This window comes from Chlorocebus sabaeus, chromosome 9 (assembly GCF_047675955.1).
Source record: "Chlorocebus sabaeus isolate Y175 chromosome 9, mChlSab1.0.hap1, whole genome shotgun sequence".
NCBI classification, from domain to species: domain Eukaryota; kingdom Metazoa; phylum Chordata; class Mammalia; order Primates; family Cercopithecidae; genus Chlorocebus; species Chlorocebus sabaeus.
This window is the reverse complement of record NC_132912.1, coordinates 78,829,732-78,968,884: the sequence shown is the minus strand read 5'-3', so window position 1 is coordinate 78,968,884 and position 139,153 is coordinate 78,829,732. Positions and strand designations below refer to the sequence as shown.

The following is a 139,153-nucleotide window of genomic DNA, read 5'->3' as shown; positions in this document are numbered from 1 at the left end:
ACAGTTAGCATGTTGTACAATAGAGCTCTTGAGTTATTTTTCTTCTAACTGAAAGTTGGTATCCTTTGACCAATGTCTCCCCAATTTCCCACCACCCACCACCATTCTATTCATTGTTTCTATGAGTTTAATTTTTTAGATTTTATATATAAGTGAGATCATGTGATATTTATCTTTCCATGCCTGGCTTATTTCAGTTAATATAATGTCCTCCAGGTTTATCCATGTTTCACAAATGACTGAATTTCACGGTTTGAAAGGACAAATAGTATTCCACTATGTATATATACCACATTTTCTTTATCCATTCATTCATTGGTGGACACTGAGGTTGACTCCATATCTTGACTATTGTGAATGCTGCTGCAATGAACACAGGAGTGCAGGTATCTTTTTGAGATATTGATTTCATTTTCTTTGGATATGTATCCAGTAGAGGGACTGCTGGATCATATGATAGTCCTATCTTTAATTTTTTGAGCAACCTTCATGGTGTTTTCCATAATGTCTGTACTACATTCCCCCCAACAGTGTGCAAGGGGCGTCTTTTCTCCACATCCTCACCAACACTGGTTATCTTTCGTCATTCTGATAAAAGCCATTCTAACAGGTATGAGTTGATATCTCACTGTGGTTTTAATTAGACTAAAACCCTGATGATTAGTCATGTTGAGCATTTGAAGTGAACAATACTTAACTTCCCTTTCAGCTCTTAGTGTCTAGTAAGCCTTGTCGGAGGAAGATTTCACAGCAACACTATGTGAGGTTACAGGTGTAGTCTTTGAATAGGAGACTAAAATCATCTACTGTATAATTAAGTAGATATTCCTTTTATGACCTGATTTAATTCCTTTGATGACCTGATTTAATGTTTTCAATCATAATAATACTCAATTTTCTTTAGACAGCCACCAGGTGGTATATAAACAAGCAAATGCATTCTGTTTACACCTTCTACTTCCCATAGCTCTAGACCCCACTGGCAGCACCCCTCAAAATTACTAATGGAATGTTATTCCACAGAACCTCTTTAGAGGAACACAAACTTTCAGAAGGAAAAGAAAATAAGGAATATTTTGCAACATTGCACAAAATAACCAAATCTGACAAACTGATATATAGATACCAATAAAATATTGCCATTAAGCAATAAATAAGCACATTAAGTCTGTGGGTGACTGGAAGCCACAAGAACAATGTCAGGTATCTTGGGTCACTTATAATTAACAGGAAAAGTTTTTTATTAATTGAACCTCTGGCCATGTAAAATCTGATGAGTGGCTTTGAGGAGTAAGTTACATTCTGGGAAAGGTGGGGCTAATTGAGCCCTTTTAGTCCTATTCTTATGAGCATAATGAACTTAGTGGAATTTTAAAATGACTTAAGACCTGTGAAGTATCTGGTAATTAATAAGCATAATATAATTCCTTCCTAAATTTGCCCCACAGAGTACCATATAACTCAATAATTTCTTGAGATACTTATAGTAAAAAATGCACTGACATTAATCACATTCAAATATTTAACAAAATTACATCCAGGAAGTCAGTAACACTTTCTATTGTAGGTAGCATCCATTATTAATACATCAAGTGTATTAACTGGCATTTGTTAATTATTCACATAGCAAATGATAGAGTCCCACAAAACCTGAAAGAGTTAATGCAATTGCTTAATTTATGTAAAGGTAAGACTGGCCACAATGACAGCCTAGTGACTGAGCATTCACTCACTGGCAAAAGAGCCAAGTGTCATGATTTCTAAAGAACAAAATACATTAATCCTTATTTATTTCACTTTCCAGGAACGTATTTATTGAATACGTGAGCATTAGGTACTACTTTTGTGCTGACTTGCATTACCCGCCCATAAGAATTTTCTTTCTTAACCAGATTGTTCCTCTCTGACTACTGAAAACATTTTACCGTATTAAATCATTTACCATATTTACATACTATTCCCTCCCCCAGAACTGTATCCTCAACCTTGTCACATTTAAAGGACCCAACCTTTAAACCTAGCTCCAATATTGCCACTATTCCCCTCCCAAACAAGGGGTGTCTGTTTGCCTTTTAACCTCGGGAGTCATTGTCTTCATGATCCTCGCTGACCTCAGTTTCAAATGTGCCTCCATATGCACTAAGGAGCCTGTTTCACTTGACTCCATGATGTACATTGCCTGGACCGCCCACCTGACACTCCTTTTCATTCTCAATTTTCTTGCTATGTATGGGGTCGTCTCTGCAAGCAGTTCATAAGCAGCTTGGAGACAGACACCATGCCTTGCCTCTCTTGGCATCCCCCACAGTATGTAAGGCAATGACTAACCATCCAGGCTCCCAATGTAAATACTGGGAGGATGACTTAGAGAGGCAGCATCTTCTTTATCCTCATTCACACTCAATTTGCAATTGATCACTAAATGCTGCACAGACCGCTTTGTATCTTTATATTCACTCTGCCATATCACTGGTTATTTTCGAATTATACGGGAGTTGGGAGGTGACATCAAGTAGTCAGCTCTTTTGAGAAGTTTGGCTAGGAAGGAATGAATAAACCTAAGTTAATTGCTTAAAGAGAAGGCTGGATCAAGAAGGATTTTATGAGCAGGGCTTAGAGGGAAACGTGAGAGTGTTTATAATAAGATGCAGGAAAGAGGACGATGGAGCAAGAGAGATGGATAGGACATGAGTTAGGATTCTGATGGATAAAGTGTAGGAAGAAGAGAGAACGGAATCAGGTGGAAAAGTGTATAAGCTTTTAAAAAAATACACATTCGTGTGCTGGGAAAAAATGGAGCACATCCAAATTTTCGAACAAAGCAGTTAGGTGGATGCCCACTTGAAACCTAATACGCACTGTGAACACAGTGGATCGCCAGCATCATTGCGGTATATTTAGCATGTGTTGAGCGCTCACCATCTCTCAGGCACTGTACCGGTGTGATCTTACATACATTTTCTCATTCAATTACCACTCTGGCAATTTAGCATGCTAACACCATGAAGTATTAAATGCAGTATAAAAAAACCTCCACTAGGAAAGCTTATCAAAAGGGTTATTTTGCTTTTTAACTCGGTTGTAGCAGAATGTCTTGGTGCCATTTTACAGGAATTGAAGAGATGTATTTACATAGTGACTGCAACCAGAATAACTCCCTCCAAAAAGTTCCCACGAGGCGGTTACGGTGCTCTTCTGGAGTTGTAATAAAGCACATGATTCAGTAAGTTCAGTCCTTCCATTGTGTGATTAACAAAGACACAGAACATTACACAGATCACCAAACTGCAGCGTGCTCACAGCAAAGCACCACAGCCCGAGCCTGACAGCCCAGAGACCGACAGATACCGCTGTCCCGGGAAAACAAAAACAAAAACAAAAACAAAAACAAAACAGCCTTTCAGGTAAAAAAAAAAAAAAAAAAAAAAAAACCTGCTTACAGCAGAGTCCAGAAACAAGGTGTTGTTGCTTTTTTGTTTTGCTTTGTTTTGTTTACTATTTTGTACTTTATTGTACAGGTAAACCAAGCACCATTTTCCAGCATTTTCTTTTTCTTAAGCAACATGCACATTTCTCAGATAACCCATTATATTTTTCAATAATATCATTGAGAAATACTCTTCACAAATATATGAACGACCTGGATACCTTTCAGTCGTGAGTCTCAGCCATCATATTTGTATTGTGAATTCACAAATCAGAAAATATTTAATAATCATTGGGATGAATTTATATGTGGAGATGCAACAAAGAACAGGATTTTTAAAAAATCTATGGAATATTTCAGAGCATATGTACAGAAGGAAGTAGAAATAAAGGAAATTTAATTTTAAAAGACAGTCTAAAAGCAAGAAACCAGGCCTAGGATGCATAGTTGCTCCATCAAAATCGCTGCATACCTCTACATGAATGTCCATGCAAATGCCCTTTATTCTCACAGAGTTATAAAGAGTAAACCCAAAACTCAAGAGAACAGTCTCACCTCACACCTCAGACTACACTAATCCGTGCACCAGTAGTCCTGAAACATAATGAAATTGACCGAGCAAGACAAAACACAGAGAATGAAATATTAGTTTCAACAATAACTATAGCTTTCCAAAATCCCAAAGAAAAAAAATTACACTGTGATAGGACTGACAAAAAAAGAATATACATATATTTATTTATTGCTTTAACTCATACAGTAGGAAGATTAAATTACATCTGGATTTTTATTATTCTATGCAACACACATGGATTATTGAGGTACTCTACCTACCTCCTATCAATAAATAATATTAAATGAAGGAGGACTGATTCATGACTGGCATCAATTTTTTCAGTATTACTACTTGCCATGGACATTGCTGCTTTAGTGTTCTCTCTCTGATACCAACACACACACACTACAATCATAACCATAAACTAAATGACTACATACTCCGAATAGATGGCTGCTAGAAAATACTCACACTAATTGATAATGACATCATGCTGGTATGCACATTACAATGTAAATGAGGCTTCCAGACTCATTTATGGCTCTTTTATTCAATGTTTAGTACTTATTGCTTTTCTTTCCATGGTTAAGAAGGTTCTTCTTAAGGCTGTGGGATTACTTATTCCTGCTGATTTTGCCCCTTGGAATTGGACCAAGAGTACCAATTTTTAACTGTATTTTAAAACAGATGCTTACCAGCAATGAAGCAGAATTGAAATGTATAATGGAAACCACATTACTGGAAGAAAACAAGTAAAGAGAAAACTGATTAACAAATGTATGCAGGCAGCCATTCACTTTATTAAAAATTGAGTTATTCTTTGCATCAAAATACAATATCACTGTTTCCATGCATTCGTCTGAGTGTGTACGAAGAGAAAGCATCCAAATGAATATCTTTTATTACAGATCGATTTTGAAAGGTGGCTTAAAATCCATCTCCCCCACATCTGTAAGCTTAAGTGACTTATCAGGGTCATATGAAAGATCTAGGAATAAAATGCAGAACTCTGAACTTCCCCTGAAGTGTTTGTAAAACTCGGCCAGATTTAGAAAAACCTGGAAAGAAAACAATGCTTGATATCATGCCCAACTTTTCTTTGGCTCATATCTGTAATGATTCACAGCAAGACCACATGGTTTCCCTATGTCTCAACTCCTTCCTTTTCTAAGAATTCATGTTTCGAGAAGCCTCCATTATTCTCTTCAACATTATAGAGTATGGAGGAAAATTAGAGAAATGAAAAGTCAGGATCTTGATGGAGATGTAGGAATCTTTTTTTTTTCTTTGTGAGTAAACTTGAACAAAGCTAATCAGTCACATCATTTGGTAGTAAATACTTAAGTACAAGAAGGCTTATGTTCGCTGCATTTAATCCACTTACAAGAACATTCCTCTATGTTTAAAATAATTGCACATTACCAGTATAAATCATAACAAGTAACTCATTAGCTAGACATTGTTCACTTATTACATTGCTCATGATGGAGGGAGGAAACTGCATGTATTTTCATTCTCAAATAGCTGAATAAGTTTTTTTTTAATGTAGTATATGCTCTCCCAAAGTGAAGGAGGAGAAAACACTTCATTACTGAAAATAAATTACTGAGATGTAAAATTGGGATCGGAAATGATGGAAACATTAAGAGAAGTAGACTGTGATGATCTCACCAAGTGATATCACTGTAGTCATTTTTCAGTGCAGTAGTAATTTGGCAGAGGAATGGTCTGACAGTAGCTCTACATTTTGCTTAGCTGAGAGCTTCCCTTGTAGCATAATACATCATGGAATTGAAAGCATTCAGCTTTGTTTTGCAATTCACAATTCAGCCCAGGTGGGCCACTATTACACAATAACCGTGCAGCTGTTAGTATCATTGCCTAAATTGCCCTTCCTTTTTAAAATTTACAGTATAATCTGCTCAACCAATAGATACTAATGTCCAAAAACTCAGCTCTTATTTACCATTTACTCCCTGTAAAGGTCCAAAATAACTAACAAATCATTCTCAAAGGAATTCCAATTATGCTGCTTGTTCCCTTAAAGAGTATAAAGGAGTAAAATGTCAGCATTGTGTGTAAGAAATAAAGTGCTCACAACACCTGCTAACAATACATACTGTATAAAGCACTTAGCCTGTAATGCGTTTCTGGAAATCATTTCAGAAATTTACAAACATAATTTTTGGCCTATCTTCCCACCATTGTAAAGACCCTACCACATGCTACAATTTTCATCTGAATTGCCTGATTCTTTATTCTTGATGTTAATATGGTGGGGGAGCCTAGATACATAGATTTTTGTCAGAGTTAATGCTCATAAAAATTAATAGCTTCTGTTGAAACTTTCTGATCCCAATGAAATTGTTCATCTATTTCACTGATAGTGTTTGTCTTCCTCCAAAAGCTGTTGAGCACATCCAAAGAGCTTTGTTCAGTCTGACAAATGATAAGTAGAACATGTGTTTACTCATTTGTTTTCAAGGCTTTGAAAACATTTTTTTTCTTTTTTGTTCTAAGGGCTTTCAAAGAGAAAAATAAATTAAACAAATAAGTGGGCTGAGAACAGAAAGGTCAAACCTAGGTGTAATCTATGATTTGTCAATAGATAGTAACTAAAATAACACAGAATGACATCTTTATATTTTACAGATGAGACTGACTACATGCTAAAGAGGCCCTTACCCAATATATTCACTCCTAACCAGTTCTTTTGGCAACTTTTATAGGATTTTTTTTTTAATCAGGGAAGCATTGTACTCATCAAATATCTGCCATATCATGTTTAAAATGAGTTCAGAAACAAGCAAATTTACTCATCCTATTGCCCCATGTAAGCATCTCTCTTTGTTGTTCACAGTCTATGTGAGCTGAAGACCAATTTTGTGACTGAAACGATGTTTCCCTCTGACATGGATATTTCTACATGACAATATTTGACTAACAAGTATATGAATATACCTGACACAGCTTTAGGATTCCAATCTCTATGAACAGTTTCTCAGTATGTGTTATTAAAAAGTGATCTGATCCTGATTCTGTTGTTTTCTGCTTCTCTGAAATAGCTCTCATTCATTCATTATTTATTTGATTTATATAAAATGTGTTCACTGCCCAAGGACTTCTGGACTTTTGCATAAAATTTAAACTAAATCCGGCAGCTAAAATCCCTCTTAAACTGTAATGAAATTACCAAGTTAATGGAGCAGTGTAATCAAACCAAAGTTAATATATATGGTGTGGCCTTAATAGATGCCATAAGAACAAATGTCAATGGATATTGACAATTTGCCATGTGAATGCAGGACATGTATTATGTTTATACTTATATTGTCATGCATTTATTATTTTTATGGTCCAGTTATACCCAGTGTATTGGAACCACAGCATCGGGCCTTGTGGAAATTAAAGAAATAAACAATATCCACTTTCCAAAAGTAAGTTATCCAGGATTTTTTAAAATAGCACACATTGAAGTTCACCAGAGGGGTTAGTCCATCAAAATCCACACACTCCCACTAACACACAGTGTGAAAAATGTGCCTTTAAAGCTCGGTAGAAACACAGGAATCTAGAGGTGAGGTTTTTAGTTGGAAATACACTAAATGGTGGTTGTTGCACTTCTTTGTGTCTTTTATGCTTCAATGGGGAAAATACTTAAACTCACAGGAGTCTTTTTTTTTTTTTTTGGCATGTAGGCACCTAATCCTTTGGAGCACCCTTGATTCTTACCTTCTTCTAGAAGCTCCTTATAAACATCTGCTTGCACAACACAGACTATACTTCAAATTCTGAACTCAAGAATCAAAGTGCCCCCAAAACTGATTGCAGAGCAGAGAGACAGCCCTGTTACTGAAATGTGTTTTACCAAGTTCTGCCCTGATCCCTAAACTAGATGAAAAGAGATGACACACACACACACGGCTGGCTACATCACCTTTTAGATCTTACTGTTCTTACGTTTCTTGTTTATGTGTTCAAAGAAATAGTAATAAACTGCCAGAAAACCTATGTGTTTTTTACTGGAATAAAAAAATAAGAAATCACATTATTGATTTACTTTTTTCATTAGCAACACTGAAATGCTTTTAGCTTTCTCATACAAACATTGTTGGTGAGTAGGCCGAATCTTTGAAAACCAGGACTTTGGCAGTGGAAACATGACGTTTTTCAAGGGAAAATATAACAAATTCTTTATAAAGAATTACAATTAATAAGTTGCTCCAGGAGGTTTGAGCACAATGGTTTCTGAGTAATTGTACTTTTAAAAAATATTTTCATTTCTCCTTTTAAAGAAGTGTAGTAGATAATTGTTGAAATGGGAGGAATAGCTACACAGAAGTTCATTATACTGCTCTCTCTATTCTTGTGTAAGTTTGTAAATTTCTATTAAGAAGTAAAAATAATGTTGCATATATATTGCAGAAAACTTGCAAAGTACAAATAAGAAAAAATCACCAAAAGACATTTAATATTTTAGACAACATTCCTCTAGTTCTTCCATTAAATAAACATATATTATAATAATTATACAGATAGATACACAAATGAGCATCATGTTGTATATATCTTACTTGGCAATGTATTCGCTTAATTTATCATTAACAACTTCTCAAATATGATACTTTGTAACCATCTAAAATTTCATTTTATGAGTCTGACTTGATTTACTTTATCATTAACCCATTACTGGACATTACCTTATTTCTCCCTTCTCCCCTACAATTATAAACAATGTTAGACTAAAAATTATAGGTGTATTTGCAGACATTTATGATTATGTCCTTAAGACACATTTCTAGAAATATAATTTCCAAGTCAAGGAGTATGCAAAAATTTTTATGCATATTGTCATACGAACATCCAGAAATACTGCTAATGCACATGCCCACGAAAAGTGCATGAGACTGTCCTGCCCCCATGTTTGCTAATGTTGATGGGCAAGAGGAGCTATGATTGTTTTAGCTTGCATTTCTTTCAACATTCATGAAGTTGAACACTTTTCATGTCTTTCTTTTCATTATCTTTTCTTTTGAGATACACTCACTTACATTCTTATTTTTCTATAGGGGTAGGAGATTTGTCTTTTTCTTATTACCTCATACTTATTTCAATAATTCCACTAATGTAATACAAAAATTGGTTAAATTTTTATGCCTTAATTGCCCCATAACAAGACATGATTTCCAGAATGGTTCAGTGGCTTATGCCTATAATCCCAGCACTTTGGGAAGCCAAAGAAGGAGGATCACTTGAGGCCAGAAGTTCGAGACCAGCATGGTCAACATAGCAAGACCCTGTTTCCACAAAATACTTAAAAATTAGCCAGGTGTGGTGGCATGTGCCTGTAGTCTCTGCTACTTGGGATGCTGCGGCAGGAGGATCACTTGAGCCCGGGTGTTCAAGGCTTCAGTGAGTCATGATCATGCCACTGTCCTTCAGCCTGAGCAACACAGCAAGACCTTGTCTCAATTAAAAAAATAAAAAGACATGATTTCCATACAAGTGAAACCATCCTCAATATATTAATTGGCCACTGAAGACAATTCTGTCTAGTGGTCAAAGTAATAATTATGGAAATAATATTATGAATGCTCACCCCTTGTATCACTGACAAAAAACAACCACATTCCACCTATGTAAGTAAGTGGACTTTTTACAATTTTTAATTTGTATGGGTACATGGCAGGGTTACATGAGATATCTTGATACAGGCATACAATGTGTAATAATCACATCTAGGTAAATGGACTATCCACAACCTCAAGCATTTATGGTTTCTTTGTGCGAAAAACATTCCAATTGCATTCCTTTATTCTAAAATGTACTGTATGTTATTGTTGACTGTAATCACCTTATTGTGCTATTAAATACTGTATCTTATTTAATCTATTTAACTATATTTTTGCACCCAATTACAATCCTCACTTTCCCCCTCCCCCTTATTCCCTACCCTTTCCAGCCTCTGGTAATTATCATTCCACTCTCTATCTCCATGAGTTCAATTGTTTTAATTTTTAAACTCCCACAGATGAGTGAGAACATGCAAAGTCTGTCTTTCTGTGCCTGGCTTATTTCATTTAACATAATAACCTCCAGTTCCATCCATGTTGTTACAAATGACAGAATTCCATTCTTTTTATGGCACAACAATGTTCCATTACGTGTATATACCACACCTTCTTTATCCATTCATCTGTTAATAGACACTTAGGTTACTTCCAATCTTGATTCTTGTGAACAATGCTGCAATAAACATGGGCATGCAGATATCTCTTTGATATATTAATTTCCTTTCTTTTTAGGTATATACCTAACAATGGGATTGCTGGATCATCTGGTAGTTCTATTTTTAGTTTTATGAGGAGCCTATGTACTGTTCTCCATAGTGGTTATACTAATTTACATTCCTACCAACAGCGTAAAGCGTTCTTTTTCTTGACATTCTTACTAGCATTTGTTATTGTCTGTCTTTTGGATAAAAGCCTTTCTAACTAGAATATGATGATCTCATTTTAGTTTTGATTTGCATTTCTCTGCCAATCAATGATGTTGAGCATTTTTTATATACCTTTTTGCCATTTGTCTGTCTTCTTTTGAGAAATGTCTACTCAGAACTTTTGTCTTTTTTTTTTTTTTTTTTTTTCCGAGACAGAGTCTCGCTCTGTTGCCCAGGCTGGAGTGCAGTGGCATGATCTCGGCTCACTGGAAGCTCTGCCTCCGGGGTTCACACCATTCTCCTGCCTGAGCCTCCCGAGTAGCTGGGACTACAGGCACTTGCCACCACATCTGGCTAATTTTTTCTTTTTTTTTTTTTTTTTGTATTTTTAGTAGAGACATGTTTCACCATGTTAGGCAGGATGGTCTCGATCTCCTGACCTTGTGATCTGCCCATCTTGACCTCCCAAAGTGCTGGGATTACAGGCGTGAGCCACCATGCCTGGCTGGACTTTTGTCCATTTTTAAATTGGATTATTACTTTTTTTTTTCCTCTTAAGTTGTTTGAGCATCTTATATATCCTGGTTATTAAACCCTTGTCAGATGGACAATTTGCAAATATTTTTCCCATTCTGTGGGTTGAGTCTTCACTTTGTTGATTGTTTCCTTTGCTTGCAGAAGCTTTTTAACTTGACATGATCCCATTTGTCTACTTTGGATGTCTATGCTTGTAGGGTATTACTCAAGAAATCTTTGCCCAGACCAATGTCCTGCAGTTTCCCTAATGTTTTCTTTTAGTAGTTTCATAGTTTGAGGTCTTAGACTTAAGTATTTAATCCATTTTGATTTGACTTTTGTATATGGTGAGAGATAGAGGTCTAGTTTCAGTCTTCTGCAAATGGATACTCAGTTTTCTCCAACACCATTTCTTGAAGAGACTATCCTTTCCCCGTGTGTTCTTGGCACCTTTGTTGAAATGAGTTCACTGTAGATGTATGGATTTATTTCTGGGTACTCTATTCTGTTCCATTTGTCTATGTGTCTATTTTTATGTCGGTAGCATGCTGTTTTGGTTACTATACCTCTGTATTTGAAGTCAGGTAATGTGATTCCTTCAGTTTTGTTCCTTTTGTTCAGGATGGTTGTGGCTATTCTGGGTCTTTTGCGATTTCATATACATTTTAGAATTATTATTTCTATTTCTGTGAAGAATGTGATTTGTGTTTTGACACGGATTGCATTGAATCTGTAGATTGCTTTGGGTAGTATGGACATTCTAACAATATTGATTCCTTGAATCTATGAACATGGAATATCTTTTCCTTTGTGTCCTTTTCAATTTCTTGCATCAATGTTTTATAGCTTTCGTTATAGAAAACTTTCATTTCTTTGGTTAAGTTTATGCCTAGGCATCTTGTTTTATTTGTACCTATCGCAAACGGGATAACTTTCTTGATTGCTTTTTCAGATTGTTCCCTGTTGGCATATAGAAATGCCACTGATTTTTCTATGTTGATTTTGTATCCTGCAACTTTACTGGATTTTTTTTTTTATCAGCTCTAATACTCTTTTGGTGGAAACTTTGTCTTTCCAAATATAAGATTGTATCGTGCAAACAAGGATAATTTGACTTCTTCCTTTCCAACTTGTATGCCCTGTATTTCTTTCTCTTGTTGCTGTAGTTAGGATTCACATTCTATGTTGAATAACAGTAGTGAAAATGGGCATCTTTTTCTCGTTCCAGATCTTAGAGAAAATGCTCTCAGTTTTCCTCAGTTTTCAGTATGATGCTAGCTGTGAGTCTGTCATATATGGCTTTCATTGTCTGGTGGTATGTTTCTTTTATACACAGTTTTTTTGGGGGGTTTTATCATGAAGGGATGTTGAATTTTATCCCATCCTTTTTCATATGATCAATTGAAATGACCATGTGGTTTCTGTCCTTCATTCTTTTGATATGATGTATCTTACTGATTTGTATATGTTGAACCATCTTTGCATCCCTGAGATAAATCCAACTTGGTCATAATTAATTATCTTTTTAATATGTTGTTGAATTTGGTTTGCTAGTATTTCTTTGAGGATTTTTGCATCAATGTTCATCAGAGATGTTGGCCTGTAGTTTTCTTTTTTGATATGTCATTGTCTGGCTTTGGTATCAGGGTAATACTGGCCTCATAGAATGAGTCTGGAAGTGTTCCCTCCTCCTCTGGTTTTTGGAGTAGTTTCCTTAGGATCTGTATTAGTTCTTTGAATGTTTGGTCATATTCAGCAGTTAAGTCATTGGGTCTCATGCCTTTTTTGCGGGTAGACTTTTTATTACAGTTTCAATCTAATTGCTTGTTATTCGTCTTCAGGTTTTGAGTTTCTTCATGGTTTAATCTTGATAGATTGCATGTGTCTAGGAATTTATTCATTTCTTCTAGGTTTTCCAACTTATTGGCATATACTGGCTCACAGTAGCCTCTAAAGATCCTTGAATTTCTGTGGTATCAATTGTAATGTCTCCTTTGTCATCTCTGGTTTTATTTATGTGGGTCTTCCCTGTTTTTTCTCAGTCTGGCTAAAGATTTGTCCATTTTATCTATTCAGAAAACAACTTTTGTTTGTTCATTATTTTTATTGCTTTCTTTGTTTCAATTTCATTTATTTCTGCTCTAATATTTGCCATTTCTTTTCTTCTGGTAATTTTAGTGTGGTTTGCTCTTGCTTTTCTAGTTCTTTAAGATGCATCACGGGTTGCTTATTTGAAGTTCTACTTTTTTGATGTAGGTGCTTACTGCTATAACTTTCCTTTTAGTACTGCTTTTCCTATATTGCATAAGTTTTGGTATGTTGTGTTTTCATTTTCATTTGTTTCAAGAAATGATTACATTTTCTTCTTAATTTCTTCATTGGCCCACTAGTTATTAGGAAGCATATTGTTTAATTTACATGTGTTTGTGTAGTTTCCAAAATTCCTCTTGTAATTGATTTCCAGTTTTATGGATTTCTCTCCACGGTAGTCAGAGAAGATCCTTCATATAATTTCAATGTTTCTGAATTTTTTAAGACTTGTTTTGTGGTCTAACATATGGGCTAACCTTGAGAATGACTCGTGTGCTGAGGAGAATAATATGTAGTCTGTAGCCATCAAATGAAATGTCCTGTCAACATGTATTAGGTCCACTTGGTCTATAGTGCAGATTAAGTCCAATGTTTCTTTGTTGATTTTGTGTCTGGATGATCTGTTAAATGCTGAAAGTGGGTGTCGAGGTCTCCAGCTATTACTGTATTGGGGTCTATACAATCATCTGTCCTTTAGTTCTAATATTTGCTTTATACTCTGGGTGCTCCAGTGTTGGGTGCATACATACTTACAATTGTTATACTCTTTTGATGAATTGATCCCTTAAATCACTATATGATGACCTTATTTGTCTCTTGTTATACTTTTTGTCTTGAAATCCATTTTGTCTGACATAAGGATAGCAATTCCTGCTCTTTTTTGGTTTCCATTTGCATGGAACATCTTTTTTCATCCCTTTATTTTCAGTGTATTTGTATCTTTATAGATGAAGTATGGTTTTGCAAGAACAGATCATCGGGTCTTTTTTTTTTAACCCATTCAAAAACTCTACATTTTTTTATTGGAGAATTTAGTCAATTTACATTCAATGTTGTTATTGATAAATAAGGACTTATTCCTGCCATTTTATTTGTTTTCTGGTTGTTCCATGGTCTTCTCTACCTTCATTCTTTCTTTCTTGTCTTCCTTTCTGTGAAGGTGATATTCTTGGGTTGTATGTTTTAATTTCTTGCTTTTTATTTTTTGTGTATCTGTTCTAGGTTTTTTGATTTGAGGTTACCATGAGGCTTGCAAATAACATCTTATAACCTATTATTTTAAACTTATGACAACTTAACACTGATTGCAAAAAAAAAAGAAAGAAAGAAAGGAAGGAAGAAAGAAAGAAGAAAAAAGAAAAACTAACGAGCAAGCGAAGAAAACTAATAAAAACTCTACAGAAAGACCTTTAGTTGTAGGTCTGCAAGTGAATGGAAGGGACAGGTTCTGTGTACATAGCAGTGGCAATCTTAAACTCAAGTGAATTTTCCTTTACCCCCACCACTCCAGCAATTACCCTTCCCCAAGTTTACTCATCTAAAGTCAATGACTGAGAAATGAAATTGTGAAGGTTTTCATATTATTTTACTTCCTTTAATGGTACAATTATACAGATTAAAATAGGTGAGAGATAACAATTTTTTTTTTTTTTTTTTGGAGACAGAGTTTTACTCTTGTTGCCCAGGCTGGAGTCCAGTGATGCAATCTTGGCTCACCGTGACCTCCAACTCCCAGGTTCAAGTGATTCTCCTGCCTCAGCCTCCCGAGTAGCTGGGATTGCAGGCATGCACCACCATGCCCGGCTAATTTTGTATTTTTAGTAGAGCCGGGGTTTCTCCATGTTGGTCAGGCTCGTCTCAAACTCCCAAGCTCAGGTGATCTGGCCACCTCAGCCTCTCAAAGTGCTGGGATTACAGGTGTGAGCCACTGTGCCCAGCAGAGAAAAAAGATTATTTTGGTCATTGGACTATTTATATTCACAAAACGTGCAATATTCCTTAGCTTCGGTTAAAGCAAGTGTGTGCACAGTCTATGTTTTCTATTTCCTTTTGAACAGCAGACACTCCTCATTTTCAGGGATACATTCCAAGACTCCCAGTGGATGCCTGAAATTGCAAGTAGTGTTGAACTCTATAAATACTGTGTTTTTTCCTACATATACATACCTATGATGAAGATTAATTTAAAAATTAATCACAATAAGAAAGTAACAATGACTAAAAAATAGAACAACTATGACAATATACTGTAATAAAAGTTACATAAAAGTGGTCTCTCTCTTCCCCCCCTTCCACACCAAATATCTTATTGCACTGCACCACGTGTATGAAAAGCAAAACCATGGAAAAGGGGGGATTACTGTAGTTGCCATTTTAGAAATCCATGTCCATGTTTACATCACTGGATTTTACCCCATTCATCTCCCTTGCTAATTTTTAAAAAATTAAACTTCAAAGGTAAATAAATGAATGTGTTGTATTATTTATATAAATTACTGTCCACAGTATATTTTAATGTACTTATTATAACTATAAACATATATTTACTTATTATAACATACATTTGTTTGTCATTGTAAAAGCTAGTGTAATGAGACTCTTCCAGTCACATCAGTCTCAACATCAAATTTATTTCAATATTCTGACTTGGTTTCATAGTACCAAAATAAATTTTTGAACTACATAAGTAATTACAAATGATGGTTTGGAGAAAGAAACAAAAACCTTCCCTAGTTGTCTCAAGATATGCTCCAATTAGGTAATTCAGAGCTTAAAATAAAATCAAGGTTTAATCACTAATTGTATCCCAGCTTTTCTCAAAATAAGGCAGGCAAAAAGCACCTAAACCTAATAACACTAGAAATACCTTTAATATCACACTACATAAATATGTTATAGGTTCCCTTATTAATGAGCTATCAATGATTCCACTACGATGTGAACATGTAACCACCAGACATACTTGATTCTACTCCATGCTATACTTGAGCTGTTAAGCAATTTTATGTAAACAGGCATACTAAGGCCTGATTTTTTTTTACATCATGAAAAGTCAAAACACTCCTAGCCAAGGAAACATTTACCTACTGTTCAAATGCATAGAGATGAGAAAACATTTGCACATCTGCTAAAAGTACCTACCTAACACAGTTTAGTAAGTTGGGTCCCTCCAATATGGTAATATGTGGACTATAATATATTTAAGTATGTGCTTTTAAGTATAGCATGAAAATATGGTTAATAATAGATGCTTTAAAAGCTAATAATATCCTGGTGATTTGTATTTATAAATACAAATACAGTTTGTAAGCTACTGCTTTGAGACATAGTACAGTGTATGTAACTTGGGTTCTTAATCAGATAGTCCTGAGTTAAAATTCTATTGTCTCTATGAAATAGCTGTGTAATACTGGGTAGATAATTAACTTTTTTAAGCCTCGGTGACCACATCTGTTGCAAGGTTTAAGGAAGAAACACACAAAAGGCACTCAGCCAGAATGCTAGTTACGACAATAGCAATGATACACTTTGCTCAATTCTCATCTTTTGTCTAAGGCCTATCCTGACTATCCTATTCAAGACTGCAACACACCTTGATTTTCTTAACCCCACACCTCTGATCTCCTCAGTCTGCCCCATTTTTCCCACTTTCTAAACAAACTATTAACCATCAGCCCATAGGATTTCCAGTTTTTAAAAAAATCACATGTAATTAGGCTCTTTGTACACCTTAACTTCTCAGAGTCACAAAAACAGGATGCCTTCCAAAATAATAATTAGCAAGTTCGTGAATCTTCAGATAGAATGTAGATTTTTTTCAACTCATCAGAATAGAATTTCTGAGAGGACAGAGTTTTTGACTCTTTTGTTGACCAAATGCTTAGAATAGTACTGGATACTTATACAGTAGTCCATAAGTATTCGTTGGATGAACTCATGATAATAGGAAAATGTCTCAGTATGCATTTTCAACAATTTTACCTGGTCTTAAATTGTGGAAAAAAAATTCCTTACTCCATTTTGTTGCTCCTGATTCTCAGTGTAATAGTATAATTAATCACTAATCACTAAAGGTGGAGTTAGAAACCAGGCCTTAATAAGGAGTTTGACTCTCCATATATGGATACAACCCAAGCCAGCTTCATTGGTATCCCCCAGGATTTAGGGTTTGCATAAGGAAGAAAGGGACAGCTATCTGGGCAAAGACAGAAGCTAAAGTCTACAATGTTTCATCTAGCATATGCTGCTGCCAGAGAAAAATTATTCCAACATTATGTGTCCACAAGAAAAATGGGCCCTTCTTTGTCCAGTCAAGGAAGGAACAGCAATTTTGCCAACGGTTTTTAGAGGATGCAACAGCAATATGAAATCGGAAGCATACTCTGCTCTACTATCTTAAGCTGTCCTTGGACCCTGGACCTGTGACCACCGGACTCTCCCACTTATAGAGTCCATCGATTAGTCTGACTCTTCTTGAGTATGGCTCAAGATTTGATGGGAAGGTTGCCACATCAAGAATAGCCAGACATTCATGAGAAGACTGCCCAGGCAAGAGTAACCCACCAAGTCTTTAAGAATCTAAATTTAAACAAATCTCCACTACCTAATTCATCTGCTGAATTGTAATCAAGTTGCATCAGTCATGCAACTTGCATCTATGGCCATGACATCAATTTAAGTCTAACGATCAAAAGGGAAAAAAAGACTCATTTCAGAGTATCATTTGTCTAGAGGATGCAGGTCCCAAAAAGGGCATTGTCCTAGTGACCTTCCTAGTAATTACTAGGCTAATTCCTGAGCAAAGCAGAATCTACTGGAATACTGTGGCCTAATCTCATATGACTCCTGATGACAGCTGTGTGATCTTATGTCGTGGTGGTTTTGACTTAGATGTTCTGTTTGACTCCATTTTCTCTCTCCAAAGTCTGAACATCACTTCTGTTCTGCCATCCACCTTCCCTTCTTTTCTCTTTTCCAATTGTTTACTTTTGTTTTTCTGTGCAAACATTCTGAGTTTGTATTCCTTAGCATAAGGAACTGCTTAAAAATTTTCTGAGAAGAATCATCAATGTTACATGGAGATAGAGTACATTTTCCTAAGGTTTCTTAGCTGGTCAAAAATATCCCTCAACCGAATTCACTATTCTAACTTGCACCAAAGCTATGCCTATCTGTGTACCAGTGACCATGAGGTGGCACCATAAGGGGCACGATGAGACTATCATCAAAATAACAGGCTGGAGACCAACCATTAACCATCAAGAGGCTATGATTTCTAGCTTCAGAAATATCATATATAATCTTCTCATGCTCTTTACAGACCTAGATTTCCAGCACACATAGGCAAACAGCCTATTTCCTCCCAAAATCAATGACTTCTATTATTATAAAATAAAATAGAAAATGGCTAGTAAATCCTGTGATCATTTGTTACAATCTTCTGAAAGCCGCACAATGACACCCTGAATTTCTCTCATGTAGATGCTTAACCTAGCTTTGAGGCATATGAAATGCATTTCATTCAAAAAGAAGGCACATGGGCCTTTTAGCAATGTAGAAAAATAATATTTAAATTTTTCCTGCTGGTCTCAGTGGCTCACGCCTATAATTCCAGCACTTTGGGAGGCCGAAGCGGGCGGATTATTTGAGGTCAGGAGTTTGAGACTAGCCTGACCAACATGGTGAAACCCCTTCTCTATTAAAAACGACAAAAGTTAGCCAAGCTAACAGGTGGCATGCGCCTGTAGTCCTCGCTATTCAGGAGGCTGAGGTGAGAGAATCACTTGAACCTAGGAGACGGAGGCTGCAGTGAGCCAAGACTGAACCACTGTACTCCAGCTTGGGCAACACAGTGAGACCCTGTCTCAAAAAAAAAAAAAAAAAACTTCCATGTAGTGCACTCGAGTCAGGATTAATCATAGCTACAAGGATATTTTCTGCTGATTAATTTGCTTTTTTTCATCATCATGCTCTACCATTTACTGGATGTTTATCAAAGCACTGTAACAGATTCTGTGGAGGGTAGAAGAAATCATCATAACAGCTTCTGACACTAGTAAGTGGAATAAAGCTGTCTCTCAGGTGAAGTCTTTGAAGGCACCAGAAAAGACCTTCTGTTTTGAAAATAGAAGCCCCACGAGTTGGCAATCCTCTATTAAAACCTCGTTCATGTGAGCTGTGAAAGAATTTTCCATCTTCAAGTGTCTCCCAGCACAAAACAAAACAAATGCCTCCTGGTAAGAGCTAAGCCATATCATCTCATACTTTAGTTACGACTATACACCTGGCTTGATAACCTACAAGAGTAACACACTAAATGGATTAGCAATTATTGTGAAGACCTTGGGGAAGTGGGAAGTACGTGGTGAGAGGAGAGGCACTGAAGGAGAAATGGAAAGGCTCCAGAGATAAATTTCATCGACCCGGCCAGGGTCTTGAGCACGGCACACAGCTGAGGTAGTGCGGCATAGCGAGCAGAGTGGGCGGGCTGCAGAATCATAGAAACTAGTTAATGCCTGTGCCTGCCTGCCACATACTTAGCCATGAGACATTAGGTCAGTTACCTTGGCCCTCTGAACCTCAGTGTCCTTGTCTGCAAAACAAAAATAATACCATATGCCTCTTAGTGCAAGTCTGGTGGTGAGATGAAATAATGCATGTTATTTCATTTCCCTGGAATTATAAATGTGCAAATACACCAGAAATGTTTAATAACAGTAATGCTTTGTATTTGCCAAGGTGAATGTCTCAGGCAATGAATTCTTTGGGAAATTACATCACAATAGAATTTTCAGAGATGAAGCTTCCTTAGAGATTATCTAGTGGCTTTTAAACTTCTTAAAGCTCAAAATCCTTCCTTCTAACAAAATTTATAAGAAGGTGTTATATAAAACAGGTAAAACTAGAATTGCTATTTTTCAAAGTTAGGGGGGCGAGAAGTAGTACAGAGAAGGGGGCAATAGTTGTTCAGTGGAGGCACTTCCCAGAATCTCCTAGAAGAGGTTTCCTCAAAAATGTCTTCAAAGTGAAATGGAGTCCCCTGCCATTAATTAAGTGGCACCCAGTGACTTTTAGGCAGTTTCAGAAGGAAAAAAGAAAAAGTCTGTGAAACCGTTTGATCATACATATTTTGCAAATTTCAAGTGCAGGATGAATTTTGATTTTTACAAAAATTCTTTATAGCTAGCTCAAATCATCTGTTTAAAAATCCTGCCTTTGCTTTAGGAATTTGGGTAAGTCTACCTTGGCTAACATTCTGGAAATCGGGTGCAGTGTTTCCTCAGCTGAAGTATTTTCACATAATACGTATGTCCCTGCTTAGGACTATTAACTTGTTTTTTGCATTAAACTACCAGTTCACAAACATGGATCAGTGACCTAAAAGTGGTTCACTGAAGCATAAAAGGAGTGATGAAAATACTAACGTAAATACTGCCATAAAGAACAATCTGTAAATGGAAATAATTAACAAGACTTGCATGCAAATACAGATTATGAATCTAAATGTGCTGGGACAAGGAATGTGTGAATGATACGCATTCTCACAAGCAGCAGCCCCTGCCAGGTATGATCCTCCTGGCTTCCAAATTCACAACCTCCTGTGACATGGGATAGGTTTTATTGGGAAAGGTCAAAGCTTCGAGGCCAGGATCGGCAAGAACAAAAAAGGAAGGCACTGTTGTTTCTCAAACACACACCAGCATCTATGGAAAGGCTTGCCAGGGCCCAGGACCTGTTCTTTTGACTTTTTATAGCACAAATTTTAAATGAGTCTTGTCAACAGGGGGACTATACTACACAGTCTGCTTGACATTGGAAAGTTAAGATTTGAGGAACCAGCAATCTACACAAGTTATCTGAGACAGCCAGCTGTCCAAGACAGGGATAACACAGGTCCCATGGGTAGTTACAGTCTCCACTGTCTGCCATCAGTCCTGAGGGTAATTGGGTACAGCCTCTCCAGATGGAGAAAGGGGTGGGCTGGGGTGCATCCCTACCTAGATAATTGTGCAAGAAATCCACAAGAAGTAGCCAGGATCACTTACAGACAATACTGCTCGCTGCACAGCAACTAAGCAGTGGGCAACAACAACAGTGTTGAACAAGCCAGACATCTTCCTTATTAAATGTTTTGGAGTTAGTTTTTGCTAAAATCAGTCAAAGTCCCATCAGGAAGCAGAACAAATGTGGTAACTGAGGAGAGCTTATTAAAGGAACTGTTCACAAACAGGTGAGCAGCCATAAGTAAAATCAACAGCAGCAGGAGGAAGCCATTACCACCTCTAGGGCTGGAGGGGCGAGGGGAGGAATGGTTACCCGAACCCCAAGACGGCTCTAGCTGTGGAGGGGTCCGAAGGACAGAAGGTGGCCTTCAGGGATTTTGGTGTAGGAATCCAGCTACTTCTAATCTGTAATCCTGCAGAGAGGGGACTGGGAGAATAAATACCCTGATCTCACTCTTCCACCTTCCAAACCCCTGGTGATGCTCCCATTGGCAAAACCCAACCACAAGTCAGAGGGCAAGGAATGTGGCAAAATCAGCTGATGAGGCCCATAAAGGTTGGCACGAGACCAAGCGGAGATGGGGAGAGAGTGGATATGAGGGGTGAGCGAAAGTGTCCACATACTAAGAAAGACAGGAACCAGTGGCAATTCTGGGGAGGTCGGCTTAGGAGAGCTAAGGAGATGAGAGACTGATTACAGAGCTGGAGTGGGTAAGGAGAGATGATAAGAGAGGGACTATTTTTTCAATATTTTGATCAGGAAGGAAAGCAAAATGGCATAAAACTATCTTAAAGAGATCTCTGTAGTTGGAAAAGATAGTATTGTCTGGTTTGGAAAAAGGACTTAAGTTTCATCTGAAGAGCAGAAGGATCCATTGTAAAGGGAGTGACTACAGAAAGAGGGACAAACATATGGACCCAAAATGGGAAAGGACAGAGTTTTGAAGACAAGTATTAGTGTTACATAAATATTCTCAAAATAGTATTATACCAACTGTTTTCTGGAAATCATTATCCCATCCTACAATAATTACTCACTCTTAGAATGTATACTATAGTATAGTATATTATAGTATGTTTTATTAAGGTAAGACTTCACAATGTTCTCACATATGACCTGAACAGACTATAGTACTTGGTTGAAATGAGAAGACCAGATTTAAGTATTAGGTAAAGGTTAAGAAAACTTTAAATACATTTTAAAATTAACTATTGGAATACTTTCTTTGCTAAAAATAAAATATGTAACCAGAGTGAAGGCAATTACAAATTAAATTGCTTTCAGTCTTTTTTCATTCTACATCTATCAAGTTTCACGGATCTCAAGGCAAGAAACAATGCGCTGTCTAAATTCAATCTCTAGAATGATGAGATCTCTCATTACCATTTAGGGGCATACTGAATTGTTTCCTGCCTGATCTTCTTAAGATTATCATTATCTATCACTTAATAGATTGAAGACTTCAGGAATCACAGTGTTTGAACTACTAACATGTCATTAATCTCATTAATGGCATTATTTTGTTTATTGTTGAAGAGCCTCACCATATTTAAAATGAGCCAGAGACACAGGAACAACAAAGAATGGAGTAGAAATGTTTACCTACCCTAAGAACACAGTTAGAATCTGTCAGTATTCATTGCCAAATATTGCCACACTGTCGATATCCATTACAAAATTATCTAGCCCTTTCTTAAGCATTTTCCTGATACTTAAAAGTATGCTTTATTTTAAACATCCAATACTTGGTTAAACTGTTAGAATTATGAAAATGCCCCTCTTCAAGAGAATCTGATTTTATTTATAAAGTGTTGTACTACTCACAGGTTTATGGACACATCGATTGGAAAACTTTCTTTAGAACAGGAACCTGAATTCAATTGATCAAGTAATATCAAGCTACCCCACATTTCAATGTGATGGGGTAAAAGTCAGTGGTCTTTTAAAAAATAACTGTGAACTAGACCCATATGCTTCCTTTTCTCTTCCAGTCCTAAAACAATAGACTAAGATAACAAACGGAATTTTGCAGGCTTTGGTTAGAGGCCTGTATCTTCAAAAGACACCTAGGAAGGAAGACTTAAATGACTTCCCACGTAAGAAAGCATATCACCTACTGAGATTTGTCTTTCTTGTTGGCACCTATCTACAAAAGAAATGGGAGGCTAAGATCAGCTTCAACTTGCGCAAATTAAAAGTAACCTTCAGGCTAATGGGTTTTCAACACCACTTCTTACTGAGCAAAACATTTATGTCCCATAAAATTAAATTACCTCCTCAAAACCGACTTCTCTAACAAATTACAACATTGAATTTTTTAAAGTAAAATTGTAATTCCTACAAAACAATTCCCCACTCCCTGAGGTAACCTTCCTATTACTGTTAGAATTGATTCCATCTTTAATGGAGTTTTGCATCTGGTTCTGGGGTCCAAAACCAAAAACAGGAGAAGAAAATCTAAAAACTGTCAAATAAATGGCAGCAAAATTAAAGGCCTGAAAAGTAAGCCAGATCTTTGAGATCACTGGAACTCCACGTTAGAGAAATAAATGCTTTATCATGTCACCAAACACTAAATTCAAGGAATATGGTAGGGTCCTTACCTTGAAGGTGACCAGCTGTCTTCAATTTCTTTGGAGCAGTAATCAGAAGGAAGTAATGAAAAAAATTAAACACTGTAATGACTTTCTAAGGTGGTGACTTTTGTATTAACTCTAGCGATCACTAAAAAGTGACTATACTTTCACCAATTGAAGAAGTTTTAATATGGTCCTATTAATATCCTATATAATGGGGTTGCAAGTCATAAACGTATTGTTGCATGCATTCTTTGTACTGAGAACTAAACTAGCCCCTTCAGAAGTGAAAATATCAAGGGAAACAGTAAAACCCACTTGAAAAGATGGGCCATACAAGACTAGAGACGACTCAAAAAGACAGGTTGACAGTACAAATTGTATACTTTGAACTATGAGACAATTTGAAGGCAAGGCACAGTTATGAGGTTATCTAAAGCTAATGTGTTAAATATGGTCTAAAAGACAATGGGCTAACATAAAGGAGAGGTTCATGATGAAATATTATCCTGGTAGCTGTGTACAAGATGGACTAACGTCAGGAGAAGCACAATATTAATACTAACACTAATAATATCAAACACAGACCACTACTAGGTGTCAAGGCTGATATAAGCATTTTCATATATATATTAACCTGTTAAATCCTCATAGTCATGTTTGGAGGCCAACACTGTTATTTCATTCAACAGATGAGGAAACTGAATCACTTAAATAATGTCTGATTTTTATAGGAAGTGTCCTGCATAGCAACTTCCATGCAGGTAAATATAAACCAAGTACATTTCATTTTCAAAGCAGGCGTTGATCATCCACAGAAGTCAAGAATACTCATGCTGCTATGTGATATTTCTTATTGTTTTTAAATGTTTTTGTTGTGGAACACTTCAAACATATACAAAAGTAGAAAGAATAGTACACTGACGGAACCCCTTCCATTCACGTACCTAATCTAGATTCATCTACTATACTCCACTCATTTCCTGTGCCCCTCCCTCATTATTTTGGAATAAATCACATATTTTACATCATTTCATCATCACTAAATTGTTAGGCATGTATCTCTAAAAGATAAAGACATATTTTTCCTTCTAAACATGACCACAATACCACCATGATACTTTAGTATTTACAATGATTGCTTAGTATCAAACATCACTCAGTGGTTGAAGTTCTGATAATGTATCTTACTTTAATACTTGTTGAAACTTGCAATGTGCTAGCATTAGGTACTTTGACATATATCATTTCATTTAAATTACTGCTACTTGAATTGCCTTTTCCCCACGTTCACTCCTACTAACTAGAACTACTCTGTCTCTTCAAGAGGATTCAGAGCCTCCGCAGCGGGCTGCTGTCGGCCTCCCTCCCGGCCTCCTGCTCCTCAGCGCGGTCCCCAGCCCTGTACTCGGCGGGAGGAGGCTCGGGCCCGGTGCCGCCTTCCGCTGGGATCTGTTCCCAGTCCCAGGGACGCCAGCCCCACCCCAGTTGCCTAGGTGACGAGGGGCCGCTTCTCTCGGCCGGCCGAGATCGCGGCGATGTCGCAGGGGACGACTCCCTGGGGGCCGACCCCAGCAGGGCCGACCCCGGCGGGAACAACGCCCGAATCGGAGGTACGCCGCCCCTTTCCCTTCCCGGTCCCAATGCCGGTACCAGAGACCTCCGAGCGCTTATTCCCCGTCCGCGGAGTGCACGGCCGAGCCAAATCCGGTCTCTGAAAAGGCGCCGCACGTCCGGCCCCGGCTGGTGAGCGGCCCGGGAGGGCGGTGGGGCTGGGAGCTGCGCTGGGGTCCCGGACACCCTCTGCTGCCCGGCGCCCCCCAGCCGTCCCAGGCGCGCCATGCACGATGCCAGCGGGTCTAAATGTATGAATTCTTCCATTGGACGGCTCTTGCCCAAACGCCCTCATAACCACGCGCTTCTACCGCAGGTTTTGTTTTTTGTTTTTTGGGTGTTTTGTTTTGTTTTGTTTTGTTTTGTTCTTTGTTTTTTGTTTTAATTCTAAGTAAAATAAGTGATCTCAGATTTTTAAATGGGCCAGTCTCTTTTTGAAATTGCTACTAATTCTGTAATGATTACAGTTGCGATTGCTCAAAAGATGTCATGAAATAATAGCTGTTTACTGGTGATGGACTGATTAATATTAGAAGGTTGGTGTTTCCATTATTTTGCGATTTTTTCTAAACAAATAAATACAGGTCAAAGGACACTGGCTGGAAAATCTTCTCTCGTTATGGCTTTAGTTGCTCATCAACTTGACTTTAAGGAATGTTATTTAATCTCCTTGGACACCAGTGGCCTCCTGTGTGACAAAAGGTTGATCTTTAGGCCCCTCCCGTCACCAGCTCTCCATAATAAATGGGTTTTAAGTAACTTTACTCATAAACTTAATATCCTGAGATTTTAAGAACACATCTGCCGTGCCAGATATTACAAACAAAACATGTTTAAATCTTTGCACACAGAGTCTATTATTATTGTTCCTAGGAAGTTGTTTTTCTTCCGTCAAGGCTCTAAAGGTGAATAATCATGTCTTAATTAACATTGCTTGTCTTCATTATTCGTTGTTCTAAACAACATTCTTTGTGCAGAAGATAAGTGTTAGCTACAATTTTATAATGAGGAAACACAGAGAGCCAATAATTCCATGCCTTGCTCAGAGATATGTAAGCTGTTCCCAGCCGAGATTCCTACCAAAATCAAATGCAGACCGCTAAGGCATGCGGACTCTCATATGAGCCTTTTGAAATTAGCAGACATTAAAGTACATTTTAATGTGATAAACTGGTTACTAAGCCTATTACTCCCTTGTGATCGCTAATGTAAGTAATACAATTTCAAAAGTAGCACAGGAAATTTTCCAGTTACATTGTGTTATTTAAATATATACCAAGCTTAAGACAACGCACAATTGTCAGTGTACACATACACATGCTCACCCATGTAGATCATGTCCTTTCCAAAAAGACTGATCATTTGGGGTCTTAATGAATCTGGACTTTAAAAGTTACATAATTTTTTAAAAGATGTAAAGAAGTGCTATGCTTCGGGAGAAAAGACATCATTTGATAATGGTTGAGTCAGATGAATGAGCTAGTTACAGGCCTTACATGATTATCTACCGTCTTAGGATTGTCAGCTTGCACATTTGTCAACTTCTTGGAGGGGCAGGTATTCTCATGACATGCAATTCAGGATGTGCTCAATCACTTAGTAACAAACAGAAGAAATCAAGTTGAAACAGAGACTCAATTAGCAGTGCTCATTTACTAAGATAACACACTAATTCGCTGCTTGGTGGAAACTCCATTTTCCATTTTAATGAAAGCAGAGTTCCTGTAGTTCATGGGGAATATAGTTGATCCACAGAGCTGTGTCATTCGTTAAAACAAATCCTGCCTGCCACCCATTTGTGCTGGTTGGGGGTGTCGTATGTTAGCTAGAAAAGATGGCAAGATTCTCTCTTGTGGTCTGTTCCCAAGGCCACCACTTTTTAGGTAAATACTGAAAGGTTCTTCTCAAATCAGATTATTTACAGTGTTGATCCCCCAACAGCTAATCACTTATGGTGTCATTTCTAATAAATTCTCTATCCAAAATGACTTAGCCAATAGCCCATGTAGTCGACTGAGCCAAACAGTACTGAATTAGTTCCTTTCTTGCCAAGTGCATCAGAAAGAAAGCATAAGCTTTCAGTAGTCCCATGTTTCCCATTTGTTGTTTGTGGCCAATACCTAGAATAGAAGTAATTATCCCAATCACATAGTAGGCGCTCAGTAAATTATGACTAATTAAAATCATGGATGGTCTGAGGCATGCCAGGAAAGGTGGTTATCATAGATTAAAATCTACTCTATGAGTTACTGTGAACAAGCAGATACGAGGTGCAGATCCAGAGAACTAATTTTTTCTGTGGCATTGAATAAATCCTGCTTGCCAGCCTTCTGAGTTCAACATTCCTTTAGTAATACTGGAGGAAATGCCTCCCTTTACATGGTAAAACTAAACTTTTGGCAGATATCTGTATGAATGAATAACAGAAAAAAATGACAAAAATCTGAAAATAAATGTTTGTTATGAATAGATCTGTAAGTAAAAGGAGTTTATAAATGTGCACTTGGAATTCAGTGATCAATCTTGTATCAATAATTTGTTCATATACTGACTTTCTTAATATCTTCAAAAATATCTAGGGAATAGAATCATAAGTAGCATACTTACAAGGGATATACTTCAACTTACATCAGAGACCTAAAAGAAAACACAAATGATTATTTCCCAATTGCTTCTTCTGAATAATGTCTCTTGAAGTATGACCACATCACCCAATAGGTGACAATTAATGCATTCACGGCTTTATCAGGATAGGACACTTACATAATTTTGAGAGGAAAGGTGATGTAACCTGTCTAGGAGATCATCAACATGTCCTGGAGCAGGCCATAGACAACTCTTTCTACATTGGGTGTTCCCTAAAGACTTTAGAAAACAGACCCCACTCCATCATTACAGAGAAAACTCAGGGCTCAATTGAACAGCAAAAGTATTAGTTTCCTGCAACATCAGTGTCATTCAAGAAGTATTTCTTGAAATTATGAATAATTCAATGTAAGTGAACACGTTGAGATCACATCGTACAGATCAACCTATGCAGACTATGGGGAAAATGCCAAAAACGTCACTTAAAATATTGTTGAGAAAACAGTACTAATGGAACTCAAAATGTGAGTACATGGTAGTTGTATTTATCAGACACTTAGAACCTGTAGCAAATTCTGGCTGCAGCATGGAGATATTGACGAACACTTAGGCTTGTCATTCTTACTGTCGGTCTTTGGGTTTACTGTCTTATTTAAGAAGTCCGGCTCCTCCTCTCCCTTTTGTCTTCCTCCCTAGATGGCACAAATCATCTTCAAAATTTTTCTAATATTTAAAGTTGTATTTTACTATGAATTTGGTCTTTAGCAAGTCTAGAATATTTTTATGTTTGAAATGAGGATCTAATTTTATTTCCTTCTAGACGTGAATTATCGATTATGTCAGCTTCATTTACTAAATAAACTATCCTGTCTCTTCCTATTGAGAATAGACTGACTGTTGCTATCACATTATACATATAAATGAATGGACAAAATAGGCAGCAGAAGAGAATAGCAAATCCCAAAATATGGGTGTATATTTTATATATAATTTTATATATTATATATAAATATAATTACATTATATATAAATTTTATATATTTATAATATAATTATATATTACATATACATTTTACATATAAGTGTAACTATAAATTATATATTTTATTACATACATTTTTATTTTAAAAAATTTATATATGCATACATATACACATAGTTATCTATATAAAATAAATTTTTGGATCCTCTATGCTTTTCCACTCACATGTTTGTCCATTAATGTGTCTATATCATGTCGTTTTATATTCATCTTTAAGATCTATTTTGGAAAGTTCATTCTATTTTTTTTTTGACAAGTATGTCTTCTTCCATAGGAACTAAAAAGTTATTTTGTAAAGTTCCAGAATAATCTCATTGGGGTTTGAGATTGTCATTACATTACATTTATAATGTAGGAAGGACTTAGTTCTTTGAATTTGAAAGTTTTTAATAAATCTCTTTTATCAAGTCTTGTTCTTGAACTTTTGATAGTTTTATAATTTATATAGATACTCTACCTTTCTCATTATATTTATAACCAAGTATAATTCAATCAAGATTTTACCATTTCTGTTTCTAATTAGCCTCTTATATAGGAGAAAACTGACTTTTACATATTTATGTTATATAGAACCATCTTGCCAAATTTTTTATTAGCAATAACTTTTTTGTTAGTACCACATCAGCTTTCTTAGGTATGCAACCTTGTAATCTTCAAATAAGGATTTTTAAATTTCCTCATTTCTGCTATTTAAGTTACATATTTAGTTTTCTTATTGTATTAGCTAGAACATCTATAGTGTGTTGAATTACAATAATGTTAGCATCCATAACCTTTTTTTAGTTCCTTGTTTTCGTAAGAAGGACTTAGGATTTCACTATTCAATATGATGCTTGCAATATGATTTTGCCAGTCTTTTTCGTGTTCAGCATTTTTTTCTTTTCATATTTTACTGGGAGTTTTGCTGCTGAGTCTTAGTAAGTGCATATTTATTATATATTTAAATAATTATAAAATTTGTACCACTTAATTTGACACAAAAATTATATTAGACCTGTTAATGATGATCCCTCCTTGGATCTCTAAAATTAATCTTGTTTGGTCATAGGTATATCTTGTAATTGTTTTAGTACATTTTAAGATTTGATTTTCTAAGATGTATTTTAATTATAATTTTTGCATCTGCATTGATTTGTGATTTTGGTTTATAGTTTAACAAAAACCTTTTTTGTTAGTTCAGGGTTTTGTGTGTAGACTATGGTGGCCTCTTAAAAATGAACTCTCTATAGTCTGTAAATATTAGGCTAACATAGAATTTATGTGTTCTTTGATTAATAAGTAAAACTACAAGTGTAAAACCATCTGGGCATGGTGACTTTTTAGAAAGCAGACTTCCAGTTTAGTTCATCTTTGATCACATCAATTTTGTCATCTACCCTTGATCAATTTTGAGAACTTACATTTTCCCAGGAAATCACCCACTTTCTTAAAATTTTCTAACATATTGCCCCTGCATGTGACAAAATTTATTTTATGTTTTAGTCACATTTGTCAAAAATTTGCCCATTTTATTAACTATTCTAAGGAATCAGCTCTTGCTTTTACTTCTTATTCTTTCACTTTTTAAAAATTGTTTTTTAAAATACTGACTTTTTAGCTTCATAGCAGGACTATGGTAAGGTGAATGAGGCATTCTCCTTGGGCACGGAATTGAAGGAAGTACCAAAATACTCAGTAATCAAGATAAGTTGTATTTTAATGCAATACTTTAAAACATCAAACCTAATGCCCCAGAAAAATCCCTGATGGATTAAATTTTTCATTAAAGACCAGATCTGTATTACTGACTTTTCCTTTCGCTTCAGCTCCAGTATGGCTTAGCACAGCACTGCTCCTGCTCCTTGGTTCATTTACTTCCAGTCTTGAAAACAACAGCAACAACAACAACAACAACAAAAACACCTTCCAAGTCTAGAATTTGCAGACCAGTCTATGTCCTCTGTGACTAGGAAACTTCTCCTTAGTAATCTTTAGTGAAATCTGTTATCTTTCTTTTGATGAATACTTATTAAGCATCTTTTTAATATAAAGCACCACCAGTGATGGATACAAAGATGTCCCTAAAAGTTTACATTCTAGAAAGAAAAAATATATACAAATGTGAAAAGTTTAGTTGACATTAGAGAGGGGAAAAAATTAGAGAAAAACATTATCTGGCAGATAGTATCAGGCTTATAGTTTTATTGCTCTTGGAATGACTCCTAAAATCCACCAGGTGGTGGAGTAAAATGAATTAACAGTGCCATTTAACTTACGTATTTTCCTAGTTGGAGATGTAATTTTACAGAGAAAACCACAATTACACAGCACATATTTTAGCTTATTTATGAATTTTCTATTATATCTTTAATTTTTACAAAGCAGAATGTATGTGTTGAAAGATTAAACATTTTTAGCCATCTGATATCCTTCTCATGCAAGGCACTGTATAAACAAACAAGAAAGCGGTCTGGTTTAAAATAGGTCCAGGAATATAATTTAAAACAAAAGAAAAAACCCAGAGGCAAACTCCCCTAAAAGATGATTATATGAAGCCTGCAAATTTTAGTAAAAGAATAAGGCTCTAATATTAAGCATCTTAGTTAGAATTAGTACTGTCCAAAAGGTTAAGATTATTGGATTCTCTTTCATATAGTTCTTGTGTGACCTACTTTTCTCCTATCCAGAGATTTTTCAAATCAGATAAATTGATCTGAATGTCTGTATAATTCACTTTTCATGTATATCTTTATTCATTATTAATATGACAGTAATCTTGTGTGTATTAAAACACATAAAAATGATATTTAATATGAATTCAAATTTAGGTTCAAATGACTTGCCTTGAGTCATAAAATTAATCAGTAGTCAAACTATCATGAGATCTGGAGTTCCTCTAAGTCCTGCTTTTCATCATGCTTCACTATCTAACAATGTAATCAGATGATGAAGATGAATTTAGACAGTCAGTTAGCAACCTATGTTGACATATCAAGAACTGCAGAATTCTAAAAAGAAATGAAAGATTGAATGACTGTCCCTGAGGAATTTACAATCTAATGGGACTGACACCATAGGAATGATTATACTTTACCACTAATAAAAATGTGTATAACCAAAATCATTTAAACAAATATATAACCATATATTATAGATCAAAACAGTATCCTAAACAAAACCGGGGTGCATTTAATTCAATTTGTAAGTATCTGAGTACCTACTAGATGCAGCATACTAAAATACTTTTTCCTTAATGAGTTTATAATCTAATTATATGACCTAGTTTAGATTAATTGACCCACCCTAGCTTACAAAAAAAGTGGCTAATAATGTAGCATATTTTATTTCTAAATTAGATTTTCAAAGATAAAAACGTAGCACAATAACCTAACATTAAATTACAAACATTAAGCCAATTACCATTACCAATAAGTGGTAGGTTTGATATTTTTCCACTCTTAAAAAAGAAAAAGAATTTGGTATGTTATCTGGTAAACTACAGCAAGGCAGTTTTGTTTTTTTGTTTTTTGGTTTTTTTTTTTTGGTTTTTTTTGTTTTTTGCTGCCCTTATCTATCAGAACTCAGTCGCATGGAACACTCAATAACTATTTGTTGAACTGAGAAACATTTGCCCTCTTTCCCCACAAAGTCTCATAATTTTTTATTTTTGTGTAGCTGCTGCTGTCTGGCCTCTATTTCCCTATCTCCTCTTCCGTCTCCCCTTCACAGCTCTTCTCTGCATGCCCTGGCTTTGAGCAGTCTCATCCATTGTCACAGTTGCAGTTGACTCCTAAACCAGCGTCTGTAAACCTGACCTTTGTGACTCCAGCCTTTCTAACTAAACTCTAAACATTTCTTTCTCGCTATTAGTATTCCACCTTAAACTCACTGAAATCAACTCATCATCTTGCTATTTAAAAATTAGCATCATCTTCCAACACTCTATTTCTAGCATATTAAAAGGGTTGGCTGAGCGCGGTGGCTCACACCTATAGTCCCAACGCTTTGGGAGGCTGAGGCGGCCGGATCACGAGTTCAGGAGATCGAGACCATCCTGGCTAACACGGTGAAACCCCGTCTCTACTAAAAATACAAAAAAATTAGGCGGACGTGTTGGTGGGCGCCTGTAGTCCCAGCTACTCCGGAGACTGAGACAGAAGAGTAGCGTGAACCCGGGAGGCGGAGCTTGCAGTGAGCCGAGATTGCGCCACTGCACTCCAGCCTGGGCGACAGAGCGAGACTCCGTCTAAAAAATAAAAATAAAAAAGGTTAACATGTACAGTTATGCAGGTTGTGTTCTGAACAAAAGCACTTGGCTGAGGGGTGAGTGGGCTCTAAAACTAGACTCTATTCACAGGCAATACACTTGGACACAGGGCTGTATCAGCCTTAGGGAAATCTTTTTAGCACTTCCTCTACCCAAAGAGGATACCTTTGTCTAATGCACATAAAGGTGGCGTATGTATTATTAGTATCACCACCATTTTCTCCAACTCACCTATTTCAGAAACTCAGAATCTCCATTCTTTCTCCCCTCTTTTAGGCCCCCATAACATGACTACATTCACCACTTTCTTTTCATCCACACTGCCAAGGAGACCAGAGCAGTGCCACGCTTCATCCCTGCCCTGTTTAAATGACCTCTTTGTTTAACTCTTCCTCTGCTCCTGTCTTTCCTTCACCCTCCACTAGATTACCCTTCCTTAAAGCACAGTTTTGTCTTGTCATTTATCTGCTTAGAAACTTCATGGTTCTGAGCGCTAATTATCTGTGTTACCAGAAACAAACTTCTCAGACTACCATTGTTCAACCAGCCAGGGTCTAAAATATCTATGATGCCTTCACAATGTCCTGTGCTTTGTGAGCACTCACTTGTTGAATCATTAAATTTAAGATCGCCCACCATACCTTTCCAATGCCCACTTCCACCTAAGTCCAACTAGTCCTCCTCATGTAACCTAGGTAACATTGTGAATTGCTGATATTTACAGAACTCATTTCTAACTATCCTATCTTCATAACCTCGGTGTTGCTGGTTCATTCACATGGAGCATTGGCCACACCCAACCCTCCAAAGCCTATTCCTGGAATTCCTCTCTGTAGAGTTTCTTTGTCTTTTGCTTTTACTTGTCCTTTCTTTTAGACTGAATGCTGCATTTATTATGGCTTACTTGTGTTCTTTTCTTCTTTTAACATCATCCTAGGCTTGTTTCTCTCACTAGATGTTAAGCTTCTTGAGGTTAGCACATCTTTCTTGTTTATATTTGCCTCCTCATAAGCCCTAGATTCAATGAAGAATGTACAGATAATAAATATTTGTTGAATTGGAAACCATCGCCCAGTTGTACATACACCCCAAAGACAGATTGACTGTTAGCCATTTGACTTTTCAGGTAAAAGGTACCATTGCATAATATGGAAAAGAAAAAATGTCATCTCGAAGGTTGTTGTTTTTAAATGTTTGTCCTGACAGCAACTAGACCATAAGAAGAACCAATTTTGATATTATTGGGTTTAATATATGAATGTACAATTGCAATAACTCACTCCGCATTGTGTTTTGGTAGAGAGACACTGAATTCCAGGAGCATGAAAAGATTCTGTCTCCGGATTTTCTTTCAGTTGACCAAATCACTGATTTGTTAACGGAGGACGTCGATGGAGTTCAAGAGTAAGCACTTCACTATTACAATCATATGTAGAAGAACAGTCGAGTTTTGCATCTGTAAACCATTGTGATTACATATTTAAGATTTCTTCAAAATATTTGTTATGATATTATGCGCTGAAATAGATCTGGACTCCGAAACACAAAAATTCTCAAATAACTGACTTTTTGCACTACTCAACAGTCTCCTTTATAAAGAAAATGTATTGCAAACCAGCTTACTAATACTTACCAAGAGCAGAGGTTTGTTGATAAAAGCAAGCTCTAGCATATGTCGTCTTCTTTTCTCTTTCATTCATAAAACTGTCAGTATGCACATTAACTTAAAGGATGTTCTCCCTCGTTGTAAGAAAAGTAAGTTGTGTTTTCTGTAATGATAATGGCCAATACACTTTATTTTTTTGGAAATCTTGAGTATTTGCCATCCACCTGTGATTTTCATCAGAAATAATGCTATACTAAGTACTCTGAGTACATGTTACTTAAAAATGTGAATACGATGGAATTTATAGTCAGCAATTCCAATATGTGTACATCTCACTCTTTAGGCCATTTATTTCTATAGTAGATCATCTATTTAGAACTTTTGTCAGATCTATCCAACAACATAATATCCTAAAAGGTATTTTTAGTAATCACCCATTTAAAAAATGATCCTAATTTAGAATGGAAGCCTAATTGGCCATCATGTGTGGAGAGTGGGGATGATGTCATGCACTAGCATCCTGGTATCAGGTCTCTGCAGGCCAGTCCTTGGGACACAAGCAGGGTGTTGTGGACTATAACGGACAAATAGAAAATGACTCTGTCAGTGGTTATCACTGACAAATCTTACAAATGTTATAGCATGAGGATGACTTGCTACTGAGAAGGGAATATGACACATGTCCTGGCTGGAAGAAAAATCCGAGAAGGGAAGGTTTATCAAGAACGGGTGAATAATACTGACAGGGCTTTTCCCGAACTCTCAGCTCCAGCGCTGGCAACCTCTGCTGGAAATTGATGATCTGTGATCAGCCATACCGCTTACTATCTGCATCTCTACAAGCATGAGTGAATTTAAAATTGCACAGATTTTTAAGCAAGTATCTTCTGATGATTTTTACCATTTTTATAGAAATTAAGGTTTATTAGGAATTCTGATTCTTAATGTAAGAATTGATCCATGATACCACTGATCATGTCTTTACGTAAAATGTTGTTATTACTTTTCCAGGTAACCCCAAATGTTATTGATCATTGCAATGCAAAACAATAGGTATTTGATACTGGGCAAAATAGCACAATGCAAATCGCACACATTTTATACAGTTCGTAATGTATTTATATTAAATGTCAAGTAAAAGATATTATATTAAATACAATTAATATTACATAAAAGATATTGCAAATAAGTGCTTTTTAGAATTATTTCTTCCCACGTTGTAAATTTTGCCATGTATCATACTTTGTGTGATGATTTTTTTTTAATTATAGGCTCTCTTTGTTGTTGAAAATCTAAATTCTGAACATATTTTTAATCTTTAGGGGGTAAGGCCTAGGATACAGTAAATGATACAGAAGGTGTTGCAGAAGTTAGCAATATAAAAACAGCCAGGTTCAATAGCAGGTTGACCTTTTCAGACTGTCTCATTAATGTAGAAATCACCTGAAGTGACCTCAAATTTTAAGACATCATCTTTGGATAAATAACATCAGTATTATGTTAGGAGCCATTTCTTTGTAAAACAATTTTCTTGAGATTTTTTACATGATTTTTGTAATAGTAATCCTGAAATATTTGCAATCTGTCACTCACTTTCAATTTAAAATAGCATTATTATAAATGGGGGTTATATGCTTTTCAAAATGACAGAAATATAGTTTAAATATCCTATCACCAAGTGACAGAAGTATGTGAAAATCATAGAGTCTACAAAGTTATAAGCCTATTTAAATAAGTTAGAAGAAATCAGCACATTTCCCTACCTCTTAAAATTAAAAATTGCTCTCCATGAAAGCAGCCAACCAAATGAAACATTAAAGTATCATTAAAACATATTTCTGAAATTCACTGTAAGCAGTTAAATGTCTGGGTACATCTCTCATGATCCCTTAGCTGCTATCCATCATAAATATTTTAATGTAACCTTGACTTTATTTGTGGATCCATCTCAATCTTTTTAAAAAAGAATAAGGACTAAAATGAAAGTAACTGTATAAACACAAAAATAACACTGAGACATCTTTAATAACCTTTCGGTAACTGGGCCTCCATGAGCTATTTAGCTCTTGCCTTGAGGCTTATTTCTGCATGTCATATTTAAGAATTAAAATGCACCCCATTGTCAAGAACATGCAAGAATAATGTAACATTTTTACCCAAATTCTCGGTGAGACAAAATAGATAGGTATATCACCCATCATCACTATACCAAACTTCCTAAAACACAGTGAATCATCTTTCTCTTTCCCTACATTCTCTCATGTTACAGCTGTAGCCATCTCTCCCCTCTCCCCGGTTCCAGTTCCCCTTATTCCCAGAGAAAAAGTTTACATATTTGCCAGTAAAATACTGGAAACTGTGCATTCAAACTGTAGCAGTATCTTGCTCCAAATGCCTCCCTACATAATCTTTGGAGTGAAATGACTGAGCAAAGAATGGAAATGATAAATCCTTAGCCCTGTGGTTCAAGTTAAAAGGGAAGAGACAGATGGTATTAGGGAAAGTGGTGGAGAGAGTGTCGGGGACAGCAAAAGTGAAAAAGGTCAAAGAGATTTCACCAAAATATTCTTTGGCAAGTAGTTACTGTCATTCAAACACTGCTAAACATTGAAAAGTAAAAATAAAAAGCAAAGAACATATGCAAATATTCAGGGTAAATACTTAATTAAAAATACATAGTGTGCAGATGGCAGATGATGAGTACACTTAGAAGGAAAACTAACTGCTAGAAACAGAAGAAAATGTTAGGTTAAAGCTAATAATTAAAGAGGGCATCAGTTTCACAAAACAAGAGACCAAAAACTAAAAAACAAGGTAAAATTTATAAACAAGTAGCTTTTAGAACTAAGGCAAGAAACTAAGGCTAAGAGTAAAACCAATGTAGAACTTACCTTGCCGAAAATCAAGTCAGTAACATGAAAGACAAATTTAAGAAAACTTACATAAAGTGTAGATTAAAGCAATCATTTGAAGAAGTTAGAATATACATTCAACATAGTCAATCAGAAAAAAATAATCTACACTTTATAAAAGCTTTCATTTTAATATTTTAGTAGAATAAAACCTCATGTATTGCCTTTTTGTGGGATAAATTTAAAGCAAGTCACCTAAAGAGGAAAATAACAGGCCTCAGACTTTTCCTTAGCAAGGTTAGTCTGCAAAAATCAGTGGTGCAACAAGTAACCAAAATTTAGGAAGTCAAAAGAGTATGATTGCAAAATAAAATACTAATTTCGTCTGATGTTTAGTTATAGGGGCAACAAGACATTGCAATATTTAGAACAACTCAGAAAATACAGTATTCCTGTGGTCTTATTGAAAAATTTACTTCATAACCCAGCTGAAAGATAAATTGTGAATTTTAAACAACAAAACTGCCAATGAGAAATTGTGATATAAGAAGCCTGGTAGTAAGTACGGGTCATTTAAAATTAAAATAAAATCCAATATGATAATAATAGACTGAAATAGTTATTCGAGAACTTGTCAACAAAAATAGGCAAGCACATGAGAAAAAAGGTAATTGAATTTCCTTTTCTCACCAAAATAAAACCGAATTGAAGCAGATGACCCCTATTTACAGTAATGCTATTTTACATTGAAAGCGAGTGATTGCAAATACTTCAGGATTAGTGTTACAAAAATCATAAAATCACAAGAAAATTGCTTTAAGAAATGGCTCATAACAAAATGCTTTTAAAAACTTGTATCATAAATCTAAAGGGTTAATATCCCTAAGTATGCAAAAAACTTTTATAAACTTATAAGAAAAAGTAACCAATAGAGGACATTAAAAAGAAATCCAGTCTAGTAAATAAGCAAAGAAATACATAAGATTGTAATCTTTGGCCAGGCGTGGTGGCTTACGCCTGTAATCCCAGCACTTTGGGAGGCCTAGGCGGGCAGATCACGAGGTCAGGAGATCGAGACCATCCTGGCTAACATGGTGAAACCCCGTCTCTACTAAAGATACAAAAAAAATTAGCTGGGCATGGTGGCAGGTGCCTGTAGTCCCAGCTACTCGGAAGGCTGAAGCTAAAGAATGGCGTGAACCCGGGAGGCAGAGCTTGCAGTTGAGCCAAGATCGCGCCACTGCACTCTGGCCTGGGTGACAGAGCGAGATTCCGTCTCCAAAAAAAAAAAGAAAAAAGAAAAAAGTAATCTTTTCTATTAGATTAGATTAGTAGATTATGGACAAAATCCAAACTAGATTGGAGTATAGAGAAGGGGACTTTTCTGTGTGGTCTTGATGAAAGACCTATTTGGCACTGTCTTTCTGGAGGGAAGGTTAGCAGCATATCTCACCATGGCCAATATAATTCAGCAGTCCCAATTTTAGGAGTTTATTGCAAAAGATAATTGGAGTTTTGGAAAGATCTTAATTGATCATTTCTCTTTACTTTAGATTCTTAACCAATGGAGGACATCAAAGCCAATTTGGGAATACATACTTCTGATCTATTATTAACTGTATTTAGACCTCTCTCCTACTGATAAGACTTAAGAATATATGAAGGCTTCCTACTTCTCCTTCCTTACTGAATACTAATCCTTTTATGTTCATTACAATTTTTTTCCCTGTCTGCAGCTTGTCTTTTCAATGTAGTTAGATTGTCTCTGGTTCCCTAGAAGTGTTTCGTTTGTTTAACAAGGACCAACTTATTAGTCTTTTTCTTTATGGTTTGTATTTTTTGGTGTCACTTTTAAGAAATTTTGGCCTATCCAAATGTCAGTAATATATTTTTTTATTAAAAGTTTGTAATTTTTGCTATTGCCATTTAAATCTTTAACCCACCTGGATTTTATTTTAAAGTATTGTATGGGATGATATTTTATTTTATTTTCCATTTGGATAACCAATTCTCTCAACAGCATTTTTGAAGAATTTATACTTCCTCTACTGATTTGAAATAATACCTCTGCCATATACCAGGCTCCCACATGTATTGGGTCTGTTTCTGGACTTTCTACATATTCCACTGGCCTACTTATTTATCTCATAGCAATACCACAAGTTTTCACTATTGTGGAAGTTTTCATACTGACTTTCACTTAAGAGTAAATGATACTGTACATTAAACATTGAGAAATAAACCTTGCCAAGTAATGTCCAGTGCAAATTAAAGATCCCTGGCTAATAGACCTACCACCAGCATCATCAGGATGTCTATATCTGCCATTTGAGTCGAATGCCTGAAAAAATGTATCAAAGTGCATAGTGACATGCAATATAAAAAACTGACCTTATTGACCTAAAAATTAAAAATATACAATGTTCACATATATACGTATATGTACATATGTATGACATAACAGGAAATTCAGAGATAGATTAACTTTAAAGTTAATTGAGTCAAGGTCTAAATAGTATCATCGAGAAATGAGGCTTAATCTTAGAACCCATTTTTCTTAGGGTTACAAGATAACTGGTAGTAGCAACTAAAGCCACTTATTTGCTCTTTTTTATTTTTATTCAACAGAAAAAAAAGAAACTTCATCCTCTGTTATGAATTATTTAGAATAATTTAGGAGTGTGCCCATCATAGAACAACAATTATTATTGAGACATGCCAAATACCAAATGGCATTAAGGCAAGGGGTGAAATTACCGTGATTAGCTTAGAATAATCAGAACTCGCTTTTGGGTTTGAGGTCTACCCTGACACCACCATAGATGAAATGGATGTTGAAGAAATAGACCCATATCGACATCAGCTTTATTTGTTCCCAAACTTGTCTAATCTTGCTGTATTTATTAATCTGATTATATCATTTATTTTGATGTTAAGAATAATAAGGACTTCCATTTTTGGAGACGGCAGTAAAAAGTTGTCACACACATATTACCCCCTCAAAATCACATAAAAACAACAAGGAAATACCACCTTCATCTTTGTCAAAACCAAGAGAATGCTAATGGTCCAAACCACAAAATATAAAGATGATGGCTACTGTCATTACAGATCAACCAGAAGTGCAGGAGAAAATATAAGGAAGGATGCTCATAGTCACAGAGCTTAGAATGAGCTAATAGCTATATCTATATCTGTATCTATATCTATATCTATCTACCTATCTATCTGCTAATCTCCCAGGAGGAGAAACCCTAAAGTACCATTCCAGGAACGCTTGTCTGCAATAGCAGGACCAGGGTGTGCAGGCTTGGAGCAGATTCTTTCTGTAGCACAGGAAATTGACTGTTTATATGATAATAAAGAGAGCCTATCCGTTCTTTTCTTTCTTTTTCCTTACCAATTAAAAAACATAACAAGTGCTGGAATAATTGACACAAAGTTACTTCATACAGAAAATGCCTACTAGTTTGTAACTTGGCCAGGTCTCCACCTCCAGTGTACTTCCCAAAAGTAGGTATTCAAGGACAAAACCTCACTTCATCCAAAGATAAGGTGTAAACAAAGAATATGCATTCCAGGACACTGCAAGAAAAAATAGAAGAGGAACAGGAAAGAGAAATAGCAAATCAAACACACCAGAAAGATACATCCGTGAGCAGACAAAAAATATAATCAACTATTTTATCATGAATTTTAAAACATATGAAGCAATTACAAAAAGCATACAACAGAGATAAAAAAGCTCAAGGAAGAGATAAAGAAATAAAAAATTATAAAACTTGCTTTTAAGAAAGAGTAGAAAAGGAAAGATCTTGCAGAGTTTGGGGGGAAATTTAGAGCCACCCACAGAAGAAATAACACTGTTGAAAACAGACTAAGGCACATAGAAGACGGTAATGAGAAAAGTATCCAAAATGAAAACAAAATAGACTTGAAAAATTTTTAAGGTTGAGGAGAAAATTATAACTCTAGAAAAAAATGACTAAAATATACATAATTGGAATTCTTTTTAAAATATAGCAGAATGAATTGGGTGCAGTGGTTTACGCCTGTAATCCCAGCACTTTGAAAGGCTAAGGTGGGCAGATCACTTGAGATCAGGAGTTCAAGACCAGCCTTGCCAACATGGTGAAACCCCCTCTCTACTAAAAATACAAAAAAATTAGTCGGGCGCAGTGGTGGGCACCTGTAATTCCAGTTACTCTGGAGGCGGAGGCAGGAGAATCGCTTGGACTGGAGAGGCAGCAGTTGCAGTGAGCCAAGATCACACAACTGCACTTAGCCTGGCCGATGGAGCAAGGCCCTGCCTTAAAAAAAAAAAAAAAAAAAATGTGTATATATATGTGTGTGTGTGTATGTGTATGTGTATATATATGTATATATATCATAATATTTAACAATTTAGTTCCAGAACATTTTCAGAAATAAAAGAAACTTAATTTTATAAATGCAAAAAGACATTGAATTTCAGAGAAAAACATACTAGTAAAATTGCTATACATACACAAGGAAGAAAGAAAGGGAAGGGGGAAGACTGAGGAGAACCAGAAAATAAAGAGGAAGAGGAAGGAGACCAAAAATAGAGTTTGCTCCCCCCTCCTCGTTCTGTCTCTCTCTATTTCTTTTTTGAATGTCATTTTGGTTTTATGAAGTTTGATGTAACTGAATATTTTCAGATTATGGGCATTATAGAATTTTCATTAAAGAAAAAGACCTGTTTTCAAAACTTAGGAAAAGAAATGGTTCTATATCTAATCTGACTTACTGTGTGGATTTTTCTTTTATTTTACAGAAAACTGGGAACATTTTTGAATTTCAAAAACCTTGAAACTTGTTTAAAGGATGCCATTCTACTAGATTATTATGTATCTGGATTTTTGTGGGCTAGAGGAATGGATTTTTCTATTATTCAGTATTCAAAATTTATGACTTTACTAGCTATGTTACTTCAAAATCTTAAAAGTAAGTACATTATTTTTCTTTTTTTAAGTAAAACAAATTCAGTTTACCATCTAAATTGAGGTTCTTAAGCAAAAGTTACAGATTTTATTGTAATTTCTTTAATGAAAAATAAAGGTTTTTCCTGAGTATAGCAAATATATAGTTCATATCTCCATTGAGTTATAAAACCTCAAGTAATACTTAACAAAGGTTACAGTTTTCTTAATAGTCAATTTGCCAAAGATATGTTAATTTCATTTTAAAGTTGTATCAGTGTCATTCACCCTCTAAATATCTGAGGACTCTGTTATATTCTTGTAACCTTTCCGTAAATTTAAAACTACACTGAAATTAAAAGTTTATCAGTAATGATTAGCCATCTCTAGAATAGAATACTAGGAAGTTATAAAAAGGAAAAAATGAAGAAGCTTTCTGTGTACTATATGGGAAGCAATATATAGTTATTAAGTAAAGCAAGGTGCAGAACTACATGCTTTCATTTATAAAAGAGGCAAAAATAAGAATCTATCCATATTTTTATTTGTGTGTACACAAAGAAATGCTGGAAGATACAGAAAAAAACTAATAATAGATATTCCCTGGGGTGAATGGTAGTAAGAACCGGGCATGTGGGCAACAGATATTGGAGGAAGTCTTTTCATAAGATTTCTTCGTTTGTATTTTTGAAATATGAATACATCACTTATGCAAAAATTAAATTTTAAAAGAGAATATGTAACATGGACAGTCCTAAGTTTTGGCAACTTCTGAGCTGAGTATTCATACACTAGAAATAGAATAAAGGAAAGTAAAAATTTTCATGGACCTCACATCCCAAATTTGAGAACATATTTCTTTTTTAATCTTTTCCCGTAACTTGTAACTGACTCAATAACATTTTTTTCTAGATGAAACTTTATATTGTTGATATTACTGCAAAAATGAATTTCTAAAATCTGAGCAGGATCCCTCCAGCTCCTCATAAACCATGAGAAAGAAAGTACATATGTAGAACCTAACCAGAAAAAAAGCAAGGAATCTAGTTTTACCTTCTGGCAGGGAAAAAAAAAAAAAAAAAATCCCTCCACACTTTTAAACTGAACAAAGTTATAGTCATCATTAGGAAAGAATGTAATTTTAGCCAAATGTGCCAAGGAAAAAGGTAAAGTATGTTTACACTTCAACTAGGTAGCAGTAGAGTCCTGAGCACATAGCCACCACTCCCATTCAGCAACGTCATAATAGAAAAAGCCCAAAAGCGCACACTCTGGGCCTCTGGCAGGGGTGTACTCTGTCCAGTGTGGGAATTCCATTTCATGCTAGCTCAGTCTCTGATCGATCCTTGTCTCAAACTTGGCTGCATATTTACCAGGCATTCTACAGTCAACCCATCTGGAATCAAATTGGATCAAGCTAAAAAATATGGGACACAGAATTTGGAGACTCGTCTTAACAGTATATATTGTGAGGTCTGGTTTTTCTAGGACCTGACTGAACATAAGCTGTAGAGCAAGTTTATCCAACCCATGGCCCGCAAGCTGCATGTGGCCCAGGACGGCTTTGAATGCGGCCCAACACACGTTCGTAAAGTGTCTTAAAACATTACGGGATTTCCCTTGTGATTTTTTTTATGCTCATCAGCTATTGTTAGTGCTAATGCATTTTATGTGTGGCCCAGGGCGATTCTTCTTCTTCCAATGTGGCCCAGGGAACCTAAAAGATTCGACGTTCCCACTGTAAAGTATTGGATAGACTGGATATTGGGCCTCCAGCCAGGTCCATAGGCCTAGATGGACTCCCCTCTGTATGATGTGAATGTTTGCAAGTAACTGTAGAATATTTTTTAGTTCTTATGATGCTAAATTGGTTTTCTCCTCAATAGGAACGGCAAATTCAGGTAACATTTATGTAGATTAACTTGTGCCAGTCACAGTGTCGATTGCTTTAAAAATATTGTCTTATTTAATTCACATGCCACCTTATGAGAGAAATTGGTAAGAGTCAGAGGGGTTCAGTGACTCCTTAAGGTCACACAGGGTCTACACTAGCAAGTGAGGGCCCATCCTCTTAAATACTACATCAAATGTGCTGGCTTCGGGCTAAATCTAGAAAGCACTATACACATGTAATAGTACCAGGAGTTCCATATGAACTTTTTTTTTTTGAGACAGAATCTAGCTCTGTCGCCTGGCCAGGCTGGAGTACAGTGGCATGATCTTTGCTCGCTGCAACCTCTGCCTCCTGGGTTCAAGCAATTCTCTTGCCTCAGCCTCCCAAGTAGCTGGGATTACAGGCACGTGCTACCACGCCCAGCTAATTTTTGTATTTTTAGTAGAGACGGGGTTTCACCATGTTGGCCTGGCTGGTCTCGAACTCCTGAGCTCAGGTGATCTGCCCACTTTGGCCTCCCAAAGTGCTAGGATTACAGGCGTTAGCCACTGCGCCTGGCCATGAATTTCTTATTTAATCCTCACAACGGCACTATAATTTTGAAAACAGGTATTGCAGTATTCTCATTTTACATAGAAAGGAAATGAGGCCAGATGTAGTGGCTCATGCCTGTAATCCCAGCACTTTAGGAGGCCAAGGCAAGAGAGGCATTTGAGGCCAGGAGTCCAAGACCAGCCTGAGCAACATGGAGAAACCCCATATCTAAAAAAAGACTGAAAAATTAACCGGGTATGGTGGCCCATGTCTGTGGTCTCAGCTACTTGGGATGCTGAAGTGGGAGAATCGCTTGAGCTCAGGAGGCAGAGGCTGCAGTGACCCATGATTGCATCATTGCATTCCAGTCTGGGCAACACAGCAAGACCCTGTCTCCAAAAATAAATAAATAAATAAAAAGAGACTCAGGTCACCTAACTACTAACAGTAAAGGTCAGTTATGAGGTATCATCCTACATTTTCCAATTAATTTTAAGTCTGGTATGTTCTTTCATTACTCTAAATTTTCAAGAATACATTTTGTTTCTAGAAGCTTTTGCTATTTGAGTGGTTTAATCTTTTATATTTTAATCACATCACTAAATGTGATTTTTAAAAGAGCAAATATTTCAGTTCGATAAATGAAATTATAACTTCCCTAATTTTTAAAGCAATTATCTACAGAAAGACATTAGACATAGAAAAACAGTTTTAAAGATTCAACTATTTTCAGAAGGAAATAGTCATATAAATGTATTTTTGTTTGATAAGTATAATTTCATCTAGAATTATAATCAATTATCTTAGAATTTCTCTTTTCTCTGCATCTCTAATTAATATCATTTTATTAATAAAAATGATTCAGATTTTCCATTTATTTATGAATTGCTTTTATCCAACAGATTTTTCATTTCTGAAGCTACTTCCACTATTATCAAAAGAAGTTTATCATGGAGAGAGAAATATACAATAATAATTGAATTCCACTTAGAATGATATAGGAAAACCTAGTTATCCAGAAATAATTCACTGTATCTGACATACATAAAAGATGATCTGGAGGGAGGCAATGGGAAATGAACCAATTGTAATTCATTAAACCAGATTTTAATTGTTGTATATAGTTTTTATGCTTCTTTCTAATTCCTGTAAGTGGAAAAGAAGCTATACTAAACAAATTACAAGTTCATGTTTATAGTGTCTTCCTAATATTTTTAATTACTTTCCTTTCACCTTATTAGTAATTTTGGTATTTAGGGTAGAGCACTTACACCCCAGTGGGAAAGAGCAGCTGCGTAATCCAGAAATACCTGGTCCAGCAATCAGCCTATGTTCTCGTAACTTCTTTTAATCTCCACCCCCTCCCTTCCAAATCAACTCCATTACAACAAGTGTAATGTTGACTGATGACTTCAGAGAGAGAGACAGGGATTTGGTTGGTGGGGTCCACACTGAGCAGCACAATTCCTGCAGATCCCACATTCAGGCTCCCCGCTGACATTCACCTCCCCCGGGCGGCCAGTCCAGCCTGGCTTTAGTGTCTTTCTACTCTCCACCTCCAGCATCCTCGGTTTTATGTCCACATACCCATCGCTTTTCCGCAAACATAGGACAATCTGGCCAGTCCACTTACCTGACTCCATCTTCCCGGGGAAGGGTGGATAGTGTGTGTGGGGGTTGTAAATAATATTTTATCTGTCACAGGTAACACTGAGCATAACGGAACCAAATGAAAAAAGAAAATGGAAGTTTATGTTTTTATTACAGACACTTTAAAAGTTAAGTCTAAGGTGTTCTTTTTCAACTGGACAAATGCCACACAAGACAGTTTCGGGTGTTTGTTTGCACTGGTGTGTAGCTGTGAGAGAAGACGAGAATCACTGAGCTGTTTACTTCTGGTGGTGGTGGCCAGGTTGTGTCACTCTGTGCATTTTCATCCGGCTCTCACCAGCACCACGGGGCAGACATTTGAGAAACAGCTTACATGAGTTAGCTGTTACATGTGGCTGTGGAAAAGAAAAAAAAAACAACTCGATGTTTTACATAAAAATCCATATTTCTGACTTCCATTGAAAATCTTCAGACCCAGATTTACACATGGAAACAATTGGCTAAAGCCCGGTGTTGATTGACTCCATTCATTTACATTTTCAGCTCTAAGTTCAGTTCTGCTGTCTGGTAACTGAACCTCCCATCTAAGTCTTCCATTCCTCACCAGCTGTCAAACATCTTTTTTTGTAGTTTTCATGCTTTTATTCTAAGATTGTAGAAAAAAGAAAAAACAAACCCTTTTCATTTTAAAGATTTTAAAGTACAATTTGAACTTTTTTCTTTTTTTTTTAATCCTAAAATGGAATCATAAACTCTACAGACAATTGTGTAGCATTATAGTAATTCACAAATGTTGGGGCAGGGTCAGTTGCTATTCCTGAGACAGAGTCTCACTCTGTCACCCATGCTGGAGTGCTGTGGCACCATCCCAGTTCACTGCAACCTCTGCCGCCCAGGCTTAAGCCATCCTCCCACCTCAGCCCCCCAAGTAGCTGGGACCACAGGCATGTGCCACCGTGCCTGGCTAATTTTTGGAATTTTTGAAGAGACGGATTTCGCCATGTTGCCCTGGCTGGACTCTAACTCATGGGCTCAAGTGATCCACCTACCTTGGCCTCCCAAAGTGCTGGGATTACAGACTTCAGCCACCGTGTCCAGCCAGCTGCTATTCTTTTGCATAAAATGTATTAATTTATTAAGAAGAAACAAGAGTTTTACCATTTATCCTCACAAATACTTAACAAAGTAAATTTTGGCACATTAAAAACATCTTAGATTATCTTATTCTGAAAACATCCATCAAAATAATACTTAAGATCTCTCTGGATTTTATTTCAGCACTACGTATGTCCTTAGAGGACAGCATAAAATGGCTTGGAGAAGTTATGGCTGAAATAGGACCAACACATTCACAAAAAAGTGAGGACTGGAATATCTTTGATGTAAAACAAGCCAATGCTATCATTGATTACTTAAAAATCAGGTATGGATTCTTTTCAGTAACATTTATTTTTCATTTCACATCTTCTGAAAAATGTCTGTTAAGTAAAAAGTAATTCAGTTTTTGGCAAATTCAGATATTTACAGAATTTATGCTGTAATTAGCCCAACCAATAATTAGGTAATTAAATCTTCTTTAAATTAGGTGTTCAAATCTTTCATCTAATAACCAAAAGTCAGAACAGTGAATAGTTTGGCTAACTTTGCATTCCCAGAAAAAAAGGTTTGCGTTTGATAAGTATAATTTCATCTAGAATTAAAATAAATTAAGAATTTCCATTTTCTTTGCATCTCTAATTAATATTTATTAATAGGATGATTCAGATTAATCAGATGCAATTACAATAGACTCTACATTTTAGGTAGTTGATCTTTCCAACTACCTGATTCTACATTTTGAAGAGCAACATTCATTGCTATTTAAATATTTATTTTGAATGCTTTGTATTAGAAATTGAAGAGATGTATGAATATACTTCCTCAAATTTATTACATCCCCTGAAATATCTTGTAATATTGACCAATTAAACTCATTAAGTCTTTCTTACTGCTTAGAAAATGATGGAAGGAAGGGTATTTTTATTACAGTGATTCTTCATTGGTGAACTAAGAGATTTGTCTTTTTATATCATCTGTCACAAGGTCTCCAGCAGAGTTGTGCATCTCTCTAAAGGGACATTTTTAGAGTTTGCAAATATTCAAACAAGAGTAGGTTAAAATCTTTTGTCAAGCTGAAAGCTTCTGCATAATATTTTTGTTCCTCTTATACTATATACTCCAGTGTTTTTCAACTTTAAAATTTAAAATTCTAAAATAAGAGTGCTGACTGATATCCTAGACATGCTCATGATTTGCTTGGCAAGGATTCTAGCTGAAATCTAGAAAGCTTTTTAAATACTAGCGTGTTTAATACGATAAAGTTTATATATTGGTTTCTGGCATGAATTAATAATGTCATATGATATAATATGGTTTTTACGTAATAGCATTTGATATAATGTGGTTTCTTAATATTAAAACATAGCTCCTAAGGGGTATCTCTCAGTAAAAGCCAAAGTAGTTTTCATATCAATTAAAGTAAGGCAAGGTCCTTGTGTTGGGGGAGATGATGGCAATCCAGAATTGGAGGATAGCCAATTATTCCTGAAGGTCTTTCTACCCGTCAGGGTTTGGGAATCACTGGGCAAGAGGAATTCTACTTTGCACATTGTGTTAGCATCCTTCTTTTCCTTCTCTATTTGAACAATCCCAGTTTCTCTTGCAGAACACATTTTTAAAACTGAGCTAGCCCAGGAAGTTTCTAATGGGCACAGGGACTGATAGTTAACCGGGGCCACAAAACCCATGCTATAATGACACCTTCTAGAAGGTAAAGGATGGCAGCTCTTTTCCCCTTCATCTTGTCTCTCTGGGCAAATGTTCGTTGACATATTTCTTGACATTGTCCTTCAGAAAACAATTAAGTTAAGAGAGGATGTCACCTTTAGATCCTAACCAGGGTAATTTCGCATATTATAAATCCCTAATATTATTACTTCACTAAAAATAAAACGAAAAGTAGTATTTAAGAAATTAGTCAAAGTAAATCACAACAATTGTTGATGCTGTTAAGTCTTCGTATTGTTATTTCAAAGAAATTATGCAATTTAAATATCCCTATTACAGAACTATAAAATATCAGTTAGTAGGATATCTGGAATTGATTCTGAAGTTGTGTAAAAGAAAATATGCTTTTCTACAACACCTGTTGAGAATCCCTCAAAAGTCCACAAATGAGAGTTTAGCGGGGACTGGGAGGAGGGGCAGCATCAAGAAGAAAAACTAATAGATGCTGGGCTTAATACCTAAGTGATAGGTTGATCTCTGCAGCAAACCACTATGGCACCCATTTAAACCTACACATCCTGCACATGTACTCTCAAAGTGAAAAGTTGAAGGAAAAAAGCAGTTTAATAACAACGAAATCATATGATATTTTTCATTTTGATTACTACAAAGCAATGTTATAAATATGAAGGCTACCCAGTTTTCAAAAGTATAAGTGCTTGAATTTAACCCCATACTAAGTTTACCCAACCACTAAAAGCCCTAGTCAATTTAGGTAGAGCAGTTTTTAGAACATGACCTATAGCACATGAAACTTAACTGACAATAAAATTGAAATTTCATTTGATGCCCTTAACACACTCTGTCATGTGTCTGTGATTTGAAAAAAACTAATGCCAAATTTCCTCCCCTACATGACTGTAAGTACTGGCAAATCTAGCTGTACAAATTTAGTTTTACATTTGTACAATGTATTGTATAATGTATACAAATATAAATACTTATGCAGCTTTTTAGTATAAAACATCATTTACATATATATGGCCCAAGTACACGTCTGTCATTGTGGATTCTACCTATTTATGGGAATTAGGTGATAGTAATCTCAGGTGTACACTCAATATAAGAGGCAGGTACCCAAAATAAGAAAATCGACCCTGCCGCTCTGTAAACCACAGGGTATTGCACTTCCAGGCATCGAGCCAGACATCTTGAATTATTTTCACTTCATCTCTCTTCAATTTAGAACTAAGACTAAATGTTTGACAAAATAATCTAGGAGGTTGAGTCAGTCAGAAGAGGAAGAAAATGCATTATCACAGTTGAAGTGTCACTTTATTCCCATACAGCACTACCTAATCGCTCCTGGTAAATCTGGACAAGTCCTGGCCTTGCCCCCAAGTCTGCACCTTTGACCACCACATCCAAATCACGCATTTTATTTTCAGCGTTAAGAAGTGGATTTCCTTCCCTCTTGGCATGGGACAACCTAATTCCTATATGCAGTGAAAAGAATAAGTCTGAAAGACTATGAAATTTCAGGAAGGAAGATCTATGAACTAAATTCTTTGTGTGACACAAGATAGAGAAAGGGAAATTTTATGCTGGTTCACTGAGAGGAAGCCAAGCTGTTTCCAAAATACTCTATAGTCTTTAATTTTTCTACTTAAAATCGGTTGTTGCCAGTGTAATATTTTTGACCTTAAGGCTTTCTCTAGATAACCAGTGTAAGTTAGGGAGAGTTTGAATTTATTTTGTGTCATTGAATTATCAGACTTCACTAATCTTGATGTATTTTTCTAGCCAACAAATCAAAGTAATGTCAAAAGCTAAGTTACTTTTCTGAATATTGATGAGTAATTTGAATGTACAAGAGGTTTTTTTCCCCAAAAAATACCATGACAGAGTCTGCACACCCATCACTTTTTAATGGATTGTGTTACTAGTGAGATCAACTGCTAATATAACTCAGAGAGACTCAGCTGCCTGAGGATTTCTTCATTGATTTCAAATGAATTGAAACTTTGATCCATTACAACATCCAGGAGAAGCCATTATTATACATGCTCTGTAGCTACATTTTGCAAATGTTAATTTCTCAGTTATATTAAAATCAATTTCCTTAAATAGCAAAAGGCACCAGAGTGAGAGAGAAACCACTAAGACAATTTTTTGTTCTTGGGCATTTTGCTGTATTATGAGTCTATTAATTTTCTCAACCAGCAGGAAGAGAACTAGAAAAATTCAAATATTATCACAAACAGGATATTAGAAGTCAGCCCTTCAGGAAATTTTTAACTCTTAATAATGCATTGCTCCTTAAACTTACTAGAATACTTATTTTAAGGACCTCCTATCCTTTGGTTCTTTGTAGGGTTTGGTATGCTGACCACCTAGTCTTTAGGGTAAGAACTGAAGAAATGATCTTTTTTTTTCTGTCGCCCAGGCTGGAGTGTAGTGGCATGATCTTGGCTCACTGCAAGCTCCGCCTCCTGGGTCCAGGCCACTCTCCCACCTCAGCGTCCCAAGTAGCTGGGACTACAGGCGCCTGCCACCACGCCCGGCTAATTTTTTGTATTTTTAGTAGAGGTGGGGTTTCACCGTGTTACCCAGGATGGTCTCAATCTCCTAACCTTGTGATCTGCCCGCCTTGGCCTCCCAAAGTGCTGGGATTACAAGCATGAAGGAATTATCTTTCTTAAATTAATGTTTCCCTTTCATGTGTGACCGAATATTCTGCAGAAAACTCAGACATTTTCTAAATGGATTTTAATTCATGCACCCTCATTTTTCAGGTATTATTAGAGATTAATTTAACATTGAAACAGTTTGAGAATGTGAGAAGTAATTGATATAGAGGTAGATTATATAATTCAGTGCCATTTTTCCAGAGGAAAATGACTCTTGTTTGCAGCAAAACATAGCAAATAATGTGAAGTTTCATGTTATTTAGGAATGGTGCATTATTTGCTTTTAAGCTAGGAAAAGTCAAGATGCCATCCAATTTCTCCCTTATTTCTAACTTACCCACTCATTACAGATGGATTTACTGATATTATTCTAGGTATTGTGTTATATTGTCAGCTCCTTAAAAACTAAAACTCGTAATTTCTTAGCATTTCCAGACAATTTCTTTTGGAATAAAGGAGGGTACTAACTCTATTTTGGTGTTTGATAGCATCAGCTTAGTCAATATGAAGTTTCCTTTAATAAATGTCTTTACATATTGTGGGGGTTTTTTTCCTGAAATCAACATATCAGAGTGCACATTTATTTTATATTTCAGCTTATTTCAACACTACAAGCTATACGAGTTTATGTTCTTCTCTGCCAGGGAAGAAATTGTGATAGGAACTGAGGTAAGTAATTTATCTAGATGGAACCAATTAAGCAGAATCACTTAATGCATGCTGATCAGCATCTGGATCTTTAACTGCTTAAAGCAACTTCTTGTCAAGATTATTCAAGTGTTAATATAACCAACTCGTAGGTTGCAAAAAGAATAATTGTATAAAGCGATCTTTGGATTAGGAAAATAAGCTGTCTTTTGGCATTAAAAGCATTGTTAATCATTTATACTTTGTGTATTTATGGATTATTTGACAAAGTTCTATTGGATAAGGTACATATGTCTTCATAAAAATAAAATCAGAAAAACTGATAAACTAGTAATTTGCAAAAAGAATAATTATGTAAAGTAAATGTAATGATAACTCAGTGAAATCCCTTCTAATTTCGCTTTTTTTTCATTCTACTCATTGTTTAAGACCTAATTTAAATCCCACTTCCTCAATGAATCAAACTTACCTTAATTGTATCATAATCCCAAACAAAAGGTTTAGACAAACTCTGTAATCAATCCTATTATTGTGTGCCAACTGATCTCTTATTGCTGAGTTTGGGCTACTGTCGCACCAATAAGCATATCAATATTCACCGTGTTATATGGTTTCCTAATTGTTTCCTGTGGGTTGATATAGTCAGTACAACTCAACAGTAATTTTCCTGAAGACAAGGATATCTGCTGCTTTTCTGCTACAGCATATAGTACAATGTTGGATACAGTAACCCCTCAATTAATACTACATAAACAATTCAGTGCCTAGGACAGCAGTTCTACAATGAAAGGTCTATCTGGAGACACTTTCAAACAGGCTTACTTCTAGTCATATATTTGTAATTCCTAGAAATGAATCCTGAGTAGGAAAACATTTTTTTTACTTTATTTTGTTTTATTTTTTATTATACTTTAAGTTCTGGGATATATGGGCAGAACGTGCAGGTTTGTTAAATAGCTATACACGTGCCAGGTGGTTTGCTGCACCTGTCAACCCGTCATCTACATTAGGTATTTCTCCTGATACTATCCCTCCCTTTACTCCCCACTCCCCGACAGGCCCTGGTATGTGATGTTCCCCTCCCTGTGTCCATGTGTTCTCATTGTTCAACTCCCACTTATGAGTGAGAACATGCAGTGTTTGGTTTTCTGTTTCTGTGTTAGTTTGCTGAGAATGATGGTTTCCAGCTTCATCCATGTCCCTGCAAAGGACAGGAACTCATCCTTTTTTTATGGCTATATAGTATTCTATGGTGTATATGTGCCACATTTTCTTTATCCAATCTGTCATTGATGGGCATTTCGGTTGGTTTCAAATATTTACTACTGTGAATACTCCTGCAATAAACATGTGTGTGCATGTGTCTTTATAGTAGCATGATTTATAATCCTTTGGGTATATACCCAGTAATAGGATTGCTGGGTCAAATAGTATTTCTGGTTCTAGATCCTTGAGGAATTGCTACACTGTCTTCCACAATGGTTGAACTAATTTACACTCCCACCAACAGTGTAAAAGCATTCCTGTTTCTCCATATCCTCTCCAGCATCTGTTGTTTCCTGACTTTTTAATGATCGCCATTCTAACTGCCAAGAGATGGTATCTCATTGTGGTTTTGATTTGCATTTCTCTAATGATCAGTAATGATGAGCTTCTTTTCATATGTTTCTTGGCTACATAAATGTCTTCTTTTGAGAAGTGTCTGTTCATGTCCTTCACCCACTTTTTGACGGGGTTGTTTGTTTTTTTCTTGTAAATTTGTTTAAGTTCCTTGTAGATTCCAGGAAATCATTTTAAGGAGACTAAAGATGCCATTAAAAAATAGTGCTTCTGTAGGTCCTCAATTACTTTAGGGGGCTTTGCTGCCTCCTAGAAGTACCAGGGACAGGAGTGGCAATAATCAGAAATAAACAGTGAGTAAGGGGATATTCACATTACCTTTGTAATTTTCCTGATATTAAGAAACACATGGAACATGCCAGCTCTTCTGACTTCCTGGGTATTGTTATTCTGGAATTTATAAATTACTTGCTTCATAAACACCTCAGTCACCATTCCTCACTCTTCATTTGGGTACTTGTTCTAATGCCAGCCTTTTAAAAGTGAACTGCCAGAAAACAAGGAACCCTTTTTGCTTCTGACTTTCCTAAAAATTACTTCTTTGCAGTCTCCTCATACTGTAGCTTAAATTAGGTGTCACTTGACAAAGTTTCACTGAAAAACGTTTCCATGTCAGAATTACATCATATCGTGTGACAGCCCTTGCAATAATTATCAGTTTGGAATATAATCCTATCTCATCTATTCAAGCAAAACTTTGGGGAAATGATAGTGGCTTCAATAACAGCATAAGTAGATATTTAGAGTGATCAAGAAAAAATTTCAGAAAGAACTCCCTTTTCCTTTGTTAATTACACAATCATGCCTTTCTTCGATATTGTAAGGATATATTTAGGTGACATTTACACTATGGAAAGATAAAATGGAGAAAGTAGACAGGGATTGGCTGCTTTATTTTCCATTGTCATTTGTATTTTCCCCAGGCTGACCAGGGCAATAAAAAAAAAAATCTTTAAGAGAATGATGTTGGGTCTTTAAGAATTAGGCCCCTCATGGCATTTTAAAGGATTAGTGAAAGTATTTTATGACATTTTAGAAGTGTTTGCTAACCTTTGGTACAAATATCTGTTTTTTAATTAACAACCTTTCATGGAGGAGGTAGGGGCCTGCCCCAGTAATATGATTATTCATGCTGATATCAGGGCGCTGGGACCAAATAATGGCCACAAGACAAACACACGAATGTTTGAAATTTAACTCTTAGGCAAGCATTCAAGTTAGATAACACTGATGAAATTTAGTTTCTTTAATCATGGATAGATGAGAAAAAAACATAAATCCCCTCTAATCATAGAAGTGTCCATTTCATAAGTGAGAACAGAATGATGAAATAGAATATCACCATTTGTCAACCTTTAATAAAATAATAGATCTAGGTAATGATGATGAGTAGCTCCTGACATCACAAAAAGAAAGAAAACCAGACATCACTTGCTTGTTAATAAAATTATACAAAACCCCATATAAATTGCTCTTGCAGTTTGAACTGGATAGTCTTTTAGTCGGTCTTCTAACACTAACTTCCCATTTACTGGAAATATGGAAGATAAAGGAATATGTTAAGGATATCACAAAAAGGCAATTAGCAAACCAGGGTATAGGAGATCCTATAGGACAGAAGACATGGAATATTCAACAATTAAATTGTAAAGAAATAACAGAAACATAAAAGGTGAACCTGTGGATTAAAAGATGACTGAATCAAATTCAACGTAGGTATCTTATTTGGATCCTACTTCAAACAGACAGATAGACAAGCCAAACCACAAACACAAAACAGTTATGAGATCATCGAAGCATTTGAATATTGGACACATAGTTGATGATGACTGTTACTAATTCCTGGAACTTGTTAGTGTATTCCTTTACATGGTAAAAGGGACTTTGCAGGTTTGATTAAGTTTATGAATTTGAGATGGAGCGATTATTCTAGATTACTGAAGTGGGATCAATGTAATCTCCATGTAAGAGAAAGAGAGAGACAGGAGGGTCAGAGTCAGAAAAAGGGAGATTTGAAGATGTCACACTGTTGGCCTGGAAGTTGGAGGAAGAGGCCACAACTTTATCAACTGTCTTGTCATCTCCTTCTCATAGTTCTTTTTAATCCTTAATTATTATTGTTCATTTTTCTTAAATATGAAATTTAGAAATAAACCTGTGCATATTTGGATTTTTAGTATGTGGCATATACAAATATTTAGTAAATTGGCATGTAAAGTTACTTGGGATAATTGGCTATGTGTTTGTTAAAAACAAATGAGATTTTTACCTTATACCAAACTTAAAACTAAATCCAATTTATTAAGAGGTTCATTTCCCATAATGGAAGACATATTCCTTAATGGCAAACTATAATTTGGTCAACACTTCCACTGAAAACAACTGGAAAAACTGGACAAGATTGTGTTAAGACTTAAATATTTGAAAGCTCAGCTAGCAAAGCTCAAAAAAGATTATGAGCCTGACAGTCACAAATGCTTTCTACCTATAGGCATCTAAAAGTTTGGAAAAGGTGGCTAAGAAGCTTAAAAGCTGAGAAGTGAAGCTTTGGTAGACACATGGAGCTAGGAGAACAAAAATTGGAGGGGGAAAAGAATATAGCAAATTTTACAAGTAGCATGTTGGGTCTGCACAAGACCACATTTTAGGACATCAGCCCTAACTACCATGGACTGAACTTCAATTCCAAATTTTCTCCATTTCTGGTGGATTCAGGTTAGCTGTGTATAGTGTTGTTAACTTCCTCTGTAAAATAAAATCATGCTACACTCCAGATTGTATCAACAGTTTTTCATAACCAATGTCTGTTACATAATAAAAACCACACAGAAAACAAAAATAGACCACAAGTGTTCCAGATGATGGAGTAATTGGTCATGTACTTGAAAATAATTATCCTTAAGAAATATTCTAAAAAATATTCTTGAAAATAAAATGTATAAATTTTAGCAGATAAAAATGATTACCATATTAAATGGAAGTTCTGAAATAGAAAAATACAATAAAAATTCAAAACCAAGTGGATGTGTTTAACAAGTTAGTCCATAGCTGAAGAGAAAAATTAGTAAACTGGAAGATAAATCAAAAGAAAAAATCTAAAATAAAGCATGGGGATGCAAAAGCATGGTAAACACAGAAAATGGATGAGAGAGTATGGATATAGTAAAAGGTATAACGAGAGAACAAAAGTCAATTCTAGAATGAGAATATAGAAGTCACATGTGAAGAGTTAATTTTCCAGAACTAGTCAACACCATTAGGACACAGATTTAGGATTTACTTGAACCTCAAATACATGTCAATCCCCACCTAAGCATATTATAGTAAAATTTCTAAAAACGAAAGATGAAGACAATCTTAAACCCGGCCATAGAAAACAAAAGTCATATGTCCTTCAGAGAAGCAACAAAAAGACTGACAGCCAACTTCTCAACAGTAACAATGAGAGCCAGAGGACCACAAAGTAATTCCAAATCGTCTTAAGAAAATAACTGTCAATCTAGAACTTCATTCCAAGAAAAAACACTTTCTGTGATAAAATAAGAAAAAGGCAAACAAGGCAGTGCAAACATGGGCAAAGAATATGAACAGACAATATGAGGATTTTAATAAAGGGATTTTTAGATTAAAAAAATAAGAAAATTTATTACAAACAGAAACACACTAAAAACACACTAAAGGAAGTACTAACGGGTGCTCTCTGGGCATAAGAAAATGATTCCAAACAGCAAGTGAGAGAAATAGAAAGGAATGAAGAGCAAGTGAAACGGGACAGATTAGGATGGATGGATGGATGGATGGATGGATGGATGGATGGATGGATAGATAGATAGATAGATCAATCTAAATTAATATCAAACGTGTTACACAAAATGCTTTGTGAGGTTTAAAATACACGATGACAATAGCATATAAGTTGAGAGCGAGGTAAGTGAGTCAGTTTTCTAAGCCCCTCCTGTTGTTTGAGGAAAGTAAAAGTACTTATTTATAAATATTTAATAAGTTGAGGATGCATATTATATCCTTGGGGTAAGCACTGAATAATGATAATGCTAAGCTAAGAGAGGAGGAAGATGGAACAACAAAATCAGTTGAAGTACTAAATTTAAAATGCAAAACTATAGTAATAAATATAAGAAAAATATTAAGGAAAATAGTTTAATTGTGGAATTGGCTATATACATTTTTTTAACATGTGATGAAAAATACTGTGAATAAAATTTTGTTAAGTCACTGGGAGAAAACATTTGCAAATTAACATACGAAGGTCAAAAAAAATTTTTTTTTTATCGTTTTAGAGATGGGGTGTCATTCTTTTCCTCAGGCTGGAATGCAGTGGTATGATTATAGCTCACTGCAGCTTCGAACTCCTGGGCTCAAGTGATCCTTCCACCTCAGCCTCCCATGTAGCTGGGACTGCAGACACACACCCTCATACCCAGCTAATTTTTTTTTTTTTTTTTGGTTGAGATGGAGATCTCACTTTGCTGCCCAGGCTGATCTTGAATTCCTGGCCTCAAGAGATCCTTCAGCTTCAGCCTCCTAAAGTGCTAGGATTACAGGTGTGAGCCACCAATTCCAGCCCAAAAATATTTTATACACAAATAGTTTCTTTGATAAAATAAGAAAAAGGCAAACAAGGCAACAGAAACATGGGCAAAGAATATGAACAGATAACATACTTTACCAATAAACAGATACAAAGATATCCAACCTTAATAGTTATCAAGGACCTGCAAAAAATATGTATTTCTTCAATATAAGATTGGCTAATAGTAAAAAGATGGATTAATATCTTGTTAATGAGGCTGCACGAAAACATAGCTATATTTAGTTGGTGCAATGTTAAATTCGTAAAGCCACTGTAGAGAGAAGATTGGCAAAATCTATAAAGTTTTTGTGAATGTGAATATCTTTCTTCCCTAAATTCAAAGTATCTTCTCTATAGACATATGTACTCATATTATATAAAGCTATTCATACCTGAATATTCATCAAAGCATGGTTTATTACAGCTAAAAATTGCAGAAGGTAAATCAGAAGGGAAATACTTTATTTAAATGAAGTACTCAATAAATACTTCATGTGTACATTCATTTAAATAAAATGAAGTACAGTCACACTATAAAAAACTATCAAGTCTTTAGAATGAATGTAGTAGATTCCTATGTATGGTTATGTTAATATCTCTACAATATATTCTTAATTTAAAAAGTGTAGAAGTAGAACAATATGAATAGTGTTCCCATTTATTTTTAAAAGCAAATAAAAATGAAAATATATAGATGTGTATATGCATGTAAGTGATTGTATAAAAACCAAAATAATTTATATTAACAATTAATATGGCTTACCTTTGGGTAGCTGGGTGGAAATAGGAATGGAATAGGATGTGAAAAGGGACATTTTATTCTGTATATTTCAGATTTAATGTTAGGCTTTTACAATGTGAATGTCTTCACATATTTTTGTACGATAATAAAATTATTCCCTAGTTCATTCCCGAGAAGTATAGTACTAAGGCACATTTTGTGAATTAAGTGCAGCATATAAACAAGCTTATATACTAACATATTGATAGAGTGACTTCATCTGGGTTTTTACAAGATGAAAGGCTGCATGGGAAAAAATACGTGAACTCTCAATCCATAAAATTAAGTGCTTTACAAGTGTGTTGCTACCATATTAAAATTTTCAATATAAACTAGGTTTAGCTAAAAAGTCATTTATAGAGTAAAAATCTGGTGTTGTGCTATAACATCCCAAATTTTCCCCAAGAAAATAAAATTTATATCATGAATTATGCATATTTATCATATTGTAAAAATATTTATTCAGCTTAATTTCACCAAAGTGGCAACACATCAAATCTTAGATCATTTTTATTTTCAAAGGTTATATCCTATGTATGCATTTCAACACACACACACATATATACGCATTTGTGTTTGGATATAAAAACATAAGAATAAATCTGCTTTAATAATTTCTCTAACTTACAAAATGTGATAGATAGGTATAGCTTTACTTGTAACCATTTAAGCCAACTCAGTCACTCAGTTTCAAGATTTTATTTTGCAGCATGGACATTTTTCACATAAGCCCCATTGCACAGCTCCAGGGGCACCATTCACATTGCAGTCCACGTGTTTAATGGAGTTGTGCATTGTACAGACCATGCAGTCGTTGGTGGAGGCCCTGTTTTCAAAAGCGGTTCTGTAGCAGAATCTGACTATAATAAATATGATATATTTAGAAGGATATTTAAAGAAAATCATAAACATGCCTAAGTGGTTACCTTGACTAGAGTCACATTTTGGCAGCCTTTCATAACCTGAAATAATACCACTTAAGGTCAATAAATGTACCTCTCTAAAGTCAGTGAATGTCAACTGTATATAATTTCATGTTCTGAGCACTTATTCCTATAGCAAAAACAAAATAAAACACTTTTCCCTTCCTTATTTCAAAACCCACACAGATTGTGGGTGTTAATGACACTATGCTAAAACATCGTTAGCTTTGTGGCAGAAAATAACCATATAAAAACATAAATTTTATTTTCTTTCTTTAAACTACAAGGTTATAGTGTCCTGAATAAACAAACTCTGAGACTTATGTAAACATTCACCCTTTTAAGAAAAAAGAGGACCAAAACAGCATTGCACATTAGATCATATTTTGGAAAGGAGGAAGGCAACTGAAGCATAGCCATAAAGATACCTTTTTTCTCTTCAGTTTACCCTTGAGATGGACCTATCAAAATAATCTAAACTTATCCAGATGATGTTTTTAATCTTGAAAAAGGCTTTTTTCTTGTTGGATGATCCTATTAGCAAACTACTGGAAGGGAAAATCATACAGGGCATAATTTGTAGTTTGACCTACTCACATTGGGTGTTGCTAAAGAAAATCAATCAGAAATTGTTGTGTTAAAATAACTCTACCTGCTCTACCTGGCATGTGTGACTAACTGACTTTAGAATCTATCATTTAAAGAAAATGGTTGATTCTTGGATATACAATTTATCAAATTTCACTCCAGTCCTTTTTCTCCAAAGCACAGAAAAATAATCATCCCTCTCTAAATATAAATCTTTTAAGAGAAATTCAAGGAATCTGTCTCCAGCAAAATAATTGATAAATGTCAGGAGCATAATTTAAAGATGATTTCCATCACAGATCACATGGCATCTCAACTCTTGAGTCTGTCACCCAAGTCTTCCCATCTGTTGCCCCAGGAGCATCAATCTTAGCTCCTCTGTGACCAGTTCTCTGATAGAGCTAGGTTGGCCTTTTCGTAATTGCAGCTTTCTCATTTCCCTCTGCCTTGCAGTATGAGGCTGTTCTTACTGCTGCCTGAAAAGTTCTCCAACATTTTTCTACCAACCCATGCCTACTATCTCCTCATAGCTTCGTCTGAGAGACACTGTTCTTACAGAAAAAAAAAAAAAAGTGAGCAAAGAAGGAAGGAATAAAAAGTACTTTCTCTTAATTACCTTTTACTTGTTATTTCCCCAACATTAAATGTCTTGTTCAAAAATACTGTCATCACACACTCTCCTAGAAATTGACTTCTAATTATAAAGTGATATCTCAGGCAACCAATTACTATCTATAATTCCATGAGATCCGGGTAACTGACATTATTGTTTCTCCTGTTTTTCTGAGTATAGGAATTACATACATTCACCTAGTGTTCAATAACTGTTTACTAAATCAATTAATGTAAAGGAGGAAGGTTTTATTTTATTGATTGATTACACAAAGTTATATTTGGAAAATATTATTTTGGTGTGTAGACTGAAAAACCTAGATCAATCTCTTAAATTATTAATCATTAAGTCCATGACCAGGAAATTAAAAGCTGGTAATAGAATAACACATGTTTATATTAGTCATGTTTTTTATTATAAACTGCCTTATATGGACCACCTTGGGAAATGGCTAACTATAGCCCATTGTAAGTCAAGACTGTAAGATACCAGAGGCCACTAATATTATTGACTATATCAAAATTTAAAATTTCTATTCTAGGGGAAGGAAACATCATAAACGAATTTAAAAATCAAACTCTAAAAATAAAATTTCCAGTATAAATGACAAAAAAGACATAATAGTCTTAATATTCTATATGATCAATAAGAAAAAGGTTACCACAATAATGGGAAAATTAACAAAGCATATTTACAAGAGAAAATATATAAATAGCCAATAAACTTATGCAAAGATTTTCACCCTTTATAGTACCCAAAGAAACATAGATTCAACAAAAATCAAATTCTCAAAAATTAAAATGAAACCATTGGCTTGTGAGAATGTGATGAATGGCATTCTCATACACCGCTGGGAAGAATGTAAATTGGTAAACTTTTCAGAGAGTGGTTTGGCAAGATATATCAAATTTTTTATTTGTATTTACCTTTTGAGCCAAGGATTGTCCACTGGGTTTATCCCAAGTAGATAATCAGACAATGGGCAGAAATATGGGTGCATACATTTGATTATAATGGAAAAAAAACTGTAGAGTAGTCAAATGTCTGTTATTAGAAGGAAGTTTAAAATTCTTATGGTGCCTCTATATAATTCTGTCATCATTAAGAGTATTCATATAGTGTTGTACTTACAATGGAAAGTTATTCACACTGTGTTAATTATTTGATAACAAGCTACTAAATTGTGTCCCTTGTGACTGCAGTTTATAGTTTTACATCCACATGTATGTATACATATACATACAGAGAGAGAGACAGAACATATACATATGTATATGTATACATTTATAGTTTTACATCCACATCTGTGTATGTATATGTATACATAGATATAAACAGAGAGAGAGAGAACAAGTCCCGAAGGACATACATCAAATTATTAGCAGTAATCCTGGGTTGTCAAGAAAATGATGAAGAGTATTTGATGTCAATGGTATACCAGATAATCTTCACTTTCTCTTTCCTTTGTACTTGTCTTTATGAAATTATTTTTCTGAAATTATTTTTTGCAATCAGCATGTATTATAGCATATATACATGTTCTCGTTTTTAAAAAGTAACAGCTTAAACTACCAAAGTTTTACTCCATTCCCTTTTATTTTCCTTACTCAGCATTATTTCTTTTTTCCTTGCTTATTTAACTTTTAAAAAATGCATAACATTATAAAAATGTCTGTTTTATTTTGAACAGATGCATTTCATGTTTATGTGATCAGGCAGTGCTCTTTTTCCCTAAAGCAAAAGGTTCTATTGCAAATGAAGATTTAATTATTACTCGAGGATGAGTATGTTATTATTCATAAGTTATAGAAGTCATAAAAAATGTCCAGGGTGATAACAATACGACCTAGAAAACAAGGGCTTTAGCTAAGGGGATTTACTCTGCTATTTATGATACTATCTGGCCAATAGATGGCAGGACTTGGGGGGATGAATGCAGTCTAAGAAAAATCATGTTTCCATTCTGTGATTACAAACCCACAGAATCCATTAATAATCCACACTTCTGGCTTAAAGTGTTCTTTTCAGTCTTTTTTAGGATGCCCAGACATGCATGCCTAAAGTTAACTGTATCAGGTTCAGCAACCCACATTTTGAAGTGAACATTTTCAACTCAAAATGTTTTCAAAGGAAAATAACCTGGATTTTCCAGGACCAGAGGCCTCTGAAAAAGAAAAGATTCAGAGTGGATATAATAACTGTCTTCAAATCTAAAGGACTAGCAAGATAAAGAAGAGATTTGTCTTGTCTGCATAACTCCCAGATGGCAAACCAAAGATCGCTGGATCTTCTAGGGAGGATTTTTACTAAATAAATGCAATCTCTTTCTAAATATAGAAGTATCTAGAAATGGAAGGGATGAAATGTGGGAGGGCAGAGGCTTAGGCCTTCCTCAGTTTTATACTACCAACTCTCAGCACAGGTCCTGGCAGACAGATGGCACTTTAAGTTTGTTGGAATGAATTGAGAGGTAATAGGTTACATCTTCATTGAATATATTTCAAGTTTAGCAATATGGCTTTTGTTGAATGATATTTTCTGAAGTTGTTTAAAGCACTAGACGGGAAATTGAACTAGATAATCTATGAGTATGTGACCATCAAACCTAGATTTTTCTAGGATTTTTTAGGACTTCCAATTTAAGCTATTTTGTCCTATTCTTCCGACGAGTATACTTCCAAATGTTATTCTCATTAGTAAAGTCCAGAATTTATGATCAGCCAGTCTTACTCTGGGTAGCAATTACTAATAGAATGACAAAGTGAATTCCTTTCTATGGGTTGGAAATCATGTAGGATTGCTTACAGTTGGAGTGGATAAATGCAGTTGTTTATAACTAAAAGGTCACTTACCATAAATATGTAGCTGGCTCTATCTTGGTGAATGCAGACTTACATGTCAATGTAAGTCAACCCAGACTCTAGGGTGATATATTTTTATTGTTTTTTTTTTTAAAAAAAAAGATTTTGATCACAGTTCTATAATACTGGGCCACATACTAATGTTTTCATAGTGTTCAAGTTGGCTTATGAGGCCACTCTTTAGGCTTGGTGAGTGTTTGACAGATGGCTGAGAATATGCAAGCAGATATGCATTGTGCAGGAAAGCATGCAAGTGAAGAGTCAATTAAGAAAGAATAAACATGCTTAGAAAGAGGCCACCTGATTGGTATTCTGATGGCAGAATTGAGAAACTTTCTATGCAAATTATGCAGCTGCATCGGCACCATTGACATTATAGGAGTGAAGAGGGAAAAAAAAAACAACAAAGTTCTCTGTGGCAAAATAGCTCTGTGCTCGATCAAGGAAATAATATAAGGGGAGATGTGGTAGAGGGAAGTTGCTTTTTCTTCTGTTGGCCTGAACCACTAATGACCACAGCACAAGTGGCAAGTTTGACTGATGAATATGGAGTTTCATAGCTCCCAGAGCACTGATTTTGAACTAAGAAGAATTTAGATGAGAGATGCAACCTACTTTCCCTTATTTCAAGATTTGCATGCCTGGTACATACAGTATCATATAAATGTACCAAAGCTTGTGAGGAGGCACGCGCGCACACGCACACACACACACACGTACACATGTCATACTCTAAACAGCGGGAGCACCAAAGAGATAGATCATCCATTATTCTAGGAATTTTTTTCTGCTCCTATTCGATACACAGTAACTTAAAGAATGAGGGACTTTCATATAAAAAAGATAAAGTATTTTAGATTGGAAAAAAAGACATAATATAAGCTCACAAATGAACCCAGTTATTTTGCTTCACTTAAAGAGCGGAAATCTGACTTGAATGATATTTTCCTCAGTGATAAGCAAAATACATTAAATAAATACAACGTACTAATATTCATGATCTGGAGCAATTCATGTTTCTTCTATGAAGACTTTTCTGACTTCTGTAGACCATGCTAAATCCTCCCTCCTGTAGACCACCATTGATTTGAACTAAGGCACTGTGCTTTTTGGTATCAATTTATATGTAATCTGACTTTAGCCAGGCGGCCTTCAAGCCTGCCTCTGCTCTCTCTCGCGCTCTCTCTCGCTCTCTCTCTCTCTCACTCATACACTCTCTCTCTCTCTTTCTCTCTCTCTCACATATGCACTCACATAAACTCCTCTTGCTGCCCCCTACACACAACTGATTCCTAGGAGCTTGAGGGAAATGGTGACTCCTTACTATATATCTTTAGCTTTCTTTAAAAGCTCAGCCCAAAGATGATACATAGGGCATCACACAGAGACCTGGATACTCTCCTAAGTTTTCTGTTAGTTTTAAAAATATGTGCAAAGGCCAGGCACAGTGGCTCACGCCTGTAATCCCAACACTTTGGGAGGCCGAGGTGGGCAGATGGAACACTTGAGGCCAGTAGTTCGAGACCAGCCTGGCCAATGTGGTGAAACCCCCATCTCTACTAAAAATACAAAAAAAAATTAGCTGGGCATGGTGGCAGGCACCTGTAATTCCACCTACTCAGGAGGCTGAGTCAGGAGAATCGCTTGAACCTGGGAGGTGGAGGTTGCAGTGAGCCGAGATCGTGCCACTGCATTCTAGCCTGTGTGACAGGGTGAAACCCTGTCTAAATATATATATATTTATATTATATTATATAAATATATTCTATTATATAAATATATAATATAATATATTATATAAATACATATATTATATTATATAAATATATATATTATATTATATAAATATATATACACACACACATACACACACACACACACACACATAAAAATATATGCCCAAATTCTTCCAAATGTTCTAGAACTTAATTTCTTTCCCCTTGAAAGTGGGTTTGGCTTAGTGCCTTTCTTCTAGTGAATAGAATATGGCAGAAATGGCAGAATACCACTTCTAAGATGAGGCTATAAAAAACCTGTGGCTTCTATCTTGGTTCCTCTCTTGATCTCTCTCTTGCACTGGTGATGCCTGTTGCTACACTATAAGGACACTCGGCAGCATCTGGAGAGGCCCACAAGGCGAGAGCCTGAGGCCCACCTACAGATGCCTGAGTGAGCTTGGAAGTAGATCCTCCTCTAGTTGATCCCTAAGATGAATGCAGGCCTGATTGACAGCTTGACTGAAACATCATGAAAGACCCTGAGCAAGTACCACATAGCTAGACTGCGCTCAGACCCCTGACCCACAGAATTGTGTGTTTCTAAATATTTGCTGTTTTAAGCGCCCAGGCTTGGGGTAATTTGTTACATAGCAATAGGTAACAATACAGTTCCCATTCATAACAGCAGCTGAAATCTCTCTTTTGCCCCATATTTCAATCAGCCCCAAAATGCTTACTTTTCTCTTTTTTTTTTTCATTTTCTCCTCCCCTGTGTCTGGCTACTCCTTGCACAACCCACTCTAGCCTCCTGTTATTGCTCTTCAATTTCAGAAAAGTCCCCTTGGATTTCTGGTTAAAAAAAAAAAAAACAGTTCTCCTCCATGAATGGCTTGTCTCCCAAACCATTGTACATAATAGGTGCTTAATAAATATCTGTTCATAGTATAAGGAAACTTCAAATTCTTTTGACTTGCACAAACAAAATTTATTCATTTGAAAAATATTTTCTTAACAATTGAGACTGAAGTTATGGAGAGAGGTGCTTCAGTGTTTGAAGCTAAGCCTTTTGTGAGCAAGACTCAATACTGATAACTTTAAAACCTTATCTGGTACCTGAGCCAGACAGACATTGGACTCTATGTACTCTGTGGCTTCTTCACCTTCTAGAACAGGAAGAAGCATACATTTTAATTTCACATGATCAAAGCTGCTGTACAGATAAAGCCCAGCAAGTACTTTCCTCTCAGGAACAATTCTGGGTTCAAGATCATTTTCTTCTAAATGCATTTTACAGGTCAGTGTCTGTGGCCACCTGATTATCAAGGTATTTATCGAACAAATGCAGTATGCCTACCAGCATTCTAAGTACTCTGGAGACTTTCTGTCAGTCAGTTCCTGTACAAATATTACTTTTACTGCTATCGTGTGACACTGGCTAGAAAAACAAACACAGTTTCAAAATGCTAAGAGTCTAGCAAGAGAAACAGACATTAATTTAGTAAACCCACAGGCATGTAATTACAAACCAAGTACTGTAAAGGAAAAATAGAGGTTACTCTAAAGAGATATATTAGAGGGCTTCTTATAATCAGTGGATCAAGGAAGGCTCCTCAGAGTTTATTATCTTTGTGAAGAGGTCTGGGCATAACCTGTTAACCAGGCAAATGTGTAGGGCAAAGGGAAGTGGAGTTAGTTGAGCATTTACTGTATTCTAGGCACTAAGCGCTTTAAATATCACACACACATAATCTTCACAACAACCATAGAGGGTGAACACCTCTTCAACCATATTTTAAAAACATGAAATCTATGACTAATCTCCATAAACCTAACTGCTGTCCCAAGTTTCCTCTGCAAAGACTTTGAGTTAATCCTTAAAAGTATCAAAGACAACCTTGAATGAAAAAGACTGTTTAGATCATTTTTCAGTTAAGCAGCATGTGATATTGATTACCTACAGAAGTTTCAACAGTTAAAACCCAAACAAAATAGAACTTAGTTTAAATTACTGCCTTCCAAACATGCACTCTAAAAGAATAAAGGATGATATAAATAATAGTGTAATGAAGTTATTTTCAATTATTCTTTTACAACCCTCTCCATTTCTTTATACTTTCTACCCAAGAACCCCATGATGCTCTTTTTATATAATAAATACTGCTAACCAAATATATATGCTTCAGTTTATGTGCAGTTTATGAAAACCAACACTGTACCGTGTATTAAATTACAGTCAAAATTGAGAAAAGAGAAGGGAACGCAGTTCATTATTCTTCGTTAAATAATGAATGTTTTTGAAATAATATGATCATTAAATGCAAATGAGCATAACTGATATAAATGTAAATTTTTCAAAACTTGAAATGTTCCTTAAGATAAACTCTTTGGCTGAATTCTGAATATTTAATTGTTCCGCTTTCACAAAATGAATGCAGTCACCTATTCAACATAATTAGTTATCTAGGGAAAAACAATTATAATTGAACATAGCTGCTTCCCAAATGCATTTTAAATAACATAAACAGTCCCATGTTAAATATTTGGCCTACTGCTTGGACATCTTGTATTTGCCTCTCCAGACCCCTTTTTCTACCCTACTACGTGCCTCAGAATGCTAATGTTATGGAAACCATGCAGAGGCTCCTTTGCTTCCTGGGCTTCTACCTGTGCCAGCAGGGTGCCTGGGTGGGAGAAAGCGCGAGGCTGAGGTGGTTTCATTCCCAGCTCCCTCCGCATTGAATCACTACATGTTGGGTGCATCCTTCACAGGTTATAGTTTCTGTCCTGTCTATGCAGCTCTTCTCCCTGCGTTCTGGAAACTGTTCCTTCCTCTTTCCCAATCACCCGAGGGATAACAAAGATAGGGTGCTGTGCCATCCCCGTTACTTTCCCTCAAACCAGCCTGCACCTTTGTATGAAGTCCTTTTATTAAACCCTCCTCAATGACCCATTTTCAGTGCACTATTTTCTCTTAGAACTCTAACTCTATAGTAATTGATACCAGGAATGGCCTCAGGAAACTGATCCTCAAATGAGATTCTGAATTGGGTTGTTCACATATGTGTGTGGTGTCCAGAAAGCTTACTGGGCAAAAGTAGGTGTAGGGAGAAATTGGGATGCAACACTGAGGAACATGACTGAGCATTGACTCTAAGGATATCCAACAGAAGATAATCAAATAGCAAGTTGAGCAGGCGAATGTGTTGATGTGGGTGCACTCAGGATTTGTTACTTGAGAATGTGATTCCAGCACCCAGGAGTGACATTAAGAGTCTGCTAGGCTGCTAGGCTTGCCATACAGTCAATTAGGTTGTTGTGGCAGAACTTCCCTGGCAGGATGCAAAGAAAAAGGATTTTGATAGTGCACGGAGATGAAATAATGTACTATTCGTTTAGCCATTTTCTACTTATCATCCCTGTGAATGTCCAGAGGATGCACTCCTCTTATCCAGGCATTCGGGAATCCCTTGTTGGGGAGCTTTCCATCATCACTGACCACCCCAGTAGTGGCTATTCTCAGTAGGCTGACTTCTAATCAGAGGCGTGAGATGCTTTGAACTATGTTTGGGATGAAGAGCTTGCTAAAGTGAACAGTCCACACACACCATTCTAATGACAAGCTTATAGGTTTTTAATCACTAAATGAATCTTCAGTATTAGTGAGAAAAATGTGTAGTAATGGAACTTTTTTAAAAGAAATCTCCTGAAAATATGCACTGCTCACTAATGCTTGCATGAATGTACTCTGTATAATTGACACAAAAAAGTGTGGAGAGTTATTTCAAGTTTTGCACAAGGTAAAAACAGAAGCTGATACATGAGCTTAGTTGAAAGGTAAGCATCCCCCCGCAAGTACTTGGATTACCATTAACTATTTTCTTAATCTCTATGAAGCTCGATTCTTCATCTACAAAATAAGGGAACTAATATCTGTCTCCCACTGTTGTGGGGAAAAACGAGACAGGGCCTGACATAGGACAGCATCTCAACTAACAGGGCAAAGTAAGTTTGCCTTGGGCATTCCTCTCTCATTGGCATTTGCAATCTATTACTACATCCTATACTGGAGCCTTGAGGTCAGGCTCCACAACTGCTTATTTCACAGAAGCATACCAGATCCTAACTAGTGAGGGTGACTGAATGAATTCATGAATGTGTTATTGTGAGGATGCAATGCAAGTGGTTACTTTAAGGTGTACCTTTCTTTCCTTCCCTCTATTGGTGTTTACATTTCACCTCTTCATTTGTTGCCTTTATAGTCAGGGACAATTTATTTAACTACAGGTTTGCGGTAGGTTTCGCCTCATTAAAATTGAGATGACATCTCTCTCTTGTCCATTTGGGCTGCTATAACAAAAATGTAAACTGGATGGCTCATAAGCAACAAGAATTTATTTCTTACAGTTCTAGAGACTGGTAAATCCAAGATAAGGCACCAGCAGATTTCTAGTGTCTAGAGAAGACTTGCTCTCTGCTTTATAAGGAGTGCCTTCTTACTGTGTCCTCACTTGGTGGAAGGGATGAACAAACTCCCTTTGGCCTCTTTCATAAAGGCATTAATACTTTATGAGGGTGGAGACATCGTGACCTAATTGCTTCCCAAAAGCCACCCCTCTTAACACCATATATTGGGGACTAAGTTTCAACATATCAATGTTGGGGAGATGGTAACATTCAGACCATAGCAACCTATTACCCTCGTAGCAATGCTGTGAAATAAATTAGATAACAGTCTAAATACCTACAAAATAGGGAGTACTCCATACATTTTATTTTCCTTTCTTTTGTCCAATTTGTATTTCAAGGACTCAACACATTACAGACACTGAAATAAATGTTGTCCATTATGGACCACGCATAAACTTCTAATTTGGAAAGTTTATACTCTGTTCATTTCTTAAAAAAAAAAAACTCCCAAATATCAGATTACTGCCCATGGGATTGCAAAATATTTTTATGCCTTTTACGGTTAAAATGCTCTAAGAATTTGGAAGAAGTCCTACTTCTGAAAGTTATTTCAATAAATCCAAAATGAATAGATGTGGAAAATATTTAACATTCAACGGTTAATTTTGAGTAAGAGACATGTAGTTGATTTTATCCCTTTTATTTCTACAAACCATAAGAAGAAACAGTTTGGACAGGTTCCTCCAAAGAGTCTCCCCAAATCCTTTTTAATGGGATACATCAACTCAAGTGTCACCCAAAGATTATTCCTAACAAATGTACATATTGTTTGACTTTGCTTGGAATAAACAAAAAGCTTAAAATTAGATTATTGCTTAGAAACAGAGCCATTAAATTAAAATAAGGCCAGACATTTGGAACTAAGTCAGTTTAAGAGAGTCACCTTTCATTAAATTATGGCTACCATGTTTGGATTGTTTTATTAGCTTTATGCCACAACCATAAAAACTCAGTTAAAATTTCACAGTAAGTGCCTAGTCCCTTCACTCAAATTCACAAAATCAGTGCCTCTAAACAAATTCGTTTTTCATACTAAAAGAAATGCCAATAACCACTAAATCACTAAAACTAAAAGGCAAAAAAGTGGAAAATTTTTTTAACATCATTTAAATCACTATTGGCCTGACTTACTTTTCCCCTTAAAAAAAAAAATGTATATATGTAGACAACAACTGAATGCTGTTTCCCCTCATTTCTCTCATTTTTCGTAGGGTTCCAGCACTCTATCACTATTTGAAATGTAACTAATTTAAACTTATTTAGCAAAAGAAGCTTTATTTATAGCCTTATTTGTGCTGAGCAGCTTTTCAAAAAACACATTTTTCAGATTAATGGAAATATTTGTGGTAACATTAGCTCTACCTGCCATTCCAAAACTATAAAATGAATTAAGAGGGGGAACAACTTGAATTAAAGCGTGAGTGACTTCATAAAAATAAACACTTTACATAATTTGTAAATGTAAATGTTTGTTACCTCAAAATGTAGGCAGAATGATTTACAAACATAATGCATTTATTTGCCAAAAATAAGAAGAAATTTGCCTAATTACTGATTAAAATTATTTTAAATGATTTTTCCAGTGAGTTTGTTGTGTGTATATCACTGATGGAAACTTTTTATTCTGTGCCACAGATTCTCATTTCCACATACAGTTTTGTGACTGGAGACTTGACATGCTGAATTAATGGGGTGTGTGTGTGTGTGTGTGTGTGTGTGTGTGTGTGGGGAGAAACATAAATATAGAGATAATGACAGAGACATCATTGTAATAGCTTCTTTAGGGAGCTCTTAGAGTTAACTGGAGAAACCCTAACTTTCGTTGAACACAGTTTGAATTCTAAAGTAGTTGTGATGCTATTTATATTCTCCGAATATACTGTAAACACAAAATATTCCACTTTTTAAAAGAGTGGAAATATATTAACAATAAAGCATAAAATTTACAAATAATTTTATCTTTCAAATATGAAAAATGCTTCATCCAAAAACTAATGATGCTGGTCCACCTGGTTTCAGCTCTGATGGACTACCTTGCAAGAAATCATGCTCTAATCAAGAACACATAGAAAAGTGGATACTTTTTAAAAAGTAAGTTTGAAGGCATTGGAGATTTTCCAAGGTAGTCAGGATTTAAGAGGCCACAATCCTAGAGAGAAGTGAAGATTTTTGAAGTGAACCCAATATTTGTGTTGCTCTTCCTCTAGGGGAATTTGTTGAGTTTTAGGAAGTACAAGGCAAAAAGTTGAGAAGCAAGCGGAGGACAGTCCTTAAGAAGCAGAGAAGCCAATAGAACTTTTGACAGTTTTCTAAGACTAGAAAACAAAACTCTGAATATGAGCATGCCAAGGTGGCCAGGATCAAGAGGACAAGATTACAGGAAGAAGAGGGGGTACACAGAAGTGAACCTGATACACTGTGACAGCTTTTCACTCCAGGCATTTGCTGATTCTTAAGCCATGGTGGGAAAATGACCCAAATGTATACTATAAACCCCAAAACAATCACCAAAAACAAACAAAAACTTATAGCTAAAAAGCAAGCAGAAGGGATAAAATGAAACACAAAAATACTCAATACAAAAGAAGGCAAAAAAAGAGAACAAAGGAGTTATGGGACAAATAGAAACAAATAGTGAAGATGGTAGATTTAAACCAAACTAAATCAGTTATCACACTAAAAAGAAATGTATGCCTAACCATATAAATTATCACATTAAATATAACACCCCTTGTGAAAAGAAAAAAGCAAAGATGATCAGATTGCCAACTATATGACCCACTATATAATTCCTACAAGAATAAGGACATAAACAGTTTACAAGTGGGGAAATTATGGAAAATATGTATACCATGTTAACAGCAATCATAAAAAGCAGAAGTGGTTTCATAAGTATCAGACTCAATAGATGTCAGAGCAAAGAATATGACCAGTGAGAAAGAAGGTCACTTCCTAATGAAAAAGACATCAAATCATCAAGAGGACATAACAATCCTAAATGTTTATATACTTAACAGAGATTGAAAATATATGAAGCAAAAGTCAATAGACCTGCAAGGAAAATAGACACATTTACTCTTATAATGGTAAATGTCAACACCCTCTTTTAATGATTGATAAAGACAAAGTTAGTAAAAATATAGACAACTTGAACAAGACTATCAAATAATTTGACATCATTGACATTTATATAAGGAAAACAACAGAAAACACATTCATTTTAAGTGGACAAAAAATATTTACAAGTTAGTTCATATTCTAGACTATAAAACAAGTCTAAATTAATTTCAAAAGATTCAAATCGTACAAAGTATGCTTTCTGATCAAAATTGAGTTTCAGAAGTCAGTAACAGAAAATCCCAAATATGTACAGACTAAATACACAGTTCTCCATAACCCATGGATAAAAGAAGAAATAAAAAAGGAATTTAAAAAGCATTTTAATTCCATTTAAATTAAAGAATTTAATTTAATTTTAAATTCCATTAAAAAAAGGAATTTAAAAAGAATTTTAAAAGGAATTAAAAAAGGAATTAAAATTTTGAATGGGTTGAAAATGAAAACACAAAATATCAAAGCTAAAACAGCATTTTGAGGGAAATTTATAGCACTAAACAGTCTTAAATCTTTAACCTCAACTTGCACCTTAAGAAGCTAACAAAGAAGAGAAGTTTAAACACAAATTAAGCTGAAGAAAAGAAGTAATGAATAACAGAAAAAAAATAAAAAACAAAATAAAAATAGAGCTTTTTATTTTAAAATCAACTAAATTAATAAATCTTTATCAAGACCAAGCAGGAAAAGGGAGAGAAGACAAAATTACCAAAATCAGGATTGAGAGTGGTGACATTATTAAAATTTCTACAAATATAAAAAGAATAATAAGGTATTATTATTGTCAAAAACTGTGAAGAGTCAGATTTTGCCTATTTTACAGGTTAGCCTGTCTCTGTCTTGTGGATACTGGCAGAAGATTCAAGACTCCTTAGTCAGAGGGAGTTAGAGAAATAAAACTCAATATTCTCAAATTGAGCTGAAAGAAAGGATAAGAAAGTAAATAAAAAGAGCAGAAATTAAAGAAAAAGAAAATATATACAATCAGGAAAATAAAGCTATGAGGTGATTCTTTAGAAAGGCTAATGAAATTAATAATCCTCTAGTAAGACTTTAAAAATAAAAAAAGAAAGATGAAAATACAATGTCAGTAATAAATTGAGGCATCTCTAAAGATCACATAAAATAAAGATAAGATAATATGAATAACATTGTGTCTAAATTTTCATACTACATAAAAATGATAAAATTTGAAAACTTCTCTATCAAATAAATGGAATTAAATTATAATATCTAAAAATGCTACCTTTTTATTTTTTAATTTTTTATTATACATTAAGTTCTAGGGTACATGTGCACAATGTACAGGTTTGATACATAGATAGACACATGCCATGTTGGTTTGCTGCACCCATCAACTTATCATTTACATTAGGTGTTTCTCCTAATGCTCTCTCTCCCCCAGCCTCCTATGCCCTGACAGGTCTAGGTGTGTGATGTTCCCTGCACTGTCCAAGTGGTCTCATTGTTCAGTTCCCACCTATAAGTGAGAACATGCAGTGTTTGGTTTTCTGCCCTTGTGACAGTTTGCTGAGAATGATGGTTTCCAGCTTCATCCTTGTCCCTGCAAAGGACATGAACTCATCATTTTTATGGCTGCATAGTATTCCATGGTTTATATATGCCACATTTTCTTAATTCAGTCTATCATTGATGGACATTTGGGTTGGTTCCAAGTCTTTGCTATTGTGAATAGTGCTGCAATAAACATACGCATGTGTGTGTCTTTACAGTAGCATGATTTACAATCCTTTGGTTATATACCCAGTAATGGGATTGCTGGGTCAAATGGTACTTCTGGTTCTAGATCCTTGAGGGATCACCACACTGTCTTCCACAATGATTGAACTAATTTACACTCCCACCAACAGTGTAAAAGCATTCCTATTTCTCCACACCCTCTCCAGCATCTGTTGTTTCCTGACTTTTTAATGATCTCCATTCTAACTGCCATGAGATGGTATCTCACTGTGGTTTTGATTTGCATTTCTCTAGTGACCAGTGATGATGAGCTTCTTTTCGTATGTTTCTTTGCTGCATAACTATCTTTTGAGAAGTGTCTGTTCATGTCCTTCACCCACTTTTTGATGGGGTTGTTTTTTTTCTTGTAAATTTGTTTGAGTTCTTTGCAGATTCTGGATATTAGCCCTTTGTGAGATGGGTAGATTGCAAAAATTTTCTCCCATTCGGTAGGTTGCCTGTTCACTCTGATGGTAGTTTCGTTTGCCTTGCAGAAGCACTTTAGTTAATTAGATCCCATTTGACTATTTTGGCTTTTGTTGCCATTGCTTTTGGTGTTTTAGTCATGAAGTCCTTGCCTATTCCTATGTCCTGAATGGTATTGTCTAGGTTTTTTTCTAGGATTTTTATGGTTTTATATCTAACATTTAAGTCTTTAATCCATCTTGAATTAATTTTTGTATAAGGTGTAAGGAAGGGATTTAGTTTCAGCTTTCTACATATGGCTAGCCAGTTTTCCCAGCACCATTTATTAAATAGGGAATCCTTTCCCCATTTCTTGCTTTTGTCAGGTTTGTCAAAGATCAGATTGTTGTAGATGTGTGGTGTTATTTATGAGAACTCTGTTCTGTTCCATTGGTCTATATATCTGTTTTGGTACCACGACCATGCTCTTTTGGTTACTGTAGCCTTGTAGTATAGTTTGAAGTCAGGTAGCATGATGTCTCCAGCTTTATTCTTTTTGCTTAGGATTGCCTTGGCAATGCGGACTCTTCTTTGGTTCTATATGAACTTTAAAGTAGTTTTTTCCAATTCTGTGGAGAAAGTAATTGGTAGCTTGATGGGGGTGGCATTGAATCTATAAATTGCCTTGGGCAGTATGGCCGTTTTCACGATATTGATTCTTCCTATCCATGAGCATGGAATGTTCTTCCATTTGTTTGTGTTCTCTTTTATTTTGTCAAGCAGTGTTTAGTAGTTCTCCTGGAAGAAGTCCTTCACATCCCTTGTAAGTTGGATTTCTAGGTATTTTATTCTCTTTGTAGCAATTGTGAATGGGCGTTCACTCATTATTTGGCTCTCTGTCTGTTATTCGTCCATAAGAATGTTTGTCATTGATTTTTGCACATTGATTTTGTATCCTGAGACTTTGCTGAAGTTGCTTATCAGCTTAGGTAGATTTTGGGCTGAGATGATGGGGTTTTCTAAATATACAATCATGTCATCTGCAAATGGGGACAATTTGACTTCCTCTTTTCCTAATTGAATACCCTTTATTTCTTTCTTTTGCCTGATAGCCCTGGCCAGAACTTCCAACACTACGTTGAATAGGAGTGGTGAGAGAGGGCATCCTTGTCTTGTGCTGGTTTTCAAAGGGAATGCTTCCAGTTTTGCCCATTCAGTATGATATTGGCTGTGGGTTTGTCATAAATAGCTCTTATTATTTTGAGATACATTCCATCAATACCTAGTTTATTGAGAGTTTTTAGCGTGAAGGGCTGTTGAATTTTGTTGAATGCCTTTTCTGCATCTATTGAGATAATCATGTGGTTTTTGTCATTGGTTCTGTTTATGTGATGGATTATGTTTATTGATTTGTGTATGCTGAACTAGGCTTGCATCCCCGGGATGAAGCCAACCTGATCATGGTGGATAAGCTGTTTGATGTGCTGCTGGATTTGGTTTGCCAGTATTTTATTGAGGATTTTTGCATCAATATTCATCAGGGATATTGGTCTAATATTCTCTTTTTTGTTGTTGTGTCTCTGCCAGGCTTTGGTATCAGGATGTTGCTGGCCTCCTAAAATGAATTAGGGAGGATTCCCTCCTTTTCTATTGATTGGAATAGTTTCAGGAGGAATAGTACTAGCTCCTCTTTGTACCTCTGGAAGAATTCGGCTGTGAATCTGTCTTGTCCTGGACTTTTTTTGGTTGGTAGGCTATTAATTATTGCCTCAATTTCAGAACCTGCTATTGGTCTATTCAGGGATTCAACTTCTTCCTGGTTTAGTCTTGGGATGGTGTATGTGTCCAGGAATTTATCCATTTCTTGTAGCTTTTCTAGTTTATTTGCATAGAGGTGTTTATAGTATTTTCTGATGGTAGTTTGTATTTCTGTAGGATTGGTGGTGATATCCCCATTATCATTTTTTATTGCGCCTATTTGATTCTTCTCTCTTTTCTTCTTTATTAGTCTTGCTAGGGGTCTATCAATTTTGTTGATCTTTTCATAAAACAGCTCCTGGATTCATTGATTTTTTTGAAGGGTTTTTTTTGTGTGTGTGTCTCTATCTCTTTTAGTTCTGCACTGATCTTAGTTATTTCTTGCCTTCTGCTAGATTTTGAATTTGTTTGTCCTTGCTTCTCTAGTTCTTTTCATTGTGATGTTAGGGTATTGATTTTAGATCTTTCCTGCTTTCTCTTGTGGGCATTTAGTGCTGTAAATTTCCCTCTACACACTGCTTTAAATGTGTCCTAGAGATTCTAGTACATTGTATCTTTGTTCTCATTGGTTTCAAAGAACATCTTTATTTCTGCCTTCATTTCGTTACTTACCCAGTAGTCATTCAGGAGTGGGTTGTTCAGTTTCCATGTAGTTGTGCACTTTTGAGTGAGTTTCTTAATCCTAAATTCTAATTTGATTGCACTGTGGTCTGAGAGACAGTTTGTTGTGATTTCTGTTCTTTTACATTTGCTGAGGAGTGCTTTACTTCCAATTATGTGGTCAATTTTAGAATAAATGTGATGTGGTGCTGAGAAGAATGTATACTCTGTTGATTTGGGGTGGAGAGTTCTGTAGATATCTATTAGGTCTGCTTGGTGCAGAGCTGAGTTCAAGTCCTGGATATCCTTGTTAACCTTCTGTCTCATTGATTTGTCTAATGTTGACAATGGGGTGTTAAAGTCTCTCATTATTATTGTGTGGGAGTCTAAGTCTCTTTGTAGGTGTCTAAGGACTTGCTTTATGAATCTGGGTGCTCCTGTATTGGGTGCATATATATTTAGGATAGTTAGCTCTTCTTGTTGAATTGATCCCTTTACCATTATGTAATGGTCTTCTTTGTCTCTTTTAATCTTTGTTGGTTTACAATCTGTTTTATCAGAGATTAGGCTTGCAACCCTCCTTTTTTTTTTTTTTTTTTTTTTTTTTTTTTTTTTTTTGCTTCCCATTTGCTTGGTAGATCTTCCTCCATCCCTTTACTTTTAGCCTATATGCATCTTTGCACGTGAGATGGGTCTCCTGAATACAGCACACTGATGGGTTTTGACTCTTTATCCAATTTGCCAGTCTGGGTCTTTTAATTGGGGCATTTAGCCCATTTACATTTAAGGTTAATATTGTTATGTGTGAATTTGATCCTGTCATTGTGATGTTAGCTGGTTATTTTGCCCATTAATTGATGCAATGTCTTCATAGCATTGATGGTCTTTACAATTTGGCATGTTTTTGCAGTGGCTGGTACTGGTTGTTTCTTTCCATGTTTAGTGCTTCCTTCAGGAGCTCTTGTAAGGCAGGCCTGGTGGTGACAAAATCTCTTAGCATTTGCTTGTCTGTAAAGGATTTTATTTCTCCTTCACTTATGAAACTTAGTTTGGCTGGATATGAAATTCTGGGTTGAAAATTTTTTTCTTTAAGAATGTTGAATATTGGCCCCCACCCTCTTCTGGCTTGTAGGGTTTCTGCCAAGAGATCCGCTGTTAGTCTGATGGACTTCCCTTTGTGGGTAACTCGACCTTTCTCTCTGGCTTCCCTTAACATTTTTTCCTTCATTTCAACCTTGGCAAATCTCACAATTATGTGTCTTGGGGTTGCTCTTCTCGAGGAATATCTTTGTGCTGTTCTCTGTGTTTCCTGAATTTGAATGTTGGCCTCCCTTGCTAGTTTAGGGAAGTTCTCTTAGATAATATCCTGAAGAGTGTTTTCTAACTTGGTTTCTTGGGGTTGCTCTTCTTGAGGAGTATCTTTGTGGAATTAAAATAAATGGAATTAAATTATAATATTTAAAAATATTTTCCACAAGCAAACTTCCCAGTCTAAATTGCTTCATATTTAAGATGATATAAAATTATATTAAGTTTTCCTATAAATTTTTAATATTTAATATTTTTTCTATATTTCCTATAATGCCATAACATGACAGGGACATTCATTGTAAGAAAGGAAAATTACTGACATATCTTCCTTATGAATACACAAATTACATTTTAGTATATCCTAAAAGTGAGAGTTGCAACAGGGAGGAAGCAGAAGCTGCCAGTCCTCTTGGAAGTCAGGCCCAGAACTGGCACAGTGTCCCTTCAGTCTTGTTGCATTGGTTGAAGCAGTCACAGAGTCAGCTAGGGCACAAGGGGAGCAGAAATAAACCCCATCTTTCAATGGGGGGAGTGACAGGGAATTAGCAGGCACCCACAATTCATCACATCTTCCCACCTCTCTCAAATTTATGCTTGTCCAAAACCAGCTCTATCACCAAAGTTCATTTCAAATCCTCTCTCGTATGAATTATTAACCCCTAAACTGAAAATAGCTCTTCCATTTTCCCCTGTGAACTCTCATTTTTATCTCTACCTTTCTTGGGGCACTTTTAACTTCCAATCTTGAATTATTTATATGAGTCTTATCTCCTCTACATTTTAAATAACATTTATTTCTAGTTACTGAAATAAGAAACTCATATTGTAGAAAATTGTCAAGGTTCATTTCTGAATAATACCTCTCTCAATCTGCTTTGCAAATATGAGATGCTTGATAAACATTTAATAAGTGAAGATTGTAATAAAATCCAAACTTTCTAATAGGTCAATACTAGGTATGTCTGAGATTGTTTGGCTTGTAACTTTCTTCTGTATACTAATCATATATTTTTAAATACAGATAGGTAAAGTGAAGCTGAATAATAGTTGTGTGTATTTTACCCGACTTACGTTGGGGAGAATAAAAGCAAAAGAAAATAGTGTAATAGCGAACACTTACTGAATTCTTAACTATGTGTCAGGCACGTTTCTAAAGACTTCATCCTCCTAACATCCTGCAAGGTTTCGAAGAAAAGGAAAAAATTACCAAGGAATGCAAAACAAAGGAAAAAAAAGATGCAGAAAAAAAGTATCCTATAGATCTGAAGAGCTCCAAAACATCTGAAATTCTGACATAAGTTGGCTACATGGTGAGGGAAGCTGGCTTCTAAGAACCCACACAGGAAAGAACTTTGGAATAAAGGGCACTTTTCCTATGACTTAATCTATTCTTTCCATATTTAATGGAGTACTATTTTATGAATTCTTATTTTTGAAAATAAATACATCAATTTTCTGGCAATTGGAACTTTGAGGTCTTCAAATTACCTTCACTTTTAATATAATGTTAACATCTTTAACTGCCAGGAAAAGAAAAGCCTAATAATGACTTAGTTTTTAAAACTGGTGCAGTACCTGGAGATCTGCAACTACAATGAGACAAAATTAAACAAATTTCTGATACTTTTATTTAACAACCAAAAAGTATTGCCTGTTCAGTACTATGCTTTATAATAGTGGAAAAACAGAAAAGGAGTATAATATGGTACCTGACATCAGAGAATTATGCAATCTATTTGAAAAGATAGAATTAAATATTTAGGAAATTAACAGGAAAGCTTTAGTTTAAAAAACAAGATAGAGGTCAGGAAAGGGAGGAATCACTTTGGAATATAACAGCAAAATAAACTTTTGTTGGAAGCATTGGGAATTGAGGTGGGCTTTCAGAGAAGGGCAGAATTTAGATAGGTTAGCAAAGAATATTCCAGATTTGAGAAGGTGAAAATTAGTAACTGCACAAGCAAGGGCATAGAGGCAAGAATGATTGTAATGTTTTAACCCAATAGCAGGGAAGAGATGACTCATCTTGAGAAGGGTTATGTATTTGAGATTATTGGAAAATAGAATCTAATGGGTAAGGTAGATTATGACAAGCTCTGAATGGATGCTGGTCAGCGTGGTTCAGGCTGAGTACAGTAAAAACAACCTGAGGCCGTTTTCATCCCTGACTGTGAGAGTATTTAATGTACTAACGGGACCTTTACTGAGTTTTAGCATAGGAAAGTTCCTCCCAAAGCATAGTTGGAATGAAATCTTCCTACTTGTTTTCCATAAAATCAGTATGATTTTCCATAAAGAGATTATTATTTTTGACACGAAGCAAAGGTCAGAGTTTGGGTGTGTATTTGTGTCCATGAACATTATGATGTGTGTAGGTGTTTTAATTTCCAAAGTCAGGGTCAGGAGGCAGATTAGGGCTATGGTGTCATGACAACCAATCAAGCTGTTTGTTTCAGTCCAAAAAGTAGTCAATTCACTGGAAAATGCTCAATCAACTAAGTGTAAATTAAAATAGTTATGAATTGTTTGTAAAAAGCAACCACAGTTTGTTTTAAAAAGGTATGAATAATTTTGCATATGCATAATTTTCCATAAAGATATTATTCTTTAAACATACAGCAAAGGTCAGAATTTGGGGGTGTTTATATGCATGTGTGTTTGTGTTTTAATTTCCTAAGTGGGGGTTAGGAGGCAGATTAGGACTGCAAAGGGCCAAGCCAACCAATCAAGTTGTCATTTTGGTCTTTGTCCTTGTCTACAAAGTAGACAGTTCACTGGAAAAAGTTCAAGCAATTAAGTTTAAAATAAAATATTTACCAATTCATTATGAAAAGTTGCCTTAAGTTTATCTAATGAAAGGTATTAATATATCTATTATTTTACCATATCTAACAGCTTATCACTCTATTATATAAATAAATATGATTAAACTGAGGGGACATATTTCTCACAAAAAGGTGTTCATTTCTACCCAATACCTATATCTTCTAGGTGCTTAGAAATTGATTTCCAATTCATAATTAAAAATCCAGTAAAATTGTCAAATGAAAAGCTTTCATCAATTACTTTTTATTTTATAAACATGCTTTGAAAACACTTTGTTAATTTTACAGAAAGTCATTAGGCTGCATAAATCACTTTTTGGGTACATTTACTAATGGAATAAAATAATTCCAATATATCATTTGCTTCTGAATGCCTCAGAGTTTCAGGAAGGTATTAATAAGGCCCTGCTTCCTGTATCTTAAAACAAACATTTAGTTTGATTATTGCTTTCTTGAGTCTTAGAAAAACAAATTATGAAAGTTATAATGGACTTCTTGGAAAGGTAATGACATAAGGGCATGGTTGCAAAACTGCTTTGTTTGATTTCCAACGTAAACTAAGAAAGGCTAGGCCTACTTTATAAACTCCAAAGAGCAATTATTAGGTAAATATTAGTTAGACAATATTGAGAGTAGACACTGATATGCTAGTTTAACTTAACCTCTCCAGTTAATGAACACAATATAGTTACAGGTTACACATGATTAAAAAAAATCTAGATACTCACCCCCACACCCTCCACACACACACATTTTTTTGGTTAGCTTTGAAAAACACAGAAAATACTCAGCATAGGGTCTACACTTGCACTGCCGATGAGCAAGATGGGAAATGACTTTTCAAAACAGCATCTTGTTATGTTTGACCGGTTCTTTTAATTAAGAGTGGTGTCATCGGGCCAGGCGCAGTGGCTCATGCCTGTAAACCCACCATTTTGGGAGGCCAAGGCGGGTGGATCACCTGAGGTCAGGAGTTCGAGACCAGCCTGGCCAACATGGTAAAACTCCGTCTCTACTAAAAACACAAAAAATTAGCTGGGTGTGGTGGCGGGTGCCTGTAATCCCAGCTACTCTGGAGATTGAAGTAGGAGAATCACTTGAACCCAGGAGTCAGATGTTTCAATGAGCCGAGATCGCACCGCTGCCCTCCAACCTGGGCGACAGAGTGAGACTCCATCTCAAAAGAAAAAATAGACAAAGAAAAAAGCAAAGAAAATCACACAAAAACTGTGAGGGAATAGACACAGAAACAAGGATTGCTAGAGAACCATTCAACATGCATCGGACTGCTGTCTCTGAAGGAAACAGTAGAACGAATGGAATAAAAAATCATTCAAAGACATCATTGAAATAACATTTCGGCAAAGAAGAAACACACAGGATCTGAAGAACAAAAGGAGCCACTGTTCTAAAAGAAAAAGATAAATGACACACTCTGAGATGTAGTCTTACAATTGAACCTCAGTGATTTTTTTAAGCATGCAAGCAATAAAAATGTGTCACCAACAAAGGAAGAGGTAAAAAATAAAAAATAAAAATAAAAAAACACTGACTTACAAATTCATGTTAGCAGCTTTACATGCAAAAAAAACTGTGGAACAATATCAACAGGATTTTTGAAGATAAGAGATTCGAATTACAAACTTAGTCAAATTGGCATTTAAATGTCCAGATGACAGGAAATGATCTCAAATTTACAAAGTCCGAGGAAGTATATCTCCCACATATCCAGCTAGCATTTCTAAAAATATCTACTTGTCACAATCTAGCCAATATACAGATTAATCCAAATAAAAACGACAGGAATGGGAAAGTCACAGGATGAGAAATGGCAGGTGATGATTAAATTCAGTTGAACATAAAATTAAGGCCAAACAACTAATTAGTGTAAAATGGTATAATGTTTCTAATTCTTGAAAGAAACACTACATCATATGGTCGGGGGCGGGTGGTAATGAGGACAAAACCTTCAGAGAATACCACAGTATCTACCAGGATTCTGGGCATGAAACAGCATCTTCAAAAAGACTTAAAGAACAGTCTCTTTATATAGTAGTGAACCTCCATGGGCTGGTAGGCACCCATGTACAAGCAGTAGTAGGAAAGCATAATATTTCTGTCAGATTGTATTGCTGGTCACCCACCTCTGCCTTTTTTTTTTTTTTTTTTTTTGAGACGGAGTCTCGCTCTGTCACCCAGGCTGGAGTGCAATGGCGCCTCAGCCTCCTGAGTAGCTGGGACTACAGGTGCCCGCCACCACACCCGGCTAATTTTTTGTATTTTTTGTGGAGATAGGGTTTCACCATGTTAGCCAGGATGGTCTTGATCTCCTGACCTCATGATCCGCCCGTCTCGGCCTCCCAAAGTGCTGGGATTGCAAGCGTGAGCCACCACGCCCGGCCCCACCTCTGCTTTTTCTGGGGGAGGCTTATACTTCCCTGCCCCACTTAAAGTTAGATTTGCCTATTTACCTGAGTAAAATGTGAGCTGAAATGTCATGAAACAGATGGGAAGAAGCTTCTGAAGCCGGTTTGTGCTTCTCCATCACGTGAATCCCTAGCTAGACATCAGGAAGAAGCACCACAACCAACCTGTGATGGATATGTACCACAAACAATAGTTGTAAGTCATTGATATTTGGGAGTAATTTTGTAGCAGCAAATCTAACCTTTCCTCAGCCTGAAGAGGAAAGGGAAGGGCAATGTGTAATAGAGTCTAATAAGGGATGGAATCGTGGAAGAGGAGCCACAAAAGAGGAACTGAAGTCACAGAGTACAGCATAGGCTACAGCCATGATGAAGCAGTCGGATGTGGGGCAACAATACCCTGACTTCTCTTTCCTCCCACCATTTTACTTACTGCTTGTGGATCCCTTTCACCAAATCCAGCTGGAAGCAGAAGACTGATGAGTGATGCATTCCATAGAATTCAGTGTCACAAGCCAGATTTCCCATTATCCAGTGCTGCGACAGATTTTGGGTGCAAAATCTTTATTAGGAATCAACACCTGTGAAGAGAAGGGGGAAGAAGCAGGATCGGACAGAGAAAGATGTTGAACGTGTACTTATGCAGACAATGAACTAGAAAACCTTAGCCAGTCCACTGGGGAGCTCTGACCTAAGAATTATCTATAAAAATCTTCCACAGAGGGCCAAAATGCTCAGCCATCTGCCCATCATGACAGCCCTGAAAAAGGCTGATAGCCAAAGATATTTGTTGTCAATTGGATGAGTCACTTTGTATACTTGTTTGTTTAGTTCTTCTGTGGTGAATGGTCTCTGGTGGGCATTAACATGTGACATATACATACACACAAACTATATTTCCTCTTTTTACCTATGGAGAAAACATCATTTTAAGCAGCCATAACAAATATTTAAATGTAATATTTTGTCCACAAAATAAACCTCAATAAATTCCTATATTAGAAATAGTATATAATGAACTGTCTGACAATGATGCTTTAAAGTTAGGAATACAAAACAAATGTATAAAGAAACGATACAACAGCTGTTGCAAATTTTTTAATTTACTGGAACAACTCTTAGCCAAAAAGTAAATCTAAATGAAAATTGTTAGAAAAATAACAATCTACAAATTAATTGCCAAACCTATGACACACAACCAGAGCTGTACTCAGGCCCCTAAAATTGTTTTAGTGTGAAACAGTACAAAAATTAATAAAGCATTTACTCAAGAGTTTATTAAAAAACATTAACAGCAAAGAAATCAGAAGAAAGTCATTAATGATCACAGCGGAAATAAATGAATTTTTTAAAGAAAAGTGGTAGAACTCATAAATTCAAGAATTGCTTCTTCTAAAAAAAAAACTAGGTAAAATACTAGCTAGTTTAAATTTTAAAAAGAAAATTAAAGGATAAGCACCAATACAAAAAATACATAAATTAGAAAGCAGCAATGGCCATAGATCACCACAGAGAAATGTGGTTGAAAGAGAAGTAAAAATTATCAAAATAGACACCAGATTGTATTGAAAGCCTTAATCAACCAATACCTATGGGAGAAAAACTGAAAACAAAGAAGTCTTCAAAGGGGAATTTTTAAACCTTCAAATAATTGATAATTGACACGTATTTAACAAGGCTAGAGAAAGTAGAAAAGCTGCTCACATTTTTTATAAATGAAAAATAATGATTCAAATCCTGTCAAAAGTACTCTAAAAGGGCAAATTACAAACAATTCACTTCTGAATATTGGTATAAATGACCTAATTAAAATGTTGGCAAGTAGAATTCGGCAACACTTTAAAAGAATAACACATCATGATCAAGTGGAGTTATTGCAGGACGGCAAGGATGGCTCATTGACATAAGTCACCACTTGGTGGACAAGAAGAAAAAACTGCTATAATTTTGATATCTTCTTGATAAACACTAAAAAACACTTGATACAATTTAATATTCTCACACATTACTGATAGGGGCTTTTACTAAAATACGAATATAAGGATATTTAATATTTTTATAGTATACAGTCCCCAAATCAAAAGTGAAAATATAAAATACTAGAAGCATTCCCATTAAAAATGATGCTAAGACAAGGTCCTACACTATTTAACATTTACATGACTGGCTTTTACTAGTCAATGTAATAAGAGATGGAAATAGGCAGGGTATTCGTGTGCTCAGATTGCCATAGCCAAGCACCACAGGCTAGGTGATGGAAACAATAGAAATTTGTTTTCTCACAGTTGAGTCTGGAAGCCCAAGACCAGGGGCCAGCATGCTTAGCTTTTGGTGAGGGGTCTCTTTTTGGTTTGCAGATGGCCACCTTCTCTCTGTGTCCTCTCAGGGCAAAGAAGAAGAGCCAGCGCTCTAGTGTCTCTTTTAATAAGGACACTAATTCTGTCAGATCAGGATCCCACCCTTAGGACCTCATTTAACCTTGATTACTTCCTTATGCTAAATGCAGTAACATTGGAGGTTAAGGTTTCAACATATAAATTGAGGCTGGAGGGAACACAACTTGATCATGGCAATAAAAGTATTAATACTGGAAAGAAGGTAAAATTGTGATGACCTTTAAACTGTATAACTATTTATCTGAAAAAGCCCAGAGAATCAATTGAAAATTCTGAGGAAAAAAAAAAAAAAGTAGTATTCAGTATGCTGGCTTTAAAAACCAAAACACAAAAGTCAGTAGCATTTTTATGTTTAAGCAATATAATTAGAAAATATAGCAGAGTAAAAAGTCCATTCACAAAAGTAAGAAAAGTTTTAGATAGCTATGAAAATCCCAAAAGAATGACCCAAATGATCAAACTATAAACTTTCCTGAAAAAACTAAAGGAAGACCTTAACAGAAGAAGCATACTTTCTTTGTTGATAGAAATACTCAATATTATACAAATTCAAGCCCTTTCTTAATGTTTAAATCCAATGCGATGCCGATCAAAACTCTAACAAAAAAATTTTTTTTTCCTAACAAAATTTTTGACTGGAGAATACCCATTCAGGATATGTAGACTGAGAATAGAGAATACTGCAAAATTATTCTTTCATCTGGAGAAATAAACATATGATGTAATAAAGAAAACTGACTATACCATATACAATTATACAGGATATGGAAAAGACCAACAGATCACTGTAGCAAAATAAAGAGTTTAGAAATAGCTGTGAGCCTTTTCTTTATCTTAATATCTGATAAATATGGCATTCAAATTAATGATTGAAATATGGAAAACAGGAAAACACTCCCATATCTAAAAATTAGATACCAGAAGTAGATTTTATATAAGTGAACATTCATAATTTGTTTATAGTTTTGGATGGGAAGTCCTTTGAAAATGTCTCATAAGCCACAAAGGAAACGATGGATAATTGTAAAATATCAAAATTATATTTTTAATTGAATCAGGCACCAAAAACAAGCTTGAACTTTTTTAAAAAAGAAATATTATTTGTAACACATGTTAAAGGGTTAATATTATCAGCATCTCATATATCAATAAGAGAAAGGAAAACACCACAACAGCAAAATAAACAACATGAACAGGTATTTCCTAAAAGAAGAAAGAAAATGTCCCCTAATATATGAAAAACATATTCAGGCTTGCTAATAGTAAAAGGGATACAAACAAGATAGTAGGACACTATCCCTCCTATATCAGATTGGCAACTTTGTATGTCATCCCTATGTGAGAGAAACTCTCATACTGTTTGTGGAATCTTCAATTGGGACTCCACTACAGTGCAATTTTTTAAAATCTATCAAAATTTTAGGAAGGCATACCCCTTGACACAGCAATTTTAATTTCAAAGCTTTGTTCCAAGAAGATAATTCAATATGTGTAACAATATGTCCATGAAGACTTCTGTTCTAGTGTTATTTATTACAATCATGAAAATTTGGAAAATAGCGTTCCTCAATAAGAAATCGATTAAGCACACATTTGTACATACATCCAACATAAGGCTACATACTGATTAAAAATTATGAGCTTGTGCATTTCCACAGGAGATTGACAACAAAATTACAAAACACCTGTATCATGGTATCTTATTTATTAAAATAAGTACATATATAATATTAAGTGTCACAATATAAAACATGTGGGCTATATTTTTACTTGATTACAGTGCAAAATATCTGGGAAAATGTTTAATTATTTACAATGGGATTTGGAGTGATTTTGTTTTTTAAAAATATTTTTACTATTTGTATTGCTTGAACTCTTTTACGATGATTCTGTTTATTTTTATGAATAAAAAGCAATAAAGCCCCTTTATCTGGTGGGGAAAATGTTGTAAGAGGGGTTACTTTGTGCATTCATAATAGTTAGAAAATATTATTATTCATGGAATCATATATGATAGCCCAGAACTGGATGACCTCCTTTTTACTTCTACAGCCTTCATTTATGGCACTTGTACAAATTATAATAATAAGGCCAGATGCAGTGGCTCACTCCTGTAATCCCAGCACTTTGGGAGGCTGGGGGCGGATGGATCACCTGAGGTCAGGCGTTGGAGACCAGCCTGGCCAACATGGCAAAAACCCGTCCCTACAAAAAAAAAAAAAAAAAAAGTACCAAGTGTGGTGGCGCACACCTGTAATCCCAGCTACTATGGAGGCTGAGGCACAAGAATTGCTTGAGCCTGAAAGGCATACTTTGCAGTGAGCTGAGATTGTGCCACTGCACTCCAGCCTGGGTGACACAGTAAGACCCTACCACACACACACACACAATTATAATAATAAGAGATAAAATGTGATCTTAGAGCTATCACCTTCTATTAGATTATAAACTTCTTGAAGGTTGGATTATTTCTTATTTTTTAGACTCCCATAGATCTTAACATAGGGAAGTACTCAGTAAATGCTTATTGAATTGAACCAATTATACTCTACAACCAAAAAAATCCATCATAATCTCTATACCTACACTAATAAAACTGGAATTTTCAATTATCTAAGAATTTCAAATTTATCTAGTTACAAAGAGAAAGATGTATAAATTGTTCATTTCATAAATCTCAAGAATAGTTTTACATTGATAAGATTTTCACTGATATTCTCAGAATATTGAAGAAAGATTTAAATTGTTTTAAGTTAATTAAAATGCATCTGAAAGAGCTCTAGAGTTCAAAGAATGTATAATCAAACCCCTTATACACAGAATTTCTCTCCTGTAACAGAAGAAAAAACTAGAAATGTCTGTTTTCATCCATAACTCTCTTCAAATAGCAGAAGCTTGGTTAAGGAAAAAAAAAGATTTTTGCATGTTTCTAGGATAAAAGAAAAGCAGAAATATTTTCCTGATAATTGTCATTCTATTCCTTTTCTGTATTTTCTGAAGCATGTATTTACGTTGATTGGGAACATTTTATAATTTTGCAAATTGTCAGCATGACTCAATACAAAGTAGACCAAAATAATTTTGAACACCTAACTGATAATATTTTTAAATATTCCTTGAGCTGGAACAATTAGATGTTTGAATTACTTACTCTGAATGCTAATGTATGAATACTTTTCTCCTGTTCCACATTCGTCCCTCTATATATAAACTATTTAAGTCACAGTATAATTATGGAATATGTTAGTAGAAGGAAGGCAAAGTGTTTTATCAATGCCTGTAAGCATCATTTACATTAGCATCTGTTACAGAATTGGTTTTAAATTTTATTTCTAGATCCTTAAAACCTGTGGGTTACACACATCAGTATTTTTAGACTGTAATTTCAAAGGACTAAACCCATTTTTGAACCTTTGTTTCAACATGCGTTTGAAAACATATAAAGATATGGGTATTATATTTTTCTGATTTTTTTATCTTTCTTTCTGATTTCTTTAGCTTCTTCTAGATCTGTAAGTCTTCTTGTGTATTGTTGATTTTTCTACTTTTTTGTTTGTTTTTCCCTTAAATACACAAAGTTAGTTCTTACCTACGTTTATGTACAAGGCCTTTAACACTTGACACGTCAGTTCTGTGATATTCGGTAACAAAATACCTTTCCTGAAATAAGGAATTGTGGAGACAGACCTGCCAGCATTACAATTGGCCTGTCAGTCTTTGCAAAGCAGCACCAAATATCACCCAGCCCCTGTAGATCTCTGGGCAAAAATATATCAATCCTCATAAGTGAATTCAATAGAATTCTTCTTGTCAATTACAAAGAAATAATAATTTGTATTATCTCTTCATATTTATAACTTCCTTAAAGGTGAAAAATGTATTGAATCCTTGAGGGTACAAGGAATTACAAGTTTTAAAAATACACATACATAAGCAATTTGATTGTTTCAGTTAATATTAAATAGATCCCAAAAGATTACTTCAGAATTTGAATTTTCAGAAATTTTGACCAAGCTAAGCTTCTGCCAGCACAACCAGAAGGAGGCTAGCTAGATGGAGCTTATCCATCCACAGGCCACCTTTGAGTCAACACAACCTGCAGTAGTATAGGAGATTGCTATAGCCAGAGGCAAGTTTTCTAAGCCTTTCCTTCTTCCTCCTTTCTTCATCCCATTTCCATTCTCCTTCTTGAAGTCATGGCCAGGATACTGGAGAGAGGGTAAAGTCAAGATTGTCATAGCACGGCTTTGAAATGCGGTTACATATGGGGGGAACTGGGCAAATAAGTAAATATATCAAAAACAATGAGCTTTGTGACTGTAGAAGGGAGCTATATCTGTGGTAATGGGGAAGACTAGAATAAACCATGTGGTGTTAGACGTATCAGTGTGAACTAAGGGTTTTAAGACAAATAGACAGATAGGTATAATAAGACATAATATAATATTTTTTCTAATTTTGTCTTCTAAGAGGGCTGGAACAATGATACCTCATTAGCAATGAGCAAACTTAAGGATTATGATTTACTTTGAGATTCTGATTACTATTGTCTATGATTATATACGATGTACTATTTCATTTTCTAGTAGTTGTTGTTGTGCTTTCATTGAATCATAAATCCAGTTTAAGACATTTCTCCAAGGAAGACAGACAAATAGCCAACAGGTATATGGGGAAAAAATGCTCAATGTCACCAGTCATCAGGGAAATGCAAATTAAAACCACACACTCGTCAGGATGGCTATTATCAAAAACAAACAAAAGACAAGGTGAAGATGTAGAGAAATTGGTACACTTGTACACTTTTGGTGGGAATGCAAAATTTCTAGCCACTATGGAAAACAGTATGGAGGTTCCTCAAAAATTAAAAATATAACTGCCATATATGATCCAGCAATCACACTTCTTAGTATTTATCAAAAAGAATTTAAATCAAGATCCCAAAGAGATTTTAGCAATCCTATGTTCACCACAGTACTATTCACAGTAGTGAAGATGTGGAAAACTCTAAATGCCCATCAACAGATAATGGATTTTAAAATGTGGTGTATACATAAAATGGAACATTATTCAGTCTTTAAAAAGAAGACACTTCTGCAATATGGACAGCATGGATAAACCTTGAGGACACAGTGCTAAGTGAAATAAGCTAGTTCCAGAAAGGCAAATTCTGTATGATTTCATTTATATCAGTTATCTAAAATAGAGGCCAGCAGGGAGAGGAAAATGGGGAGTTACTGATTAATGGACATAAGGTTTCAGTCAAGTAAAATGAATAAGCTCTAGAGATCTCCTGCACAACATTGTACCTACAGTCAATAATGATGTATTATAGACTTAAAAATTTGTTAAAGGGATATATCTCACGTTGCATTCTCACCACTAAAAGTAAAATACGCCATCCAAAACAAAACAATGAGCACTCTTAGCACCCAGCTCTTGGTTTCTAAATACCATTGTCCAATGAAAGAAACTATGGCTTCTTAAGAAATGCCTGACTTTGGGTTTGGGAAAGGAAAAAATTAGATGGGGCTGGAATATGTTATCATGACAAAAAGTAAAGAAGAATGATGGGATCTTGCCCAAAAGACACAGGATCCAGCTTGAAGGGTCTCCTACTAGCCAATGTGAACATCCAAGTAAATTATGATAGGAACAAATTGTAACTATTTGAGTAAAATACATATCCATGAAGCACTACAGTTATAAATAGGTGAATGAAAAAATAAAGATATATGAAGAGGAAGGAAGATGCATCAGTAGAATGACAACTAATAAATCCAAAAGAAACAATACAGTTACAATATTGTCATTTAGTAACCATCCCACTAATCGATTTAGGAATTAATGATCAAAGAGTGCTAAACTTGGTAGGTGTAAGTTTGGTAAGGAATCAAATATTTAAAGAGTGCCAATGTATTTTCCCATAAAATTATTATTAATTGTTTAAGTAATAAATATAATGTACTGAATAATTAATTTCACAGTTGAGAAACTTGGTAGATGCCATTTTATCTAAGTAATAAACATTCATAATATAAGTAATAGTGCAAATTATCATTGTTTCCTCCTCATATACTGCATCGAGATAAACAACATGAATTCTGTGACATTCCTGTCAAAAATGCATAAATCATGAAGAAACATCAGACAAATCCAAAGAGGAAGATCCTAAAAAGTAACTGTTGTAGGCTTTTTAAAAATGTCATGGTCAAGAAAAATAAGGAAACACTGAGAACTCTTGTAAATTGAAAGAGACTAAAGGAATATTTAAATACAATACATGCTCCTAAATTGGATATTGGACTTATAAATAATATTATTGGGATAACTGGTAAATGTTATTGCAGTAGAGGGATCATATGGCAATGTTAGATCTAAGTTAATTTTAATAACTGTTTTCTGGTTATGTAGGAAAGTGTCATTGTACTTAAGAAATGCACATTGAAGTATGACAAGGGATGCTGCATTAGTCTGCAATTTATTTCCAGTAGTTATATGGGAGCACTATGTATTATTTCTCTAACTATATGTAAATGTGACATTATTTCCAAAACAAATTAAACAAACAGAATTCCCGAGGTCGTGGGAATTCTAGGAATGTTCATCTGAGCTATCAGGAGAAGCTGCTTCCACACATTCTGGCTCTTGTTTTCGCTGGGTTTTGTTACATAATACTCCCCAAGGAGGCATGGTTCTTTCGGTCCTTCACCTGAAGATGAAACCCACATAAAACCCAGGATCTTCCTCTTATCTCCCTTGCATTTTAGAGGTTTTTAGTATTTACCAAATCTCATATTTCACTTTCTCATTTTTTTTGTTGTTTTAAGAGAAATACAACAGTTGCCCCTCAAAATACTTTCAAGGAGTCAAACTTGGAAATTAAACAGAATTTTGCAGCAAAATTTTGATTAGTATGGAGCATTTTGCTTAACCAAAATTTGCTTTTGACATATGATATTTTATGAAAAATCTATTGGCACAGTTTTCTGACTGGAAAAACATTAAAAATGGAGGGGAGGGAGGGAGGAAGGGAGGGAGGAAAGAAGGAAAGAAGGAAGGAAGGAAGGAAGGAAGGAAGGAAGGAAGGAAGGAAGGAAGGAAGGAAGGAAGGAAGGAAGGAAGGGAGGGAGGGAGGGAGGGAGGGAGGGAAGGAGGGGAAAGTTTCTTTTTTAAAGGGAGATCTTTTAGTACCTCAAAATCATATAAAATCCAGTAGAAATTGCTTCACCCTTAATATAGATGCCAAAAGTTGCATTATTTTGAGTGATTGATATCAAGTCATTTGATTACAATTTACCTGTTCTAAAATTTCTAAACAATGAAGAATCTCGTAATTAAAATATTCTGATTAACTAGATTCCAGATTTTAAAGCAAAATAAAATTTTGATTGTATATGGTTCTGTTGTTTGTCTGACTGTATAAAAGTTGCCAGTTTTTTATAACAATATTTAAAAGTAATCTTATTATGTGAAAGCAGATTACCCAAGTCTTTCTTTAAATCTACTTTTTGAATCCTTTATTGGCATAAAGATCTGTATGAGCTGAAAGAAAAGATATTTAAATTAATACAGTCTGCCTGGATTCCCCAGGGGAGTGATGAACTAGCGTTTTAATTACTAACAAATTTAATTATTCAATCCAGGTGTGAACCATCAAAAATTTAGAGAACTCCTTTGCTTTAAGCAAGTACTTTTCATTTCTAGGAAAACATGATGCCATCAATGTCTAATCTAGAATGCAGGTTCAGAAAGCTGTCAGATTTGTACTGTGGATACATTACTTTGTTTCAATTGTAAATTCCCAGAACATTAAATCTATCAATAGTTGACTGTAAAGACAACAACTACCACCCAAAAGTTAAGCCCTGCTGATATAGCCCACTTTAACTTTGTACCGGTCTTGGATTTACTTAAATCCTTTTGGCAAAACTGAAAAATGAAAAGTTTCCTTACTGGAAATAGATTTGCTATGTAAACAGTTATTAGAACCATATAATCTGTATCTATAACTACTGCTCCTGCGACTTTTCAAATTTAATGAAACTGTCTATTCGATACAGCTTTCTTGGATTTGCAAGACTCTGTTAGTCCTCAAAATAATAAGGCAAGTCTCATAAAGACAGATGGCAATTGCCAAGATTACAATTACTTTTATATTGATTTTTAAAACTTTAGTAAAATATCAAAATATGTTATCTCCTGAAGAACAACTTGAAAATAAACTAGTGAAACTGAAAGTTAGGATGAGAAACACTTATTAAATCTTAATCTTGGCCATCTTTATGGCCTTAATCTCCATCTTTATCATTACAGTGAATGTTTTTAGAGCTTTTATTGGGATCGGGCGAACCAGTTTGGAAATGCTTTGGTATTTATGTTTTGATTCTGTTTCTACATTTACTAAGATTTATGTAACTGTCTACCATCTAATTAGCTAGACGCACCATTGCAAGTAATATATACCATGTTTAAATAATACCATTTTTATGTGCTTTTTATACATAGTATCATTTATAAGTAATAAATGCATTTATCTGTTGTAATGTCTTTTGGTTTTGATTGCTTAACCAAATGTTCTAAACTATTTCTGTTATTTTAAAGCATTATATAATTTTAACCTACTTACAGTTTATTTCATTCAGAGCATGCATCCTGCCATTTTTTGCTGTATTTTGAGATAAGATTTTATGTTGAATATATGCCTCAAAAGAAAGATTAAATTACCTATAGCCATGTTTTAGCAAAGAAAAAATATTTACCATACATGAAATCTACCTAGCTTGAGTTTTGAAATCTAGACTTTTCTAATCCAAGAGGACTCACTGTTTAAGGTTTTTAACCAAGAGCTGGAGAAGGACAGAATGAATTGCTGTGGCTGCAACTTACACCAGAGTCACACTATAGTGCCCTCCTGTGGAGGTTTGGTTAAAACTTCATTTTTGTGCCCATGAGAATGATTTTCAAACTAAGTGACAGAGTCATCACATTCAGAATTGCCAAAGTTCAATATAGTTTGGTCATTTTTTTTCATTTGCAACTAGACTTTAAATTACTTTTAAAATACAAGAAACATTCACAGTACAGAAGATTTGCAGTTCAAAATACAAATTGAGACTTGTCAGCATTTTATCTACATTTCTTATTTTATTTTAGTGGATTTTTAAGATATTTATAGATTTATGTAATAAAAAGAGTTTTCTTGTTAAAAGCATAAAGATTATAATATTGTAGAATCACAAAACAAAAAATAGCAACAGAAGTTTAGACTATACACTCAGTTATGTTCATCAAAAAATGTGCAAACAGTGTTTCTTTTTCAAACTGTGATACTTCCCCCCGCTTACCCCCCACCCCGTTAAAGAGTTAATGTTTTCTCTGAAGATAAATTAATGCTACTTATTCGTTATTTATTTCAAAATAATTTGGTTCATTTGTTTTTTCTCTCTGCCCTAAACCTCCTTTTACCCTTAGTTTCAAGGGTATGAAAATGTGAATTTTATCATATGTGGCACGTGCACACTCATATATGCCCTGAGACCTCTTTACACATTTATCCTTTGTACACCTTTATAATTAAGTTTCAATGTATACAAAATTCTCAGGTCAATGGATTAGGTATTTCCTTTTGCATTTCCTCTTTTCCTCCCCAGCCCAGTGCTCCAGCACCCAAGCTTTTCTAATTTGTGACTGCCAGGGATGCCTGTTAACTACTGAAAACCTGAAGCCCACCTTCACTCTTCAATGGGATATTAAACCGGTGTTAAGAATCACAGAACCTAATTAAGACTTTATTCAAGAAGTAGGAAGGGGGAAAAAAGAAACTAAAAAGACTTAAGAGAAAAACCAGAAAGTTATATGCAGCATTTTATGTCAACAAGAAATACAATGGATTTTTGTCTCTTCACGTAAATCTTTTTAAATCTGTCTCCTGAAAATGGGAAGGAGAAAACATTGGTTTTTCAAAGTTTAAATGTCTGTAATTACAGACCATTAGCTAACTGGCAATGTTCATAACTAAAGAAGTAAGTGGAGTGCTTTCTGTAGGAATGGCCATGATCAAAGAGATTGTAAGTAAGCTCATCCAAACTAGAAGTGTTGGATAAAATCTAAAACGAGAACAGAAATAGGATGAGAAAATGCAGAACAGGGTGGAAGATGGTGTTCGTTTCCTTTAGTAAAAATGGCTTAATTTGTGGGACCAGATTAGATAAGAAACATAACTGAGAAATTCAACCTAACCTGAAAGTAACCTTAGAATTTTAAATAAAATATGCTTAGTACTGCGCATTCTCATTGTTCTATGTTCAAAAGAGAATTTAGAAGAATGAGATTTTTCCAAGGCCAGGAATACATAAAGTTCCATTAATGAGTGAAGGTGATATCTAAGATACCTCTTTAGAATAGTTTCAAGTCAAGAGAATAAAATTGGGAGCCAGCTAGAAAATATCCCTCAAAACGATCCACGATGAACCCCCGAAAGCCATTTAAAAGTAAATAAGCATCACAGGGCTCATAGTCAAAAGGGAATGTGTGGGGCTCAGAACACATCCTCTCCAGAAATCTAATTTAGTATCATCGAGAACTTGGTTTGCTCTCTTTGTAGGCTCCATGCAGATCTGAAAGCAGTTTTCTATCAATAAAATCAGATAAAGTCATTGAGGTGAAATCATCTAAGATGAGGTAGCTGTAACCGTTACATCTTTAGTCCTAGTTTCCCACCCTGGAGCAACCAAAGCTAGACAGAGAGCTACAGTCTGGTACCAATATAGCTTATTCCCCTGCCAACCTCTCTGGAGCTTCTGCTGTCCAATGGAGGTCTTGTTGAAAAAGATGAGGGCCTTGCTTTCAAGGAGTTCACCTTACAGATGTGAATGTTAGCTTTTATCTATCACCTAAGTTTATTTCAGGAATGTTTTTGTTTTAATCCTAAATTTCATTTCCCTCTCTATTTCTTCTGTCACATGAGCCATGGCAAACATTGCTCCAAAGGCTTGATGAGAGTTGGAGAAGAGAAGAATATGTAACCAAGTCTGATAAGTGAGGGGAAGAAAGAGAGGTTTGAAGAGGTGCTCACAATTCTCACTCAGTCTTTCCTATAATTCCTTCCCACAGCAGTTCTGAAGTAATGTGGCTCAGAATCCTGACCATGTAGCTGAATCACTTGCAGTGCTTTAAAAACAAACTATATTTCTCTAATTATCAGTGATACTGAGCTTTTTATCACATGCTTGTTGGCCAAAAGTATGCCTTCTTTTGTGAAGTATCTGTTCATGTCCTTTGCCCACTTTTTAATGGGGTTATTTATTTTTCTCTTGTAAATTTGTTTAAGTTCCTTATAGATGCTGAATATTAGACATTTGTCAGATGTATAGTTTGCAAATATGTTCTCACATTCTGTAGATTGTATGTTTACTCTGATAGTTTCTTTTGCTTGCAGAAGCTCTCAAGTTTAATTAGATCCCATTTGTCAATTTTTGCTTTTGTTGAGATTGTTTTTGGTGTCTTTGTCATGAAATCTTTGCTCATTCCTAGATCCAGGATGGTATTGCCTAGGTTGTCTTCCAGAGTTCTTGTAGTTTTGGGTTTTACATTTATGTCTTTAATCCATCTTGAGTTGATTTTTATATACAGTGTAAGAAAGGGTTCCAGCTTCAATTTTCCACATGCAGCTAGCCAGTTATCCCAGTGCTATTTATTTAACAGGGAATCTTTTCCCCATTGCTTGTTTTTGTCAGCTTCATCAAAGATCAGATGGTCATAGATGTGCAGCCTTATTTCTGGGCTCTCTATTCTGTTCCATTGGTTTACGTGCCTGTTTTTGTATCAATACCATGCTGTTTTGGTTGCTGTAGCTATGTGGTATAGTTTCGAGTTGGGTAACGTGATTCCCCTAGATTTGTTCTTTTTGCTTAGGATTGCCTTGGCTATTTGGGCTCTTTCATGGGTCCGTATAAATTTCAAAATAATTTTTTTCTAGTTCTGTGAAGACTGTCATTGGTAGGTTGATAGGAATAGCATTAAATATGTACATTACTTTGGGCACTATAGCCATATTAATGATGTTGATTCTTCTTATCCATGAGCATGGGATGTTTTTCCACTTATTTGTGTCTTCTCTGATTTCTTTGAGCAGTGTTTTGTAATTCTCATTGTCGAGATCTTTCACCTCCCTCATTGGCTGTTTACCTAGGTATTTTATTGTGTTTCTATGACTGTTGTGAATGGGATTACCTTTCTGATTTGGCTCTCAATTTGGTTGTTGCTGGCGTGTAGGAATACTAGTGATTTTTGTACACTGATTTTGTATCCTGCAACTTTGCTGAAGTTGATTATCAGCTGAAGGAGCTTTTGCACCAAGACTATGGGGTTTTATAGATAGGGAAGAATCATGTCATATGCAAACAGAAATAGTTTGGCTTCCTCTCTTCCTATTCGGATGCCCTTAATTTCTTTCTCTTGCCTGATTGCTCCAAAGAAGACATACATGTGACCAACAAGCATATGAAAAAAAGCCCAATATCACTGATTATTAGAGAAGTGCAAATCAAAACCACAATGAGATAGCATCTCACACCAGTCAGAAGGGTTATTATTAAAAAGTCAAAAAATAACAGATGCTGGTGAGGTTGCAGAGAAAAGGGAACCCCTCTACACTGTTGGTGGGAGTGTAAATTAGTTCAATCATTGTGGGAAGCAGTGTAGTGATTTCTCAAAAAGCTAAAAGCAGAACTGGTAACCATTTGACCCAGCAATCCCATTACTGGGTATATACCCAGAGGAATATAAAGCGTTCTACCATAAAGACACATTCACGCGAATTTTCATTGCAGCACTATTCACAATAGCAAAGACATGGAATCAACCTAAATGCTCATCAGTGACAGACTGAATAAAGGAAATGTGGTACATATACACCATGGAATATTATGCAGCCATAAAAAAGAACAAGATCATGCCTCTTGCAGGAACATGGTTGGAGCTGAAGGCTATCATCTTTAGCAAACTAACACAGGAACAGAAAACCAAATACCACATGTTCTCTTTATAAGTGAGAGCTAAATGATAAGAACTTATGAACACAAAGAAGGAAACAACAGACACTGGGGTCTACTTGAAGAGGGTTGGTGGGAGGAGGGAGAGGAACAGAAAAGATAACTATTGGGTACTGAGTTAAATACATGGGTGATATAATAATATGTACAACAAACCCCTGTGGTACATGTTTATATATGTAAGAAACTTCCACATGTACCCCCAAACCTAAAACAAAAAAATTTTTTAATGATATCTGGGAAAAACAAGCAAATATCTTTGCTTATCAATTAAAGAGTATACAAAAAACAATAAATAAAATATTTTTTTAAAAAAACTACAACACCTCCCCCACCACCATTCTAATTCACTCGGTCTGGGATAGGGCTTGGCATCTCTTGTTTTTAAACGCTCTGTGGAGATTCTAACGCACAACTAATGGCTGAAAACCAGCAAATTAAATTTTGCTGCAACTGTGTATAATTTGCCAGCATACATTCATCTACCATCCACTCCCCCAAAGAGACAGGAATGGAGGCCAGTTACAGGAGCAGAAAGGTAGCAGGAGCCTAGATCCCAAAAGATTTTGTGAAAAGCAGAGCCACCATACAGGTTGGTACTGCCTACTTCTGGATTTTTATGTGAAGGCAAGATAAAATACTATCATGTCAAAGCTGCTGGAATTTTGGATTTTCTGTCACTTTAACAGCTAAATATAATACCATCTAAATATACCAATATCACTACTTTATATTGCTGGTAAACAAATATATTTTTGCTAGTAAACAAATATTATATTGCTAGTAAACAAAAATTAGCCACCTTTCATTGTTAAATAGTTAAATTCAAAACATCTTTTTTTTGTTGTTTTTTTTTTTTTTTGAGACGGAGTCTCGCTCTGTCACCCAGGCTGGAGTGCTGTGGCCGGATCTCAGCTCACTGCAAGCTCCGCCTCCCGGGTTCCCGCCATTCTCCTGCCTCAGCCTCCCGAGTAGCCGGGACTACAGGCGCCCGCCACCTCGCCCGGCTAGTTTTTTGTATTTTTTAGTAGAGACGGGGTTTCACCGTGTTAGCCAGGATGGTCTCGATCTCCTGACCTCGTGATCCGCCCGTCTCGGCCTCCCAAAGTGCTGGGATTACAAAATTCAAAACATCTTAATGATAAGTCCAGAATCACCTCTATTATAACATATTTTGTCTTCTCAAAAAAATTTTTTCTTATAATTGTAACTATTATTGTAGTCTACATTATGTCTTAACAATTATACAATAAATGTTGTAGTAGTGAACCCTTCTTGCAAATTATGCACAGTAAAAACTATATTAAATCAAACACAGATAACTTTGAATTTCAAATACATCAACTTGGCCTGCACTAATAGTAAATTTTGGTCTATAAAAGAACAAAGACACTCATAATTTAGAGAATATTACATGGAGGCTGTTTATAAACCAACTCTTGCTCTCTTAAGCAGAGCAGTTTGAATTTGGCAGCATTTGTTGTTTATATGCAAATGGACATTGCTAATTATAAGTGAGTTTTTTTTTTTTTTCTTTCTTAAGTCATTAAGGTATATCCAGAATCTCAACTTGTAACCTTTCATTAGCTCTGTCAGTTACTATACCAGTCTTTTTAAATAGGGATCTGCAACAGAACTACATTCTATGGAAAACAATTAAATGACTATTTTCTGAATTTTCTCAAGGATGGTTGCATAGCTAGTAAGATTCTAGATGCATAGGAGAGAAATTAACTCATTACAAAAGTTGATGCCTTGGGCATGAGGGATAAATTCTCTAGGAATCTTGCTTGAGAGGTTGAGAATTGCTACCACTTGAAAGTGAAGTTTTATTTAGAAATATTCTATAACTCAGACTGCTCTCAAATTTAGACTGGCTTTCCACCAAATTCATCCAAATTAAAAATATTTACTAGATATGAAAGTAGCTTTAATTCTTCAGAAATTTGAGTTCATTTTTAAAATTATATCTTTGGTAAAGTTCTCATGTAAATGTTATAAACAGCAATTTAGATTGCAAGTTTTAAGCATGAGACTGGTATAACAGCAGTATTTTGAGCAAAGTAACTTGGCAATGTTATAACAACATTTTGAAATGAAAAGTGATTAGGGACAGAGAGATTAATTAGAAAATTAGGAAATTGCTAAGTTATTTTTTTTAATGCTAGCATATAGCAATGGTAATGGACTTATGTAAAATATATTGGCTGGGTGCGGTGACTCAGGCCTGTAATCCCAGCACTTTGGGAGACTGAGGCATGAAGTCAAGATCGAGACCATCCTAGCTAACATGGTGAAACCCCGTCTCTACTAAAAATACAAAAAATTAGCCGGGTATGGTGGCACGCGCCTGTAGTCCCAGCTACTTGGGAGGCTGAGGCAGGAGAATCTCTTGAACCCAAAAGGCGGAGGTTGCAATGAGCAGAGATCACACCACTGCACTCCAGCCTGGGCAAGAGAGCAAGACTCCGTCTCAAAGACAAAACAAAACAAAAAAAATTATAAAGGAAATTTAACATAGAAGTTGGTAATCACTTGGATATAAAAGACCTGAGAAGTTAAGACAAACCAAAATTTACACACATTTGAACAACAGGATCTAAAAGAGAAATTGTGCCATTAACATAGCCATTAACATAATTCGAAGCCAAATTTTCATAATAATAGTAAGAGATGTGAATACAAGTTTAGTTTTAAATACATTAAGTTTAATGTGATATTAGAATGACAAAATATAAACTTCCAACAAACAGATAGGACTGGATATGTATATTAGAAAGGTCATTGACTCAACTGGGAGAGGGAACTCTTGTATAATAATCTATACCCATCTTTGTGTAGATACAGCTTCTCATATCATAAACTGTGGCATCATGATAGAAAGGTGCCAGGTCCTGTCATATTGCAGTGTGACTGTGTGTCCTTTGCGGCCAGGCTCTGGACATGTGTGCGTAATGGAGGGGAAACCAGGTTTGAAATGTATGGAGCAAGCAGCAAGCCTACGGGATATTCATCTAAACATCAGCTGTGTAAAAAGCTATTCAAGTCTTGCCATGAGTTAAGTGACATTTTAAGAACTCTAAAATATATTTTTGAAGACTTGGAATAAAAACCGAAGTGCAAATGAAATGCAAACATTTTATTCAGTAAATTTTGAATATACCATTTTAACTGCAATTTGGGCAGACTTTTGGAATGTTTTAGTTCAACAAGTGAGAAATTACAACTTCGGATTTGGAATTATATGCAGAGTACCTTCTTTTGTCATCTTTAAATTGACTTATTTACTGAGAACTGAGAAAAAAATTAAAATATAGTGGAATGTGAAACAAGAGCAATATAAATGAGCAATGAAATCAATAGAAATTAATTTAACATCAAGAAGTAAATCATAACCCCCCAAAATTGAGGTCATAACTAAAGTAGGAATCCAATAAGAGGGCCGGGCACAGTGACTCACGCCTGTAATCCCAACAATTTGGGAGGCCAAGGCGGGAGGATCATTTGAGGTCAGGAGTTCGAGACCAGCCTGACCAACACGGTGAAATCCCATCTCTACTAAAAATACAAAAACTAGCTGGGTGTGGTGCGCACCTGTAATCCCAGCTACTCGGGAGACTGAGGCAGGAGAATTGCTTGAACCTGGGAGGCAGAGGTTGCAGTGAGCCAAGATCACACCATTGCGCTCCAGCCTGGATGACAAAAGTGAGACTCTATCTCAAAGAAAAAAACAAAATAATAAAATAAAATAAATAACAATAAATTTCAAAAATCCAATAAGAGGAAGAAATACATTTTAAATGGAAGCAGTGAATAAGTTTCTACATTGCTTATTATTAATTGCTAACGCAATTAATAGAAGTGAATAATATGACAACATTAAAAATAGATTTAAGCTTCTTGCATTTTTACCAAAAAAAGCCTTGTATTGATTAAGGTAGCATAAATTGTACAATATGACTTTACAAGGAGGGCAACAACACAACTCGGTTAATGAGTGCCACCTATTTAAGGAGTAAAGAGTATTTTAAATTGTTTCCTGCAAAAAATAACCTGAAAAGCAGCTTAAATCTTGTAGTTAATGTATGAAGAAAACTTGCTAAATGTTTTCTGAAATTGGACATCAATGCTAAAATCTACAGGATGTTACCAAAAATAAATCGTGAGGCTGAAGTTTTCCTAAACTATTAATAACTTAAAAACATATCCTTTAACCAAGCTAGAAGAAAGACTAATTTTTCTATTTTTTTCTAAGGAAAATAATATCCTAATATTGTTGTACCTGAAGAGCAGATTAGAATATGAAGCCCAAAAAGGTAGGGTAAAGTGTATTATTGAGATAGGTTAAGCACTTAATTTTTTAATTTAATTTTTAATTTTGTGCTATTTTTGGAATTTGTTAGCTTTTTAATAAAAGTAATTTGTTGTTCTTTTATTATTCTGTATACCCACTTCTGTGAATTCTATAGATTCACTTCTGTGCCTAATTTTGTGTCCTGATTTAGCTTCAGGCTTCACAAAATCTTCTCTGGCTGCTGTTTGTACATGTTTCTTACCAAATGTGGGGAAGCAGGGAGACCAGGTAGAAGGTAGTGGCTGTGGTCTGAGTCACATGGAACAGAATGGTGGCATGGAAGGTAGAGAGAAATCTATTTCAGTTTCATTTCAGAGCATATATGACAGGACTTGCCGAAGAACCGGGTGCAGAGTGAGCGAAAGGGAGGAATTAAGAATGCCTTCCAGGATTTAGTTTGAGTAGCTGAAAGACTGGGGAGGAGACAGGGCTAAGGGAAGAAAACAAGCTTCTTTGCCCTGGACCTTAAGTTTGTCATGTTTTCTCCATGCTGCCTAATGTATTGACTTTATAGTGCCACCCACATTAGACTATAAACTCAAAGAGGGCAAGAACTGACTGCTTTTTACACTCATGACATAAGATTTCTATTCAGTTGAATTTAACATGTGTTGCACCAACTATATGCAAGATGCTCCACCAGAACTAGATTCAAATCCTTTGACTCAAACTCAAGCTACAAAGAAAAAAAAAGACGAATGGATAAGAGCCCAGATTTGGAATGAGATAGACCAGACTTAGCACCTTAGTTCTGTCACCTGCTAATTGTGGGGCCTTGGAACAGTAACATCACCTCTCAGAGCTTCTTGTTCCTCATCTAAAAATGAGAATGATTATCCCTGTCTTATAGGATTATCACAAAGTAAAAATAAAACAATGTGTGCAAAATTCTTATTACAGTGCCCAGCATACATTAGCACTCAATAAATGGTAGGATGTACTTGCATTTGGTTTTCCTGCCAATACAGACAATATCTATAGCACAGACATCACAAAATCAGTGTACTAGAAAATGCTGAGAGAGAAGTTATTTTTTTCAGCATAAGAACATATCTTAAATAATTTCAGGAGAAGATAATACGTTTCTGTATTCTTCTAGTCCTGAAAAGGAGGAAGGGGACTAAAAGGCACCATGAGCAAAAATAGAATGAATTTACCCAATTCTTTACTGCACTATTTAACCTCTGCTTTCTTAATCATATGCACAGCAGGGGAAAGGATGTGCTAAAACAATTCATGTGTCATGAACAAAGCAGCCGCAGATTTTAGCTCAAAAATCACACTAGGAAAACCACCAGTTGGAAGTAAAGTAATAAGGCCAAATTTATTTTTTTAATTGAGTCTTGAGTTACAAGCAACCCTTTAATTACATTAATCAAGCAGGCTTCCTCTCAACAAATGATGAGGGAAATACATTGTCTTAACTTTTGCTAAACTTATTTTTCAAATAGCTGGATATTATTTGGACATATGGAAAATAAATCCCTTGATTTCTTTTTTATTTTTTTCTCCATCTTTCAATGTAGCCATAGCAAAAGACAAACAGATACTTACTTCTAGGCATGACTTACTCTGAAAGATTGTAAATCACATTTTAAATTTAAAACACTTACATTTCAATATTTAAAGCATTAGCACTTGACTAAATTTCACTTTAATTTTCCTTTCCATTTTTCTAATTTTTGCATTTTTAAATATGTTTCTAAGAAAGTTGGCTCTACCAAATCAGCAGGTCATTTCTCCCATTTAACGGGTGGAAAACCCAAGGCTTGTAGGAGATTAGATGATTTGCCCAGAGGTCTTGTAGTTACAAAACACCAAAGCTGGAGCTGAACCCAGGCCTGTTTGAGCCTAGCTTTTCACCAATGTCACACACATCTTTTGTTCTAGAATGCTCTCCTTATGTATCTATTCATTTGTACATGCCACTTCCTCTGTCTGTCTATCTGGTATTTTCCCTCCCTATCCAACCCCATCTGCATGCTAACTCCTATTTCTCCTTTGAGATTCAACTCAAGCACCACTTCCCTTTTTAAGCTTTCTCTGAATCTGTTCTTCTCTTCCTTCCCACCAAAAATAAATTGGCTATCCTTCTTCTGTATTTCTAGAACACTCTACATATGCTTCTAATAATTGTTTCATTCTGCAAATTATGTTATTCCTACCAAGCGTCCCCACCACCCACACTATAGACTGAGACCTCCTCGAAAGTCAGAGACTATGTGTTGTTTATCTCTGAATCCCCATGACCTAGTACAGTACGTGGCTTGGAGTGCATGTTCAGTGAAGGTGAAAATGATGATATAAATGAGAGTTTATAAAATATAAAGTTCCTTGTTTTCTGAAAAAAAAATGAAAGCTTTAAATAATTGCTGAGACCTTAACTTAACTTTTGAAGATACACAGGATTTATAGAAGAAGGCAGGAGGAATGTTAAAATCTAAAACAAGTGATTTGAAATAAACCCTGAATTGAATTGAAATTTCCAAAGTATAACATTATTACAAGAAATGTAAATAACTTTAATTTATATTTCTATTATTTCAGTCATACTTTGAGAATGCAGTAAAATTGTTCGTATTTTGTAGTGAGGGCTCTAAACGTGCACATTAAACATTTCGTGTTTCCTGGCTTTTAAAAATGATTACTACCATGTAATTTACACTTTGTTCAAACAAATGAACAAACATAGCATCAGTTTAATCAGGTCATCAAGCAGCTCAGCAGCAACTCATTTGGCCTAATATATGATTAAACTTGTTTGAGCCAGGTGGTATTTCTCGTATTTCTCAGATAATCACGTACAATCTCAGTTTGTGATGAAATAAAACTAGTCCTTCAGTACATGGCACTCCTATGTTGTGCTGGCATATCAGCCCTCCTCACACTAGGAGGTGCTAGAGAGTCAGACCTATTGTCCTCAGAAAGGAGACATCATCAGCCCTGGTACTTACTGCCCTACTGTAACATAAATCAGCTTAGGCCCTACCTAAGAAAAATGACACCATAGAGGTCTTAGTAAGAGAATTAACTTAAATAACACCAGCAATTCAATAAAATAAAAATAAAATATGGCAAACACTTTGCAAGCAAGTTGAAATGGTATGAGTTCATTTCCAAATGCACACTATGTTCTGCAGACCTATATTTTCATTTGCTACTTTTTCCTTGAATTAATGTCTAGTCTTTTGAAAAGGTAGCAGCATTTCAGTGCTATTCCTCTGTGTATACAGTCAGTAATGTTTGTCAAGAGCTTTGGGAGGAAAGGACTACATAAATGTCAGTAGTTGTTAATATTAGGATTTTTATATCTACTATCAAATGTGTTTTTCATAATCTATGACCAGAGGTCTATTTGTATCCATCTAACTATAAACGTTTTAAATAAAAATAACCATTGACCAAAAACAGTATTTCTTCTGTTCTTCTTTATAATCAAAGTAATATTTATCAGAAGTTAACAATTATACTCAAATTCTTCCAGAGCCAAGTTTATTTTGACATGTTTTTATATTCCAGGTCACTTAATGCCACTTATTCCTCTGGCTTTGGGTAACTATTATGAGGCATAGCTAGTTGACAAGGTCCACCTACAAACCCCACTATGCCCTCCCTGTCCTTGCTCTTCTATTTGGCCCATCCCTAACAGGTACATTGTTTTGCTGTCAGCTAAAATCAAGGTCTCACCCAACAGTATGAACCCTCACCTCTACCCCTATGACCCAACTGTAGCCATTTTTAAATAGTGTTACAATGAATCATACAGGCATTTATATGCCTGCCTTCTTTCTCCACCTTCAGACCTTAACTCTTTTGAGGCAGAAATCCTGCCTATGACATGTTTTGCACATGGAACGCACACAGATCAATTGAATTGAACCAAAATCTAAATCTTACGCAAAAAACAAGACTCTTCTTTTAAACATGTGATGTGCTGTAGCATAAAGCTTACTGGCAGAGGGTCACAGCAAGATAGCTTTTCACTTTTTTCTCAAGTGTATTTCAACTCCATTTTCTTTGAAAGACCCCAAGTGTTCTTTAAAAAGGAGAGGATGGAACAGTTGGGTTGACCCAACTGGTTCTCTGAGACTACAGTTCAAATCTTAATTCGAATTAAAAACCAAGATGGATTTGAGGGCCTCTTACCACAAACCCTATCTGCTAATGCATTTTTCAAGGATCACACAAATTCCCATGTTTATCATGTACTCATAAAAACCAGAATAGGTCAACATATATTGGCTGAGTTACAGAAAGAAGTCTACAAATATAGGCCTATGCTCTTCCTGGCTCTGGTCAGCAACATTAGCCCTTCACTTTTATATGCACTAAATTTTACTCTAGTTTTAATAATAATCACAATAAATATAATAATAAAATCATGTTTATATAAGAGGTTCATCTTGTTTAAAATGCACGGAAAATCGTGGTGCTTTATAGGACACAATTTATACTCTCCTTGGTGATTTAAAGGTGATAACTTCATGTGATTCACTACCACCTAGTTCTGAACTTTCATAATATAATGACTCATTATGATTTTTACATTTCTTAGGGAACCAGCTTGGTTAAAAACCTTGCAGTTGTTTTTACTGGGGTCATCTGAACTATGTTTTCCAGAATGTTCATGAAAAAGACATGCTTATATATTCTGAACCGCTGTAATCTATCATGGCTGGTGCTTGGTCTGCGGATTATGAGTTTACAGCGTCAGCCCAGTGAATTAAAGCTTTGCTGTATATCAGCTTGCCACACAATTATTTCCAGTTCATATCATATAAATCATCACTCTTCACATGACAATCAGTAATTTCCATCTCGTGTTCTAAGCATCCATGTTTTGTCTTAATGGTTCTGTCTGATTCTGCACCTAGGATGGTGTGACATGACTGGTACTAATAGCTTAGAAAATAAATTTCACTGTCACTAGAGCCTATTTAAGGAATATTCTTTGTTCTCACTCTTTTTTGTAAAGCTGTTTTGTATATGTTGAAATAATAGGAAATGAATTTAAATAGAAACACTTCTCATGTCTTATCTCTGCAAAAAAAAAAAAAACATAATTTACAATAAATTAGCACAGCAGTTGTTAGTGTAGCTCAGCTTTATTTTGCAATTCTCACACCTAAGCTCACAAGATGACACTTTTTCTGATAAGGTAATCTTTATAAGGTAGTTCTGTAGGTGATTAAATCTGACAGATGCTAGTGAGATGGAGAAGTTCAGAGATATAACAGTAAACACTTAAAAAAATTCTTGTAAAAATAATAAAATGTCTTATGATCTACCAATAGAAAAATCAATCTGACAAAAGAATAAATTAGTTATAATGTTGCATTTCTGTGTCTAAAACCAAAATAAAATTATTTACCAATAAGTAGATAAATATACCAATTACAACAAAATACACTGCAAGGAAACTGGTATTTTTTAGATAAAGAATTCGTGTAGTAACATTACTTTCCCAGTCATTTCTTAGTATTTACACAGCATTGTTGAGTAGAATGAGAATAATAAGCTTCTAACACAAACAGAAGCTAAAGAAATAGAGTGTGTCATTTCATAACATTTTGATAGTCTATCTGTTCTTCAAAACATACCTTGAACACCAGATCTTTCAAAGGTACAACCTTCATCTTTTCCTGGGGCAATGACGATAATCAGTGGGTTGGTGCTTCCAATGATACTAGCAATCTGAAATATGTTAAGGCTTAATTGTAGATTGTATAATTAGATTAAGCCAATTAATGCTATGGCTTGGTTTTGCAATGCTCCTTTATTATTTGAATGTTTTTAGCCCTGGTTTCTTATTTCTAGCAGAGTTTCCCAACAGTAGCTCATTGTCCTTGCTTGTTTTTGATTACTTAAACGATGTTAGCTTTGCTAGAGTCGATTGATACTTCAATCTGTTGAAGTGCTATGTTGCAGAACGTGCTGTTTTCTGATTTTCTTATATAAATATTAGTTGCCTAATGTACAGAGTTAATTTATAAATACTGGAAAGTTCCCTGGATCAAGTAAATTAACACACTGGGCCAGATTCATTGGCTTCATTAGCAAACCTTCATATCAAGGCTGCCTTCATACAAGTGTGAAAACCAGAAGGACCCTTATAAGGTTTTCTTGGCGGGAATAATTCTCTCATCAGATAACAGGCTATACTCATCCTAATATTCCGGCCTTATCACCACAATCAGTTCATTCTACACAACTTCATCTAGCATGGACACTTTTTGGAAGACCATTAACATAGGAGGAATATGGAAAAGCCAAGGAGCAGGATTGGATACCCAGCTGAGGAGCAGCCTGATGTATAGGTTGTATTGGGGAGGTGAAGTGGGGGGAGATACAGGAGAAAAACAAAACCCTAAAATTTGGCACTATTAATCAAGAGACTCTATAAAGGGGACAATCGCAATATATAGTGACTTACTGACCATATAAAACTACAATTATTTGCTACATTTAATTCTTCAGTAAGTATTTATTTATTTTCCCACTATTTCTTAGTTACCTGCCAGGCAGTGAAGTTAGGAACAAAACAGACCAAGTCCCTGCCCTCAGAGAGCTTTGTTTAGCATTGTTGGAGACATAAATATGTGACGTGGAAATTTAAAAAACAAGAAGCCTCACACTTTTAAGCTTTTTCTACATGCCAGGCACTGTGTGAGTACCTTCCACATACTGATTCAGTCCTCTGAAGAAAACACGCAGTGGGTAACCACCGTTATGGCCGTTTTCTAGACAAGGAAACTGTGACCCGTGCTGGAGAACTGTGAATGAACATGAATCCTCAGAGAACTGCAGTTATGTCTTTGACTGGTGACAATGGCAGTGTTCTGACCTAGCAGATGATACAGCTTTTTTGGTGTTCAAGTTTTAAAACAGTATTTGTGCAGTAAGATTCTCTGTTTCCCACTCAAAGAAAATAAATTATTCAAACTGTGAAAATAGGTGCCTACAATCCATAGGGCCGAGCAGCACTCTAGGCCCTGTGGGACAATTGTTGAGAAAACGCCAATGCACCCCTGGGTCTCTGTTAGAAGAGTTACTTGGTACAGCTGTATAATTCCTTTTATGAAATGGATGGGTCTGATCAGGAATCAGAGCCGCGGGATGGACAATGAGACTCATCCACAACAGAACTAATATCTTATTCACCCAGGTTTGACTTTAAAATTATATCAGCCATGAAAATTATTTCACTGCCTTCTGTCGTGAACAATCGGACTATATTTAATTTTAATCATTCGTATGTAAAAATAATAAAAGCCACCAAAATAGTCTATAGTCAATTTTCTGATAAAGTAAATTTGTTTTTTCCCCATTTGTGATTTAAATGGCCTCCAGAAAGTTTTTTTGGAAGTAAGTGTTAATTAAAAATATGGAAATGGATTTAAAGCACATTACAGCGCACAGTGGAAGAATAATCACAGGGGCTCAGGTCACATGACCATCCTCATTTCTCTATGTATTTTTTAACTGTCTAGGTTATTGGTTGTTTTTCTGCATGCCTGTTCCTAGAGAAAACTGTGATTCCAGTGAAAACAGTAATTACACTTATAACAAATAGGACAAATTGCCATTTGAGCAGGAACATGCAGTTTTAGTGGCCAAAAGCAAACTGATGTCCCTATGCTTTCCTGTTTACACGAATGAATTAAGTGTGTTCTCAGCTTTCTTTATACATGCAATGCTTTTTATATCTTGCCATCTTTAAAACCTATTCAACCCTTCGTTCCTGACTTTCACTGACTTATTTTGGAACAATGCACTGTAGTTGGTGCCAACACGATGTAAAGCCAGTGAACAAATTCTCTTTCTGAATTTACCAGAGAATGCCCGCTTTCACAGCTCTAGTATACACATGTCATTTTACTTTTCTGAATCTGTATTTCCTCATTTATAAACTAGAGATAAACATTTTTTGGAATCCATAATGAACTACTGGGGTTCCCCTTCCCGCTAAGGTTAGGTGCATGGGTTTCAGAGTCAGATAGATCTGGGTTCAAGTTCTGAAATAATTCTCCATTTTTTAGTTGTGGGGCATTGGCTGAGTTATTTAACTTCTTTGAGCTTTTGGCTCTTTATCAAAAAAATGAAGTCAATAAAACCTTTCCTCCAAATGCAGTATGACTTTTTATACTATTTATAACGTGCTTTCTAACCAGACCAATGCCAGACACAGAATAAGTTCTCAATAAATGAGAGCTGCTTTTTCTTTTTTTTTCATCATCACACTTTATTTTCCCGAATGGTGGCCAGCACTGCCCTTAGGGCCTCCCCATTGCACACCTCCAGTGGGTACCTTTCACATTGTATTGTAAGTGGGGGACCAGAGGAGGCTCATGGAAAGCAATGTGAATCATGGCCCCTAGAGTAAGGCAACTTGTCAGCCCTCCTAGAAATTCACTTCCTGATGTTACTTTCATCAGGAGCTAAGTGAGGGGTGTGTTATCTCTGAAGAACTCTTTATGATTTTAAACTACACTGTGTCTATAAAACAGTTTAATTATAAGTCAGTTAAAAATAACTATCAGGCCAGGCGCAGTGGCTCATGCCTATAATCTCAGCACTTTGGGAAGCCAAGGCAGGTGGATCACCTGAGGTCAGGAGTTCGAGACCAGCCTGGCCAACATGTTGAAACACTGTCTCTACTAAAAATACAAAAATTATCTTAGTGTGATGGCAGGCACCTGTAATCCCAGCTACTTGGGAGGCTGAGGGAGGAGAATTGCTTGAACCTGGGAAGTGGAGGTTGCAGTGAGCTGAAATCGTGCCACTGGACTCCAGCCTGGGTGACAGAGCAAGACTCTGTCTCAAAATAAAAAAGATAACAAGAACTATCAATGAAGTCAAATCAGTGAGAATCTGTTTGGTTGTTTGGAATTCTGCTAATCAAACAAATACTCTAGGGCTCCATTGATATGAAATACAGACAGTTGCACCTGATGCAACAATACAATGACTAGGTTTGCTTCTCCAAGTGTTAACCATTTTTCAAGACAAATATTTAAAGTGAGCTGTAGCTGGTCTAACAAACCAGGCAGCCCTGAAGATTTTTAAATGAATGGACACTCTGATGAAATACTCAACATCCAATGACTGCCCCCTGTGTACAAAGACCTGAGCTAGGTAGGGGTCCTTAAGTTGAATATGACATGCCCCACGTCCTTGAGTTGTTTCCGCACAATGGCAAGAGATCACTCTACCTGGGTGTCACTTAAGGCCAATGTGACAAATACTATGAAGTGGAATAAGCAAGAAACTCTGAAAGAGCACAAGGGTGATGAGGAGAAACGTCGCAGAGGTGATTGAGTTGGGTGAGGAGTCCAGATGGATGAGATGCGTTGGCAGGATGTGGGGAAAAGCGCCCCCAGCAGAGGGAGCAGCACAGGCAAGACGGGGCTGAGACCGCAGCTTCCTCCACGCCTTGCTTTGCTTTGCTTTGCTCTGCTTTGCTTTGCTTTTATTATTTTTTTTTTCCATATAACAATTATGCAGCATCCACTCTGCTGCAGGCACTGGGCAAGCAGGAAAAGAGTGAGCAGTCTAATACAGTTGGAGCTCAAGATCTGTGAAGGCAAGAACATGGAGCTGAAGGCTTCAAAAAATAGAAGGGCGCAGGTGGGACCTGCATCAGTAGGTGCCCCCAATGAGTTTTATGGCTGACTTAATGTTAGGGACGAGGGAGAGGGCTGAAGACAGTTGCAAGGCTTTGAGTCCAGTAACTGAGAAGCTGGTGATGCCACCAAAAGATAAAGGAATTGGAGGAGGAGCGGGTTTGGGGAAGGTAATTAAGGAAAAATAAATGGACAAGCTTCAGCCTGTCAGTGATTCCAGTAAGCACTAAATGTGTAATCCAAATATTCTTCTACATCGTGACAGAAAAAATACTGAATCTGGGGATCTACACAGGCAAGCAACTTTGAGTTTTGTCTAAATAGAGAAAAAGCCACTTGAAATTTAGTAACATAAGATGTAACATCTGTAGCTGGACTAGAGATGACCTAGTCTAACTCCCTAATTTTACAAACAAAGAAACCACATCTCAGACTGAGCAGCAGAGCCAATCCAGAACTCTGACTACACATTTAAGGGGAAAAAAAATCCACATTTTTAGAACATTCAAATCTGGAATAAAGATACCACCTAGATTTTTCAGAGCTGCTGCTATTTCAGTTTGTTTATTTTTAACTAAACTAGTGTGATTCGCAGATTGTAGGTGAGAGGTCTCTTTTGAGAACATGTATTGCTATGTACACCTTTGTCCACAAAATCAGTTTTGTAGTTAATTTCTGAGATTTCAGATTTCATGAAAAGCCAGAGAAACTTAAGAGTACCTAGACCCATTCTTTATAAGGGAAGACATGCTTCTTTAGGTCACTGAAATAATGACATTTGCCATGTATGGAATAAAAAGCTGCCTTGCCTAGGAGGAAGGACTTGGGTGCTCACTGAAAGTGTCCTGTTTCTAGAATGCCAAGCACATACAACTAATTGGCAGTAGTTTCCTCCCAAGCAAGAAAATCCTGCCTGCTGACCAGAGAAAAGTGCCTAATACGGTTAAAGAATCACTAAATGAGACTTTTTTAAAAAAACGAAAAAAAAAAAAGCGGGGGGGGGGGGGGGTAGGGGCTAGGGAGAGCTAAGCAGAGAGGGAAATATTGAGAACTGTAACATGTTTCCTGGTAATAATTTATGAGCCTACTGGAGAAAAAGGAAACACACAAACTATGAATAAAATATCTAAACGTAAACATCATGCTTTCTGCAAATTTTCTTTAGTTAAAAATTAAGGCTGAGGTTGACTAAAGTAAATGACTACATTTTCATGGTCTCTTATTTCCTTGATGCTAAGGGTTACCAACTGATTTACAACTTCCTGTGTTGTTTTTTAAATCTATATTTGTCAGCATATTTTTAATGTCAGATTACTTAAAATAGACATCTTGGCTCTAAGAGGTCAGAAATAATAATATTAGGTTGACTTCTCTGAAGATTTCATAGCACTTTACAAACATTCTAATTTAGCACCAAAAACTTTTTATTTCTAAGTGAATATGGTTTTAAGAAGTTTCGCCCCCACCTTTCAATTGCAGACTTCGGGACTGAAGTGCAGTTCAATCAGTATGCTTTGAAGTTAAGTAAATTACATGATAGCTTTATCCAAATAGTTTCAGCCTCCTCCTATTCAGGTAGTTTCAACTGTCAACATAACAGGAAGTGCATGAAAAAAAGAAAGACTCGAACCAAGGACCTAGCATTCTTCCATTGTAGTTTCTTTCTGTTCTAACCATTATAATTTATTATCTCATATGATTTCTGCAAATTATAGGTGCTTATTCAAAAACAGTATAATATGAGAGCCTTGAAATAGCTTCATCTTCTTGTAAGCTATCATAATGTGTAATGAAAATGCAATCTCCATAAAATAAAATTTTAAAATATTAAAAACCTCAATTTTAAATAGAACACTCTAGAAGAAACCAAACAAAAATCTATGCTTAGAATTGTTTGAAATATTTTATACTGAGTTCAAGGGTATGCCTTTTAGAGTATAACCTAGTAAGCTAAACAAATACACTCTGAGTGGCTTCTAAAAAATATTTTGAAAAGCATTCGATTTTTTAAACTATTTATAATGGCACCATACTTTTCCATCTCTCACCCTGAGGAAGTTGCAAGGTAAGGTCAATCTAAGAATCAAAAGTACAATGCTGAATTTAGTAGTTGAGCTCCAGTATTTCATTTTCACAAGAGAGACGTGTTGAAAGTTTGCCCTGTAAGCCCTGACTCTTTACTTTTGACAGAATTTGTTAAAGGCAATCTTTTAAAAATGAATGCAATCAGGGCAACCACAGGCCATATTTGAAGCTGAAAAACAAAAGATAAAGAGAGTGATAAATTGGGTGGGGGAAGGGGAGAGGCAGATTCTCTAATTGGAAAGTTAGGTGTAAACACTCTCCTTTTTCTAAAAAGGTGTCTTGCCCTACTCCTGATCATGCTACATATCTACCTCATTATGTCATTCTATCTAGGCCTCAAAAGAGAAATTGTTTGGGACCAAGGAACTCTTCAAATAACATGGTATTGAATATATGTTTGATATTTTAAAGACTGTCACTATATGGAAACACAGTGATGGCATGTCCTCATTAACAAATTCTTCCCAGTTAATTGGGCTGCTTGGGCAATGTTAACAATTACATATAAAAATAGCATGGACCAGCGTCCTCAATATGGCTACTCTAGTCTGTCTTTCAATGATGGCATTAGAAAGATGATCCTTTCAATAATAACAGTAATTATAAGTAATAATAATAATACACCTTGAGGTTTAATAATGCTTTCCCTTTGAAGAACTCCCAGTATTTTCATCCACATTATCTAGTTTGTGCTTGAAACAATTCGATGAAGTAGCCAGGTAGCAATTATCATTATCCTCCTTTTACAGATAAATAAACTGAGGCCTAGGGTTGTTCTTAGCATCCCACAGTTAGGAATAGAGCCAAGTCTAAAGCCTATAATTCCGTGATCTATCTTCCAGATTATTGCATCTTTAGAAAATATCTGGGTATCTGAAGCACTGCTCTATCCCTCAGGAAATGTTTACACCACGGCCAGATCAAAACATCTTTTCCTTTTAAATTGCATTTACACTACAAGAAGATGCTCCTTTTCTGATTCATGAAAGAGGATTTTATTGTCTGAGGTCATTAAAATAGGAATACTCAGATTTCTTTCCAAATTGTCATATTGGCCTTAAGCAGGAGTACACTTAAAAATTCAAAAGATATCTAAAATACTCTGGAATCAGTTACTTTAATTATCTAACTTTTTAAAAATTATTATTTGAAGCCCAAGCGAAACAAGATCAAATCAAGAGATAAATAAAAATGGACACAAGGTGTTAACTGGAGTGTCCTAGCCAGATTGCAAATTGGTTTACCGTGGCCTGCCAACTTAAATTTCTCCCTGCAGCTTCAGCTGGAATGGGTAATCTTCATTTCCTGTCCTAACTTGTTGTACTGTGTTACCGTTCACTGTTTAGGTGATTAGCATGTGTGGATCTGATGGTCTCAAAGCTCTATTAAGTTATAAATGTTCAAACTACCAGTATGCTGTGGATAAAAATAGAACTTGCTATTAGATGTCTATTCATACTCTGCAGAAGCCTGGCAACATTTTGAACCTTTTCAAAATGTAAATACTGCATATTAAGCATAGGAAAGAAAATTAATGTGCTGCATTTGCAAATTTATTTCCAAGTCAAAAATGCAAAGGAGGAGGAGGACTCTTGTTAGTAGAATTGATATTCTACATTTACAGAGTATATTAAGAAGATTGTAATGGCCCTATCACAAAAGAAAAATACTTTAAAAATGGATTAATTAGTTTCTCTGATAATGTTGACTTTTGAATTTCCTCTTTTCATTTAAAATTTATGGCCTCAGTATGACATTACTAGAGTTTATTGCATTTTGCAGGTGGCATTCATATGTTGTTGCTTTATGTGCCATATATTGTGGGCAATGGGTTGCAAGTTTTTGTTAAAAATTTCCAGAACCACACAAGTACTTCTTCATTAGACTTGCAAATGAGTAAAGCCTTTCTTCAAGGGGGGAAATCGTTAAAACATTACAGGAATTTCTGTGCTTTTTTTCCCTTAGTTAATAGTCAGGAAAGTTTGCAGTAAAGTTTACTTTTTGAAACTTTGACATTTTATAGTAAGTTCTGATTTACATATGAAGTCATCATCTGACAATTCCAAACAAATGTCTTTACAAAGCAAACCAGTATTTTGTCTATGTGCCTGTGTCTCAAAAAAGCTTGAGCAGATTTATCTTGCTTTCTGCTATTCAAAATAGGGGAAAGATGTAATCTTAACTGCATATTTAATATCTTAAAAATTTAATAATAGATTTTAATAATTTAATAATTACCCCCTTAGTCATAGATTCCAGTGGCACAACCACTACGCACAAATCACTATACTTTCTCCAAACAAGCATTACTAAAGTAAAACAATACATCAGAGCTCATACTATTGATAATGTTAACACGGAAAGTAGAAAAAAGAACGCATGAAGTGATCAAATTTTCAGATAAAATCTTTATACCACTTCTCAGACACAGTAAGATCTAGAAACAGAGTCTAATTTCTATAAGCATGTTTTTAGATCCAAACTGACCCTGTACTTAGTTCCAAGAGAGTTCAAAATTCTTAGTATTTATTCCCATGGCGGATGTCCATTTTATTTTGAATATGCAAATTTTTAAAAGATTTCTTATGATTTTATTTGGCTTGTAAATAACAAACTCGATTTTTTAAGATACATAATGTTTGGCAATGAAATTTTATACTTACGAGTATTAAATTGTGCCAAAAAGCCATTTACTTGATATTCTTCAAATACTATAGCACAATTCAACTTAAAGCACAATTCAACTTTAAATACCGTAGCACAAGTCAGGTAAAGATGTAAACCATCTTAAATAACACTAATGCAATGTGCACGTAATGTACAATATAACTAACTTAATTTTCATGTAACAGATAACATCTGGGGGAAATGTATATTGGCAAGTTATGCAAAACTAATTTTCTAGCAACCACATCTGTAGATGTTATTTATTGTATGTTCACTTAACAGTCCATTATTCTGTTTAGAAATCTATTCTCTTCTTTATTAGAGCTTTTAATGTACTCACCTTAGTTCAAATGGTCTGCTCATTATCAGAAAAAATATAAATGGCATTCACATGGAACAACATGATTGTTTTTATTATTTCCATTTGTGTTCAAGCATTCAAAAATGGCAAGAGAAACACATTTATTGCTTTACATTCAAAGTAATATTTAGGGGGTATTTGAAAGTCAAGCAAAACCAATCATTTGGCCAAATGGATGTATGTGTATAATCAGAAACTCCTGATTTTTAATCTCGGCATTAGGCCTCAGGCAACTCACTTAAAGGCCTTCCCTTTGTTTCCTGATCTGAAGATTATGGGTGCTATTCTCATATAGAAAAAGGGAGGTTGCTAAATCAGGGTACCAAATAGGAGTGTTTTTTTAATAAACATTCTTGATCCTTTTCTGTTTTTATTTTTCCAGATTTAAGAGGTAACATATTAGACTTTTGAGGAAAAAAAAATGAGACAATTACAATTCTGCAGGAATGTATAAAAATAGTTATAAAACTAGCTTTATTTAATTTGCTTCAACTATTCATAGACTTGAGGAAATTATAACGTTCTTTCAGAAAATCTAACTTAATAAAGCTGACCATGTCTCTCTGTTTTTAAATAGATTTTATTACAGAACCAGCAATGTTGTAAAACATGAGGTTTTGTTAAAAAAAAATACAAAGGCCTAATTGTATTTTTTAAAGAAACTATTGCATCAGACGGTTTCATTTAAACATATTTTCTGGCTCTGGGCTCTCACCACAATTATTGATTCTCATTTTCCTTAAACTTGCTTTTTAAAAAGGCTACCATTTTTAATGTGAAAAAAATCACTGTGATGCTTCTGGGCATTATGTTTATTTCAAACCATATATTTGACAATGTACTTTATTATTATTAATGAAAAGACTTTATATTTACCCTCTTCTGAAATTGGGACATTTCTTTCCCTTGCAGTATCTCACTAACACAGCTAAGCGTAATTCTTCATAAAAAAGAAAAACAGAGCTAGGGTTTGGTTCACTAATAGTATGCAAAACACCCTGAAGAAATTCTCACCCCCTAGTTTCTGTGCACCAATTAAATCAAATTAATAGTTATGTGGGCTACACTCATAAAAATGAGGGCAAAGAAAAGCTCAACTCTCAGTCAGAACTTCAGGTTCTTGGGAGTTTCACTCCACCAAAGAAATGATGATGTGGAAGCTGGGAAGTTCCAAGTTTCCAAGTGTGTGCTCAGTACACACACACACACACACACACACACACACACGGTGCCAAAGACCAGGAAACTGGGTAGTTGGTGAGTCATTCAGATGAGCCTTATAAAGAAATCCAGAGCACAGGGATGTGAGAGAAAGAAATGAGAGAAGTGGACACAAATACCTGCTTACATTTAAGTGTATAATCTGATGGGGAAATGGGTACAAGTAGAAAAGGGCCGATGGTAGAATCTGCTACTACCAGGCTGGAGAGGCAACCTATTGAGAACTTCCACAGGGTGTGAGGGCAAGTGAGCAGGAAGGCCTAGCCTGTGTATGGCCAAGCTCAGCAACAAGACAAATATGGTGACAGTAGACCAGAGAAAATTCTACTGCCTTAAAAACAACACTTTTACCTTGCAGATTATCTCAGTGCCTGCAGTAAATTCAGTAAACTCCATTCAATTCCTTTCTCTCTTCTTTTTGCCGTCTCACTCATCCCCACCACCCCCACTCCTGTTCCTCAGTGTATACTAAAGTCTATACCACTAAGTAAATACCTCATCATCTTCCCTTGTCTCTGATTCCCATGTGCAGCTTATTTATTTTACCTATAATGTTTCAGAGGCCACTAAAATATGTTTAGCTGTCTCCTTTTCCTAGCTTGGTAAGATAAAGAGCAATAGAAGGTAAAGGAAGGATGAAAAACAAGAGTGCTGAAAAAAGGTACAAATCATTTTGTGGGAAGATGAAATTCTTGTATGCCCCATTTACGAAAAATGCAATGGCTCGTGGAAGTGCATAACAGAAAAGAACCGTTCTGATATGTTTTCTAAATATTCTATTTTGATTAACATTTAGTTGACTTAAGATAAACAATCTAGAATGATGTCACCTAACAGAATAAAAATTAAGTGCTTGATAATAGCAGTAATTTCCAAATATGGCAACTTAATGACGTATTACAGTTTACTGAAAACCACAAAGGACAAGAAGTCAGCACACCAGAGTTTAACTCCCAGCCCTGTCAAGAAGTAATTATTTGACCTTAGGCCAATCATTTAACCTCTTGGTTCCCAAATCTTTTTGCCTATAAAGTTAGGACACGTTGGGGCTTCTATATGTTTACACTAAGCAGCAACTTTGTATAAAATCAAGTTAAAATTAATAATATTAATTCAACGCAAAACACATAAGCATTTGTAAGACCAAAAATAAAATTAGCTTCCAGTACATTCCAAAACCTATCTAAATCAAAAATGTTAATATTTAAATGGTGACATGTAACATACAAATTCATTTGAAATATCGTGGAGACATTAAAAATGAATTCATGATTATTTCATTGGTTTTTCTTTTTCAGGCTTCACAGGATGATAATTATTTGGTGAATTTATGCATTTTCAAATTTTTGTCTTCAAACTTACATTTGAAGCTCTAATCTCGGGGCCTGACTTTGTCAGCATACTGTGGGTGACTTCATCTCTGGGCCACAATAACAGGCTCCTATAAAGTAAAACAATTTATCAATTTACAATGAGGCATGTAGTAGGCGTGAAAACGAGAACCCTCAAGTGGGCATGTCTCTACAGATCAACTGGGATGGGAATTCAAATTATAACCAAAATATTGCTTATTAAACATGGAATTAGAACAACACCTAATTAAATGAATCAAATGTTTAATGTTATGAATACCCTCATCTCCCCTTTCCCTCCCCTGAGACAGAGTGAGATGGGCACTGCCAAAGTTGGCTTCCTTGACTCTCCTTTCCTTCATTTCCAGTGTTAACCAACCATCAGCCTCCTTCTGAGTGGCACGCTGCTGCTAAAGAATTCTTCAATGCTCATAGTGAAGTCTTGCCTTGCCCTCTGTGTGTTTGGCAAATCTCCTCCCTTGTCTACCGGCTTCATATATTAACCTTTGCAGCCCTTATCGTCTTCATCACCAAGTTCTTGATGGCCACTTCAGCAGCTACATTCTGCCGAGTCATAGCAGTCCCCATCAGGATGTCATTAAGTGTATTAAACACCTAATCCTCTGCCAGAACTAGAGAATTAGATACACATAGCATCTAAAACTTGATTCTCCACCTACAGAGGGCTTATAGTCAGGAGAAAGGGGATACTGAAGCACAAAACAGTTAAGATCGAGGAGATACTACATGAAATCGTAAACCACAGAGTATAGAAAGGGAATGAGACAGTGGGAAAACAAAGTGTTAATTTTGAGAAATGGAGCTCAAAAAGCACTAGAGAACCAAGAGGGCAATGGCATCAAAAATTCAAAGGAGGTGGCACTTGAAAGATAACAGACTTGGAACTATGGTACATATGTAATGGAACTGACCGAAACTGTGGTTGCTCACCAAAGGCTGTGTCATAATTCAACTTTTTTCTTCTCATCAGCAAGTGATAGAGGTTGTCAAGTCTGCATGTAGCCCTTTCCCAAATCCCCTGGAAGAAGGAATCTCATCTGATATTTATTCAACATTCATAGAGCCCCCCACAACATTGGATACAGAAATGAAGGTATGTTTCTTTTTGTCTTTTCATTCACCCAACCTCATCATTATATTCTCTTGGGGTGGGAGGAAACGAACTAGAGGTTTTCTTCATTTTCTTTGCCTCTGATTTTTCCCAACCAAATACAAATATTTCTCGAAGTGTCAATTCAAAGATGAGTCCGCTGATGGTAGTTCAGCGATTTTAATCCTTTGCACCCCACCCTTCCTAATCTCCACCTTCACTTTCCCCTAGGCACCACGTTGATACCATGACTTGATCTGTCATAATCCTTATGAATGGGAATATAAATGCAGAGTAACATCAAATCAAAATCTCCCTCCAGATTGACATTGTTTCTGCTAGAAAAGTATCCAATAGAAATTTGAGGTTCAAGTGAGAACACATGGACACAGGGAGGGGAACAACGCACATCTGGGCCAGTTGGAGGGTGGGCAAGGAAGGGAAGGGAGAACATCAGGACAAATAGCTAATGCATGCGGGCCTTAAAACCTAGATGACAGGTTGATAGGTGCAGCAAACCACCACGGTACACGTACACTTATGTAACAAACCTACACATTTTGCACTTGTATCCTGGAACTTAAAGTAAAATAAAATAAATTTAAAACAAGAAGTTTTACATTCCATATAAATCACCGAATGCTCTAGAAATCACCTGTGTGTTGTCTACCTTCAATATTCTAGGGGTTGGATCAAGAACAAAGTCCTGAGGAGTCTCAGCCAGAAACTGACACCTCAAACATGGATCCTTTAGTTGGGTTCACCATTGAAGATGTAAAATCAGTGCTAGATCAAGTCACAGATGACATTTTAATCAGCATTCAGGTACTCAGTATTGATAGTATGCTCACTTACTTTATTACTGGTTAATTAGCCAACCTTAACTTTAATGTCTATAAACACTTCCCACACGGCCAGCACGAGTGATGCTTATGATGAAGTTCAATTTAACAGCTTCACGTAATTCTCAGTTGCGTCATCAGAGATTCAGTAAGATCACAAAATAGATTTTCCAACAGCATCTAGTGTGGTGCATGTTATCAGTTAACAAAATCAACAACAAAATCCAAAAAATAACATGGTAAAGGCTTTATATCTTGTCAAGCTGTAAATGTTGCTCATGCAAAAGGAATTGGAGTGCATTTCTAAATGGTAAACACTGAAGATCAAATCTTAATCCTTAGCTAAGTCTTCTCCCCAAATTTCTAAAGACTTTCAGATCTTTGAACTGCCTCTCAGACAATTTGTTCCTTTTCACCTATCATTAATGACTAAGCAGTTTACACCAATAACTACACGAACATAGTGATGGCAGCAGCCATATGAATAGCAGCTGCCAATGATTTATTAACTGGCTTAGGTTTATGCTTAGTTCTTTCTCATTCTGTTCAAAAAACAAACAGCCATTTCTACCCCAACTCAAAGACTTACAGGAATTCACATAATTTTTCAGGCCAAATGATTAAATAAGTAAAATGCATATTCTGAGTACACTTGCAATTTCTTTAGAAATGACTATAAATCAGGAGGGCAACCTAGTGCATATTTAAAATATTAATGCACCTCAGGAGAAGATTTAGTTGTCATCTGAACATGAGACCATATATTAAAAGCCCACTGTATTAACAACTAATTTTAAAAGAGCACAAGATTAGCTTGGCATAAACATACCTTGTTACTTGTTTAATCATCAAATGTTATTGCACTATTTACACGAACATTTAATGATTTGGTGCCAACAGGCTCAGCCAAAGTCCTCAGCTTAATAAGGGGTGTTTAGTGTTTACCAGAAATAGTGGAAGAACACGTTTTACACAAAGCTTTATTGTTAACAACCCCATGAATGTAATAACTGGTTATTGTGTAGAAGGGCAGAGTGCAGTTGAATTAAGCTGAGTTCAGAACATATCTCCTTTTTAGATTTGATAACATTTCATCTAAATATAGTTTATGTATAATCATGGCTCTGGGCTCCTTTGCCATCCTGCAGCTCTGAAATTATTGCCAAGGAACTACTAGACAGTAACTGAATTGTTTGCAGGCCCAAAAAATCGAAAACGTCTTTACCAAAGCTGTCTTCCATGCAGTGAACAGTATGTTTTTAACTATTCATTGAAATTATTTTCAATATTACAGTCTACAGCATTTATACCCCTACTCTGTATGATAGCTGTGTGTCTGTATGTTATCTTCCCATTGGCCTGAAGCCATCCTGGAGGTTCAATAGCTTGCTCACCTAAATGTAATTAAGCACGGAGAGGACATGGACCAGAGGACAGGGATGCAGATCCGCTAGGTGCCACAATCATTTCCATAGTAAGTGGATTTGTAGATATCAGCCTGGGCCAAATTACTGCCAATATTTCAATGAAATAGCATGATGATGTGGATTTATACAATGGCTCGAGATGGCAAACCCCTTTATGTATTTTCTCTCAGTAATCCTAGTAAACTCCATGTGAGTGAGGCAGGCACTTCCCCTGATAAATTGAAAAATGGGACACAGAAAGACTTAAGTTATTTGTCCAGAGTTCCCAGGGTCGACAACTGATGAAAGACCCTGAATGGGAGCTGTGACCTGGGTTCTAGTTCTAATTCCAGTGCTATCCACAAAAACCACATAACTTCTAATATCACAACCAGACTACTTTGGATGTTAATACTCCCGTGGTGTGGCACTTTTTCCGTGTTTACCCTTGTGTCTTGGTCAGATTCCAAGTTGGGTAATTACTCTCTGCTCACCTAAATTCCTCCTCCTATTTTAGATGTATAGGTTATTTTCCACTTCTAAAACCTGCCTTCCAGTGTTCCTTGCTCTAAGAACTGCCATATCCCTTTTCAAAGGTAGCTATGTGATCAGTGTATATATGCCATTTGAATACATTGACCTGCTATAGGAACATTTAATGAATTACTGCTTGTGAGATATTTTAAATTTTTCCACAGTTTTTTTCCTCCTCCTTTGTGTAAAGGTCATACTGTTATTACAATTTTTGCAAAAAAAAAAAAAAAACTGGCAGTAAATAATTCATGTTTTAAGTACAGTTTTTTTCAAAACTCCTTTTCTATGTGGTTTCAGGCATATTTTACCTTCTCTAATACAGAAATTTCTGAAAATGTAGTATGAATCCATAAGTTTTTTATGTTAATTCACTTATTTTCCCATTGACTCATTTTATGGTTTTAGAGATTTATTAAGAATGAAGTTATCTTGGCCCTGAGATGTTAATTAAAATTATACTGAATAGAGAAAACAGTTTAAGCCTGTATAGTTTAGGTATTTTAATTTTAAAGATACATTCAAAATGAAATTATTTTGGCCCTGAGTTGTGTAATAAAAATTATACCCAATGGAGCAAACTTAAATATATTTAAAGAACTACATTTCAGAGAAATATGAATGCTAACACTAAATTCTTACATTACATGTTGGCTGTTGGCCCTGTCTAAGCAATAGGGTAAAATAATGTAAAAACTTTGAGGGAAGTTTGCCATCTTGGGACGCTAGATGTTTTTAGGTCAACTTGAATTTTCCAGGTTAGAAAAGCTGAGCGTGAGATCATCTCAAAGAAGTGGTCAATGAGAGACTACTGAACCTATTTTTTTTTCCTTAAAAAAAAAAAAGTAGAACCAGACCCAACCACAGTATTTGCAGGATTGTTTGTCTGTTCAGCAAGGTTCTGAAGAATGATAAAGAAAAGTGGCTAATGGCAGCCTGTTCTTGACTAGAAGTAGAGCCTTTAGATCCAAACTCCGCTGGTTGTGACTGAACTAAAGTACTAAGCACTGAAGTCTGGAGATCTGAAACATTATTCACCTCTGTCAGTATGCCACTCTTTTAGGTGCACCTTCATGAACCTTTTCCCAAGGCCTACACTTGTTTTGATAATTTCTGTCTCAGTAAAATACCAGAAAGGCCTCCAAGTGAATGTAAAATCCCTATGCGGTAGTGAAACAGAAACTGGTAGATGATAAGCACATTAATCCTTAGCTGAAAAGAAATGAGATTACTGGTGGGCATAGAGGGACATTAATTGAAAGTGGGAAGAATCAATTGTTTGAGTGGAGCAATTCTTCCCAATCCCTTGAAATTGTGGTAAAATTATTTCAAACCGTTTTAATCCCTATGTGGTCCAATATGTTGTATGCCATAAATTTATTTTAATGAGGCAGGAGTAACAGATTTTTAAGTATTTCATGACATCATAACAATGAAAGATAACATTGGTGAAGTATATCACAAAATTGGAAGCTGGAATTACGAATCCAAAAACTAAAGTGTGATGTTAACATAATCCTATTCCCCTACTTAATTTTTAAGGTAAGAGCTAAAATCCAGGTGGTGAAATGAGTTACCTAAGGCGACATAGCTGAACTAGTACCTAGATCGTCCCAGTCCGAGACCAGTGCTCCTTTCGACCCTACCTAAAATCATGTGTAGATGATGATTTCTTTAGAGTCAGTACACCCTAAAGAAAGAGTTCCTCTGTGACCTGGAGGACAGTTCCATCCCTCCTTGCCTCCTCCACCCAACCACCAAGAAAGGAAAAGATAAGAAACCAGAGGCCAGAGCTTGATCCCAAGGTTTACTAAAGCTTGAATCAGAAAAGACTCATACTTATGAGAATTCTGAACCCAGAATTGTTGGCACATACATGATCTTTCCAGAAATATCATATCTTACTGTGAGATGAGATCAAATCTCATCAGATAAGGCAGCATGGACATTTCAAAACTATCTGTTATAGTTACACTCTTGTAAATAAATATGAAAAATTATATCTGGGCTTAAAACAGTATTTGATTTTTTAAAATCTCTTCTATTTAAATTAAAATAAGAAAAGGTTTGCAAAGTACAGTTACCCTGAAGCCCTCAAATAATGTTACAGCTATTAGAAATGTAACCTTTTGAGTTTATTAACACAGATGTGTATAAGCTACTCCTTATACAGTGGTAGACATTTTTTAAATCACCTAAACAAGAACAAAAACACCAATTTTGCCACGTCAACCACCACTGGTTTTTCTGTACCTAATTTTATTATCCCTTGTGAAAAAGGGAAGACATTTCCAGGGCTACTAATGTTTAGATAATGTGAAAGTATTTATGGAATTGTGCAGGTAGCAATATGAGTCCACAGAAGATCACTGCCAGAGGCAAAATGCTATCACCACCTCGGCAATCACAAAACCTGAGAGTAATTGCTTACTTTTTTTTACCAAAACTATACCACAAAGTGGCATCATTCCAAGAGTTCTAATGTATGATGAATACTCTTAATTATGGGAATTGTTCTAATTATAAGATTATTTGTGTTGTTTTTTTGCAACAGAAGCTTCCTGGGATCTCATTTAGAATGTATTACACAGAAGACACAGACATCCATTGCAGATGGGTGGAGGGACCCACAGCACTGCAATAACTGAGCCCAAAGCAGTTATTCTGATTCGGTGCTTATTGGTAAAGTCTGTCTGAAAATACAGATAAATTATCCTATCTTCCAACACAAGGCTATGTGAAAAATGGCCGTCCAAATACCACTTCCTGTTCATAGCAGACATGCTATACATTGGAAATGTGCAGAGAAATATGATAAAGTGTTATCACATCACTACAGGCTGAAACACAGCTATGTCTGCAAAACAGGAAGGTGTGTGAGGGATAATGTCTGTCTTTAGGCACTATAGTATGTCAAAACCACAAAGACAATGTGCAGCAAAAGATAGCTCCATCATAACCACGTTTTTTATGATTGTCTTCACAGACCGAGATAAACGAAAAACTGCAAATACAGGAAGAGGCCTTTAATGCACGAATAGAAAAATTGAAAAAGGCCTGAGGACTCAGTACAAGGAGAGTGATGCTAAACTTCACAGAAACAAACAAAACCAGTCAGAATAATAGACTCTCTGGAGCGTCGTATCTCCGTCACTTAGTTGTGAAAGGAAAACCAAGCCCCACTTTTTATTTTCCTAAGTAATTAGGAAAGTATTGGTCCCAATTTTGCTATCTCCCATCCCATAACAGCCTCTGAATTTATTGCACCAAGTGTAATAAGAATATTTTGTATACAAGAGTTTGGAGAATTATATATAAAAATACAATTACTTTTATGATAGTCCTTTGACGTTTTGACTAATAAATGCTATTCATCTTCAAGGAGAATGAAGCCAACTTTTTAAATAACCAGAAATAAAGAAAAATGATAATAACTTTATCCATTTTGACCCAAATGAACTGCCACATTACTGGAACACTGTGAAAAGATACCAGTACCACACTACTGAGGATAAAATTTGTTAAACAATAGCAATTCAAGTGCATATACGAGGGTTTTTTTGTTTTTTTTTTTTTTTACTGAAATCATTTGTTTTTCTTATTTAAACGTTTCAGTGTGAAACCAATTTTCTGAAATTATATAATGCAGTTTGAAGCACTTTAATTTATTCTGTACTGTATTTGTTATTTCTAATCTTGTTACTCTCCCAGGAGAATACATGACCTATATAAAAAGAAGCAATGTATAAATGGTTATTAAAGACCAACCTATATATAGATTGTAAAAATCTTAAATACAAATCAAACTCATAGAGTTCCCAAAATTAACCATTATATTGCAGTGGAATGATTTTTTTAAAATCTCAAGTCTTTAAATACCTTTATTAAAATATAATTTCAAAAGAAAAAATATCAATTTGCCAGCTGATTGTCCCCAGTTGGACAAATCAATTAATTACTACCAAACTCTTTTCCAAAGTTCTTATACGTCAGAGTATGCTGGAATGGAGAGCAGTTTCTTCAAAAATTTTCTAGGTTATACAGTACTTGGATCTGGGTGACACTTGATTGAATATCAGCTTTAACCCTACTTTCTCCATCAGTTCAAAGAAACTGCCCAAAATATATTCACTGGGGGCACAGGCAGATCTGACAGCATTTGGTAATTTTCTAACTACACTGATCAGCGAAGTAAGAGTACCTTTTAAGGTAAAACAATGTTTATTGTTCCTGCGGTTCCAAGACTAAAAGGTCTGGAGATGTGTTTCTTCTCTGAGCTGTCCTTCCTGAATGAAAACGTTGATGGCTGCAGATCAGTAGGAGGGCTCATGAAGTCTGGATTCCATCAAGCGGTGTTTTCTCCAGAACAAACTGAAACTGGGGAGACTGCAAATGTGGAATAAAGGAGCTACCAGGAATCACCAAAAACAGCTTCACGTGCAATCGTTGGCACAGAATAGGCCTACATTTCCAATAAAGAGTGCTTATTTGAGCAAGGATATCAGTCAGAAGTATCAGGACTCTAAGACTGAACCAAAATAGCACTAGGATCCCTAAACACCATATAGAGACAATATATGTAAGCATGCCTAAAGCTGTGGTCTCTAGACTGAGACTCCCACAGTGTGATACTGGCTTCACACTGGTGAGTGTGTGACCTTGGACAGGCTACTCAACTTCTATTTGCTCATCTGTTATTGGAAGTAATACTTTTTTTTGAAGTGGTTATGAGGACTCAATATGCCTCTGCCCATCCCTAATACCCATTGCCCAGTTGCTTGATTAGGCTGTCTGCCAGAATTCCGAGCCTTCTCTGTCTCTCCACTGGCACCTGTGGGGCAGCATGTCCTCTCCCTCTGTTGAAGTCATCCCATGGTAGCCACCCTGCCACTCTGCTCTCCTGTATTTTCCATGGTGGAGAAGCCCAGGGATCTCTCTGGCAACCCAACATGAAGATATAATAATAGGAGTAAGAGCAACCACAACTTTCAAAAGTATTTTTTGCCCATTCAAACAATTGGATACATGCATAAGTGGTCTTTTTTTAATATTGCTCTTTGCATTCCTTTTCAGCAAGTAATATATCGGAGAGAGAATTTCCTATCAGTACATTTTAGCAACCATGTTAATATTTCATTTTATCAATTTCATGATTTTTTGATGGGTCCTCCTGCTGAACTTTTTGGTTTCCAGCAGTTTGTTATCGCCATGCTGCATGGCCACCCTTGCGCACACATCTTTGTGAATGTGTATGATTATACCTGTAGGACAAAACTCTAGAGGTGGAATTCCTAGGTCCAATTGTATATGCATTCCAATATTCTTAGATACTGTCAAAGATATTTCACCATTTTGTATGCCCACCAACAGCGTATAAGAATACCTCTTTCTCAGCCGGGCATGGTGGCTCAAGCCTGTAATCCCAGCACTTTGGGAGGCTGAGACGGGCGGATCATGAGGTCAGGAGATCGAGATCATCCTGGCTAACCCGGTGAAACTCCGTCTCTACTAAAAAAATACAAAAAACTAGCTGGGCGAGGTGGCGGGAGCCTGTAGTCCCAGCTACTCGGAAGGCTGAGGCAGGAGAATGGCGTGAACCCGGGAGGCGGAGCTTGCAGTGACCTGAGATCCGGCCACTGCACTCCAGCCTGGGCGACAGAGTGAGACTCCGTCTCAAAAAAAAAAAAAAAAAGAATACCTCTTTCTCTACATTTTACCAACAACATACATTAGTCAATTTTTTGTCTTTGATATTCTGATAGAAAATAATGTCACACTATTGCTTTAATTTGCTTTTATTGTTTTACTCCACATGGGTTGAACACCTTTTCATATATTTATAAGAAAATATATATATATATATTCATTTAACATATATAATGTGTGATAATAATATATATATTATGGTTATTAGGAAGACTATATTCATTTAGTCTTCCTAATAACCCTGAGAGAGAGAGAGATGATAGATAGATAGATAGATAGATAGATAGATAGATAGATAGATAGATAGATACTATTAGTCTTTAATAGTTAGCCTCATTTTATAGTTATGGAGCCTGAAGCTTAGAGGGATTATTAACCTAAACAGAGTTACACATTTAATGATTGGTGGGACGGGGCTTCCAAACCAAGTCTGACCTACTTTACAGTTGATGAAACTGGAATACAGAGAAAGTTTAGGTAACTCTCCATGATCGTACTGCCTGCAGGTGGTAGAATTAAGTTTGGAACTTGGGCCAGTATGATCACAAAACCCAAGTGCTTAACCTTTATCTTCATCTAGCCATCTCGTAGTTGACATGAAATAAAGAGAAACCTGACCTTTCCTTTTCCTTACTATATGATAGTATTATTAGAATAAGCAAGTTTGTTGCTGTTCCCTTATTACTATAATAAGGGAACAAACTTGCTTATGCTAATGAGTATACTAAGTTTTTGAAAAATGTATCCAAGGATAGAATATATAACTCATTTCCATTCATCTATTCATTGTGATGTATTCGTTGAGCACCTTCTATTTGCCTGGGCATTTAGTGGTGAGCCAAATAGACATGGTATCTGCCCTAATAACTTAGTGGGGGCAGTTAATAGTAACTGTGATAAAGACAAGCTCAGGGAGTTAGGAGAATATAGGGCAAAGGAGCTTGGTGGCATCTAAAAGGTCAGAGAATCTTCCTATGGGTATCAACATCAGGGCTGGGCCCAAGAAAATTTAACCAAAGAGAAGGTGAAGGAAGATGTGTTTCTGACAGAACGAGGCATGTACCAAGTCCCAGGGACACAAGCTGAAGCTGAAGAATTGTCCAGAGCCAACGCTGTTGTGGGGTTGTGGACCACATTACAGATTTTTATTTTTATTTTTTATTTTTATTATATTTTACTTATTTATTTATTTATTTTGAGACGGAGTCTGGCTCTGTCACCCAGGCTGGAGTTCTGTGGCGCGATCTTAGCTCACTGCAAGCTCCGCTCCCGGGTTCACACCATTCTCCCACCCCAGCCTCCCAAGTAGCTGGGACTACAGGCGCCCGACACCACACCCGGCTAATTTTTTTGTATTTTTAGTAGAGACAGGGTTTCACCATGTTAGCCAAGATGGTCTCCATCTCTTGACCTCGTGATCTGCCCACCTTGGCCTCCCAAAGTGCTGGAATTACAGGCGTGAGCCACTGCGCCTGGCCACAGATTTTTATTTTTAACTTAAAAACAAGGACTCATTGTTGACAAACCTTAAGTAGCAAGTGACATCAGATTTGTGTTTTTAAAAAGGTCATCTCTCTGGTACCAAGACTTCTAGCCATGGAGACCTGGAAAAGGGAATATTCTTATAAAAAGAGTCCTACTGCTAATGATGTCATAGCAACACTTCATAGCAGTTTCTAAGAGAGGGAGAAATAAAGAAAATGTTTGACTCTTTTAAAGTGACAGAGTCCACCTACTCTAAGCAGTCTTTGGCATAAAGGTTGCCCTCTGAAGAGCCAGTTTAAAAATAATACCAACCTATCACTTAGGAGTAGCTTTTCTCTCATCATCCACAATAAAGTATGTTTCTTCCATTTGCAGGAATAATTTGGGAAACTTTTTGCATAGATCCCATGATAAGTTTCAAAGAGCAAATATATTCATTATGTTATAAACAAGCCACAGACTGCCACTATTTCAGGTATTTGCAGGCACTGTTGTGCCTAAATATAACTGTGGAGTCATTTTTCCAGAAATCTGAATATAAAGCCCCTATTTCTATTCTTCATTTGATTGGAACCATTCAATCATCCTGGTAGATAATAAGTTTGCATGTTCTTAGATTGCATTTCATTATGTTTCAGTTCCCCTAGAGAATAAATGTGCTCCTTTTCCCAACAATTGTAGAAGAGAAATACTTCTGACATCTCAAATTTCAGCCTCTGGAAGACGTACCTCTTCTGGACATGAAAGTCATTTGTTTCCTGGACATTCATTTGTTAAATAAGAGAAGTCAAGACCCCCTCGTGACAGCCAAAATACCTATTAATTTAAGTTTCCAAAGAAAAATGAATCCAGATCAAAATAATTCCATCCAGATCAAAATAATTTCAAACCAAAGAGAGAATACTAAAAATTCCTTTTGCTTTCAGGATGACTTTCCTTTTCACAGAAGTACCTTGAGTGAAGAAGATTGGTTTATCATATTTTATTTGTCAGAGCTGCCAAAGTGTTTTATGTTAATATAATTTTTAGCTTCAGAGAATGTTCATTGAAAATGTCTTCGATGGTCATTTTGGTGTTTGTTTCTTCCTTTTAATCTAGCTTGTAATTTATTCTGGTCTTTCTAAGTACCACAATGAAAGAAGACAATTAAGGTCCTTGACTTGAGGGAGTCCATGGAATTAATGACGTTTATAATCTAGAGACAGAAGACACACAAGTGAATTATTTTTTCAAAATAACATGCAGAATTATAACCACAAAATTCTTATAAGGATAATCCTCAAACCCATATAAACCCACTTACTTAAAATAATGTTGGTCCACATCTTCTTTGCAGAATTCCAAATAAATTATGTGGATACTCCACTCCAAAGGAGGAGGAGTGTAACTCCACTGATGTATGGGCTGTACATAGTGACTTCCAAAGAACATACTATGGAAAAAATAATGCTTTTATAGTTGAGAAACCTGACAAACACTGCTTCAGCCAGGTTATCAAGGTCAACATCAACAGTCAATAAATCATGTTAATTCATGTACCCTTGATATGAGGTGAAAATGTTGAAGATCTCTGTGATCGTCATGCCAAAAACCTAAAACCCCGGTCTAATCATGAAGAAAACATCAGGCAAATTCCAATAAAGGAACAGTCTATACCTGATTAGTACTCCTCAAAACTGCCAAAATCATCAAAACAAGGAAAGCGTGAGAAAATATCACAGCCAAGAGGAGCTTAAAGAGAATGACAACTAAAATGTAATAAGGTATCCTGGATGGGATTCTGGAACAGAAAAAGGAAATCTTAAAAAATATGAATAAACTATGAATCTCAATTAATAAAAATGTGTCAATAGTAGTTCATCGACTGCACCAAATGTACTATACTAATGTAAGATTAATAATAATACTAAGAGGAAACTGTGTGCAGTGCTGGAGTAGGGACAGCATAGGGGAATTCTGTACCATCTGCTCAATTATTCTACAAATCTACAACTATTCTTAAAAAATCTAAAACTGTTTTAAAAGAATAAAATCTATTAATTTTTTAAAAGACTTTTAGTCAAAACAAAATTAATTAGAAGAAAAAATGCCCACAGTCAGATGTCACTATTAATAAAATGATACCCCCTTGCAAATGTCACATGGAAAATCAAATATAGTCATCTTGCAAATTAGAAAAAATACGCTCAGAAAAAAGAGAAAGTAATACATCCCATTTTAAAGAGGTAATTGTAAATTTCATCTGTTCTGGACCTATTCATACCTTCTTAGTTCCACAGTAGAATTTGAAACTTTCCAAAAATATGCATACTTTATAAAAGCAGAGGACATTGATTTCTTTTAGTACCAAACTCATTGTATAGCATAACATTATAATGTGTTCTATCAGCTGATCTTAAATAGAGAGATCAACCAGGCTGGGTACAGTGGCTCACGCCTGTAATCCCAACACTTTGGGAGGCCAAGGCAGGAGAACTGCTTTAGGCCAGGAATTCACGACCGGCCTAGGCAACATAGAGAGACCCTCATCTCTACAAAAGAAACTTAAAAATTATTCATGCCTGGTGGCACATGCCTGTAGTCCCAGCTACTTGGGAGACTGAGCGTAGGAATTCGAGGAGGATCATTTGAGCGTAGGAATTCGAGGCTGCAGTAAGTTATGATTGCACCACTGCATTCCAGCCTGGGGGACAGAGTGAGACCCCATCTCTAAAGCAAAAAGAGAGAGAGAGAGAGACAGAGAGATAAATCAACCATTTATAGAATGGCTCCAGTCTCTCAAGCAGCTCACAATGAGGTAAGGCTTCTTTAGATTCTGCTAAGATTTCTCTAAATGAGCAGTCCTTGTTTTATATAACATGGAAAACACAATAAATACATAAACAAATAAATGCTATCCAGCTATTTGAAATCAAGCTTGGTAATAATCATATCACCTGCCATCCTAGCACCAAAAAAAAAAGAGATCAAAATAGCCTGGTTATTAATATTTTCATTGAATATATTCATCTCAAAATCAAAAAGAGGAAAAATGTAGCCCCTGTTTTTGTTGTTGTTGTTGTTGTTGTTGTTGTTTGTCTTTTTTTTCTTTTGAGATGGAGTCTTGCTTTGTCGCCCAGGCTGGAGTGCAGCGGCGAGATCTCGGCTCACTGCAAGCTCCACCTCCCAGGTTCACGCCATTCTTCTGCCTCAGCCTCCTGAGTAGCTGGGACTACAGGCGCCCGCCACCACGTCCAGCTAATTTTTTGTGTTTTTAGTAGAGACGGGATTTCACCGTGTTAGCCAGGATGGTCTCAATCTCCTGACCTCGTGATCCACCTGCCTCAGCCTCCCAAAGTGCTGGGATTACAGGCGTGAGCCACTGCGCCCGGCCCCTAGGCCCTGTTTTTATACCAGTGACATTTTATATTAATGCATTGTCAATACATGTATAGCTTTCACAAAACCAAGGCCCAAATTCAACCAGAATAAAAGTAACATAGTACTCATCTTCCAACCTCACGTGGGAGTTGAGTTAAACTGTTACAATGACCAACAAAATATGGATTTTTTTTCCTTTTTTAATATAAAAATTGATATGATAATTTTTCATTAACTCTACCCAGTCCCTTTTTGGGTTGTTATTGGACTTTATGGATTAGGATAAATTTAAAGTTTGCATTGAATTTGCAATAGTCAAAAATTCCAAATAAAAAGTGTTCTCACTTGATTTTGTCAGAGCTAGAATTGTTGCATTTGCTTAGTATGCATAACTGAATGATCAAACAAAATCCATGACCAACAAGATTCGATTTAAAAATAGTACTACCATAGGACCATGGTGGTAAAAGTCCTAAACATCTTCTAGTTTAACCCTTTCACAATAAAGAAACTGAGGGCCAGGAAAGTGAAAAGACACTGTAATAACACAAGTAATTTATGGCAAAGTCCAAATTAGCATCCACATTATCATTCATGCATTCAAACATGGTTATATTCAACAAATGTTTATTGGGTGTCTTCTGTGTGTCAGAAGCTATGCTAAGCATACATCAGCAATACAGATAAAACCACTGCCTCATGGAGTTTATAGTCTACTGAGAGAGGTAGATTTTAATCAATCACATAAACAATTAGTTTTAAAAAACTATAATGCATTCTATGAAAAAGGGTATACCCTGCAGCAAGAGCTCACATAGAGAAATTTGACTAAATCAAGAAAGGTTCTAGTAGAGAGTCACATGTCAAGGATGAATTGGGCACTCATTAAGCAAGGAGAGGAGGAAGTTTTTAAGCGAAGGGAATAGCAAGTGCAAATCCCTGTGGAAATAAAATATGGAAGGCAGAGGGTGTGAAAGGAGGCCTGTGTGGCTGAAGTCTCTAAGTAAGAAAGAGCATTTTTCAAAGTTGAGGATGAATAGGTAAGTGGAGATTAGATAATGCAGAACCTCCTTGTAAGGCAGAGTAAAGAGGTTTGTCTTTGTCCTAAATACAATCAGAAGTTACTAAAAGATTTTAAGTAGAACTTGGAGGTGGTTGGTGAAGGACAGGCATTTTGCATTATGCAAGGATTACTCTAGCTGCAGTAGGGAGAATGAAGAAGAGACCTGGGAGGATGGGGTCACCCCAATTAGGATATTTTCCAGCCCAGTGCTCTTTCTATTTCCCTATATATGTGTCAGAATCTGCCCACCAAAATCCATTTTCCCATTCTCCCTAATCATGTGGCTGGACTCCATTTCCCAGATAGATCCCTTTGCAGTTAGGTATGGCCATGTGATGAAGTTCTACCCAGTGGAATGTGAGCAGAAGTGAAATTGACTATGTTAAGGGCTTTGCTCAAGACCAGGCAACACCTCCTGCATGTTCTCTCCTCTCATCTCCTGCTGGCTGCATAGCAGTGAGGACAATGAGAATTTGAAGGTAACAGTGCACTTACCAGCCTCAGTTCCTGAATAAACACATGACAGGAGAAACTCACCAACCTGGAGCACACATCCAGACTGTCTGATGAGCAATAAATATAAACTTCCATGTCTTAGAGCCACTTCATTCGTGGGTTCATTCTTTACAACAATTTAGCCTGTTCTAATTAACTCAATCGATATGTCTTTCTATGTTATGCATACATAATATGTCTCATATGGGTCAATGTCTATAAACTGGAAAAACAACTAGCAAATTCATTAACTAGGGACCTGCTTATAGTTTTATTACATAAGGTAATTACTTCTTAGTTTATATAAGCCCACAGTCCCTCCTAAACTGGCATTCTATGAAATAGTTGACTGAGCTTCACAAGTATGATGAATTGCACACTTAGGAATTTTCTACCAGTGTCCACACCTTAGCTACTTTCTCCTTCAAGTGAGGCTAGTAATTTTTAAAATGTCTATGATTGGCTTGGGATTTCTCTAATAAGAAATGTAAAAAACAAGACCCTAAATTACTAATTTGCTAGTAATTTGCCCCTTAGGCCAAGGTCATTTTTTCAGCTGATATAGTCTTTAATTCACTAAAAATTATTTACTAAATACCTACTCCAAGAACCCAGCTAAGTCCCTCAGCAGAGCCAATATTGATGTGTTGACTGCTATGGATATTAATTATACCCAGTTCTAAACACTAGTATGTATTTCTGAAGTATTAATCTGGCTTGGATAGTAGACAGTTCCAGAGGTTAAAATAAATGGCACAGTCAGATCATACACAGAGTTGGAAAGAGAAACAGAACTTTGTTTTTCCCTCCTGCAAACATGCTCAGTCAGTAGTTGTCCACTTGTGATGGGTACCACCTGAATCAGCTGGCATATTCTTGGCTGCAAGTAAGCAAAATTCTAAACCCAAAATGACTCAAAAAATAACAAAAATAAGATGTAGAGACCCTTCATGATGTCATGGAGGACCCAGATCATTTCTCTATCTGTGGTGCCCTCACCAGCACCTTGGCTTTTGTCCCCAATATTGTTCCTTTATAGTCCAAAAATGGCAGCAATATCC

The 139,153-nt window shown here is 35.8% G+C and overlaps 1 protein-coding gene across 3 annotated transcripts; it reads left to right on the top strand.

Moving 5' to 3' along the window:
• Nucleotides 1-25,077: 25,077 nt before the first annotated feature.
• Nucleotides 25,078-129,721, top strand: CABCOCO1 (ciliary associated calcium binding coiled-coil 1). 3 transcript variants are annotated; one of them, XM_007963336.3, is made up of 8 exons: nucleotides 25,078-25,222; nucleotides 34,398-34,501; nucleotides 42,351-42,520; nucleotides 47,813-47,957; nucleotides 52,587-52,659; nucleotides 123,085-123,207; nucleotides 123,889-124,029; nucleotides 128,970-129,721. In XM_007963336.3, exons 1-8 carry the CDS (start codon nucleotides 25,148-25,150, stop codon nucleotides 129,042-129,044), a joined length of 906 nt encoding a protein of 301 aa, XP_007961527.1. In that variant the 5' UTR covers nucleotides 25,078-25,147; the 3' UTR covers nucleotides 129,045-129,721. The 3 variants fall into 3 exon arrangements, with proteins under 3 accessions (XP_007961527.1, XP_007961528.1, XP_037865114.1); XM_007963337.3 differs by lacking the exon at nucleotides 123,889-124,029 and having other exon boundaries at nucleotides 25,079-25,222; nucleotides 128,970-129,153; XM_038009186.2 differs by lacking the exons at nucleotides 123,085-123,207; nucleotides 123,889-124,029; nucleotides 128,970-129,721 and adding an exon at nucleotides 80,871-81,193 and having other exon boundaries at nucleotides 25,080-25,222.
• Nucleotides 129,722-139,153: the final 9,432 nt, after the last annotated feature.

Coding starts and splice junctions, on each gene's coding strand:
- CABCOCO1 (XM_007963336.3), top strand. CDS start 25,148: ATGTCGCAGGGGACGACTCCCTGGGGGCCGACCCCAGCAGGGCCGACC. Junction 25,223..34,397: donor GAACAACGCCCGAATCGGAG/GTACGCCGCCCC, acceptor GTGTTTTGGTAG/AGAGACACTGAATTCCAGGA. Junction 123,208..123,888: donor CATTGGATACAGAAATGAAG/GTATGTTTCTTT, acceptor TCAATATTCTAG/GGGTTGGATCAAGAACAAAG.